The 144,179-nt window shown below is 36.1% G+C and overlaps 7 protein-coding genes and 2 long non-coding RNA genes across 36 annotated transcripts; 4 read left to right on the forward strand and 5 right to left on the reverse strand.

Annotated features, from left to right (window-relative positions):
• Positions 1 to 8,485: 8,485 nt before the first annotated feature.
• On the reverse strand, positions 8,486 to 13,362 carry LOC135168676 (uncharacterized). Its single transcript, XR_010300080.1, has 2 exons — positions 11,401 to 13,362; positions 8,486 to 11,023 (listed from the first exon to the last, which is right to left on the reverse strand). It is a non-coding gene; the product is annotated as an uncharacterized LOC135168676 (long non-coding RNA).
• A 37-nt stretch (positions 13,363 to 13,399) lies between these two features.
• Positions 13,400 to 20,665, reverse strand: LOC135168672 (testis-specific serine/threonine-protein kinase 1-like). 7 transcript variants are annotated; one of them, XM_064133078.1, is made up of 5 exons: positions 20,366 to 20,665; positions 17,904 to 19,369; positions 16,470 to 16,773; positions 15,193 to 15,749; positions 13,400 to 14,599 (listed from the first exon to the last, which is right to left on the reverse strand). In XM_064133078.1, exons 2-5 carry the CDS (start codon positions 18,003 to 18,005, stop codon positions 14,342 to 14,344), a joined length of 1,221 nt encoding a protein of 406 aa, XP_063989148.1. In that variant the 5' UTR covers positions 18,006 to 19,369; positions 20,366 to 20,665; the 3' UTR covers positions 13,400 to 14,341. The 7 variants fall into 7 exon arrangements, with proteins under 7 accessions (XP_063989148.1, XP_063989152.1, XP_063989150.1 ...); XM_064133082.1 differs by lacking the exon at positions 20,366 to 20,665 and having other exon boundaries at positions 13,400 to 14,416; positions 14,504 to 14,591; positions 17,904 to 19,761; XM_064133080.1 differs by lacking the exon at positions 20,366 to 20,665 and having other exon boundaries at positions 13,400 to 14,416; positions 14,504 to 14,599; positions 17,904 to 19,761.
• Positions 19,872 to 22,370, forward strand: LOC135168675 (uncharacterized). Of its 2 annotated transcripts, XM_064133087.1 has the most exons (5): positions 19,887 to 20,011; positions 20,455 to 20,498; positions 20,663 to 20,794; positions 21,455 to 21,582; positions 21,648 to 22,370. In XM_064133087.1, exons 2-5 carry the CDS (start codon positions 20,469 to 20,471, stop codon positions 21,730 to 21,732), a joined length of 375 nt encoding a protein of 124 aa, XP_063989157.1. In that variant the 5' UTR covers positions 19,887 to 20,011; positions 20,455 to 20,468; the 3' UTR covers positions 21,733 to 22,370. The 2 variants fall into 2 exon arrangements, with proteins under 2 accessions (XP_063989156.1, XP_063989157.1); XM_064133086.1 differs by lacking the exon at positions 20,455 to 20,498 and having other exon boundaries at positions 19,872 to 20,011.
• Positions 21,706 to 35,242, reverse strand: LOC135168669 (liprin-beta-1). 11 transcript variants are annotated; one of them, XR_010300072.1, is made up of 14 exons: positions 35,103 to 35,242; positions 34,840 to 34,934; positions 34,302 to 34,495; positions 33,191 to 33,335; positions 31,438 to 31,592; positions 27,017 to 27,162; positions 26,648 to 26,957; positions 26,313 to 26,474; positions 25,487 to 25,618; positions 25,215 to 25,389; positions 24,404 to 24,699; positions 23,380 to 23,928; positions 22,681 to 22,898; positions 21,706 to 22,441 (listed from the first exon to the last, which is right to left on the reverse strand). XR_010300072.1 is itself a non-coding variant. In XM_064133066.1 (11 exons), exons 1-11 carry the CDS (start codon positions 28,865 to 28,867, stop codon positions 22,398 to 22,400), a joined length of 2,211 nt encoding a protein of 736 aa, XP_063989136.1. In that variant the 5' UTR covers positions 28,868 to 31,299; the 3' UTR covers positions 21,706 to 22,397. The 11 variants fall into 11 exon arrangements, 1 of the variants encoding a protein (XP_063989136.1); XR_010300073.1 differs by lacking the exon at positions 34,302 to 34,495; XR_010300071.1 differs by lacking the exon at positions 35,103 to 35,242 and having other exon boundaries at positions 34,840 to 34,980.
• On the forward strand, positions 33,779 to 43,559 carry LOC135168670 (zinc finger protein ztf-16). 9 transcript variants are annotated; one of them, XM_064133070.1, is made up of 7 exons: positions 35,567 to 35,806; positions 35,887 to 35,978; positions 37,437 to 37,654; positions 38,288 to 38,519; positions 38,606 to 38,874; positions 39,365 to 39,697; positions 40,169 to 43,559. In XM_064133070.1, exons 3-7 carry the CDS (start codon positions 37,479 to 37,481, stop codon positions 40,617 to 40,619), a joined length of 1,461 nt encoding a protein of 486 aa, XP_063989140.1. In that variant the 5' UTR covers positions 35,567 to 35,806; positions 35,887 to 35,978; positions 37,437 to 37,478; the 3' UTR covers positions 40,620 to 43,559. The 9 variants fall into 9 exon arrangements, with proteins under 9 accessions (XP_063989145.1, XP_063989147.1, XP_063989137.1 ...); XM_064133075.1 differs by lacking the exons at positions 35,567 to 35,806; positions 35,887 to 35,978 and adding an exon at positions 33,779 to 33,872; XM_064133077.1 differs by lacking the exons at positions 35,567 to 35,806; positions 35,887 to 35,978 and adding an exon at positions 35,272 to 35,410.
• Positions 42,622 to 61,275, reverse strand: LOC135168674 (tumor necrosis factor receptor superfamily member wengen). Its single transcript, XM_064133085.1, has 5 exons — positions 60,789 to 61,275; positions 56,864 to 57,319; positions 55,127 to 55,310; positions 47,539 to 47,667; positions 42,622 to 44,393 (listed from the first exon to the last, which is right to left on the reverse strand). Exons 2-5 carry the CDS (start codon positions 57,314 to 57,316, stop codon positions 44,236 to 44,238), a joined length of 924 nt encoding a protein of 307 aa, XP_063989155.1. The 5' UTR covers positions 57,317 to 57,319; positions 60,789 to 61,275; the 3' UTR covers positions 42,622 to 44,235.
• A 6,076-nt stretch (positions 61,276 to 67,351) lies between these two features.
• Positions 67,352 to 76,209, forward strand: LOC135168896 (X-ray repair cross-complementing protein 5-like). 2 transcript variants are annotated; one of them, XM_064133507.1, is made up of 12 exons: positions 67,352 to 67,625; positions 69,234 to 69,341; positions 69,809 to 70,014; positions 71,311 to 71,430; positions 71,505 to 71,583; positions 72,569 to 72,706; positions 72,888 to 73,074; positions 73,158 to 73,288; positions 73,557 to 73,703; positions 74,459 to 74,847; positions 75,856 to 75,985; positions 76,048 to 76,209. In XM_064133507.1, exons 1-12 carry the CDS (start codon positions 67,617 to 67,619, stop codon positions 76,060 to 76,062), a joined length of 1,659 nt encoding a protein of 552 aa, XP_063989577.1. In that variant the 5' UTR covers positions 67,352 to 67,616; the 3' UTR covers positions 76,063 to 76,209. The 2 variants fall into 2 exon arrangements, with proteins under 2 accessions (XP_063989577.1, XP_063989576.1); XM_064133506.1 differs by having other exon boundaries at positions 67,357 to 67,625; positions 71,308 to 71,430.
• On the reverse strand, positions 74,775 to 77,670 carry LOC135168899 (uncharacterized). Its single transcript, XR_010300112.1, has 2 exons — positions 77,083 to 77,670; positions 74,775 to 77,021 (listed from the first exon to the last, which is right to left on the reverse strand). It is a non-coding gene; the product is annotated as an uncharacterized LOC135168899 (long non-coding RNA).
• Positions 77,671 to 77,808: 138 nt separating this feature from the next.
• Positions 77,809 to 80,544, forward strand: LOC135168898 (general transcription factor IIH subunit 3). 2 transcript variants are annotated; one of them, XM_064133508.1, is made up of 6 exons: positions 77,811 to 77,966; positions 78,074 to 78,573; positions 79,792 to 79,914; positions 79,997 to 80,132; positions 80,231 to 80,267; positions 80,347 to 80,544. In XM_064133508.1, exons 1-6 carry the CDS (start codon positions 77,954 to 77,956, stop codon positions 80,417 to 80,419), a joined length of 882 nt encoding a protein of 293 aa, XP_063989578.1. In that variant the 5' UTR covers positions 77,811 to 77,953; the 3' UTR covers positions 80,420 to 80,544. The 2 variants fall into 2 exon arrangements, with proteins under 2 accessions (XP_063989579.1, XP_063989578.1); XM_064133509.1 differs by lacking the exons at positions 79,997 to 80,132; positions 80,231 to 80,267; positions 80,347 to 80,544 and adding an exon at positions 79,536 to 79,631 and having other exon boundaries at positions 77,809 to 77,966; positions 78,074 to 78,719.
• The last annotated feature ends 63,635 nt before the right edge of the window (positions 80,545 to 144,179 follow it).

A 144,179-nucleotide genomic window follows, 5' to 3' on the forward strand; every position in this document is an offset into this window, starting at 1 on the left:
ACGTGTGATATGGTCACGAGGTCACGAGGGTCACGAGGGTCACGAGGGTCACGAGGGTCACGAGGGTCACGAGGGTCACGAGGGTCACGAGGGTCACGAGGGTCACGAGGGTCACGAGGGTCACGAGGGTCACGAGGGTCACGAGGGTCACGAGGGTCACGAGGGTCACGAGGGTCACGAGGGTCACGAGGGTCACGAGGGTCACGAGGGTCACGAGGGTCACCACTCACGTGTGATATACGAGGGTCACGAGGGTCACGAGGGTCACGAGGGTCACGAGGGTCACGAGGGTCACGAGGGTCACGAGGGTCACGAGGGTCACGAGGGTCACGAGGGTCACGAGGGTCACGAGGGTCACGAGGGTCACGAGGGTCACGAGGGTCACGAGGGTCACGAGGGTCACGAGGGTCACGAGGGTCACGAGGGTCACGAGGGTCACGAGGGTCACGAGGGTCACGAGGGTCACGAGGGTCACGAGGGTCACGAGGGTCACGAGGGTCACGAGGGTCACGAGGGTCACGAGGGTCACGAGGGTCACGAGGGTCACGAGGGTCACGAGGGTCACGAGGGTCACGAGGGTCACGAGGGTCACGAGGGTCACGAGGGTCACGAGGGTCACGAGGGTCACGAGGGTCACGAGGGTCACGAGGGTCACGAGGGTCACGAGGGTCACGAGGGTCACGAGGGTCACGAGGGTCACGAGGGTCACGAGGGTCACGAGGGTCACGAGGGTCACGAGGGTCACGAGGGTCACGAGGGTCACGAGGGTCACGAGGGTCACGAGGGTCACGAGGGTCACGAGGGTCACGAGGGTCACGAGGGTCACGAGGGTCACGAGGGTCACGAGGGTCACGAGGGTCACGAGGGTCACGAGGGTCACGAGGGTCACGAGGGTCACGAGGGTCACGAGGGTCACGAGGGTCACTCACAGGGTATGTTGATCACCTCTTGGATCACAGGGTATGTTGATCACTGGCGCCAGTTGATCACTGCGGGTGAGGGTGGAAGCTCTGAGTTGGGATAGGGCAAATGCATGGAGCAGCAGCGCCTCAGTGGTCGGGGTAAAAAAAAAGACGATAACACGATTTACATAAGATTCCATGTTAAAGTGGTTTGGTACGCGAGAATGCCGCTGAGAAGAGCCGGAGCGCCAGTGAGCACAATGGCCGCGAGGGTCACGAGAGTGGGGAGGAAGAAGTGGGAGAAGCAGCAGTTCTCAATATGAGGAACCCCACAGGTCTGTGGAGCCCGGTTCTCAATCTGAGGAGCCCGCACAGGTCAATGGGATACATTTCTATCGATTTACACCCGTTATGACACTGTTAAAGGCTGTACCACGCTTCTCAACCTGTGTCTATTGACAAAGACATGGCCACGAATGTCTTCATATTGTTGCTAATGTTAACAAATGAAGTCTGAACGGTCACAAAGGTCTTGGGACTCGATTTAGACTCGCTGTTTATTAACAATTAGCTTCTGACACTCTACATATATTTGTGACTCTGTCTTTTAACTTCCTAATTCGCCACTCTCGCTTCTATGACCTTCTTTTGCGACTCCCTTGTACGTGGTTCTCTCTAACCACTCCCTCGTGTGCAACAATCTCTTGTACACCACCACCCTAACAAGTGCAGTACTCTCTAATTCCACTAACCCCCAAACATCACTATCTCTCTTGCCATTAATTATTAAGTATGACCACCCTTGAGTGACGATCCTATATTGTGACGATCCTCTTATGACCACACCCTCTTGTGACGATCCTCTTATGACCACCCTCTTGTGACGATCCTCCTGTGACCACCCTCTTAAGCAGTGTCACTCCACCACAGGTGACACTGCCTCTAATGTGACCACCCTCTTGTGACCACCCTCTTGAGAGACAGTGTCACTCCACCACAGGTGACACTCCCTCTCTTAGACAGTCTCACTCCACCACAGGTGAGACTGCCTATTATGTGTGACACTCCCTCTTATGTGACCACAAAACTCCTTATATAACTTTCTTCCCCCACTGACAACCTCGGGGGGAGCAATTATAAACAATTATAAATAATTATTCTAATATTTCATTCTACACTTTCTAAATTAACATTAAAAGTTACCATTCAAAGTTTAACACCTGCTCCATAATTCTCCATATCATTTTTTTCAAGAAAAATTCCGGAAAAAATCCATTGTCCAGACCGGGATTTGAACCCGGAACCTTCCCATTATCAATCCGGTACTCTTCCAACTGAGCTATCCGGCTCCTAAACATTTTTTCCATTAACTTTTATTCCATATATGGACCACCGCCGCCGTCCCCTTCATACGACAAACATTTTTAAAACAATCCCCAATATTTTTCATTGCTATTTCGCACGCATTAATAAATAATCATCTTACTTACATTTAATATCAATTATTAAAAACAATTACAAAAATCTTTATTTTCAATACATTAAAGTATACACCTACATTCATTTCTAAATTATTTATATTTATTTCTATTAATACATTAATATATTTATTCATATCATTACTATTAATAGTAATTATATCAATTACTATTAACTGCTATTACTATTAACTATTAACTATTATTAATATTACTATAATAGTTATTAATAGAATTAATAGTTTATTAATAGTAATTGTAATAGAATTTTTATTAATATAATTACTATTAATATATTACATTAATATATTCGTATATTAATCTACAAATTATTTATATTTATTTTTATTACATTTATACTTCATTTTTATTTTATTGCAAGTTTCATTTTAAATACTTCATTTTTTTCATTCAGTTACCTTATGAACAAATTACAATTTTTTATCTAATAAATTTCAAATTCACTAATTATATTTCCTACTTTCATCTATTTCTAAAAATATACTCAATTTTCATAATTCTAACCTTAAAATATATCATTATTTCTATTATAAATTATTTCCAATTATTTTTTTTTATTTCTATAAAAAAATTTCATTCATTTTATATCTTTCTTTTATAATAAATACTTTCATATTATAAATAAATATCATATTAAGAAAAATAATAATAATATAAATAATAATAGTATAATAATATTAATAATAATTATATGATAATAATAGTTAATATATTATAATTGCTATAATTACATTATATAAATATAAATATAATATATATTACTATTATGATTATTATTATTATTATTAATAGATAATAGTAATATATATTATATTTATATTTATATAATATCATTATAAATTTTATAATATTTATAACATTACAATTTTCCCCTTTCAGCTTTAATTTACTAACATATTAATTCATTTAGATTAAATAATATCTTTTATTTTTTTAAATTTACTAAATTATTCATTAAATCATATATCCTCAACATTATTAGCTTTAATAATTACAATTCCTCTATTATTAACTTATTATTTAACAATTAGAGATTACAAATTAACCATTTATTTATTCTTAATAATATATCTATATATATTTTCTTATTTATTACAATATCATTAGGAGTGCCCCCACTCTTTCCATTTATTATTCTAAATTTTAATATTATATTAGCCTTTAACTTTATAATATTAAAAATTATTTAATAATAAATTTCAATTTATTTTTCTTTTTTTACTGACAAATTTTCATATTTTTATAATATTCTATTTTAACTTCATTTTAAACTAATAATTTTCGAAATTTCACATATCATTTCAAATCACTAATTTTAAATAGTAAACAACTATTTATTTCTTTCAAATCAATTTACAATTTATTAGTTAAGTCAAACAACTTTACTAAAATTTTACATTTAATATTCAACGTTCATTTATCTATCACTATAATTATTCAATTAAAGTTAAATCTTACTGACAATTTAATACAATGGTAACGGCACATGCTTTTGTTACAATTTTTTCTTTTTATTAATTATGCCTATTACAATTTCCAGGTGTTATAGGCATAACTATAAAAAAAAAATAATAAAAAAAGCATCACCAATTACCATTCTATTACACTCCCAGTAAGACTCAACTCTAATTCAATAATTATACCTATAAATAACTCAACATTAAACATTAAATTCATAATTTTTCATTATACTAAATATCTAATTTTATCAAAGTCTCTCACTTAAATAATTAATTCCTAATTTATTTAAAAGGAAAACAATATCTTCTTTCCCATCTAAAATTTATCATTTTTTATTATATTATCAATTTTAGAAATTTATACTTGAAAATTAACTTCAAATTTTCTATTACAAAAAAATTTACATTTTTTTCTATTGAAAACAAAAAATTCAAATTTATTATTAAATAATTCAATATTCAAAAATTTAACCCTAACCGGAAGTAATATAAATTAAAAGTTCAATATATGTTAATTTATAATAAACAATCATTTTTGAAAAAATACCAAAAATCAGGGCAGCACTCCTCCTAATGATATTCTTATAAATAATTAAATATATATAAATATATTATTAACAAAAAACAAATGTCTAATCTCTAATTCATAAATAACAACTTCAAAATACAACAATTCTAATTATTAAACATAATAATATTCAACATATATCATTTCATAAACAATATCTTCTAATTTTTATAATCAAATTTCATTATAAATTATTCTAATTCTAAATAACCCTCTTCAAATTCAAATCAATAATCCAAAATTTACTATTTAAATACAAATTCTAATTATTATTGCAATTTATTTTTATCAAACAATTCAAATAAAACATATTATTCAATCTAAATTTATTAATATATCAATAATTCAAAACCCTAAACCAACAACTGCTAATTTTATTAATATTAGAAAATTTATAATTAATATCAAATAATAATTATTAAATAACGAAATTTCAATTTATAAAAAATTACTAAATTATTCAACTAAATCTATTTCATAAATAATATTGTATAGATTTAGCCCCCACATAACTTCTACTATTAAAACAATAAAAGTTAAGAAAGTTATTTCTACAAAAATTTATATTCAATAATAATTATTTCAAATTAATAAAATAAACATATAAAAGCAATTATATTTTTTGATAGAAATCAAAGTACATAACTTTCAATTATTTTTAATATAAATAATTATATCTTTTAACGTTATAAACATAACATTTTTTCAGATTTTTACAAATAGATAAAACTATTAAATATAATTTGTCAATTCGAAATTTATTAGATTAAAAAATTTTCAATTCAATTTAATTCAATAATGAAAGTATTTTAAATTAAATTTTGAATAATAACTTAATATATTAATTTTATATTTCATATATAAGTCAAAAATTACCAATCGCATTACCATCAGTACAATTATCGACGCATGAAACCAGTTACCCCTAAAACTGTAATCACTATTTACCCATCGCCGACATACCGACTGACGACTGACATTACCTTCAGTCCAGTTACCGACGCTTCCAGTCGGTTACCCATAAAACTCTTATCACTATTTTACCCACATCCGAGATACCGACTCTCCAATACTATTATTACCGACAACCTACTTATCGACACGTGTCGAACCAGTCGCCTGCCCTCTACCCAATTACCCATCTACTTCGAAATTTTCAATATTTCCAACTTTAATAGCTAACAACCCCGCAACCCATTAAAATCAATTAAAAAACCCTATTTTTTACACGCGTTACTCAATATTCCTCTCACACCATCTAATATCCATTAAACCTATTTTTTTTATTTTTATTTATTACAATATCATTACAAGTGCCCCCATTCCTTGCATTTTTTATTCTAAATTTTAATATATTTCATTTTTCTCTTTTTTTACTGAAAAATTTTCATATTTTTATAATATTCAATTTTTAATTCATTTTACACTAGAAATTTTCAAAATTTCACATATCAAACAACTATTTTTTTTCTTTCAAATCAATTTACAATTTATTAGTCAAGTCAGAAGCTTTACTCAAATCTTACATTTTATACAATTTTCAATTTGCAATTTAATCTTTAATCTTGCTTTATATATAGGTATAATTATTCAATTAGAGTTGAGTCTTACTGAAACTCTAATATAATGGTACCTGCTCATGCTTTTGTTACAATTTTTTTTTTTTTTTATAATTATGCCTATTATAATTGGAGGTATGATAGGTATAACTATAAAAAAAAAGTATAACAAAAACATGATCAGTTACCATTCTATTGTACTCCCAGTAAGACTCAACTCTAATTCGATAACCTATACCTATAGATAACTCAACATTAAACATTAAATTGCAAATTTATTTAAAAGGAAAACAAAATCTTCTTTGCCATCTAAAATTTATCATTTTTAATTATATTATAAATTTTCAAAATTTATACTTGAAAATTAACTTCAAATTTGCTATTACAAAAAAATTTACATTTTTTTTTCTATTGAAAAAAAAAAATCAAATTTATTATTAAATAATTCAATATTAGAAAATTTAACCCTAACCGGAAGTAATATAAATAAAAAGTTCAATATATGTTAATTTATAACAAAAAATCATTTTAGAAAAAATACAAAAAATCGGGGCACTCCTCCTAATCATATTCTTATAAATAATCAAATATATATAAATATATTATTAACAAAAAACAAATCTCTAATCTCTAATTCTTCAATAGATTCAAAATACAACAATTCTAATTATTATACATAATAATATTCAACATATATCATTTAATAAACAATATATTCTGATTTTTATAATCAAATTTCATTCTAAATTATTCAAATTCTAATTATTCTTGCAATTTATTTTTAACAAACAATTCAAATAAAACATATTATTCAATCGAAATTTATTAATATATCAATAAATCAAGACCCAAAACCAACAACTCCTAATAATTATAATAATAATAATTAAACAATTATTATTAAATAATGACATTTCAATTTATAAAAAATAACAAGATTATTCAACTAAATCTATTTAATAAATAATATTGTATAGATTCAGCCCCCACATAACTTCTATTAATAACTATTGGAACAATAAAAGTTAATCAATTCATTTCTACTAAAATTAATATTCAATAACAATTATTTTTAATTAACTAAATTAAGCAACTTATTAATCAAAATAAACATATCAAATCAATTATATTGTCTTATATAAATCAAAAAACATGACTTTCATTTAAAACATTAAATTTTTCCATATTTTTACAAATAGATATAATTATTAAATATAATTTTTTTTATTCTCAATTTATTAGATTAGAAATTTTCAATTTCATTCAATTCAAAAAACAAAGTATTTTTACATTAAATTTTAAATAATAAATTAATATATTAATTTAATATTCCATTTTGTATATTAATTATAAGTATTTATTTCAATTTTATATTTTATATATAAGTCAAAAATTACCAATCGCATTACCATCAGCGAAAATTATCGACGCTTCAAACCAGTTACCCCTAAAGCTGTAATCACTCTTTACCCATCGCCGACATACCGACCGACGACTGTCATTACCTTCAGTCGAGTTATCGACTCTTCGAGCCGGCTACCCTTAAAACTATTATCACTGTTTAACCAACAGCCCAAATACCGACCGACCAATCGGATTACCGACAATCTAGTTATCAACGTGTGGAACAACTCACCCGCGCTCTACCGGATTACCGATCTCATTCGAAATTTTCAATATTTACAACTTTAATAGCTGACAACCGCGCAACGCTTTAAAATCAATTAAAAAACACTATTTTTTACACGCCTTACTCAATATTCCTCTCACACCATTTAATATCCATTAAACCTATTTTTTTTATTTTTATTTCAACTATTTTCAATATGTTCAAAATTTTATAGCTAACACCCCCACAAAACATTAAAATCAATTTTAAAAACCCAATTTTTCATACGCCTTGCTGAATATTCGTCTCACGCCATTTAATATCCATTAAAACTATTTTTAAAAATTTTATTTTAACCATTTTCAATATGTTACGAATTTAACACCTGATAACCCCACAAAACGTTAAAATCAATATAAAAACAACGGAATTTTTCATACGCGTCGCTAAATATTCGTCTCACGCCATTTAATATCCATTAAAACTATTTTAAGTATTTTTATTTTAACCATTTTCAATAAGTCGCAAATTTAACAGCTGACAGCCCCGCAAAACATTAAAATCAATATTAAAAAAACGGAATTCTTCATACGCGTCGCTAAATATTCGTCTCACGCCATTTAATATCCATTAAAACTATTTTAAGTATTTTTATTTTAACCATTTTCAATAAGTCGCAAATTTAACAGCTGACAACTCCACAAAACATTAAAATCAATTAAAAAAACGCAATTTTTCACACGCGTTACTAAATATTCGTCTCACGCCATTTAATATCCATTAAAGCTATTTTTAAAAATTTTATTTTAACAATTTTCAATACTTACCTGTTTAACTGATAACAAACCCACAAAACATCAAAATCAATATAACAAAAACACTATTTTTCACACGCGTTGCTAAATATTCGTCTCACACCATTTAATATCCATTAAAGCTATTTTTAAAATTTTTATTTCAACTATTTTCAATACGGTAAAAGTTTGACGGCTGATAACCCTGTCACGTCATTACACTTCGTCGACTATTTACCCATCGCCGAGATACCGACCGTCCAATACTCTTACCGACAGACTAGTTATCGACGTGTGGAACAAGTCACCCGCGCTCTAACCAATTACCAACATTGGTTCAAAATTTTCCATATGTTACCAATTTAACACCTGACAACCCCGCAAAACATTAAAATCATTTTAAAAAACTCAATTTTTCACACGCTTTGCTAAATATTCGTCTCACACCATGGAATATCCATTAAAGCTATTTTCAAAATTTTTATTTCACCCATTTTCAATACCTTCTGAATTTAACACCTGACAACCCGACAAAAAATTTTTATCAATTTTAAAAACCCTATTTTTCACACGCCTTGCTAAGTATTCCTTCATTTACACCCTCTTGTCACATTCTTACGACTTTATTCTGACTAACTGTTGCAAAACCTAGCTTCTAACTCTCTCTTCTCAATCTCTATCCATAAAAATATCCTCACCAGTCTAACCATATTATTGCAAAGGTAAGCAAATCTAGTCTGAAGGGTGACAAGTTTCGCAGGGCCACCAATTTCTTGACTGACACCATCTAGCGAAACCCTTACAACTTCATTATGACTAGGCTTTGCAAAACTTCGCTTCTAACTCTCTCTCTCTTCTCAATCTCTATTCATAAAAATATCCTAACCAGTCTAACAATTTTATAGCAAAGGTAAACAAATCTAGTCTGAAGGGTGACAAGTTTCGCAGGGCCACCAATTTCTTGACTGACACCATCTAGCGAAACCCTTACAACTTCATTATGACTAGGCTTTGCAAAACTTCGCTTCTAACTCTCTCTCTCTTCTCAATCTCTATTCATAAAAATATCCTAACCAGTCTAACAATATTATTGCAAAGGTAAACAAATCTAGTCTGAAGGGTGACAAGTTTCGCAGGGCCACCAATTTCTTGACTGACACCATCTAGCGAAACCCTTACAACTTCATTATGACTAGGCTTTGCAAAACTTCGCTTCTAACTCTCTCTATTCATAAAAACATGCTCACGCCATTTAATATCAATTCAAAAAAATTACAAATTTATATTTATACCATTAACTGTACCTTACAACTTTCACAGCGATCAACCCCCGGGTTCATCACTAAAATCCCCCACAAAAAAACCCAATTCTTTATCAGCCTTGTTAAATATTTCTCAGGCTCGATGAAATAGCAATGAAAAATACATTTTCAATTTATATTTCTCCCCATAACAGATGTTAAACATTTTTACTACCTTATCACTTTTACATTTAAATGCTCCTCCCCCCGAGGTTCTCTTTACGGTTATTCATCATTTGTGAGAAATCATTTACAATGCAAATTACTAAATTCCGACTAACAAATATCCACCTGTCAAGCTAACCATCCCACTCAATTATTTTTTTACTAATTATTCATTTCATCCTCAAAAAGCTTTCTTCAAATATTCATTTCTTATAATTTACCATTCCACCCAAACTAGCCGCCGCCGCCGCATATACTAAACCTCCGCATTCAATTCAATGCGTCGAGGCTTGTCCAAAAAATATTTTCCACCCCTATATAATACACGATGGCTCAATTGGTCAACACGATTCGTCGGAATCAGATACCTTTTCCTCGGTGTCCAACTCCGACGGAACAAAACCCCGGGGGCTCCGACAAGGAGGCCGTCGAATTCTGGACGGTCCCCCCGTCTTCATTCCCCTCCACCCTAAATTTACGCCCTTTTTACCGCCCAATATACAGGGCATATACAAAACGGGACTCCACGTCGCACTTCACCACAGTCAAGTACGACGGGTAATTCAGGATACAGGTCGCACTCCGACGGGTATCAATAATACACGTCCGAGTCCGACGGATAAAGTGCGGGATCTGACGGCGGCCGCTCAATTCTACAGCAACGCCCGTCTTCATTTCCCACCGCGCCCCCCCCCCCCAAAAAAAACACCCCTTCCTACAACCCCCAGTATATGTGACAGCTGAGTCCAACAGTGCATGACAAATTACAAAAACTACTTTTTCAAAAAAACCTTTTTCAACATTTTATTTCTACTGACCACACCAAAAAATTATATAAAACCCAATTAAGAGCTAATTCTCTAATTAATTCAAAAACCCCAACTCTGGCTAGCTTCACTTTATTAATTAATTAATTTTAATTTCTCACAACTGATAAACGTACCTCTTATCCACTAGAAGCTCATCATGAGCATCGTTAAACATTTGTGACAAATAATTCAAAATTTATCACAATTGCTTAACATTAAATAAAAATTCTTTAATTTTTGACTCACCGAGATATCAACTGCAAACTGCAAACTGCAAACTGCATACTGCAAACTGCATACTGTCGCCTGCTGTTGAATGCTGTCTCAGCATTCCTCCTTTTCCACAGCTCACTTCACCTTAAAAAAAAAAAAAACAAATTACAAAAATTGATTTTTCAACAAAGCTTTTTCACCATTTTATTTTTACTGACAACACAAAAAAATTATATAAAACCCAATTAAGAGCTAATTCTCTAATTAATTCAAAAACCCCGACTCTGGCTAGCTTCACTTTATTAATTAATTCATTTTAATTTCTCACAACTCATAAACGTACCTCTTATCCACTAGAAGCTCATCATGAGCATCGTTAAACATTTGTGACAAATAATTAACAATTCCAAAAAAAAAACTCTTTTCTATACTAATATCAGCTTTATGCTACTCATTAACCTTCTTAAAAATTTATCACAAATGATTAACTTTAAATAAAAATTCTCTAATTATTGACTCACCGGGATAACTGCAATGTGTCGCCTGCTGTCGAATGCTGTCTCAGCATTCCTCCTTTTCCACAGCTCACTTCAACAATTCACATTTAAAAAAAAAAAAAAAAAAAAAAAAACACTGACTATCCACCACCAAAAAAACACTGCTCACTTAATATTCCACCTGATTTCTCACTAACCAATTAACCATTTAATTATGCCACAATTCAAACAACAGGCACACACTTTCTTAGGCCACTGTATTTACAACCCGACTCATTATTTTTTAAATTAAAATTCTAAACATTTTTAAACAAATTACGCCTTTTTACCGGCCCACCGACAACCACGAACGCGCACAACTACCCCCCCCCCCTCGATCCCTTCGCCCCACTGGTCACTCCCGTATTTCCACTCCACAATTAAACATTTTATTATTTTAAAAAATTTAACGCAATGCACACACTTTTTTACGCCAATCCATACCTCACTCATCATTTTTTTAATTAAAATTTTAAACAAATTACACCGACGCACCAACAACCACCAACGCGCACAACTGCCCCCCCCCCAACCCTTTGCCACTCAAGTCTGTAGATACGCTACGTATTTTTCATTCGTCCATTTTCCATTTTATTATTTTAAAAATGTCACTCAATAAACACACCTTTCCGGGCCAATGCATTTACACGCAATTTACCACTTTTTTTTTAACCAACAATTTGTCCAATTATTTCATTTAACAGGTTACGCGTCATCACCAAGCCGCCGACAAGCACCAACACGCACGGCTGCCCCGCCTCGCCGCACCATCCCTTTGCCACCCAAGTCTGTAGAGACACTCCTTATTTTTCATTCGTCCATTAACTGTTCAATTATTTTTCAAAATTGTCACTAAATTGACACACTTTTCTGGGCCAATGCATTAACACCCAATTTAGTATTTTTTAATGAAAATTTCCACCATAATTAGCCGTCATCACCAAGCCACCAACAACCACGGAAACGTACGTACGGCTGCCTCCCCTCGCCGCACCATCCCTTTATCGCCCAAGTCTGTCGAGATGCTCCCCATTTCTCAACTGTCCATTTAGCATTTTGTTATTTTAAAAAATGTCATTGAATGCACACACTTTCCTGGGCCAATCCATTTACACCCAATGTACCAGTCTTTTTTAGCAATATTTCACAATTTATTTAATAAATTAGGCGTCATCACCATGCCGCCAACAAACACGAACACGTACGGCTGCCCCCCCCCCCTCGCCCCGCCATCCCTTCGTCTCACAGCTCTGTGGAGACGCTACTCGTTTTTCAGTCCATTTAGCATTTTATTATTTTAAAAAATCCCACTTAATCCACAATGTACCAGTCTTTTTAGCAACAATTTGGCCATTTATTTAACAAATTAGGCCTCATCACCAAGCCACCAACGAGCCACGCCCTAGCGTCCTCATGCACACTTCCCACAAATCCCTTCACTTTTCACTAATAAACTTTCAAAAACAATACTCACTATATTAATTACACGCCCCGAAACTATTTCCCTCTAATTAAATACTTTAATAATCTAAATTCCGCATTTTATTAATACAATTAGACGAAATACACGAGACGCCGGGAAAGGCACACACGTGCAGCCGCCATCTTAAAGCATACAGAAGTCACGTAGCGCGCAGCTCACCCATGCCTGTGGTCGCGCGCATGCCCAGCAGTACTAGTTGCGCAAGGGAGCTGCGCATAAAACTCACTAGCGCTTTCCCCACCCTCCGCACGGCTAGGGACTTTTTCCTTGGCAGATGATTTCAAATTCCGTTTCTGCCGCATCGGTTCAATGAAGTCGAAAACAGACAAATACAACGCCACATTTACAATATTGTCTTTAAAAGTTAGGCTGCACAATAACAAGATAATTTTGTACTGAAATAGATTTACAATAATTTTATTATACTGTAGAATACACGCTTGCCGACTAATCCACTAATAATCGACAAGTAATCTATCAACAATCGTCCGAGTGCACTAGTCGATCTTCTATAGAGTCCCTATCGATGCGCCACAGATAGCTGCAAAAATGATTCGTATATTATAAGAAAAATATGTACTCCCAGGGATCACCAGAAAGCCCACATTTTCTGTCTTGAAGAGGATCACTTTAGGAATAGTCAATCTAACTGGAATAATATTCGTGAAAAAAAATACCATTTATTCCGTTGAATACAATCAAAATGTTCTGCGCATATTATAATAATAGACTGAAAAAATTAAACTTTATATCAAAATACATTTTTACTGTCGGCGCAGAAATGTTAGACTGATGCGATGTTACGATATTCTAGATGAATATTCTGACCCTAAGAATGTGTAAGACGTAATTCAGAAAATTTCCGTGATTTTTATTGTCAAATATTGGACACATTATTTTGAGGAAAAAGCGCACGACAATCAAAGAAATAATATCTTAAACTAATATAAATTCATTTACTTCCATTCACTATTATCTACTCCAAGAAATTACTTGTAAAAGTATTCGATATACTTTTCCGAGGAAAATGTACGAAAACAATGCATAACTCACTAGAGTTCAGAGTGAGGCTTGGCGTCGTGCACCAATTGTTATAAAAGTTCAATTCTCATAATTAAAATCATTTTTTTTTCGTTTCTTTGTACTTTACCCGTACTTTTAAATTGTGATGAAATTGACTTGCAAACACAAAGAATTATCCTTTTTTTCAAAATTGTGTTGAAAGTGTGTGTCAAATTTGCCTATGTCGAATTTGTGTTTTTTACATTTACGTATGTTAATAATACCTGTAACCTACATTCCATAAGCCTTTTTTTTCCATAAAAACAATTTGCTCAGTCGCTTTCATAAGAAATTGAGAAGTGATGCAAACAAAACAACAAGATTTATAAAAGAATGCATTCATTCTAATTTACCAATTCACTACTAAAATATTCTCAGTTATCAAGTGATACTACCCGGATGAGTCATGCTGGACGTTCGCGGAAGACTAGTGTCGATGGCGGAAGCGCTAAGCGTCTGTAAATGAAAGAAAACAGAACTCAAGAGAGGAGATCGAACAGACAGTAACCCGTTAACTTTCTCACTGACACGTGTATAAATTACTTTTTTTCCGGAATCTCTGAGTACAGTGATTTCTTCAAACTTGGGCCCCTCACTTACGGATTCTGCGTTTTGCTGATAATGGTCGCCCCTATGCAACTATGACGTGGTGAAAATATGAATTCAAAATACGATATCATACACGGAGAGAAGTTTTCTCCAAAAATTCTAGAACGAGTATTGGAAAAATTCTCAACTTTTGGTTATGAGAAAAAAACAAATATTTCTATTCAAACTTTTGAGCATTTCCGCTATAAAAAAAAGAGGATGACATTTATAATGCTCATTGTCTGTGTACATATAATATATACGTGATACACATCACGTGGTACATATAACAATGATCGTTCAACTTCAAAGATTTCAATTATTTATTGCTAAAACTGAACGGACACCCAAAGACTGTCTAGCTTTTCAGAGAAATCCGGAGCAATAGCAAAACAAACAAATTATAAAAATGGACGCACGACTAGGAAAATTTCGCAGTCATTGAATAATGACAAAACATAAAAAGGGCATATTTTTTTCTTGCCCATCTGATCTATGGTGTTGGAGAGATTTCCAAAATATATGAAAAATGACAAAATATCGACAATAATTCCTTAACCATCTTAACACCAATATTTTTCTCAAAAAATTATCTTCGTGTATTCTTATTTTCAAACGAATGATAACAAGAGTTCATATTTTACCGATTGCTTTCTGAATTTCTCTTCAGTCTTCTTTCGGTCCTCAATAGCATTGTGAAGAGCTGCTTGTTCCGCAGGTGTCATGACAACTAATCTCGGATCCATGGCAATCCATTTGTCGTGAATAATCTGATCCGCAGTCCAACGTTTTGCTAATTCTGGCTCCAAAAGATTTGTCACTAATTTTTTCACTTGTTCACTGAGGGTGTCAGCAACTTTCTTCCGAAACTTCCATCTGCGATTTGTCTGAATTTCGTATAACTTTTTGATATTCGGTTCATCGAATGGCATGGCTTTATTGAGGATTATGTAGAGAATGACCCCGAGAGACCACATGTCCGCCACTTTTGGATTGTACGGTGCACCGCGCAAGATTTCTGGTGCAGCATACATGAGGGAACCACAGAATGTATCACTCATAACCCTTTTGCCTCTTGAATCGATGATATATCGGGCAAAACCAAAATCCGTTAATTTGACATTATTATTGGCTGTCAGGAGGACATTTTCACATTTTATGTCACGATGAACTATTTCCATTTCGTGGAGATACTGGAGGCCTTTAGATGGAAGTGATATATAGGTAGAGTTGATTAAATACATGTACTAAAATGTAAAATAGTTTTATGAAATGTACAGTTATTTTGATACGAGACAAATACGACTGCTCTGTTCGACAGTGGCCCCAAGTCTATGATATAATATGTAAACAAACCCTCTGATTGAGATACCAAAGAAAATATTTTTGAGTCTACAGGACACAGTCTTCCTTCTTCCTTCGAACTATAATCAGTGATCGGCAAATAATATTACTTATTGCTAATGATATTTCTTTTTGTTAATATTCTCTTTTATATTTTTAATATATTTCAACATTTATTCAATGAAGAAGAATTTAAAGAGTTGTTTTTTTTATCCACCTGATCCTATTAACGTGACTTCTACAAAATACGTCATTGAAAATTTGTTAACGGTCTTCTCCCCAATAAATTGGGGAAAATGCTTGGCTTCTTTTTGAACTTTTCCAATATAATATTTTCTATCAAACATTGCACTATAATCGGTCAAAAACTAATAGAGGATTTGATACAACCAATTTGTTAGATTTTCCTATCAAATTTTTTCTTCCGTGTTCTTATTCTAAAATCTAGATTTTGAACCTTGACTAATCCTCCGTTTTATATTTACTTGATGCCAACTGTTTGTGCATTCCATAGTCTCACTCTGCTATTTTCAATTAACAGATAAAGATTGATTCCCAGAAGTAGTTATTTAAATACCTAAAGATAATTGTCTAAACCAAACTCGTGCTTGACCTTCGTCTACAGCTCCATTCTTCAACGTGAAATCAAGAAGATCACCGTTCTCAGCGAACCTCATGAAGATAAAGTACCTGGATCGTCTTTGGAAAATGCTGTGTACATGAACCACATGGGGGTGGTTCAGTTTTGCTAAAATGTCTAATTCTCGGGGAAGAAATTTTTTAACAAAGTCCTTGGGTGCCTTTGATGTGTCCACGATTTTACAGGCCAGGGGGTTACATTGCTCGGGTTCATTATTTGGAGTGTATTCAGCTAAAAACACCTAAATAAATACCATATTTTGCATAATTTCGAAGTGAGTTACTCCACATAAATATAGGTCAATTTTCTTTAGCTGCTTTCATGTTTAACTCATTGAAAAGTCAACCCATTTAACATGGTATTCGTTGAATTCTTTCAAATAGATGAAAAACTATTTTAGAAAACGTGATCCAAAAAAATTATCATTACTTTTGGAGAATATATTATTTATTTTTAACGGATTTAGTCAATAAAATCTTCATTTTGTCTGTGCTTCATTTTAGAATTAGAACAAGTTGATAAAAGAAATTCTGTGGAGTGAATCAATTTTCATTTCATTGAATATTTTATTCTACCGACATTCTGGGGAATGAATTTTTCGTTCATAATTTTTTTTTCTAATTGAGACTGACGGAAAAAAAATGTAAATAAGGAGATTAAAGTACTATCAACTTGTATCCACAAAAATTCCCAGTGAGATTTTTTTTTCCGAATATGTTGAGTTCTCCGTATCTACTGCAGAAAAGGAAATGATTATCGATGGCTTGAAAAATAGTTAAATCCGATGGGGTTGCGCTGTGTTTAATAGGGCCAATTTTTTTTTATTTTCCACCTAAAATGCGGAAGAAAATTTCAAAAAAATTATTGAATATTCATATGTTGGATTTTTCATAAAATAAATAGAGAACAGAAGTCAATCTTATTCTCTTCTGAGTGTTGAGAGACATGTTTATGGGTTCGAATTCTGAGAAGTGTGAGGTATGACATTTAGGCTTTAGAAGACATGTGGTTGGAAGGTCCAGGGTGTTGTTTCCCTTTGTAGACCTGGTCAGTTCGTCTAAGAAATCGGTATATGTAGAGTGGACATGTCTTCCGAGCATAATTATTTTGACTTTAAATATAAAGAATAAAATAGTTTAAATTACTTATTGAATTGTTCTTATTTCTTATAACCCATTTCCAATGTCATACATCCAAACATTAGGCAATATCATCCACAAGCAATTTTGACCAATATCGATATGGATTGGAAAGAAACGTATTACAGTACAAGAATATTTTAATTAAACCATAGACGAATAATTATTTATTTCAAGGAGATAGGTTTAAAATATGACTATTTGTTCTCAAAGTAGTTTATTGATGAGTTACCTTGGCAAAAGACCCCTCTCCCAATTTCCGCAGTATCTTATATCCACGTGCTCCTAACGTCAGTTCCTCAGATGGCGTTTGATTTAGCTCGAGTTGCGACATATGATCATAACCAATGTAAATAGTCTCACTTTTTATTAAGTCTCATACTTTATCATTTTTTTTCCATGATGAATAACTTTATTTTCGACCTATAGGAAATTATTGATTTTGCGGCGGACTTGTGTCTAAGTAAATTTTAAGATTGACGAATGCAAATGAACATTTTTTCAGATTTAATTTGAATGAATTTTCAACCAAAATAAATGACTATCGATTTCAATACTCAGCATAACGTGTCGCAGTTTCCAACTTTGAAATTGATGAGAAATCTTTTAAACATTCCTATATAGGTCAGTTCATTTTATTCGACCTTCCTTCATTTTTTTTACTTTCTAGGCGTGGTAATTTTCCTCAGATCTGCAGTGTGCGCCGAGAGTATAAGACGGTTCAGTAATTTTTACCGGAATCGCACTCTAAAAATTCTCATATTCTTCTCTCCATGTGTGAGCATGCTCAACTTTGTCTATTTTTTTTTTTTTTTTTGAAAATTAAAAGAATAAACGACTAACGTTATTCCAAGAAAGGTCAAATTTCGTCAATCACAAATATTAATAAGGGCTAAGTCTGTGCGGAAATTCAACTCAATTGATCCAGCCGTTTTTTGGATAAATTTGCGTTTCGTTCTGAACCGGTTTTCGCAAATATCTCGAGAATTGTGGAATCGATTTCAATTTTTCACCTCTCAAAATATTCAACTCGATGTACTCTACTTCACTCAATCAAAATAAGTACACTTATTCTGCTTGAGTTTTCAAGGCATTCCAATTTTTTTATTTTGCCAAAAAAAAGTTTGTTAGCGGAGTAATGTTGCGATAAATTAATTCACCACTTTGGAATTCGGCGTAAAATATTCTCTTGACAATCAAATGTTCGATATTGAATAACGACTGAATCGAAAAATTAATTCATGAGATAATCCACTTAGATCAAAATTGATTTACCTGTAAATCTCGAAAATTATTCAACTACGTGTTTTAATATCTTTAGGAACAGTCGTAGCACAATTCACAACAGAGTGATAAACTAGATCAGACAAGCCAAGAGAGCCGAGGCGAAGGCTAGGACATAATCGACTCTAACCAATTTTCCATAATTTCATGACTTCATTGGTATGGCCACCGGCTGAAGCCAGGCCTGGCAATAAACTTGAACCCGCCTATGAACTAGGCTCATTACCGGGATTCGGGGTAACCTACCAAAATAACGTTGGCCTTAGAATGGCATCACCATCGGTTGAATGAATGTATATGCGAGGAAATCCCAGGCTTGGCAGTTTAGAGTCAACCAAGCTTGGCCCTGTTGTGCGATTTGTGCATGGTTGACAACCTCTCCCTTCTCCCAATATTCTCCTCTCAGCATGAAATCTACTATTTAAAAATAATTGTACTGCTACGCAGATAAATAATCAATAAAAAGTATAGAAGACGTTGGAAAAATCTTCCAATAGTTCCGTAAAATTTCCTGCAGCCTCCTTTTCTTCTACAATTATTGACAAAATACAATATTGTTGTTGAACATTTCTCTCCGTGTACAAAACGGCTGGAATTTAGTTTTTTTTTACAAAAACAAATATTTTCTCCTCACAACTCTAGCCGTATTTATTACTCGGTTCCTATCAACTCCTCAAATGCAATGAAAAGTAAATAATCTTTTGAAGTGATGAAGAATGATGATGTATTGATACTAGAAATACTCACAAAGAGCACTCTTTAATTAATTGATACCGAACTCTTTACACTGTTGCCATTAATTATGACCAGTCTTCTATATTTATCGCCGCGCTGATCGAGCTTTGCAGATAACGAACCGAAGCATTATATACGTTTCAATCGATATCCCTACGGAGGGAAAACCTTACTCAGGAATGACAGAGATATTAATGTACATAGATGTGGTTCAGTCTGCAACAGACACTGACTGCAGTTGATTCGTCCAAACAATAAACGAATATTCCAATCGGGATGATCGAGTTGAATGATGACCGAAATTACTTTGTTATCAATCAGGTGAGTTTGTATTATTCCATTGACATCAATTGGTTTATCATGGATTCCCAACTTATTTATGAGAATCATCCGCTCGGTTAATGATTCCAGAAGTGTCACTTGTCGTATACTTCAAAACTTCAACCATTAAAAACACACTTTCGCCGCTTAAAACGTAACCCCTGATAAACCCAATGTACATTAAAATATCTCAATATTGAAACCTCTGACACTCAATTATTAAATCCTAGGTGTTCTCAATCCGTAATATCTACAATAATACTCGAAATACCTTAATGAACTCCTTAATGAACACCTTAATGAACAATAATACTCGAAATACCTTAATAAATTCACACATCATTACAATCTTACCTTAACAATCGACCCCCATTTCGAATATTTTCCTGTAAATAAATCCCTGCAAACAGTCCCAATCGTACTAACGTTCAATGTTCTTCCAGATCCTCTCACACAAATGACCGCTCTCTACCTCCACTCCAATCAAGTAACAATCCCGCGATCATTCTTCAATTTCCCTAGAATATATATATATATACTAATATATACTAATATATATAATATATATTAGTTAGAGGGATATAGTTATTGACCAAAGGTAACTATTGAAGAATCGAGATATCGAAGCTTCAATCTATACTATGCTTTCAGGTAGAAAGAATGATAAGAGAACGATGGAGAATTATTAAATGCACTACAAAGTACGGATGGCTCATGGCTTACTACCAAGGATCTAAAATATCTCAGGAGCGAATGAAAATATTAGTTAATCTCGCTAATAAAGTAAGTGAATATGTTGGGAGGTGCTGGAATAGGATGATATGCCTTCACTAAAGAAAAGCATTGGTAAAAATATAGAAATCGGAACAAAAAGAACCTTTGACAGCTCTGATCTTGATGTACAGGGAAAAATCAGCATTGTTTTTCATGACAAATAGTTTAAATCGTTAAATGTTAAAATGTGAATGGTAAACCTAATTAACGATACATCAATTCAAAGTTATAGTCTTCTTTTAATAATATTTCATAGCTACTTATTAATTTTCTCAGACGTTTACCATTTTCATTTGTATTCATAATAAATACAAAATGATTCTATTTGCAAGTTTTAGTATCATTGAGTGGCTGAAGAAATTTTATAACCCTACATGAATGCTCCAACTTCTCGACGTATTGCGAAAATTCACAAAACTTTCTTAAAATATACACACGGCCATGGAAAATTTGTGAGCCATTGAATGATGATAAAACTTAAGAATGGTATATTATGTCATGTCTATCTGAGCCAGGGGTTCCCAGGAATTTGTAAAAAACGTGAAAAATAACATATCAGCAGTAGCTCCTTAACCTTGCCCCCTCCCCTTCGGTAGCGCGAATCCTCGTTGGAAAAACATGAATTATGTCCTTTTGCACCTAATTGATAACCATGATAATTTTGAACAGATCGGCCAGAAAAATTGTGAAATTGCTGTCGCCAGAATTCGAAAACTATCGTATGGAATTCACCCAAATCAAATTCCAATAGTCGCTGAAGCCATCTTAAATGAAATATACACAATCCTTATATTTAAGTAAGTAAAACACCCACAAGTAATTTTTTATCACTTTTTTCATTAACACTGTATATTCCCAAAAGGCAAAGGCGAGAGTTTCGATGGGAAATGAAACATCTAGTATCAAAATCTCCAACGGTGTTTACAATTTCCAACGATATATTTTGAAAGCGAGCAATACATTTGATTGACAATGACTGAAGAGTTTCTTTTGCAAAATATATATAAAAGAAAACTAAATTAAAGTAATGAATTTTTACATCTCTCAATGGGATAAACACAAAAAAGCTAAAAAATAATAAATTCTTCTCTTTGATTTTCTTAAACGTTGAAAAGGGAGTAATTATCTCATATCGTCGTCAAAAAATTAACGAAAACTAATTAAAATAATTAGTATTGTCGAATGTAATAAACTAAAATACACTCTTGTAGGCACTCATGATTGTAATAAACATCTACAATGAATTTATGTCTATATAGGTATTAAAAACACACACTTCTACATTGAAATTATTTGAGGTCAGTCAAACATTTTAGGCAATGAATTGTGTGTGAATCTTATTGGCCTTTCAATTACTATATATTGTCACGCACAAAATGAATATTGTATATTGGTAACTGATTATCATATCCCAAGAACTTTTATATATTCAATTTATGATTCAGTAAAAAGATTCATCGATCGAGAAACACTAGTTCACTATTTAATTTTGCTTTGCCAATAATATGGTCCCATATGTCTAAGAAAAAGTCTACGATCTCCTATTGTGCACTGAATAGGAATAAATTCGAGTAATTTCAGTATTTCCTACTTCATTGTATTCAGATAACTCTTATATGCAGCCAATGATTTTCCTGTGCTCCACTATTTCTAAATCTGAAATAAACACAATGATTAATTTGGGGTAAGTATTGATGAGTTTTTATCTATTGATTGATTTTATTCACGATTTCCGTTGCTTGTAATTTTAATTATTAATTTAGCAGCCAAAGTTATTCACAGTCATCCTGAATGTGAATATTGAAGTACTGTTTTTTTTCCAACTTTGCTTGATTTCTTAGTTAATTGCCCAATGAGCCACACCTAATGGTAATTAGTCGAGTTAGATAACTTACGGAGTTAGTTCGTTTGAGATGAAATTCGTCTAGCTGATAAATGGCGTGAATAATTATTGTTAGATTGTGGGTGAGTTGAGATTAGGGCTTCCTGGAGTTGATGAGGGTGTCGATGGTGTACCTGGTGGTGATGGTTCCAAGGGACATACCAAATTGCCATAATCAATCTCACTCTTGCTTTTTTTTCGTTTTAGGGTGAATTGAGATTTCTTTGGTACCTGAAAAGTGTATCGAAAATGAAATTAAATTGTTTTGTGATTATGCAATATAAATTGAATTAACTTCTGACCATGATCCTAAGAAATATCTCTCAATTAATAATTTGCAGATTTAAAACATATTTCGAATAACTTTGTTTCACAGAAATTTTCTGATTTGCTTCGGGGATTGAAATCAGTAGCGAACCAAAAACCATTTGACTTGTTCTCTTGTTGTAAACCGATGACTGCCCATTCATTGGTCGATTCAATATTTTTTGACAATAATTGTTGTTTTTCAGTGTAAAATATTCGTCTCTGATCGATTATTAAATTATAATTTTTGTGGTGCAGACAAAGACGCACTTCTAAAAAAATTGTTTTCATTGTGAAGACCTCTCGTTTAATTTTTATCAGTTTAAATATCATAAAAAATCCCGTTTTGCTACTCTCGTGTATATTAATTTCACCCCGATGTAATATTTTCCTCCCCAAAACTCACCTTCAATCGAGCTGTCAGTGTCAATGGCACAAATCCAAGAGTGGTCTCCATCTCCCTTTTATGCTGTACAACTTCCCTCCCAAGAATTTGATTAAAATGAGTGGTTAAATGTCTACGCAATAATGTCTTAGCCGGTGGAATGCTGAGGAGCGTGGCCAAGAGTTCAGAGGTAAATCTTCCCTCATGAATGATCAGTCCCCCGTGGACCCCAGATCCCCTCATATTAGGGGCATACTCAGCAAGGTCGACGACCCTCAACCACTCCATCACTCTGTGATTGGTCCACAATGCAACATTACTGCCATCAGCTCCATTACCACTAATTGATCTCCTCTCTAAATTGTCAAATTCAAAATTCAATTCTCGAAGCACTTGTATTCCACGACGCAAACTTGCTGCATGAAGCTGAGCTGCTACACCGAGGGTCAATAAGTCTTCAGTGGTTAGTCTGTGGAGAACACGACCGTCTACTTTGGCATTATGAAAGGCTTCCTTATGCTGGGGTAGACCAACGTCATCGAGCCAACGAAGAACTGCTGCATTATCCATCTAGAAGTTGAAAAAACAAGAACTAATAGATAATATAGATTTTTCAATTTTTTTGTTTTTATAGTATGGATGTCTAGGTTTTGTTTCTGGAAAGAGCAGAATGAGAGTTTTCTATTCTTAAATGCAACAAAACTGGACAAAGCAATGAATCAAGCAAAATTGAAAAATAATCCCTTTATAACATTCATGAAATTGTACTATTATATATTTTTATTTGAAGTTGAAACGGTCCTTTCTATTATAGTTTCCCTCCAATTAAAAAAAAATTTTTTATTGAGTTGAATTGAAAGTTCAAAATATCCCGAAATATCATTCACTTGCATGAATTGACTTTCTTAATATTTTCTCCAAAACCAACGTGAGGCTTTAAGTCATGTATAGTAGCTTATAGTAATAATGACTTATAGTCATTTCCTGCCATGTCTAATAGTCAGACCCTATGGCCATAACTATAAGTCTATCAAAGCAAAAATACCTTTTCAGATCCCAGAAATCCAACTCCATTGCACCTCTCGCACTCGATAGCATACAATAATTTTTTTCTATGAAGGCTGTTCTTAATATCAAGCTCCTTTTCTATTTGATGTACTGTAACATCGAGTAGCTTAGCGCCCGTAGCTCCCCATCGTCGTAGTTCAGGTGCATAAGCTTCTAGACCCAGTCTCGCTAACCACTCTTCCACTTCCTCCATTGACAGGTCGTTCAAAGGCTTTGGAGGAGGCACTTCGGCACGAGCTAATGCTTCAGAAATCACGATTCTCTCTTCCTCAGCTGGAAAATAGTCCTCATCATTGAAAGTAAAATAATTATACCTTTTCAATGTGTTGTCAATTCCAATTGATTACTTGTATTCATGATTTCTCATTGATAAAGTCACGTGCAGAATTGCGGTAATAATGCATAAATCAAACTATGAGAAGGATAATTCAGAAAATTACGTGAATTATATGGTAGAAATGTGAAGTGAAATACATGAGATCATCCGGGAGTTAATTGGAAAATTGAGCTTTTGCAAGAAATGTTTTTATGGATCAAGATGAAATTTGGGTCAATCATTTCGAAAACATTTTTTTAACAAATTATGAACTTTCCCACATCAAATGAAATATGATGTCTATGATTAAGGACATATTTACTATTACTCACTCGATTTTCCTATTTCATGATTCTTTTCAACAAAAAAAAATATCATGCATCACCCGAGTTTATCTACCAGTTCTTAAAAATAAAAAAATAAAGGGTTATTCCAAGCACATTCTCAAAGTGCCTAGATATATTTAAGTAACCTAGAGCTGGCGCAGATAAACATCTGGCTGAGTTTCCTCTGACTGCAAGTGGTACCGTAGTTTGAGCACCCGATATTTGATGAGAAACCTTACCAAAAGCAACGCCTTTCTTCACTGATGTAGGAGGCCTTGGAAGGCTGCTATATTGTCCCGCGTGTCTGCTGAACTTTTCACCCTAATAACAACGTTAGCAATATAAATCACTTTTATGTCATTAGGGCCGATACAATATACTAATAAGAATATGAGCTATTCAAGTGTATTTGTTTTACGTTTGTGATTGAGGTTGCTGTTCGAAGCGCCACATTTTCGTGCTCCAAGCTGGCTTGCCGCAGTTTCATCTCTGATAAAGATGTTAAAAGTTCGAGCTTTTGAGTTTCTAGAGCACTTCGAGATAATACCTCCTGTGAGAAATGAGAATGAGAACATAGATAAAATAAAAGAGAAACAACAAATGGTAGAAAGCAAATACTAGTAAATCTAAAGATTAAGAGATTGGTGTTGTGATAATGAAATCTAATAAAAGAGAAAACATATTGGTCTGCTTCCAATTATTCTAATAGTTTATCATCATTGAGTGATGGAATATTAAGCAAAATCAAGAGAATACTAGTAAAATACTTAGACAACATTGAATGCACAATCGACAATTTAGTAACAGCTTTCAGCATAATGGTATAAATCTGAGAAGATTCCAATTGTACATTCGTCGGAACAATTTCACTTCTCAAATTCATAACTCATATCAAGTGGACAACACATGACCCTTGTTCTCCCGGCGGTCTGTAGGAAAGTAATAAAAGGGCTAGTCTCATATTCCCTAAACACATTCCTTACCCCTCAAACTCAAACAAAAAGTATAACAGTTCAGTTCTCGTGCAACCATCGAATCAGTAGTCTATCGCCTCCTATTCATCCGAAATTTGTAGTGTATCAAAGTTCAATAAATATCACCGTTAGTAATTATTTAATTAACCACGATATCATTGTCTTTATTAGTGCAAACCCATTTGAAAAAAACACTACTCAGGTGAATAAATTTAGCCTGATGTAGCGTTAGGGGCATCAGTTTATGAATAGGTACATTTCGAATATCACCTTTTGAAGAACATCCTCCATTTGTCTCATAGCATCCTTCTTCTCCTGAAGAATATTCTCGAGTTCCACAATTTTACTCGATTGTGCATCTACTTGTTCAGATAATACTGATACCTCCATGTGTAGGCCGGCCCTTTCATTCTCAAGTTTCCTCAATCTCTCCTGTGAAGAAAAAACAGAGGCGAATAAACGATAACAGGAAAACAAAATTGATAATCCATCAAGGATTTCTCAAGTTATGGGGGATCAAAAACAACAAATAACGTTTTTCAAGTTCTTTAATTTTTTTATTCAAGTTTATTTTATTATTTCAACTCTATCGAATCTGAATATACCTCGGTATTATTATTGTAGTAATTCATGTAAGGATTACTGCCATAATGACACTGAAACTGCTGGAGCGAGCAGTAATGTGGAGGCATTGACCTGTCATGATCACAGTAAAGAAGATCGCTCTGTGATCTAGCCCTTTGATCTCTATCACTCCTATTTCTCAGTTTTCTTCGTCTTCTATCCAATGACAGTGATACTGTGCTGGATGTCTTTGAGCTGATGCGGGACATCTGATCCTTGATCGTTGGCTGACTCTTCCCCAATTGTTGCTGTTGCGAGTGATGATTGACATTTCGATAATCGCAAGAATCCCTAATAATAGATCAAATAGAGTAACATAGAAAGCATGATTATTGAATCAAGGCGCATACTCAAAATTGTACCCGAGTGATGTGTTGATGCAGTGTTTAACAGGTAATTGAGGATGAGAAGGCATATGAGGAATACTCGCTGCTGTGCAGATGCTCGGTATGTTCTGGTGAAGGGCAAGTGATCTAGCATAACCCAGTAAACAGTTCTACAGGATGAAAGTAGAAACTCAATTTAATGGGGACGGGGACTAAGAGATCAAAATGATTCGATTTTCTATCTGTTATTCATTTTGTTGGTAATTGAAAACATAGAGATCAAAATTTCATAGATAAAGATAGCGAGTTCCATTTTTCCATAAATTATTCCCGGCAAGTATTTTCTATAAAATTTCATCGAGTCAGACTTTGGCCAATGTTTGAAAAGAATAATTCATACGGATAAAGCAAATGTGAAAATTGACTACAAACTTAGAAAACAGTGGAAAAAATTTTGTTCGTTAAATAAATTGACGGAAAATGTTTGTTAAAGAAATAAAGATTCACCACTGTATTCGCCCAATTTTGGCTTTTAGTTAAGAATATATTGATCAATTCATAATTTCAAATGGAAATTGGTGTCTGACTTTTCGCCAACTGTATGCAACAAAAATCAATGGACCTGACAGAGACACCCCTGCGACCGACACGCATCATGATGTCTAATGGATGATACTGAAAGACCATCAGTCATTTCTCTGGAGTAATCCTCAGTAAATCCCTGTTCAGACGTCGAAGATGTTCCATCTGAGTCGTACGCCTCCGAAGGTGTCCAACGGCAGTCCCAACGTTTCACAGTCGATGTGGCATCAGAAGACTCTGACGGCGAGTCTAAATTAATCAACCCAGTTACCCAAAAGTTCCACGAGTGTTGAATACGATGTTTGAATCCAATAGTGAATTAGAAAGATGTCATAGACAGAAACTTTTTAGACCAATTTTTTAAGGGCATGCCTAATAATCGTTTGAGTGCCGAGCGAGATTTTTGTTACGATGCAACGCAAGCATTTCTACTCTACTATGCGATAATGATCCATCGTGGCTAGGTAACCATGGAAAACTTGTTTTTCCAAAAAGGAATGATATGCTGCTTTGCAATAACTTTTTGAAATATGTAAACTGTGAATCATTTGCAATAGTAACACACGAATTACGTCAGGAATTTCATTTGATAGTATTTTTGAAACTTGCACAGTCTTGAATTCAATATCCAATGGTTTTTATCGCAAGAACCCAAAGCCGGAAAATGAACCAGAAGATCAGAATTTATCTAATTTTTCGTGATGTGCCTGAAAATGTGAATTTATTCATCCGGAACTATTTCATTTCTATTAATTCTCTCCTTTGAGAATCGTTGGCTAGATAACTACACAAATACTACTAAAATTCTAAGGAATTATATTTAAAATTATTTTTTTATGCGAATTCCGGCAAATATTTCATATAAAACGATAAATAGATTAAAATTTTTTAGTTTTAATTGGTCTCCTAAAATTCCTTTTATTCCAATGATTAAGTACCTATTTTGTCAATTTTTACCGCTGTAGGTTGCTCTGTTTCACATGACAAAGCCCGATTAGAAAAAACTTGTCTAAATATTCTGCTTTCTGAAATCCATTAACTTTATTCTATGAAATATCGTATAGAATCAGGGCAAGAAACGAATAGATATTAAAAAATTTCAATAGAAATGTCAGCGAATTCGCAAACTTTTTTTGTGATACAATTTCATATTTGTTGATATTGGTTATTTCACTATTGAATTCCTTAAAAAAAATTGGAACCTTTAGGATGGTTCTTATCGTCTTCCTCCAGGATGGGATCGAGGTCTTGTCGTTCATTAGCACATCCATTCGTCCGCATTCCTTCCATCATGGTTGTTTTTTTTACACTTGGTAACAATGATCACAATGAACTGCACTACTTACTACGACTTTGGGAGTCCCCCAACACACATAAAGAAACTGCACTCCAATTCACTCCGAGAGTTGACAACAAAATGATACAACAAAGTCAGTACTCGATAGATCAATTAATATGAAGTGAATTTAATGATTATTCAGTCATTCGTGTATCAAATCGTAGAGTGATAGTCACTTTGGCAATGGTCCAAGACACACCGATCGCAAACACCACAAATCGACCACGAACATTCAACCATGCATTTTTCCAGACATGAGAAATGTTCGGTTAAATGAAAATAAAAAAACAAATTATTTATAAAATACTACCCGATGAAAATCGAAATGGGCTGGTACGCCACGTCTGATATCCGTCGAGGGTCTTGGAAAATACGTCTCGGTGTCGTGGGCACACACCCGGTGCTCTCACAGACTCGACCGGCTAAATTTAAACATCCACAAAAATCCTCGAGACTGGCACTTATAAATAGTTTACACAGTTTCTCTTGGTTTCGAATGGGTTTATCGCCACTGGCGGATGGCACGTCTTGAGAAAGTCCATGAAGGAGAGATACCAAATGTTTCTTTTTATATGAGACGCAATCAGCAAAATAATAAATTGGTGAGGGGCCCCATTATTCTTACTCATTCGGTTCAAGCTCTCTTTAAAAAGAAGGAAAAAAACGAAATTTGTGGGACTCAATGGAAACTTTACTTGTTAACTGTTTGTTCTGATCTCTGCTGGTGATCTAATTAGGGAAGAAGCGGAGATCGAGGGATTCAACGTAACTAGTTACTGTAATTGAATTGATGGGATTAATTAATTGAGTAGTTCAAGAGCAAATTAATGAACTAGTTCAACAGAGATGAGGTAGAATGTAGTGAAGGAGCATGTTCATTTTATTTGATGGAAAATTAGATGAGACATACGAGGTTTCATGGGACCATGTTAAAATATGGCATTTGTTGGAAACTGTCAATTATTAAATTCGTAGACTACGTCTAAAGCTACACTGAGAGGAATAACGAGTTAAAATCACAGAAATACTTTCTGAATCAATCCAAATTAGTTTGCGTCGATTTATTGTTACCCATTTCGAAAAATTTATGCATGTTCACACGTGGACCGATCTGCACAATCATGAAAATTGTAAAATCGTTTATGACAATAAAAAAACGAAGAAAATTAGAATTAGAGAGAAAAAATGTCCCCTTTAACCCAGCCGGGAATGGAACCCGGGTCTTTTAGTATCGCGCCGGGCACTCTCACCGAATAAGCCGCCGGATATCACAGAACTCACTCTGAAATTGAACAAAAATACCGCCCATCCACTCTCAGGCATCAGATAACTCAAAGAGAGTTACAATTAAAAAAAAATCAGTTAGAGTCTGAGTGAGCGGTGAGCCATCGACTGAGATTCCAGTCGGACTACATGACAAACGATATGAGACCATATGACGGAAACATCATAGCACAGTTTCCCTCGTTCTATCTTGTCTTAACTGTGTTGACTGCTTGGAGTCAAGTCATGTATTTACCACAAGAATAAAAAAGTTGATTTTTTGAAACCTAATATAATTTATAGTTAAGAAATTTTTCATTTCCCTGAATTAATCAAGACTTTGTACTCATGAAACAGGCACTTCCATGAGTACAAATGATGGTTGTTTCTTGAAATGATGCCAATCCTTGAATTGAGCTTCCCATGCATCACGTTGAACGAAGTTTGTAATATCCAAATTTGGGTATGATTATTGTAATCTGTGATTCCATTATTGTAAATGAGTATGTCGTTTTTCTGAAGTAATATAAACTTCACCGCACTTGACGATATCTCATAACAATGTCAAAGGTTTTTCTACGAAACAATATCCTATCCAATTCACCCTAGGAATTTCTCCCTTCGAGTGTCATGTACTTGAAAAAACGTAAAAACTTGTTGATTTATAACCACCTATCTAAGGATAAGAATAATTTTGGTTGTCAAGTACACCATAGGTCCTTGCTGACACGAAAAAGGAAAACACAGACCGCATTCTGTGGTTCTGCCGCAACCTGAACAATGAGAGACCAATACTCGTGACAGTATTTAATTTCTAACAATTTAATTTCTCCCCTGTTAAAATCAATAAACCAGAAAGTACCCAGAACCATAAACAAATTCATTATAAAAACAGGACAAATAATATCGTATTTGAACTTCAGTGCAATTAAACACCTATAATCAGTTAAATCATAGTGGTAATGAATCATGTAGATTGAAGCACTTTAAATAAAAAAAGTACATCAAATAATTTTCGAAAACAAAACCTTGTACTTGACAAGAAATCCAGTACTCTAGTAATTTCGATAAATGAACAAAACTTCGATTCTAGAAAACTTCTGTTTCTTTCAATCAAATCTATGTCAGAGGAGAGATGAGAGGTGTTCATAATAGAATTACTTTCGTTTGAAAAGTTTCAAACTAATAATAATTGCTCCATAAAATTAATTTTTTTCGTCATTGGAATTTTCTTTCTTATTCTCATTTATTTTAAACTTACCGGGTGAATCCACTGCAATAGTACATCCGTGGTATTAGCATCCGGTGGCGGTGGAGGGGAGGGGGAGTTTTGGATGACCGTCACGAGATTTCTCGCAGCCTCTCTGACTGAATCCTTCCAGTCTGGAGGTGCCTCGGTACCCTCTGCGCAGGCCCCTTCAACCGCAAAAACGAACAAAAATAATAATTAAGTGTTGCACTCAACAAAAAATGTTTATCAAATACTTATATACTTGACAGAAGTTTCTACTTTTTCAAACTCATGAGGAAAATTTGATTGAGTAACGTTTATCAACGTTTTGGACTATGATACCGACGTATGTTGAGATGCGACGATATTGCATTAAGGTTCTTAATTTGAGTAATGTTTTGGTGAGGCGAATTAGATTCCAATCATGACAATCATTTTAACCTGGAGATTGACTATTGATGAACTCGAACGAATTTCTTCATTGATTATTTATTTTTTCGAACGTTCGCATGTATGTCCAATTTAATGAAAAAATCTAACGAATTCATCAGCAAATTACATTTCAATTGAGGTTCCTTCCTAATTCCTGAACGATCCTATTGCATTATCTAGTAGGACAAGAGGAAATTTTGTGTTAAATTTCGCATCAAAAGATAGGAAGATAAATTATTTATAAAAATGAAATTCTATTGACTTTTTCAATTGAATATTTTCTATTACACATTTAAATAGAACCGGTCACAAACTCATAAAAAGTTCATTGGGCATTCTACAGAATTTTATAAAGAATTCGCAAGGATTTCCTATTTTCTTTTGCTGGTAATCAGACTTTCGTCGAATTATCACTTTCCATCATTTTTGTAGATATGAAAATTGAATTCACTAGTAAGATCGTTCAAGCAGCCGCGTTGATTGCTTCTGAATAAACTTTTTCACAAAATATATTCCGGTAGCTAAGAAATTGGTTTTTATACTTTTCCATTCTTCATTTTTCTTCATCTCCTACTAGAAACAAAATGTAAAAATAGGGACACGTAGGTGCAAGATTTTTTATAAACAACTCAAATCAATTAATAGATTTATTCTCCTAACCGAGCGAAGGGAGAATCGCATTTTTCAATTTCTGAAATAAATAAACCATCGTATGCCACACGGAAGTCAAGTATTTTCTGGCTCATGTGATGATGATCTCCAGCTTTGATGATAAACTCACATGAGTCAGAAAATACTTTACTGCCTAGAAGCATAATATATTATACCCTCAACAAAAATCGTTGTCCTCTTTTCATTAGAAAATCAAGAAACTGACAAGAAAAACCATCGAAACTTGATATCTGGAACTAAGGTAAAAATAAAACTAAGATAAGATCCAAAAAGTACAGGGAAATAATTATTGTACACCGAAAAATATAGCACAAATGCAGAAAATTAACTAGATTCAAACGTCACCAGCAGAAGTTGAATATTTCTCAATGATATTTATATCTATCATAATAAATATATAGAATCACAAGTATAATTCATATTATTAAGAGAAAAACAAAACATTTACATGAAAGAAGTGTTTTTGAAAAGTATTTTAAATGCGATGAGTTCTTTTTCTATCAGAGTACACGTTAACCGTTTGTTTGAATGCTAAAGGTCAATATAGGAATTCCAACTACACTAAACGACGTTGAGCACCAATCGCGCAATTAAAATATTAAAACATCAGGAGCGTAAGAAAATACGAGCTTTTAAATGTGAAATGTAAACATCAAAAGAGAATAAAACGATGGGGTACATTTTTTACCGGAAATAATGCCGTCCATTTGTAGTAGTGCAGCTTCCAACATTTTACTCGCCTCCGTCGAGGTAGTAGCTAGAAAAGTACTGGATTCACCTCCTTCAGTTGTGCTCCCTTCCTCACCTTTTCCCATCGTCTTTTCCTAATGACAAACGAACCAAAAAAAAAAATTCCATCAACCTCCAATTAAATCCACCACATTCTATCTGGGTTCATCAATGGTCTAATGAGTCCATCAATATAACCTTCCCACGCCTAAATATTACATTCTCATCGAATAATAAATATCATTCTTATTTTTATATTTCATTCAATAATTATCCTCACCCTTGAGCGCCATAGTGACAAGCGTTTGGCGAAAATTTTTAGTCAAATAACTGAATGAAATATTAATTTTGTTGATCAACAGGTATTCCGATGCCAAACACGCCCAATATGCCATCCACCATAACACTACATTCGACTACTGTCATCGTTTCTCGCCCCCGCATTACCCCACTCCCCTCCCGCCCACCCTCAGCCACCCCTCCTCCAGCCGCTCTACGGACAATCTATTAAATTGTCGTATGTCGTGGAACTGATGTCTGACAGTCAGTGAATCGTTAGTTCAATTTTTTGTTTATAATTTACAATTGTTAAATAAAAAAATTACTCAAAAATTTGGAAACTCAAACAAGAGGTATTTATTCACGACACTTAATTGTTGATTCTCTTATCGCATATGGAATTTGATGAGGTGACGGGATCAGCTGTTTCTAAAAGGCCTCCGGAGAATGTCGTTTTTACTCAATCAACCAATGTAATCATTGAAAGTTTAATCAATAAATTTTAAATATTCGAAGTAAGAAATTTTCTTCAGATACATTCATTAGGTCAGAATGGTTTGTTTTGACAAAAATCATGTAATTATTTTTCTTGTTAAGAAATTAAAGCTTTGTACGCTTGATTATTTGCTTACTATTATTTCTCAGAGTTAATGGTATAAACTTCGGCGATAAAAAATTCAATTCGACACTTGTTGCATGGTACATTCTCCTGTACCTGCAAATTCTGTCGAAAAAATTATTAACTCGCCTGAAAATGAACTGAGTGTTATACATAAAATTACCTCAATTTTGTTTACAACCACACGTTCTCCTCACACCAATTTTTTTTCGTAAAATAGAGATCAAAAAGCATAAATTTCCGGCACTGAGGGGAATAAACGCCGGAAAACACAACGTGAACACTCAAAAACTTCACTCATCCCGTGTCTCAGGAAAAAAAAACAACTTTTTCCGGAATCCCGTATGCCCACAATATCTGTTTATGCAAAAAATTATTGTTATTCTTTCCCTAATTCACGTCCATACACGTTGGAGTACAGGCAAACTATCCGTTACGTTTGCGCCCGAACTAGGTTATGTCGACAACTCACTTGATTCACCTCAAAAAATTGGCAAAGAAAAATCCTTAACAGTCCGAAATTTTTCGAAAAACTATTTTCCGAAGCAAGTTGAAACAAGTTCAATCCACTAATATTCATTCCCAATTATCGCACTGAACCGATCGTTCCATCTGCTTCGAAGACTCTCAAAAAATCCAAGACTGATGAAAACTGATAAAACTGAATCCATAAAATCATTTAAAAAATCTGCTTTACTAACGACAGCCTTCAAAATTCTGTAGAGTCTTCATGACACTCCTCTCCCCTGCACATCACGATGACCTCGATGTCTCCTGTATGTACACCGCAAAATCCCTGATAACAAAACATCCCTGAGACAATAAAATCCATCAATCACTGAAAAAAAAACACTTGTCACTCGGCACGTATATTCTATGTACACATCTTGCCGACCATGACGTGAGAAAAAATAAACAAAAAAAAAAGTACAATGGCGCTGTTAATGAATGTGATTCCTCACACCTGTTGCCAACCTATGGGCGACAATGGCGTTCCGTTTGCGAAAAAACTTCCCCGGAGCACACACACACCCACACTCACACAACTGAAAAAAGAACCAAGTCCAGCGCTGAGAGGTTAAACTCCGCTAAGAATCCTTTTAAATAATGTTGGAGTTAAAAAAATTAGAGAAAATGATTTCACATGTCCGGTGGGATTGTCAGTCCTGCAAAGCGATTGTAAGTCAGCCTTCGAGTTTTGCGTTGCAGTTACGTTTGCAGAGGGCGCCAGTTTCAAGTTAAAAAGAGACAAAAAAGGAGTTAAAAGAAAAGGTATAGATAAAAGAGAGAGGATCGAGAACGGAAAAAGGAAAAATAGTGTGAAGGATGCGTGTGCGATCGTAGTTGGTGTGAACTGAGTTAACTTTTTTTTTCTATTTGATCCTTCATTTTGGAGGAGCTAATGGGCCCATCATTACGGAGTAAGTAGTGACAAAATGTCGGGTGTCATTTGGAAGGGTGAGCGGTAGGGAGAGTGAAAAATATGTTTATCTTCATTCAATGAAAATGTGTGTGGTATCAGCGGAAAAGCCGCGAAAACCTACGTCACATTGTGACGGATTCAGTCGAAAACTGGGACAAAGTGCAGTGCACTCTGGCATTGCGATCTTACCCACCAGGTGTTTCTATGCCGTAATCTTCGCAGGATTGGGTAATACCCCCCTTCAGGTATCCCCAATTGCACCTTGCTATCCCAATAACATTTTCAACATTTTTTTTTGTTTAAACAACTTTTTCTTTTTCATGAGTTTGAGGATTTTCGGTCGGAGGGGGGGAGTTGTTGACGAATTACGCGTACAGGTTAAACTCACAGCTTGTGACAGGCGAAGGAGGCAGAGTGGTGATTATTGTGAATTTTTTTTTTAATTCATCAGGAGTAATTGATTGTGGAGGTGGATTGTCAGAGGTTTTTATGCGGTGACAGTGGGAAGAGGGTTTTTGGAGTAATTGGGACGAGTTTGGAATGCTTTGTGATGATGGGTTATGGAATTTGTCCCATTTAGGACACTGCCACTATTTCCAAATACTGCCAAGTATGTGGTGAGAATTTATAACGAATGATTTCACAAATTTTGCGGTGACCATTGGACGGATTTTCGGAACTTGGGGGAATTGACTAATTGTGGAGAAGTTTTTTTCGGGCTGCGACATTTTGTGAGATTTTGTGAGGAATGTCCAGTGAAGGGAATTTTATCACTTACGATATTTAGGCCTTGGGAGTGTTGATGTGAAAATTCAAGTCTTGGCGTTATTACAGTTATTTTGCTGAATTTGTGGTGGTAATTGGACAGATCCTGTTCAAATTTTGGGATTCAGACTGGAGCTTTACTTGGATGTTGAGATGAAAGTTCATGTGCATGATTTTTTGTGGAATTTTTAATAGTATATTGTGCATCAAGGGCGGAAAGTTATGATTTCCCATCCGAGCTATCCATTTTATTCTTCAACACACCTGAAGAAAAAGTGTATTTTGATGTCTGATACGTGGTCTTAAGTTTCCACCCTTGGGAACAATTTTTAATCATAGGGCGGAAAGTACTTACTTTCCTCCCGCTCTTCAGATAGAAAAATAGTAACTTTCCCTTGCCAATGTGTGGGAAAATAGCATGTGCACCTCGGACGGACAAAAACAACTTTCTGCCCTGGATGTATAATATACTGTATCAATAGTTATACGATTGGGGAAGGTATTTCGAATTAAAGCTAAGGTATAGAAAATTTATAAGGAACGATTTCACTGATTTTGTGGGTTACACGGAGAGAAGTTTCTAAGAAAAATTCTGGCCCTAACGCAGGAAAACGGAGGTACAAAGTGGTAGCTAGGATTAAATTACAGTGTTAGTACTGGATCTTTTATTGACTTTTATTAATGTGAATCTTTCTCGAATTCCAGTGAAAGTTTGTCAAAAATCCCTAAGAGTTTTACCGGAAATTTCAAAACTCTTTACATTAATAGCATTAGATATTTTCACCACCGAGGGATTGTGATTTTATTCCGTACTCATATTAGAATATTTAGAAAAATAGGTTCTATCTACAGTTTCCTAGTCGGATGTTTGATTGAGTAAGAAAGATCTCAGTGTTCAGAATGTATTTGGTTTTGTATGATGATAGTTTATCTTGAGGATATTTCTGCATCAAGAAATTGTTGCCTCAATATTTTCAAGTTTGCCTCAAATAGTTAAGACTGAATGGGGGGTGTTAAATGAGACATTAACATCTTCGAGCTGAAGCCAATTAAAATTTACTTCTCCAAAGGGGTCTTCTTCATGAATAGTTAATTGAGTTCTTTTTTTAGGGTAAATGACGGAACGAGGGTAGTGGAAAGTGACCTGGTATAATGTCAGATGGGGTCGATGGTGGCAGCGGGGAAAACGAGGTAGACTCACATTCCTCCGCGCAAGCTGAACCCGGAGAATCATCAAATCATCGGGAAGATGAGATTTTGGATCCTGATAATGAGGCTGCATTAAATACTAATTATGATAGTAGTGATGGAGCCGTTCCTGTATTTAGGTATCGTATGATACAATCCCATCATCCCTTCCGGGTGATAAATAGTGGATTTGAAGATCTCGTAATTTCGGAATTTCTTGATCTGTGAAGAATACTTGCACAATTATACCGCATAATCACTGCTTCACGGAGCAAATAAATAATTAGATGGAACACCGATTAAATTTTTTGTTTAGAAATTATTTATTTATTCTTTTACACAGCAATCTATCATGATAATTTGTTATTAATATTCCTTGAAAATATACATACTTTCTCTTTAAATTTCAGAATTAAGAATGTTCTATGACCGCCGAATGATGTGATTACGCTTCCTTACAAGAGAATTCAATTTTAGCGTTTTTAGACATTTTACGACAATTTTGGTATTTAAACTTCGCATGTCTGGTTGTACATTATTTTCTTAATGATTCTTTAAAAAACGTTCAGAACCATTGAACATAAATTTCTAAATTTGCTATTGGATTGATTGGTAAAATAGAATGAAAATTATAATGATAGAAATTCAGAAGCATTTCTTGCAAATGTAACGGAAATTTCATGTACATTAATGTGATTACTTTTCTATTAAAATCTTTCAAAAAATCAAAAACGTAAGTTTTATCTTCTTAATTATTTGTAATACATTTTTAGATGTGAAAGATGTGACAATTACGAAACGATAAATAAAACAGCATTCTGCGCCCATCAAGACCAGTGCCTAGCTGGTGGTGAGGGTGGTGAGAGTGTCGAGGGAATTGAGAGCAATGAGAACGATGGGGACGGTGACGAGGGGCATGCTGGGCACCGATCGCACAGAAAAATGTTCGAGTGTGACGTCTGCAACATGAAATTCTCCAATGGAGCTAACATGCGCAGACACAAAGTATCTTCATGACTTTTTTAAAGAATACAATTATAAAAATTGTAATGACAATTACACTCTCTTAACGATGGTTTTTTTATTTGCAGATGCGTCACACTGGCGTCAAACCGTACGAGTGTCGTGTCTGTCAGAAGAGATTTTTTCGAAAAGATCATCTGGCTGAACACTTTACAACCCACTCGAAAACATTGCCTTACCACTGTCCAATATGTAATCGTGGATTCCAAAGACAAATTGCAATGAGGGCACACTTTCAGAATGAACACGTTGGTCAACACGATATGGTCAAGTCCTGCCCACTCTGCAACTATAGAGCAGCTACGATGAAATGTTTGAGGCTGCATTTTTTCAATAGGTGAAGAGGTTTTTCGTCAATAATTTCCAAATTATTGCGAATCCCATGAATTATTACAGCATATGGATGTTTTCGATTCATTTATGAAAATTCTTCACTGACTATTATCAATTGGCTGATTAAAATTTGAATCCTCTCATGCTGTCAATTGTATAGTTGTCTAATTGTCTCATACTCACTCTTAATATGCACATGAGCAAAGGTGACTTTAATGGATATTTCAAAACTTAGGGAAGATATCAAAATTTTTATATGAAATTTTAAATTTCATTTTTATTTGTTCGACATGGTGGTACAATTATGTCGTTAGTTCTACTAGGTTTCAAAGCCGAGAAATCAGACGTAAAAGTAACAGACAAAACAAGATATATGCTTTTTAATTCTTAAAAAAGTATTTGGAATAAAGGAAAAATCAATTTTACTGTTGTGATTCCAAATTTCCTATGATATGAAATTGTGAAATTGGATTAAAAAATATATTTTCTTGTAGACATGGAATAGATTTAGATAATCCAGGACCAAATAGTTCGTCGTCCCTACTGAGCAGTTGCTCCCCGAGCGAGGCAATGCCATCAGCACCACTATCTGACAGTGGTGACAGTACGGGTAATCGCTCAGCAGATAACGCTACACCGCCGATGCACTTCTTGACTCCTCACGTTGAAATATCAATACCGTATCCGGAGCAGGCAGCTGGCCAACGCAATCCCAGTCCAGCACCGTTGAATGGGGATAGTCCAAACAGTCCCCAGAGCGCTGACAGCAATAGCAACGCACCGAGTAGTAGTCATCATCAGTTACCTATCAATAGCACTATTCATCGGTAATTATTGATCCAACATTAACAAGCTTCGAGTGAGAAAGGTGATGAAATATCGTTGAGATTCCAAAAATTTGCCTTTTAATGAGTTTTTGCGGTCCAAAAAATTATTACCTCTACTCAAACAGATTTAATGCATGCTAATGGCTAACTGGATTAGAAAATGTTTTATAAATAAGGATTTTATTCAATTTTAATAGTTATTCTACTTGTTGGAGTGTTTTTCATTGAGTCACGACATTTTAATTAATAATAATCCCATAACCTCAAGTTATACACTAAAAACATGCAGGTTAAAAGATAGATGAAGTGAATAATAGAAAAAAAATTGATTAACAATAATTTTATCTATTTATGAAAAAAAATAGAATTATTTGTTTACTTGCGGAATTTTTGCCAGCCAATTCCAAATCTTTTGTTACTTTGGCTCTAAAAATTTTGTCATTTAGTCCCTCCATTTCCTTCATTTTTCAGGAGTATCGGTGGTAGTGAAGAGGCAATAACGCCATCAATATCCCTGATCCCCATAAAACAAGAGCCAAACAGCAATGGAATGGACGACTCTGGTGCAACATCCAGTAATCATCCTTTGCCATCGCTCATAAAAGTTTCACCACTGAAATCTCTCCTGCGCGATGACTTGAGGCGTAAGCTAACAAATACAACAAATAGCAGTCACAACAATGGTACAACAACGATAAATTCTCAAACGCGTGGTGAGCCACCGACATCAACGAGGCCGGATCCCCGTTCAAGTGGTTTACAGTGCACCTATTGCAGAATAACATTTCCAGATCAAACATTGTATTTTTTGCACAAGGGCTGCCACAGTGAGAGCAATCCCTGGAAGTGTAATATTTGTGGGGAACAGTGCTGTAATTTGTATCAATTCAATTCGCATTTATTGAGCAAGAGTCATCAATAGTAACGGCGAGTAAATTAATGAGAGATATGTCATTCGAAAAATGAGGCTCGTTTGAAGGGAGAAAATCGTGCCTTTTTTTTATTATGAAGATGAAAATTTAATGAGGATTACTAATTATTGCCAATATTCACAAAACTCGTCCATCGTGATATGTCACCACACGTTTATGATCCGTCCAATAGGGCTTCACAGAGTTTAAATATTCCAAGCTCTATTTATTAGTTGTAAATGGAAAAAAAAATATTGAACGATTAGTGAATAGATGGCAGCGCAGGGAGCAGAAATATTTCTGAAGAAGAAGACGTACCAAAAATATTTCATAGAAAAACGTAGCGGAATCGCTCGGAAATGTTGTTGGATTTTTATCAAACATTTTAGTATTAAATTGAAAGTTATTTGTCAAATTCAATCGAAGTGTTCCGCAGCTCATTTGTGCTTGTGTATTCAAAGTTAATTTCTTAATAGGACTACTTCAACTGAAACACTCGGCGGAATTTGAACTTTGTATAATTTATTCAAGTACAATATCAGATGAAACTGAAAACTGTGAATTTGGAGAACAATTATGAAATCCATGTCATGAAGTTCCTATAGAAAATAACTCAATAAAATCTTGTGATGGGAAGATAAATTTAAAACGAGAACAATTAAAAAATGCAGATACAACTGTTAAAATGAATGCAGATTTAGAATAAATTCGTTGAGTTATTCTATGAAAATTTTTCGTCCGTAAAATTGAGGAACAAATGTGGTAGAGAACAAACCGTACTAAATATACCGGAAAAAACGTCGATCAGGTCTTGAACATGTGAATTAGATTAATTTGGATTAAATTTTTAAAAGTTATCAACAGGCTGACAAAATGCTTCAAAGTAGCACTGGTGCTGCTCACCTAAGGTCAGATTATTTTATCGAAAAATCTAGCGAAATCGATAGGCAATTTCTACTATTTATTCTATAGCGCTTCTATTGAACTTTTTATTAGTATTTAGACAATTCTTTCTGTCCGTTTTTTTCCAATGAAGTTACTTAATGGGAAATATTCTTTAGCAAAAATCAACCGAATTTGATTTTTCTGTACAATTCATTCAAAGAAAATTGAGAACCACACTTAGTGCTCTGCGTTTAAAAATAAATTATAGAATTCCTGCTGACGAATTCCTATAAAAAATGTCACACTCGAAAAAGCATGGTTGGAAGATGCAATTAAATATTCTTCGTTTAAAGAAAAATACACTAAAAAAATACGGAATTTCCGGTTGATCTCGGAAGATTCTTCGATAAAAATTGTTCGTGCATGAAATTAGGGAACAAAAGTTGTCGAGAGTAGGACGTACTAAATATACCTGAGGCAATGTCAATCAGGATTATAGCAGGTTGATTAGATTAATCTGGATTGAATTGTTAAAACTTAGCAACCAAGTTGGTAAAATGCTTCAAAGTAGCACCCGTACTCTTCACCTAAGCTAAAAAGCAATTCCTTGGTGCACAAATTTTGTTTGTCGACTGCGGCATTACTTTAATAAACAATTCCTCAATTACATTGAAAGAATTAAACGCGAAAATACAGAAATATCGCTAAATTTACCACTGAATTGCGTCAGAAGCTGAAGTGCATCTCAACTGAATTTTTTCAGTTGATGAAAGGATGAATGTAACACAGAGGCTTTAATAATTGATATTAATTGGTCGGATGGAGACAATGGGAATAATTTGTCTTTCAATGAATGAGAATGGAGAGACACGAGATAAGAGGAAGAGATTGATAAATTCTATTGGTTGCACCGATGCCCCTATTTCGATTAATATTTTATATATAAATATTTGTACAAAAGAGTATTAATGAAGTAATGGAAAATGTGAAATAAGTAAAATGCAAAAATTGGGGTATTTCACGTATATATTGGAGAAATTATTATAAACAAAAAGAAGTATATTTAATCGCGTCACAGAGAATTAAAAAAAAATGAAATACTGACACTTATATACACAAACACTGCTGTAAATGGTTGTAGTTATTTAATGATTATTCTGTATATCGAGAGGAAAATATTTAATATTACAGTTTTATTTATTAATGACTAATTTATTGTCTCGCATTCCAAGAAAACGTAAACAAATTCACACAGGATTAGGTTAATTGAGAGAAGAACAATACTTTGGTGGAACTAATATAATATATAGATTTACATACATTTTTGTTCAAAGCAGAATCATAAGAACTCACTTATCCAGCACTCGAAAGCATAAAGATCATTGAATGAGGAACTGTAAGAATTATTTGTATGGATATTTACAAGAATTATGAAAATTTCATGTAGAAAAATATTATTTCCATAATGTGACCTTGCTCGAGTCTTTTTAGATACCTTTACATAACACACGTGTTCATCATATTTTTGGATTGTTGAAAATGAGTGACAAGTGCCTGATATGAAAAATTAGAATTCAATATTTTCGAAAAAAGCATAAAAACGTGTAAAATTTCAGTTTGAGAATATAAAATATTTGAAGTGGACCACCAAGCGCGTTTACACTGTGATCAAGTTTACAAAGAAAAAAAGATAGTCTTAATGATAGAAAATAAAGGAAGGTGGTTACGAAAATATGATGAATGCACCCTCGTAAAAATTGAATCTGTAATCAATTAGAATGAAATAATAAGTTTGAATCGAGAATATATAAATATATCGAAATTTTATGAATTAAATTCAGGTACTCTCTAATTTTTGGATTTGAGAAGAGAACTCATTATCCCATTCTAATTCATTACTGACACAAATAAATGATGGAGAAGCCTTAGGTGCACACCCCGCCCACTTAATCATACGATTATTGAAAAGTTTAATTCTATTTAATTGTATAAGAATTGAAACAAAAAATATTGTTGATGTTACTACGGTGTAATGGGTATTAAATACATAAAAATGATGTATATAATTATGATTGCTGTCATTTGTTCGTAATTTTTTTGTAGAATGCCCATCATTTCTCTTAGCAAGTTATTACAGAATGACTGCGAAGCTCCTAATAATTGTCGCATTCGTCTTTAACTTGGACGATTTCTAATATTTTTCCACGATTCAAATTCGGGCTTATTACAATATTAGAAAAATAAAATAATTCTAAAATCTTTAGCAATGCAATGTCACCTGACGTTCAAAAGAAAAATAGAGAAAAGTGCTGTACGAAGAAAAAAATATGTCAAAAGTACTTGAATATTCTCAAACTGTTTTACCGTTCGGCCACTGAAATGAATTTCACTAAATACACAATAATTAGCATCCCATATTTACCCGTCGAAATGATGAATTAAAAGTTCTATTGACTGTATTAATTTATTGTCAATTCAATATTTCATTGATTTATATTACAATTGTTATTAAAAATCTAATAAAAAATAAATAATCATGAAAAAATTGTGGCGCATCGCCTTTGACTGCTCCACGTGTCTCGATGCTTGTTCACTCGAGGCAACGGGAGGCGGAAGGCAAATCATTCTCCTCCGCGTAATTCATTAACCATGGGGTTGAATGATTTCTACAGAGGCTGGCATACATTGTGTTTATAATAATATAAAAATCAAAAGAAATTTTATTTTCGCTGAAAAAATAGCTCATTCTCGAGTAGTTTTGTGACTGAGAATGCTCTCGATGTTCCGTTGAATCCGAGCAATTTGTGCCCGCTTACTCCTCGGCGTTTCCCCCTCTTCGATGTACAGGTTTCCCCCTGTTTCCGGCCATCCAGCCACCACGGGAGTTTCTCGCTTCCGGTCTGTGGGACAAAGAGAATTAATTAATCAACTTGTTGTTGTCATGATACTAATACAGTTGTCAACAAAATCAGAAAATCACAAAAACCGTCAAACAGAAAGCTTCCATTCGGAAGCAAAAACCAAAAAAAGCAATAATCTCACGATTATAAGCTGTGGGTCGAGAAACAGCATCCTTATGAGAGAAGCTGTTGAAGATTCGGCCTAAAGACCCCCAGGTGGGAAGAGCCCAGGGCTCTCCCATACATTCTGAGTCTTATTTCGAGAACCAGAAATCCCCTCTTTTCGGCAACTGCCAATAATCTGCCTTCATAACAAAGTTTTCACTGGAGATGTGTAAACAAATAGAGATGCTAAAGTTTCAAGGGTTTTTGGAACCCTCAAAAAAAGAAGGCCCGAGCTTCATATCAAGAATTTTCGTGGTGACCAAGAGCAACGGCGACTTTCGCCCCATTTTCGACTTAAGAGGGTTATACATTCACGTTCCAACCAAAAAATTTCGGTTAATCTCTCATCATCAAATTTCAGAGTTTCTTCAAGATGGCGACTTTATGACCAGAATCGATATCTCTCAGGCATACTTCCACGTATCAATAAGAGGATCACACAGGTAGCTCCTTCGCTTGATCTACAACTGGGAGTTGCTCCAAGTTAATGTTCCAGACAGAGGAAACTCTGAAGCTTCTGACTCACCTCCGCCGGGTGGTCAATCTGGAGAAATGTGACCTGATTCCGAACCAGAGAGTGAATTTTATGGCATTCACATGAAATATCAAGTAGAAACGAATCCCAGAGGTTTTTGACGGAATTCAGGTACCATGATAAGAAGCTCGATTCAGGCTCACAGCAGGGTCACAACGTGGCCAGATTCTGGGCAAATCTCTTCCTTTATCGTACAGAACAATTTTAGACCATAAGTCTGCGGCCACCTTTTGCTCCGGCACATCATAGTAATCGATCTCATCGGAATTCCTAGTTCGACAGGCCCTAAAAGCAATATCTGTAGCTACACCTAGGAAAATCAAAACAAACATTTGGGACGCGCAGCTGCTTTTGAAATGGCTCAGCCCTCCGATTCCTAAATTATCACTTTTCGAGTTATCCGGAAGAACTGCCGCCTTGCTGCTTCTGATTTACTTTGGTGAAGCTACCGACTCTGGTGACAGCTAATTTTGTAATTGTGGTCAATAAACCTAGTGGCATTTATTACAGAGAATCGCGCTCATAGCACATGTATCATTCAATATAACATAGCGCGATACGAACTGGTGAATGAAAGTCGGACGGAAGGAGTCGGTTTCGTGAAGTGGGAGGGGAGTTTAATAAACGTATTATATATAAACAGGGGAAGAGTAGGAAAAAAGAAAGAAAGAGACCGAGCGGTTCAACCGAGTTTCATTATTTCCTGCTGCCACGTATATGTTGGACACAACTATACGGATTGTGTATTTAATTCAATGCACGAAACACGCGTAACCGTTTTAATCCTACCTAGACCGGTCATTCAGCGTAAATTATCATTAATGAATTCACTCAATTTGATTTTCTCTTTTATCGTCATTAATCCATGCGGTTTCCAACTGAAATTTCCCTTTTACGGATTCTCTCGCTTTGTGGCATAGGAGGACATGAGGCAGCAGACAAGAGGCCAGAGGAAGCGATAGATAATCTCTCAAATCAGTTCCTCATCACATTCGCGGATTCCCGAACTCAATTCAAATGTGAACATTCTTTCAGCTCTACTACAGGAATATTGCTAATACTTGGTATGAGAACTGTAAACTTGTGAGAGAAACAATAGTTACTATTAATCGTATTACAGCCAACCGTTCCCACTCAGGAGTCACCTTGGAAAGAGTTGAAATAATCAATGATCCCAGCTGCTGCTGCAGAGCAGCAAGCCACAAATTTGATCACGTCCTTTGACATTGTTCTAAATATGTAGACCGAAAACAGGTATTAGTTGACAATTTACGTGCATCGAAATGTACGCGACCCGTTACGATTAAAAAAATTGCAGATGCAACTGATAAAAAATATACTAAATTTATTTGTAAATATCTGAAAGACTCTAACTTGTGAAGTGAAATTGAATTAGCCCATAAAAGAAAACTGTCAAATAGCTAGTGTAACGTCAATGACGGTGTCAATAACGCATTATACGAGTTACGTCATTTTCAAGTAATAACAATAAAAAAAATCCATGCGGTTCAATTCCCCAATTCTTTTCGTTGGTTCATTCTTGAATCATATAATTAAATGGAGAACTAGATAGGATCAAGAAAAAATTGCTGTTAGAATTGTTTTTATTTAATTCACTTTCACTGCACGTTATTCAATTATGAAACGTTTGCCCAAAGATTTTCGATAGATTTTTAGTATCGCCTGTGGAACTAATTCTAATAACTTGTTTGTCAAATGTGTTGGTGAAATCGTAAATTGGCCTTTAACGGTTGTTACGACGTAACTAAGCAGAATTTTACTATGTTTTTTAGATGGAAAATATCACAATGCCTACTTTAGCAGGATTCACTTTCTTCTACTAAAATTGTATTTTAAATAAATGATCTGTTAACTGCAATTTTTTGGAGCTTACGTGAAACTGTTTAGAACACTTGACAATGAACTGTGTGCTTAGTTGCAAGGAAAGTTATCAGCCTCGGTTAAAGAAATTGTATTCCCAGGTATCTTTACTATTAATTTGGTCCTATTCCGTGTAATAGAGGCCAGGACTGAAAAATCCGACCGATGAAACGGACTATCCCCAGAAAAATTACTGTTCCCTCATTTACTGTCCCCATTTAATTTTTTGGGCGGTTTAATATTTTTTTGGGGGGTCATGAGTCCACTTTTAATTGATGCAAAATGTCGCACGACTTACCACTCTTTTAATTATTGTGGGACGCAGTTTAAACGGTTTTTGGGTTACTATTTTGGCGAGTTTCCGGTCATTTCTTTATCAATTTTGATGTTGTGAAATGAGAGGAGATTGAGTAAGACATTTTGTCATTTTTGGGTTCGGTTCCAATGCCCTTCGCATGTTCGTTGAAGGTTAAATGATGAGATATTTCACACCTTATTAATTTCCTAATTTAACATCGGTTTTATATTAGTTAATAAAATTAATGTGAATGTTTGGTAAATTACCTAATAGTTTTTCGAGATATTGGCACCTTGTTTCAGGATCCCCTGGACTCATTGGGGCGCCTGCGCTGAGCTCAGCCAGCTCAGCCTTCACCATTAAATTCAACCTCGCTGATATCTCCTCAAGACCAGCTGGAATAGAGAAAGAAAACAAGACCCTTAAATAATGTGAATTAACTCGAACTGCCTTCTTTTATGAATTCCTGGTATATCGCCGGTTTCTCCAAGGGGAGAAGAATTTCCCTAACCAGATGCTCGAAGATCTGACCTGCTCAAAGTGGAATGAATGGGCGTTGATTCATGCCAACGGAATTTCAGTTTTATCGTTTTAGAAAAACTTGAGAATTCCATATTTTTCAGCTAAAGATTTTTTTCATTGAAAAAATGACTGCACAAGAATTACCTAGCCTGAATATTGGAGTAGTTAGAATTATCTTAAGAATTATTATTTTTAGACACTATATAATCATTTTCAGAAAGAATAACTGTGACAAAAACGAGTCGACGTAAGAAGGCTCCAGAGAGTCTCCACCCAGTTTCCATAAACATTAACAATGATTCCATAGGAAGAAAGAACAGAGAGCTCGTTCATTAGGTGACATATGTTCTTTTGGTTTTTGTGACCAGCCTTTCGGCTCCTAAAGCGATCTGTAGAGTACATACGTTTCTTCCTCATGGCAATTATAAAATAAAGAAATTATAATAGTAAATTCACTGTATTTTATATTCAATTAGACTCCTTTGGCAATACTCAACATTGAAATCTCTTCTTGAAATATATACTTTTCGTTCGCGAATGGGAGCAGTGTATTGGTCAAATTAATCATTTTAAATTGCTTGCCTGCAAATAACTAATTTTGGGCTTGGAAGTTCGAATGTAATATTATTCAGTCATTGTTTTTAGCCAATAACGGGAAAAATCATTGTTTAAATAAATCTAATTGTGATAAAATATTCTACGGACGTTACGTTAATGGGGATTGATCATGAGATGCGCTACATCATCCATTGTGGCAGAAATTCATGTAATTAAATATAAAAAATTATACACGACAATTAGTCACCTTTGTACGTAAAAAAATAATTCAATTTTCTACGACAAAATGAAATGTTTTGAGACATTAGTTGTAGGTTTTTAAGGGGTACATTTGATACATGCATTCTTTTTCAGCTTGCAAAGTCATGCTTGCAAGCTGCAAGCATAGGGAGCTGTTTTTAAACTGGCAATCTCATTTTTCACCCCAATGAAACTTGCTCGCCTTCATGAGTTGTTTTCAAATACCTCATCATTCATGTCAATTCCTTCGTTTTTACTCGGAAGATTCAGGTAGAGAACCTCATTTCGCTCGAGCTGTGAGGGACCATCTGAATGGAGCCTTCCGGAATCATTCGATTGGTCGGAGTCTTTCTATTCCATGACCCCCACGATTATCAAATCTTATGCCATTTAATTTTACTACCTGTGACGCTTCGTCCAAGACGTTGTTTATGTGAAGCGGTCGACCTGTTGGAAATTGTCGCTGCAGGATTGAGTGCTGTTTGCAAATCAACGCTCACAATACTGTACTCATGAGCGCATGAAGTTCCAGACATATTTGCGCTATTTTTGTCCTTTTTTTTTAACGCAAGGGACGCGGGCAGACTTTACCTATACTTGGTACATTTTGGATCACGCTAAGAAAGTTTGAATACTCAGTATGGCACCATAATTCATTTCGAAGGATTTAAGGAAATTTTGAGTTAGATTGAGTTTGCGATTCGAGTTTAGGCTTCCCATTTTATCTCAGGAAGTGACCCAATTCAGCAATCTTTTCAGAATTGTGTATTCCAAAGCTAGATCCCCCATTTCTGGGTGAAGTGCATAATTAGGACAACGCACAGGTAATCGCAATAATTTTTAACAAAAATAGAATTCCGAATGGATTATTACTTCTATCTCAGTCAAATAGACCATTTCTTGCAAGAGCCTTGAAAAGCTACACTTGGAGAACCTTACACTGAACAAAAATAATAAGTGAATCCCAAAAACATTTTTTTTTATAGTAGCAAAGAAATATTTTTTTAGAAAGTAATTAATTATTTGTCATTTTGATGGTATTTGTAGTATAGTAAGGCAATAAATTTTTCGTAATGGCTAACCTTAAGTTGATGCAAACGAATTTGCATTGATCCAGGAGAATATTGTTTTGATACGAATGGAAAAAATATTTCTGTGATTTTCACGCGTTATTGCTTTCGATGTACCTGCTCGTGGCTTAAATCTGAAATGTTCTAACAGTGGAGTAGAAATATCTCTGGTATACCATACGTGCCCGGGAATGCATCCCTATGCATAAACACACGATACATATATTTTACGAATTGAAACAAAATAAAAAACACATCAATGTAAATAATCACGCCATTTCAATCTCTCATGGGATATCATTATGCATTCGACAAATGTTGCCGAAAATCACTGGCTGTATATGATTGCGTGATCAATAAGAAAGACAGAGGCAAAGCTTACACGAAAAAAGTATTTCTTTCCCGTCATATATCTTTTTCGAATGTTAACGAAAAAGAAGGAGCATGAGAGAACCTCAAGACGCACCGCCTGTTTGTACTCAAGTGTCACGTGCCATCTGGACACGCTCGTTGTGTGGTTTACGACGAAAAATTTTTAACATTTGCAAACGTTTCAGCCTGAATTTTTTATTTAATCTAACTCTCCCACAATCAATCGTTTGAATTAAGAGTGGGTCCGGGGTGACCACTTTTAGTATTTTAAAAACACAGATGACGTCGACACAAAACTATTCATCCCACGACAATTAGGTCCGTTTTTATTTATTTATTCTCATAATCTTATGAACTATCTGGAAAGAATCGTTCAAAATATTGATTCTTAAATTGTTATTTATCAATTGCATCATGGATATTTTGTAATCGATGGTTTTTTGATATGTACGATTTTTTTTGCGCCGTTTTTATGTTGCGAATTGTCTAAGAATACTTATTTATTGGGCAATCTTTTCGTGGATTATTGGCTTGTTGTAAATTTATACATTGGACATTGGTGTACGGAGAAACGATCTATTTGAGACTGTTACTCATCTTTACAATGTGTCAATTGAACTTTAATGGCTCTAATTGATTTTTTTGGGAAATATGATAATAATTTTGTATGGGTGTATCTTATTATCGTTGACGGTTTTCTCAATAAGAGAATTTATTTTTAAGTAATTAACTTTTGTGTTCTTGTGCTGTTTTTTATTTTTTACGATTTGATTATTGGAATGAATTTTTTGAGAGTTCAATTTGTTTGGACTGAATTTAGCATCGGATGAATTGCCCGGAATGAGTTCACCTAAAGCCGAGAAGAAAACGGAACCCCAATTTTTAAAAATTAAAATTTCAAATTATATTCTTAATATAATATATAATATAAATACATTTATGTATATAGCCCAACTATGTACCAGAAAAAATGCCAAAAAATTTTGCATGTTTTTTTTGTTGCCGAATGGAAGTTCTGTAGCCGTTGTTTCCTCTAGGCAATGAAATGTTTGGTATTGCAGGAGGGCTGCATTGGATTATTAATTCATAAGATATTTCACTTTATATCAAAATCGATTGCCTTGAATATTTCGAAAACTATTCAAATTTGTTCAATGTTTCACCTCTCAAAAATTTTTAGTCTCGATGTACTTCAACTCAATTAACGAAAATATGTACATCCATTTACATTTGTAAGCTTTCAGGATATTTCGATATTTCTGTTTTTTGCCAAAATATTTTGGTAGTATCAACGTAGCGAAAAAATGAATAATTAGGTAAGTGTAATTTCTTCGAAATTCTAAAATAAAATAATTCGTTATATATTCGATAGGAATGTTGTGAAAAAATCAGTAATAAACTCTACACAATTATCAAGATTCTTTAATCAAATAACAAGATGTTTTAGTTGCTTTTTCTATTTACATCTAAACATTATAAATATAAATCAATAGGAAAAAATGTTGTAAAAAAAATTGAAAATCTCCCCGTCAATTTATTGATGGTAAAGAAAATGCATGCATTTCAATAACTCATCTGCAGTTGCCCGCTTGTTTTAAAGGAATTACCTTTCAAACAGTAAAATTGACCACGATTTTTAAGATAATTTTTCTCGAATTTTTCCCTTTGCTAAGAGTCAAAGTTTAACAAGAATGGACTCAATCCCATTGCCATCGACGTTTTGTCTCGCAGTATCGATTCATTTATTCCCTCATGGAGTCACGGGCAATTATGAAAAAATAACATTCCTTCTTGTATTGTTTTTAAGGTTGATTATACGATACGTTCACATAACATGTAGCGAGGGCTCGTATATGATACGAGGACGGGAAGTGAACGGCGTTGGGTTCACGATAATATTCTCAACGCACCGTCGCCTCGCACCCATCGTCACTTCTTGGAACTAACCGGGCTTTTGACTCGTAATTACGATTCTACGGATTCCGACATGCTCAAATGGTATTTCATCCCCCTCTTTCGGCCATCATTAATGTCACTATTAGCGTGATGGTTCGATAAAATCGTGACGTATCGATTTCCGTCCGGTCCGGTACTGTCCCGACAGTACGAGGATGGATAATAATTTTTCCCCTTTTTAATTTCCCAGGCAATTGGATCAATTTATTGAGCAATAAAGAGTGAACAAATGGCGGAGAAAACTAAACATGGCGTTTGACGCGAGTCAGTAGCGTATATTGAAACGTGAGACAGCATATCCGGGCGCGTTAGGTCGACGCCAAGGTGAGGAATAAGCCGTGGTCTTGCATGGGAAATGATAAAATATCTTTTAAATCCGGAGAAACTCTTTCAACAATACCGCGTATTTAATACTCTTCGTCATTACCCGACAGTCTGGAGGGTCAGAAAAAAATTCATTGGGCATTTCAAAGCCACATCTGAGTTGAGAAAAGAAATATGAAATTCCGTCACGTTTGAAAATTCGTCAAGTCAGAAAAACGCATGTCACCGATGTGACGTCATTTTTTTCATGCCATAGTTTTTCTATTCTTCGCGCTGTCATTTTCAACCAACCAGTTTCATATAATTTAATGGCCATTAATTTTGTGGTTTTAAAATGTTAGGAGGACATTTGGTAACTACCGATTAATTTGTGTTATTTAATTTTTCTTCAATCTCAATTCATCCAAATTGGATTAATCTAATCATCGTTATTTTTGTTCTGGTTAGAAATATTTTTCTTCTTTTATCTACAAGTTACACCCCGTAATCAAGAAGATTGATTATAAAGGTTGATAAGAAAAAAATTCGGTAATCAAAACAAATACTCGAAGCAAAAGTTATTGAAAATTTCCTACACATCATAGAAAAATCTCTCCAGGAATTTCTGGAAATTGTCTCAATTTTTTCCACTCATTCCGGTACATTGAGAGAAACAACGAGTGAGAATCAAATAAATATTTCTTCCGATAGTACCAAAACAATATTTTCCCGAATCAATGTAAAGTCGCTTGCTTCGATTTATAGATAGCTATTTCGAAAAATTTATTGTTCTGAAATACCACAATTGCAATGAAAATGAAAAATAATTCATGTCTTTGTCAAAAGTATTCTTGTGCCACTATTGAAACAAATATTTTTTTGATTCACTCATTTTTATTGCTCACTATATTGGAATTCTATTGATTGTCATCATTCAAGAATTGAGATTGTCATGAAATCACAATAAAGAAATGTCTTGCCAATTCCCACTTGAACTACTCCGTTTATATCAAGTAGCTATTGCAGTAGTGTGAAAATCGAGCGTTTCATGACCTCTGAGCACTTTCTAAGAAGTATTTGCAAGGATGTTCATTCGCGTGTGTGTGATGTGAATAACATTCTGCCCAACGATTTCTCTAGACAAAAACTGTTGGATTCCAGGTTTATTCGCGTCTTCAAATCATTTCTCACCAACATTTCCTTAGCAGTTTTTTGGATTTTCTAGTAATACGAATGAATTCATTGAAATCTTCATATAATGTTGTGAATTAAGGAAAAAAAAATATATCTTATGAGAATAGCTTTGGACAATAGTAAATTAATTTAATAATGATTATTTTTCCCATCCAAATCTTGGCCAATAGGATTGCACCATTCGACGTTATTTTGTATAGTCAACACGGTATTTCAGCGGATATTCTTGAAAATTACACTGGAAATTTTGCATGTTGATATATATAAAAAAAAACAAATGTTGAAGTAACCCTCAATTGTATCTGACAGATTAAATGGCAATTCGTTGAAAATTATGTCTCATGGTGCAATTCTATCGGCCAAGATTTGGATGCAAAAAATAATCCCCCGAATACCACTCGAACTTCGAAATTATCTGATATTTCCCTCAAGGTTCCCTGCAAACAAATAAGCTCGTCAAGTTTTCCAGAAAAATCACTCGCGCTTCGCGCTCGTGATTTTTAAACTGGAAAACTTGACACGTTCATTTGTTTGCAACGAACCTATCGGGAAATATCCGATAATTTCGGAGCTCTTGTGGTATTACATGCGATAATAGAACAAAACAGGGTGAACTAATGTTTCGCAAATTCTATTCGTGTGTTTAGAGTTTTTTACCTCCGATAATTTTTTGGTATTAGCAGCCTTTTATGTTATGATAGCTACAAGTGTATAAAATTTTAACTCGCTATCTCTATTTTTTGGCAATTTATGACAGTCACAGAATTTATGACGATAAAACTTAAAAACGGCGAAATATGAAAATTTCACCTGAAAAAATGTGGATATTTCGATCAATAGAGATGGGACCCAGTGAAACGATTATTTGAAAAAAAAATGAAATCCTTGCTCAGTTTTTGAGATATTGAGGAAAAATTAAATTTACCAAAGGTGCTCTATCCCAGAAACTACTGGGCCGATCGAGCTGAAACGACGCATCAAAGTAAAGGTTAATGATGGCTATCATAAGTTGAAAATTGTGATTTTTAACTACAAATTTTACCATATTTTTTCGCAATTTACAATTAGAATATCTCAAAATTAATCTCAAAAGTTGCGAATTTTTCCACACATACACACAGAGAATGATGTAAAAAAACATCGTTTTTTTCGCGTTTGATAACATCCTAGATAATTCGCATTTGAAATTAGAGAATCTAAAAATCGGTCAAATAGAAGGTTTCTATTCGGAGGCAACAACGATCGACCATCAATTTACAACTTCCGTCAAAATATTAATTATTAACTTGATTGGTCAATAATCTTTTTAAAGTCTTCCTTTTTCGCCCTTCGTAATTAAACGCTTAGATTACGAAATATTCATGAAGCTGCTTCGACTGATCCCCAATGAAATTATAAATTAATGAATTCACCGCTCCCCCCATCCTGAAAATATTCATCCCCATCTCATTGAGACATTAAAGTATTCATCCCCATCTCCAAGAACTCCCAACGTAAAATCCTCCTCTCTTCTGCCTCGTTTAACAACCTATGATCGAGATAATTCATCATCCAATAAAATGGAAAAAATTGACTCGTCAATAAGAATTCTGTACCATTTTACCACTTCAGTCCTGAATTGATCAATTGTCTCTATTACCTGGCTCAAAATTCCTCTTCATCCGTCGCCATTGCCGGACGTAGATAAGGGCCGAGCATCCGGCAACCATGAAGAATACTATGCAGGCACACACAGCAAGCACAAGAGCACTAGTCTGCCAGTCCCACGGTAATTGATCGCAGTCATTACTCGATCGCCTCTCCTTTGTCTCCTCCGGCGATATCTGCACAATTAATAATCACTATTCACTAATTATCGAACTATTAATACACCACGAAAACCACAAACATGGTTGAGCGATAAGATGCATTCAAAAAATGTCGATAACAAGGGGAACTAGTTAAAAATAAACAACGTATGGAAGTGATTGTCAGATAATGGCTAGCTAAAATAAATTGATACCACAATTTTTCCAAACCTGCAACCTACTAACCAACGTTTTTTCCACAAAACAGAAATATTGAAAAATCTCGAAAACTTGGTGACTACCAATACACATACATATACACATACACTATACATATTTCAATTGGTTGAGATAGAAACTGGCTCAGCACGAAATGGAACTTTATGAAAAATGGCTAAATCGATCGACCTGACTTTTGGAACAGACTTAGTCTATAGTAATACCTGTTATTTAACGAAATTTGTTCTTTCTCCGAAATAACTTTAGCCGTTTATTTCTTTAATGTTTTCGAAATGGGTGGGCCAAGTTGAGCGTGCCCACATACATACATGTTGCTCAAATTTTGTATTTTTACCTTTCAGGCCATTCCATATAATGTCGCCGTCAAATTGGACAATCCGAACATTTGACCGTCACAAAACTACCATTCGGAAGCAAAAATACCTGAGTGTAAAATTTTTAGATGAAGAAATTCTTTGTTACTGGAATAATTTTGCTGTCCTTGTTCTGTTTCCTTGGGTCTAAACAGAGTTGCATGAGTGGAACCATTGTTAATGTGAGTCATCAGGTTCACCGTTGCATTCTGGATTGAAATAACCAACTTTCAATTATTCTCGAAATCTTTATCCGAAATGAGGACTAAAGTAAATGCTCTAGATATCTTCCTGATGGCTAGTTACTGCTGATGAGAGGGTTCTTATAATAATGAATTATTTTTAAGAGTGAGGCTTTTGAGTTGGTGTCATTTGAGGGTGAGAAGTAAGGGTTAAAGGGTATGAAAGGAGAAAAGCTCAATGTGGATGATTGGGTAAGTATGACCCCTAGGGGTTGGCCTTATTAGTTGGAGTTGGAGTGGGAGTATTGAAAAAAGTCCGAGATTAGGGATTTGATGGGAATTGCGGAGTGATGTTCTGAATCAATTTATTACGGTAATGCGATAAAACAGTTGGGAGTTTGGAAATGAGAAGATGATAAACGGGAATGAGGATTTATGGAATGGGTCAGATTTTCGCAACAGATGGATAACTTATTTTATTACATACTAACTGCATATCTTACATAGGAGATAGGTAACAACCGGGTGGTGTATCCCTTTTGTCATTTTAGTTAGTTTCTCTAAGGAAATTAATCGTAGCGTTTGTACCTTTCCAAGCCTATGTATAAAAGCATTTAAAACATTCATTCACAAGTTTAACCTTCCCTTTTAGTGTTGTGAATTGTATGACTTAAAGGGCCATTCGAAAGGGTGTATAAAAGATCCAAAGACCATAGCTCTGGTCTTACTATCATATATTTTTGCTCTAGGCTTTTTGAGTTGATTATTTCAATGAGTCTTTTTTTAGAGGTTATTTTTTTATCCATTAACATACCTGCAACTGTTGAGGATCGATCAGGCCCTCCTCATCATCCAGACCGGAGGCACTCAGCTCCTCCTCAATTTCTCGTCGACTCTCGCGCGCCCTCAGGGTTTCCGGTCGTCCCTCGACGTCAGAAACCCGCCACAGCATCTTCTCCGTGACATCTAACCGCTGGTTAACATCGACTTTTCTTCTGCTCCCCAAGAACGACCAGTCCAACTCTAGTGCCGATAGCGGCCCACAAATGGCATCCTTGTGAACTGCACAAGGGCTTACGGTGAATTCGGGAGCGCATTTCGTGCAGGGAGTGCATGCAGATTTTTCTGTTGACCAAAATTCCAAACCATGCTGACATAATTCAGCATTTGGTTGGGATGAGTGCAATTCACTTGATTTGATAGCTTCCAGAGTACTGAGCAATACCAGGCTCACTGTCAGCAGCCTGGAATATACCTCGCTCGGCATCACCTAGTGTAACAATGAAATCAATCGTTAATTACTTGAATATTCACATAATTCCTCATAATTGCTCACGTCCAAGCTGTGTTAACACCCCTAAATATTATTGGACAAAATATTATGCGAAGATCATATTATCATGAACAATAATATTTTTGTCATAAATTATATTTGTTGAGGATATTATTACATAAAATATGATGTCGACTTAATACTAGTCACCAACAATTATGGTTGTTATATGGTCGGTGAGTAAATATAAATTGCATATGCATATGTACAGAAATGATAATTATGCCGAGAATAAATCTTGGTTTCCTTCCTACTAATCCAAAAATCTTATCCAAGAATTTCCTGTGGCGCAAGAGAATGTGGGGCGCTCTATAAAATTTCCCGCCCTACATGTGGACAATGTAGAACACTTCGCGGTTTTGCGTGTGTTCATTGTAATATTGTGTTTAGTAATATTTTCGCATAATACTTTGTCCCGTAATATTTAGACGTGTAATCCCCAGCTGCACTGAAAAACATTGAAAATTTGACCAATTTAGACAAAAACATTTCTATGCCTAACCGCTTGAGGCAATAGTTAAGCCCACTGCCTCGCATGCGAAAGGTTTAGCGTTCAAAACGCGGTTGGGTATATGAAGAAAAAAGTTTATGAATTTTGATAGGATGATTGCGATAAAAATTACTGAGCTGCCTTACAATCTTGGCGCATACTGCAGCCCTGAGGAGAATTGCTATGCCGCCTAGTCAAATTTCTTTATCGGCTGAGAAAAGTTTCTACATCGGCCTTATAAAAATTCAAAGTTTAATGGGCCACGAGAAGATGGACGATAAAAGGCTGATGTAAGGGGTCCTATGATGGAGTGTAACGTCGGTAATAATCGGATATATTCGACGTTGATCGTTAACCAATTACAATGAGTTAACAGAAAATTGCTGTGCGTTACAGTAAAGAATGCAAAAGGCACAATAAAATAAACTAATCTAGAATTTGCAGGACGGAAAGGCCTCTTATCAGATTAATATAACTTATGGACGAACAGAAATAACCACTAGCCGAAATCAGTTAATCCTTTATCCGGTTTTGATAAAATTGACAAACGCAATCATCGACCTTGATCGTGTTTTCATTAATAAATATTAATCTTTGAGTGAGGAAAAATGTTCGATCCGAGCGACGCTTCTTTCATACTTCCGGTATACGTTATACGCGTTGTAATTACATCCGCAGTTAAATCGCAATTCCAGGGCCCACGTCATCGCTCTCTCTTTCAATGTCTTTTTTCACTCTCTCTCTCTCTCTCTCTCTCTCTCTCTCTCTTTCCCACATACTATAACACCAGTTGGGGGGATTTTAACGTAAGCATTTTGCGTGCGCCTTTCGTCTTTTCTACGTTATATGTACGTGTCTCACGTGGCACCGTTACGCTTTGTGATTGAATATATACCTTAATACATTCCTAGAATCACTTACAACTAATTATATCACACTATTTTTATATCAAATTAAATTAAAATACGATGGGTTATCATTAATTTTTTTATGAAAGAAGTTATGAAATACGGAAAGTAGTTACGAGTCTGAGGCATTTTTTATGGTGAATGGGAGGGAGCGAAGAAGTTGTGAATAATAAGAGTGATATTCAACATATAACGAGGGGCCTTTTATGACTTAGAATAGAACTTTTTTCATTGAGTTGCGCGGAATGAATATTTAAAGAAAAATTCCTCATTTTTTTATTGGAATTTTGTTTCAATATTTGATAATCAAGACTAGAGTGTTGGTTCCCACAGTAGTCACCATCACTGTAATAAATTTGTTGATGATTTCGTAGTCGTTGTAATTGCATTTTCGGTGATGCATAGTCAAATGAAATTTAAGATTATAAAAATTTATGAAATTTTCATCTATAAAAAATTCTATTTGTTATATAAAATCAATATAATTAAGGTTTTTGTGACGACCGATCATAGGGATTTCAAAGACAGTTGAATTCTGCCCCTTGAGAAGATCATTAAATGTCTAATTCAATTGCATTTTTAAATTTGAAATTTTGCTATCATTAATCAATTTTATTGTCATATAAAGTGGAGATTAGAATGTATTAAATAGGGAAAGAAATTATCTGACTTCTTAGTATCACAGTGGAGATAGATTGAGTATAAAGTTGGCGTTGGTAAAAATGTCAAACTTTTTATTAAGAATTTCAAACATATTTTTTTTATAGCGATTGCCAATCAATGTTTTTCGAGATTATCTCTTAATCAATTTTAATTTTATTGTAATCGCAGAAAAAATGACAACAACCCAGATTTTGCTTTATTACCCTAAATTTTCAGCAAATCTATTGATACCTCATAATCTCCATTGAATTACATTAAGTGAAGTAGTGAAAAAATAAAAAATGCAGAAATTTGAATTTGTGTCATTCGTAAAAGTTGAAGAGATTCCATTGAGAAATTATTCTACAATATTCAAGATTCTTGAAGCCCGGTTGGAGAGGGTCACGTGATCACAAATCGCCATCATAAATAAATGGTTAAAGTAATGTTTTTATTAGAACCCAACATAATTACCAGCCTACGGAAACAATAAAAGAAGTGCGGTAATTAGGTTCGGTAACAATCAAATAATTGTTTTGACTAAAATCGGTAATGGCAATTTGAGGTTATGTATCGATTTTCAAATAATCCCAACTGGACCTTAATGTGGATTATTTTCTCCAATATTTTAAGTGCCTATCTTTCGTTCAAACCCGAATGTCCCTCACTGCTTATAACTCCCGCCTTCGATAAACAAAATGAATCGCTTTGCGCATGAATATGATTAAGGTTCTGCGGACATTTTACAGTGATTTAAGGTTTGTCAACTTTAAAAAAAATGTGAATTACAAATCTTCCAAATTATATATTCGAGGGAAAATGAAATAAATGGATACAGAAAGAAAATGTAACATAATGCCTGTCAATAATTCACATTACAAGTTCCATCACTATAAATGAATAATTAAAAAAAACTCTTTTAAATCAATCTCAATTTCAGTCCCAATATTGAGCCGTCAAGAAGCATTTTAGACTCGTTTTGTCAATTACGTTCTTTTACTACGAACAATCTATAAAACATTAATTATGAGAATTGTAACAACTTCATTCATATTCACAACCTGCCCAGGAATCACTCACTCAAATTCGAATGCCCCTCCCATTTTATATCACCCACCGCTGCCGATAAACAAAACCATTCGCTCTCCATACGACCATGATTCAAATTTTTATCCAGCGCTGCACAAATGCAAAAATGAACGAGGTAAGAATAAATGTGCTTCCCAGGCTGTTTCACATGCCAGAATTCCCGAATTCCACTCCACCATTAACCAACACATTCACCCGTTAAAGAAAAAATGATACTGGCGTTACAAAAAATATAAATACCAATTAAAAGGTCAATGAAAAGCAATTGAATACGTACGATGTCTTAGGTAAAAGTATTCCTGCCATGACGTAATGATTTCCTTTACACAAATTCGAAAATAAGGGTCACAATAGCCAATAGCACGACTCAATGCCTATCCAAGGGTCTAGCATTGATTGTCCTCAATAAATCACAAAAAACTAACTGAAAAAAAAATCCCGCTGCTTATCCTGCCTGTTGTACTCAGGGGTACTGAACCGACACAACAGAAAATCACAGAAAAAATAATAATTCACAAAGGATTTAATAACAGAAATCACTTGCGACACAAGAATTCAAACTATCCCGACCATCTGATTAATAATTCAAAAAATAAACGGGAAAATAGAGAGACGTGTGTGGTCTTTAGTGGGTAACGTTTGGATGGGCGCTAGGAGAACTGGCGCGCGTTCGTCGGTCAAGCAGCAATCCCAACGCAGTATCCCATACAAAACGAGCGACTAGTTCGACGGGTTTCTACTAATTTCCGCCCACGACTAACTGGCTATACAGACGTGTGTGAATCGTGTGAATGCATCGGAGTGAGATGAAAATGCGTGGGGAGAGAGCGAGAAAGATGGAAATACTCAATGGTGGTTGTGCGAGCGGTGGGGGTGGTCGTTTGGTGGGGATTATGAGGAGAGAAGTACGTACTCGATGGCATTGTATCGATGCAACTCGATAATCCTATTTTCACTTTTCGATTTAGATACTATGTGGGAGTGCTCTCTCAACTTTCGACACAAAAATTTCGTTGGGTGTCTCATCATGATGCCAGTTAGGTATACAATGGATATTCCCCTTGGTTACGACTTTGAGAACTGGAGAGAGAATCCGTAAAACCTAATCTGAAATAGTATTTTTCACGCGTACGTCTGAAAAGCATTCATGCCTTTTATAATCAGACATTCGTGAGAATCACTGTTTTTTGCCGTAGCTATGATGTTATTTTACATGATTGTGAATGAAAATGCAGTCCTAATCAAGCGAAGCGAGATTAGAAACACGTTTTATCGTCCGCAATGACATAATCATAATATCATTCATAACTAGTACCCTAGGGATTTTTATTCGCGTGACGTGTCGGGCTTCGCCTACGGCTTTAACGCGATTAAAAATACCTGTGGCACTCGTCCGGAAATATATTAATTTCCTCGGTATTTGTTTCGACTCGATCTCTTCAAAAAATTGATGCTCTTCTTTTCTCATTAGATTGTTTAGTTTTTTTGTCCCACTGATTCCATTTTTCCAATTTTCCTTGGGTTACGGTCTGAGGGGGATGTGCGACATGTGTTGAGATTTCTTCGGGTACGAAGGGAGTTAAGACAGATCTCGTCTTCCCACTGCCACTCGCAACCTAGACAGGATATCCTGAAGTATTTTGAGCACGAAAAATCTCGCGTGTTATATCGGTGGTCTTTTTAAAACGCTAACTCACCCAGCATCTGGAGTTGGTCTGTCGTTAACGCACGAGGGAAGATATCTCTACCCGTAGTTTACTTCCTTTATGTTTCCACTGCTCTCTTCCCACGCATCTTCAAATACCATTCAATATAGTCTCTATTTTCGTCGGGTAATTCAAACACTTATTTTTAATCGTCTCGCCAAAGCAACTTCCCGTATTTTCTTTGAAATTTGGAAGAAAAAGATGAAGGAATTTAGATTGGAAGATAAATAAATAATTCAGTATAATTTTTTGCACACTAGAGTGTTTATTTTTCTATCCTGCACTTGAAAATTGGCGGCAGGTCAAGAATGATTGATGAAGAGAGCGTGAAATTGAGTAGGTGGTAAATACTTAACACTCGGTAAATAATTACTACTTCCGTAGTTCCCGTTTCTTCGTGAGAAAATTTATCGTATATGTTTCTCAAATGTGGTCGAAACCACACTTGCACCGTTGAACTAGGGTAACGATCGTACGACCTCACCGGAAAGGTCGGCCCTCGTATTTTTCCCGAGAGACTGTTGAACGGCATAAATCTGTTCACAGGAAATACCGAGAATAACGGAACGAAATTACGAAAAAAGAATATCGAGCTTAAGAGGACTCTTCTGAGTTTCATTCAGTTATGCAGAGGAATCGTCAATTTAAGGGCTATTATATATTGTTTTTGTGAAGTCTGTACATACAATTGTTACATTACAATTTATATATTTCAACTCTTCGCGTGCCTCTGCATTCGAACTGTCCGCATCGACCAGGGCGATCATGGGAATACATTTTCGTTATTAAACTTACCATACTTATAGCTGACTTAAAAATTATGAACTAAAGCAGATTGGATGCAGTCAGTATTCGCTGCTTTGTCATAGAAATATTTGTTATTTCCATGAATTATTTTTGAAGTTGTGTAATGAGAAAGCTGGCAATCCTCCAATTGACTAAGTTACTTAATAAAAAATTCATTATTGAATAAATTCATGGCTTTTTTCTACAATTCGCTGAGCAAACTTTTAAAGTATTCATGATAAAAGCATCATATATTTTGATGGTAATTCTCTCCCTAAATGAGACGATTTTAGGTTCAGCTAATCTGTATGAGGAGGTACTGTCGCTGATAATTCTTCTTCGTGTATTGGAGTATTTAGATATATTCGTAGTATATTTTCAAAAATAATAACTTTTACAAAAACAAATCGGCGTAGATGGCTCCAGAGAGTCTCCACTCAGTTTACACAAACATAAACAATGATTCCATAGGAAGAAAGAACAGAGAGTTCTTTCATTAGGCGACGAATTTTTTTTTTATCACTGCTACTACATTTTCCCCGTGTCGAAAAGTGCCTTTTCGTTTACAAGTAAACAAAAAGGGACTTTTCGACACGGGCTGTATGTAGCAGCAGTGAAACAAATAATATATTTTGATATACGGCTGAAAAGCGTACTTTTCAGAACAGTTTAGTATGTGCAACAACGAATATTTGCCGCACGCCATCCGTAAACCTTCCTATTCCAAGTATCAAATAATAAATAGGATTCGATACTTGCGTGAACAACGTCTTTGGAAGCTTTGGAGTAAATTAAAATATGTCTGAAATGATAAAACGTTCTGATAAATATATATTTATGATCTAATTGATGCACCGTTAAACAACTCTAGCGTTATATTCCTAAAGAGGCTCATTAAATTTAATCAATTTATTTGATAATTCATATTAACGGCTCATTTTTAATGACAGAAAGTCAAATATTTCATAATCAATGTAAATTTTTAAGTAACAATAAATATTCATCGTCAAATTTCCTTGATTTTTCAAGGACTTTTTTAAATTGATCAAATGTCAAAAATGACTTTCGACGTTTAAGAATATATTTTATAATAGAAACGCGAATCTCTGGCTCCCTCTGGTGCTCAGAGATGAATGTATATTGTTGCGTTTCAAAGAGGATAGTATCCTCTTTGGTGCTAAGCCAGTCTGCTTTACAAGTGCGGGAAATTTCAATTTAAATAAATGAAGACAAACACCAATTTTATATTAACCCAGTTATGTGGTTTATAATTCAATGAGAACTTCGTATAGTATTAGTTACAATAACAACTTAAGTTATAGAATACGTTTAAAAGTGTTTTTAAACTAGTCATGTTCACATAAAGAATGGATCTGACTTTTGTTTTATCCTAAAAATTCATCCAAGTCTTGATAATGTTAGGGTTCATCCCGCATGAGTGAGGAGGGTGCCACTCGTGGCCTTGAACCTGGTGACGGAGTTAGTCTCAGACCCCCGTGCTAGCTCAAACTGACCTACTTCCACTCTCCATGCTACGTGACTCGAAAAAAGGGGCCTCACATGTGGTTTTTCAAAGGAAATATTTGAGTTTCTCTCGGAGAAAAGTAAACTGTCTCTGGGAAACGTTTATGACACAAATGATTTGATGCAAAGATCAAATTTCACTTGAAACTCAATAAGAAAATTCTTTACAAAGGATTTTAGTTTTGAATAACTAGAACGACATTGAAAGATTTTAAGATTTATGCATTGTTTCCTATTTCCACGTTTCGACTAACATTCGAAAATTCCACATTTTATTATCTTTAAACTGCGGGAATATTTTTACTGCGTCAACGAAGCTAACATGTAAATACATTAAAAGAAATGAAAGATAAAATAATTAGTACTAGACAGTCTGATCTAGTGATAAATATGGCGGCCGCAGGGACCCTACATAGTTACTAGCGGTCTACGCGACAACACACTGCTGGGGTCAGAGACCATAGGGGAGATCAGCAGGGCCAGTCCTGGGAGATCAACCACGAAATGTCCTAGCGGTAGTGCTGGAACTAATTTTGCAGCCGGATTTGTTGGTAAGGTACCGAACATTACGGCTGCAAAGTCGGAGCAGAGGGAAAAGTCGGTAACGGAGATAGCGTGGGGTGGGGGAATGCAAGTAAAGAGGGGAAATTAAACGGCTGGGCAGGCGTTCTGGATATCCGAACGGCGTTGAGGGAAGCTTTTCCCTCATTAGAGGGGGGGGGGGGTTAATTTTGAAAAATGCAGCTTGACGCGCATCAGTTCTCGGCGACGGCAAGCGAGAATACCCAATAACCCCCCACGATTCAAAAATTCATTTCCCCCTCTGTAATTGTGTGCGGGGTAGTTACCGTGATGATAAACTCAAAGAAAAAATAGAGTCTTCCAGCTTGATCCTTCCCTACGGTTGTAAGTCGCAGGTATACACCTTGGTGCGGCAACACTGTCTCCTGCACTGCTACTCACGAAAAGTAATTCGCAAGTAGCGATGTTCTTGTTTATGTGAAGGGAATAATTAATCTCAATCACATAAATTGATGTTCACAAATAATTAAAAAATCTTTAATTATTGGATTAGATTATTTATTCCCTTCACATAAACAAGAACATCGCTGCTTGCGAATTACTTTTCGTGAGTAGCAGTGCAGGAGACAGTGTTGCCGCACCAAGTTGTATACCTGCGACTTACAACCGTAGGGAAGGATCAAATTGGAAGACTATTTTTCCTTTGATCATCACGGTAACTACCCGCACACAATTAGAGAGGGAGAAATTAATTTTTGAATCGTGGGGGGTTATTGGGTATTCTCGCTTGCCGCCGCTGAGAACTGATGCGCGTCAAGCTGCATTTTTCAAAATTAATCGCTCCCCCCCTAATTCGGCTTAAGAAACGAAACCATCGTCATTCATCCAAGATTTCATGAGCAATCAAATGACGTTGGTTTCATCACTTGATCTCAATTAGACCGGGCAATATCCATTTTTTTAATTTAAACAATAGATCCATTGTTTTAATTTAAAAATTAGAGCGGGCAATATCCATTTTTTAAAATTTAAAAATTGATATTGTCCGCTGTCATTGAGATCAAGGGATGAAACCAACGTCATTCGATTGCTCATTAAATTCTTCATTAATGATGGTGGTTTCGATCCTTATTCGAATGAGGAGGGGAGGGATCAATTTTGAAAAATGCAGCTTGACGCACATCAGTTCTCGACGGCGTCAAGCGAGAATACCCAATAAACCCCCCACGATTCAAAAATTAATTTCTCCCTCTCTAATTGTGTGCGGGTAGTTACCGTGATGATCAAAGGAAAAATAGTCTTCCAATTTGATCCTTTCCTACGGTTGTAACTCGCAGGTATACAACTTGGTGCGGCAACACTGTCTCCTGCACTGCTACTCACGAAAAGGAATTCGCAAGCAGCGATGTTTTTGTTTATGTGAAGGGAATAAATAATCTAATCTAATAATTAATGATTTTCTAACTATTTGTGAACATCAATTTATGTGATTGAGATTAATTATTCCCTTCACATAAACAAGAACATTGCTGCTTGCGAATTACTTTTCGTGAGTAGTAGTGCAGGAGACAGTGTTGCCGCACCAAGGTGTATACCTGCGACTTACAACCGTAGGGAAGGATCAAGCTGGAAGGCTCTATTTTTTCTTTGAGTTTACCATCACGGTAACTACCCCGCACACAATTACAGAGGGGGAAATGAAATTTGAACCGTGGGGGGTTATTGGGTATTCTCGCTTGACGCCGCCGAGAAGTGATGTGCGTCAAGCTACCTTTTCAAAATTATTCCCTCCCTTCTTAACTCGGATTAAGAAACAAAACTACCGTCATTAATGAACAAGTTAATGAGCAATTGAATGACGTTAGTTTCATTTCTTCATCTCCAGTAGAAGGGCAGAAATTACTTTTTGAATCGTGGGGGGTTATTGGGTATTCTCGCTTGCCGTCGCCGAGAACTGATGCGCGTCAAGCTGCATTTTTGACAATTAATCCCCCCCCCCCTCTAATGAGGGAAAAGCTTCCCTCAACGCCGTTCGGATATCCAGAACGCCTGCCCAGCCGTTTAATTTCCCCTCTTTACTTGCATTTCCCCACCCCACGCTATCTCCGTTACCGACTTTTCTCTCTGCTCCGACTTTGCAGCCGTAATGTTCGGTACCTTACCAACAAATCCGGCTGCAAAATTAGTTCCAGCGCTACCGCTAGGACATTTCGTGGTTGATCTCCCAGGACTGGCCCTGCTGATCTCCCCCATGGTCTCTGCTGGGGTCTTCCACCCTTCACCCTTCACCGCGGATGCCGGGACTTTAGGCTCTTTTGGTTTCGACAGAGTGTTCATTAACCAACTTCCGGGGTCGTGATGTCATGTGAGACAGGTTCGAACGTGTATCTGCCGGTACTTTGTTGACGACGTCAATTTGATTTTGACGTGCAGACATTCCTTGCTCAGAATACGTTGAAAATAGAATAATACATTTAATGATTGTTATGAATTCATCGGGAAAGTGATGTTTTGGGGAATATTCTGACGATTTAACAGCCAGCAAGTCGTTCACGTTGGGCCCCAAGATGGATAAGGTTAGAATTCCTAGACTTGTATTGTATTTATGAACTTATAATAGAATCATCACCTAAGGAAAATTATTTTCAATAACCTTTCAACGAAATTTCCTAAACAATTACTTCTTCCTACTAAAGAATTGGCTTTTCCATTCAATGTTTTATATGACTAGAGGAGACCGGTGGGGTACCTCGAAAATATTCGAAACTTTGAAAAGCCATTTTTTCCTATATTATAAAGGCACAGTACTTGAGATAAGTCACTCCTCACTTGTTGAACCCACCGTAACGCTGAAGAGCTGGAAAATCAAAAAATGGGGTTGAGCTGTGGGGTTGGGCCCACAACGAGGAGATGCTGAGGATGCAGAATAGATACGTCAAGATGGCTATGGGGCTGGCACCCAACACCCCCGCTTACATCTGGAGGATGGAAGCTGGCCGGCACAGTATCACGATAGAGGGCCTAATGAGGGCTCAAAGGTACCTCATCGACATTCTGTCCATGGACAAAGCAAGATGGCCTAGCAAGGCTCTCAGAGAGGAAGTGAGGTGTGTCCTCAACAACTACCCCACAAAATTAGGAATAAAAATCAGGGCAACGCTACAGTCGGTAGGGGACGGTACCACTCTAGCTGCACTCTGGGCTGGACAGAACAGATTGGAGATATCGGCACAGCTCGACATCAACCTTCAGACTAAGACTGACCAGGAAGTGCAGCTGGATTGGCATCGTGTTGATAACTCCAGATACTGCCCGTATTATCAGTACTTGGCATTGGATATAGAGGCTGAGAAATACTGGGGACTTCAGAAACTCAGTGGAAGCATCAAAGAGCAGTGGGCTCGCCTGAGGTGTGGGAACGTGGGAAAAAGTACCCAAAAGGGCTACACGAATCCACAATGTAGATTCTGTGACGAGCAAGAGAGTCTGGGACACATACTTAAATGTGAACAGGCCAGGGATGAGATGCCAGAAATGCTCACCAGTAGACTCCTGCATTGGTTGGAACAGAGACCAGCACCGATGTCCATCGACTTGTGGGTCCTGGAAGCACTGAAAGGTCCATCCAACAAAGATCTCTGTATGTACGTACAGGAATTCGACAAGAGGGCCAAAACCAAAGAGACAAGGACCAACTGAGTCGATGGAATGACTCAGTGCAATACTAGGAACAGGATGGCACCTGGAGGCTGTACACACAGCATCGTTTTCTAATATTTGCACTATTTTTGTTTTGTTTGAAATTAATTCTATCGTCAATCATATATTAGTTTATCGTTCAGCAGCAAACGCGACCAATCAAATATCGTGGTTAACCTATTAAAAATACAACGTATGCTCAAAAATCGGAATGTAAAACTGTAAAAGACGTGAAAGCCATATAGTTGGAAAAATAAATCTAATCTAATCTAATCTAATCTGAAAAATCAAGGTTAAATCTCGTAAATGATTAAAAATAATTTAGACATTAAGCAACATTTTTAGGATATAAATATAAATCAGCATACAAAAAAAATTATTTTTCTTTATTTAAGTACCACATTATGCCTCAGGTTGAGCCATTTAATTGTTAAATCTTCAGGCTTAGCCTCTCAATTAAAACGTCTTGTAATAATTGTTGATAGGAGTGTACGGTGTTTGTCATAAATGTCACAGAGCTCAGTGCGGAAAACCTCCATGAGGACTACCTGCAGAATGCTAAGGAACTGGTGAAAAATATGATAGAAAAACTGGTAAGTCGATTTTACAAACAAGCAAGTCAATACTACTAATGGCTTTAGCAATTATCTTCATAATAACAATGCATTGATTAGCGGATTAATCGCTGGCGGAAAATACAATTTAGGGAGTTTAGAGGGAGATAGAGGTGGCTCTATGGTGTGAATGATTTTTGTTCATTGTACAGAAAGAAAAGTTCAGTAAAAATTATCCTAAAAATCTGGTAATTCTAGACAAAAGTATAGTTCGCAGAAAAATTACTAAAGGAATTTAAGTTTTGGAAAAATATTTTCTATCGAAAAATTACCGAGTGGGCTGTAACAATTTAGTGATTTTCGTATAATTTTCCTCAGTCATGCAAAAATTAAAATTCGTTTAGTAATTTTTGTCTGACTGATCTTCAGTGCTTTTCTGTATATGCTAATGAAGTTGCTGATAAAAATTTTTCTAAATTCGCCGTCATTCTCAATCTTATTTTTAGATTTTCATCACGCCGAAAAGTGAAGCAGGAATTATTCTCACCGGCATTGGGAACGATAGTAATTCCCCTGAGATGTACTACCAGGCGATTCAAACGGTTTCTTGGGATATGGTGGAAAAGGTTGAACAAATCCAGAATGTGGAAATTTCCGTAAGCTGGCTGGCCGGACTGCAGGCTGCTCTGAATGACATAAATGATGCATTTGGGTAACATTTAAAGAATAACATGTTTTTCAATTCAATGGTGAAATGCGACGAGGAATGATTGGTTGAAACTATGGAACTCACAGTTTTTTCATTGGCGATTCAGATGTAACAAAAAGTTCTGTAAAAATTACGTGTCAGTTCTGTAAAATTTCTCTCTATGGATGATAAAATGATTTAAGAACATCGAAGTCCGTCTTTAGTAATCCTTCAAATCGTGAATTTTGAAGGAAAATTATGTCAAATGGTGTAAAATGTAAATTGAATAATAGAAATTGAATAATTGGGCGGCTCAAATACTATGAGTTAAACTCTGCATATTTGAATTTGAATGTAAATATTTAACAGTTAAAAACCATTTTTTAAGCTTAAAAAAATGAAAATTTTAGTTGTGAAGAAAGATTGATGAAGTAGTTGAAAACTATCAATTTTTGGAAATTCCGACTATTTTTCCACTCCATTCCCTCAATTTTTCACTATACAAAGAATTTGTCGGCAATACTTGTAAGAAAGTTAGTTTATCCTTACAGAATAAAGTTCCCGAAGGTTTGAACTGTTGTAATCATTTATTTATAGACGTTCAATGTTTATTAACATGATAGTTTTGTCAAATTTGTTGATTGAATAGTCTTCACTATATAGAGCAGTGATCGTCCGTATCCAACCGTGGAAGATTAAAGCAATAAGTTGAGAAAAAAACAATTCGTCGTTGATCCCTCACGTACGGGACCCCTGCGTCGTGAACTGTTAGTATTGGTCGTGGCGCTCATGGAAATACAATTTCAGTATTAAATATCCCACAATTTTTGAATGGATGACCCGATAATTATCACATAAAGCACACAGAATGCAGTAGATATTTAATACTGCCCCATAGACATTTTGATTGTTTGCAAGTTAATTATTCAATAAAGTAGTTGTTGTCATTTACAATTCGATGGTCAAGCCTTTAAAATATTCATGATACTTTTAAGAATTAAGAATTTAAGAACTTTTATTGAAAAATTTTCTCGATAAACGAGACCATTTTAAGTTGACCTGATCTGTATGAGAAAGTGCTGTGATTGACAATGTTTTTTCATATGGAAAAAAATTCCATGAAAGTCTGATTTTACCAATTTTCCAAAAATCTTTTTCTTTGTATCTCATAGTTTTGGAGAAAATGATTTGTTTACTGATGATTGGACGCGATTGGGCGAGACCGACACCCCCTTCGTGACGGATTGAATAACATTTGAAAATTACTTTACTTTGCCTTGAATTGTGTGAACTCGAATGACAAATTTTGTTTTGCAGAAGATGGAAGAAATTAAAAGTTGTGCTTATCTCATATTTCCCGCCAGAGGCACTTCAGAGATTTGACAATCTCGATAACATAGCTGAAATATTCCAAATGAACCAGATAGAACTAATATGTTGGTAATTATCCTCATAATGAGGGCATAAATCTTTGTAAAAAATTTGCTTATAAAATATTTCTTCTTATTTCACAGTGGTCCCGAAAATTTGATGAACAGCCCGGAAGAACGGCTCAACAACAGTGAACAAAAGATATTGGAGTTTTGTAAAAAAGTAATCACATGTTCATAATTATTGAACCTCATTTTTTGCAGCCCTGTGTGATTATGACAGGATTTTTTGCATTTTCTATTTTTGCCAAGATTCATTGGGACGTAATAACATCGATGATTTTCAACTTTGTAACTATTCTGTAACTTTTTATTGAAAGATTTTGTAGTACTTCGGATGTCGTTGAAATTCATTTTCTTTAATTATTATTCAAAGTGCTCAAATCTACATTAATTGTTGACAGTATACTAGAGGTATTTTCTCCTAGCCTATGTATCCACGTGACCTATGTATCACAATTACGGTTCTAGATGTTTTGGCTAGCATTTACAAACAATTTGTGTATAGTTGTTAGGGCTTTTAAATTTGTTAATTTTACTTGAGCAGTGATTAAGTAAAATTCTTTTCTGCGATTGTATTTTTCCAGGCATCTTTTAATATTTTTATTTCCCCAGTTTTCCTGTTTCATTTTCAAGTTCAGTTTTCTTGACCTAGCGTTACCTTCCCGCCCGAGTGTTATTTTACCATTTGTGCATTTTTTTTCTGAAGATTACACATTTATTTTGGATTCAGAGCAAGGTTTAAGCTTCTCATTGATAGGACTCAAATAGTAACAAGAAATTGAATTTTTAAAGCGTGTTTTTTTAAATACGCTCCTTGGGGATTCTAAGATATTCGAATTGCAAACTTTGGTACTGACTCCATGCAAATATGAGCCCAATGAAAATTACCAACGATTTCAATATAGTCCAAACTAATCCTAAGTAGATATACTGAGTATTATAATTTTTTGAGTTTTCAAAAATTATTGTCATTTCATTGAAACAAAAAATATTCGAAAACGACAGCGCTTTCCTCATTGAGCCAGTTTAGTGTTTCTTATTTTTTTTCGACTGACAAGAAAATCTGCTCTTTCTTGTTCTATTTAACTATTGGTTTGATTATTAAACATCAGAATCGTAATGCTGTATTTCATTCTAATTTATAGGCTAAAGGTTGGTATCGTCCTTTCGACTCCGTACTGAAACAATCAAGGTTCTACGAGTCAGGACGCACGAGATTTTGTCCATGGAACTGCAATTTAGAAATACATACCATTAAGATCCCTGTCAGAGTAGCTGTTAAAGTGAGTAAACTCCCGAATAAACTAGTCATGATGTAAAATTATGTTTTCTTCGAAGTGTCAACTCTGCGTTCATGTGATTGTCTTTTCTGCGAATAATGATTTCTAAAATCTAAGATAATTATCATATCCTAGAAGAAATTTCATTGACTATGAATCAAATGAATAATATCAATTCATTCAGGTCTCTAAGAACGAAATGAAAAAACCGTGGTCACTAGTCTCAATAGCTACTGAAGATGGGATAGTAAGAGAGGCCCCAATGCCAATCGGGCAAAAGAAAGAATTGGTCGATCGCACCAAGACTGTCCATGAGATAAAGGATACAATCAAAGGTTACATGTGTGGAAAAACATTCATCCCCGTTACGGGTGTGTACGAGCAATTATTTTTAACCTAGTTATACGGAATGAGAATGTTTCTAAGCATTGGAGTAATTGTTTCTATTGTCCAGAGGACGACGAAAAAGGTATGGAGCTGCCATATGAGGAAACATCGTTCAAACTGTACGGAGTTACCAAACCGGAGACCGTTTTATTCAGATATAGGACTGGTCCTTCGACATGGCTGGTCCTTCCTCAAGAGGTATAATTTCAGATTTTTCAGAAAATGTATTAAATATATAATAAATAACGAATAAATAAAGAATAACAAATATTCTTTTAAATATTGATAGGTGAGGAATTTATAGATTAACCAATTAGCAATTGCATATGGCAAATATCCCTTCAAAAAATAATACTTTTTGATTTTTTTTTTAAGATATTCTATCAATATGTTTTTAATGGTACAAATTTAAGTTTCGTACTTTATGGTTTTCTCCACTAAGACTAATTTGTGAATTCATGTTTAGGGGCATGAAGATCCTTTCTTCTATTTTTTGAAAATCATGAAGCAATTGAACCTCGTGGGACTCGTCAGGAGAATTTACAACAATGGGGCTAAGAATCCCACGATGAATATTTTAACGCCATGTACTGAGAATGTCGAATTGCCGATGGTAATAGTCTTCATAAATATCGCTTTCCGGTTTAAAAACATATTGCGATAGACTCTCGAAAACATTTCTGAAACCGAGTCGTGTCGTCAAAAAATTATGGGAATCTCTTGGTATAAGTTTTCCCTTGTTGACAATATTAATTAGGCCCTTTTTTTAATTTCTTGCCTCCATTCCAAAGATATTTTCGAGTTAATAACGGATGATTTATTTTTATGCACGTTGGATAGGGTATCAGCTCTTATCTTTACTTTCGATGTGATCATTTAGTCATAATTATCGGAGAATTTACACTGTTATATACATTCAAATGTTGTGGGTAATGTTCTAAGAATTACAGTGAAAAAGTCATGGAATTTTTTTAATTCAGACAAAATACAATAAGTTTTAAAATTTTTTGGAAATAGAAACACCAGAATTACCACTTTTATTGATTAAAAAAAATCAAAATATAAATATTCAACACCGAATTATTCCGAATCTTCCTCATCTCAAATAATATGAAAAAACTGGCTCCACAATTACTATTCTCATTGATTCCTCTACAAAATTTTCAGTCGCGATTTCTCTTACGCGAAAACAAAGAATGTGGTTTCATGGAATAATAATAAAATGACGGTTACTTCATTAAAAATGATTAACAGTTGACAGCTTTAAAATTGAACAGTAACTCTTGTTTATGCATATGGTTACCCTTGTTTCAAAGAATACTGGCCAATTACTGTTCCATTCACTTCCTGTATTTTAATTGTCCTTAGTGTTTCATAATGCACCAGCTGATATTCGCTGAAGAGGAATGCAGACTGGAAGTCCAATCGTTGGATCCAGTAATCTCAAACTTGACAAAAAAGGAACAAGACGTAGTGGGGGAACTAATTGATTCAATGCTCGTTGGAAATAATGGAGAAGAATCGACCGAGCAGTTTACGCGAGCACCTCATCGCCAGCATCTCTGGAATATCAAAGCATTTCGAGCTCTCCACCCAGATGAGCCTATCCCTCCTCTCAAAGACTACTTAATGGCAAGCCTGGAGCCTCCGAAGTCAGTTAGCATGGCCGAAGTAAATTCATGCGTAGAGCAATTGATTAATTTATTCGAGATAACACCTGAGGAAGTTGTGCAAGTAGTCGCCAAGGAAACTGACATGTAATAATTATTTATTAATTATTATTCTGTAGTGATGAGATCAAATGGTTCAATTCGACCTTGGTTATTAGAAAGTTTGGGATGAAAATCTTGAAATCTAAGGGAGATAACGACATTGTGGTTATTACCTTTTAATCCCCGCCCCCCCAGCTCATTAGAGAAAACTGTTATTCCCGTTAGTTCCGCAAATCGGACGTAGTTGAAATACCTTTGCCCTTAAAGCAAATTCACAGATTATCAAAACCTATACAACATTTTTAGAAAACTCAATCGCACTTGGAGTCGTCATTTTTTTCTTCATTTTAATTATCGCTTCTGTTAAAAAAAAGTTTAAAAAGTTGAATTTCCACAGTCTCTTGTGGGAAAATCAACATTACGATTATAATCAAAGATTAAAATTATAATTTTTTCATTATTAGATATAAAAGTATCCAGTAATTTCTTGACACTTCGTAAAAGATAATCTCTCATTTGGGAACCAACTTTTATTATTTGTTTATAAGAACGAAATGTTTAGAAAATGTCGATACGTTTCGAAATTTCATTTAGATGATACTATGTATGATTTTCCTCGAATTTTACTCATGCAACTAGTTGAAAGATTTGGCATCTGAAAATATTGAAAGGTAAAAAGAAAAAACTGTCTGGTCCGTAGAATACGGACCTGAGGGTAGATCTACTTTAAGAAGTAGGTTAATTTGTATCGTTTTACCTTCTTGCTATTGACTTTTCCTATTTATTAATCTCTCATAATTTGGTAGAACTAAAAAATACATATACATATTACATACATAATAATACATACATAATACATATTTATTTTTTCATTCAATAGTGTTCTAAACACCGACAACAATGAAAAAAAGTAATTTGTAACTTTTGATCATTTTCCGATTTCCTCGCCTTTTTCCTATGTGATCATTATTTTCCAAAGAAATTTAGACCGATTTCGCGTAGTTAATGAAACGAATGGAAGAAAATGTTTTAGAATGATTTTTCTGATTTCAGGGAAGTTGAGGCGGATGAGCCCGAGGATAATCTCCAGAATAAAAACTTACATAAACTACCAGCAAATAATGTGCTAATCGACAAAAACGAAGATATAGAAGAACGTGCGTGCATGGATCTCGATGATATGGTATGTATAATCGTATGTAGAGGATGTAGAATAATCTAATGATTTCATTGTTTTCCTTACAGTTTGAGGATTCATAGTGCTGCTTTTGATGGGCATTCCAGTATAAATTACTACCACTATTTTTACATTACAACCAAAATATTGATGTCAACAATGAATCATTTACATATTGAAGACAATGCATAATTGTGTATATTTAAAAGCAAGGAAATATTTTCCACATACCTCGGTCTTTTCATTATCCTCGAGAACATTTATACTCATACTGCATAAAATAAGATCGTATGCTTATTCAATTTCGGAAAAGGTTTTTATCGATACAATATTCTATTTTCCTAGGGGAAAATGCCTCCAGAGGACTGTCATTTAATCACAAAGTAAAACCCTTCAAATTGACACATTAAAATCACAAAGTAAAAACCTTGAAATTGATACATTGAAATTGACATATTTAACTGAATTAATTGTTCTATTCTTTTCATTTATTGTTTAAAGTGAATTGTTTTCTTGATGCGACGAATTTAGTTCCTTTACATTTGCACTAACTTTTTTCACAGCCTCTACTGGCATGGAAAGTTTTTATACCTAAAAAGTGTGCTACAAGACGGTTCACAATTTCACGTAAAACATTTTATGACATTTTTCCAGCACCTATTTGTCTCTAATAATTTGGCATTTGTTGTCTCACGTAATCGATTTTGTCAAACTCCCTACTATCTTGTAGACGACCAGACGATAGGCTGATTGGCAAAGTACTTGTTCTCTGTACCTTGTGTAGACACTCTCATTTGCAAGCACGTAAATCCAATAATCATCTGACATTTAATGTGTCAAAGATTAGAGTTGGTGTTTCAATGTCATCGGTCGACGCAGGGTTTGGTGTTTCTAAGGTACTTGCACATTTGGTTTCTGGGCGTGCACTTTTGCGTCCGACAATCTGCTCGTTGTAAATGAATCTTCTGCCAAAGGCCATTTGAGTAGGATTTTCCAAAACAAGGTAAAGATTCTTTCGAAAGATGCTTCACCTGCAATATCTCTGAAATGTTTCCCTATGAAATTGAGAATGTTCAAGATTTTTTCAGAATCTTCACCCAAACCATAAAAATAATTCCTTGTCCGTTTGGAAATTTTCCTTAGAAAAAAAATGGATATATTTTTTCGTCACCAGTCTATTCCGTCGAGATTATATTGTACATGTTTATTTTAATGTTGAAAAAATAATGTTTTATAGAGTCTGTTGTTTTAATTTCAATTAACCACATTCCTAATTTTGTATTGGAAAAAATAAAGAATGTGTCAATCAATTTCAATGGAAAGTTCATCGAAAATATTTTTTAAAGACAGGGCGGATCAGTACATTATCATTATTGGCCAGTCATGTCACTAGTCGATATTCACAATCGCATTCCAGGAGCGAAAATAAATTATATTTCTGCTCCTGAAATTATCTTTGTAAATAAAAAGAATATTTTTAATCAGCAGGTTAGGATATGTCTCATGTACCACTTTTAGCCACTATTATAAATTTTCTATTATACAATATCAACAATATCAGCACTTTTTCATTTAAAAATCCCTTGTCAAGAACTGGTGATTATCTCCGATCGATAATACAGAAAATGGTTCTTGGTATTTTCAAAACTTGAGACCTATGGTATTCTAAAGTCAGCATAAGTTTTAACATCGGGTATAACCCGAAGTCTCCCCTCCCTTCTCCCTTCATGTGGGTAACGCGGTAATATCCTGAAATTACGCATGCGCGAAGAAGGGAGGGGGGAGACTTCGGGTTATACCCGATGTTAAAACTTACGCTGACTTTAGTATACCTAGTACTGCAGTCGGTCGCTAGAAGCATCATGCGTCAAGCATGTGGATTGAAAATAAAAATAATGTAAATAAACAGTGTTTGTCTGCTTTTAACGTATCCATTCAATTCTGTTAATGAGCGATTAATTCGCTTTTGTAAAAATGGGAACAACTGGTGAGTAAATGAAAAATGTAAATAGATACAAGAGATATATGAACAGTTCGAATTTTCGTATAAATGAAAACATGACCTTTAACCTATCAATTTTTCGTTTTTATCAGCACTAGAAAGAAGCCTCTTATTAATAATTCTGGATGTTAATCCAGTTCAACGGATCGTGAAACAAGAGGCGAAAATTCTCACACAATGCATAGACTCAGTAATAGTATTCGCAAATTCCCATCTGATGCAGTCGGCCACCAATGATCTGGGGCTTATAGCATGCCACGGCCAGGGTGCGAAATTCTTGTACCCAGAGACGGATAAATCAGTTGAAGTGAGGCAGTTCGATGGACAATACGAGAAATTCACTCTGGTTGAACGCACTGTGCGTCAAACACTCCAGGGGGTAATTAATGAGTTGATAAATACACGGCCTCTCAATAGTGAGAGTCTCATCTCTGGAGCTCTGTCACTGGCACTTTGTTACATAGCGAGATTAGAGAGGGAGAAGTCTCCAGGTGAAAAATTACATTCAAGGATTCTAGTGGTGACTGGAAGTAATGATTCGGCGACGCAGTACATGAATTATATGAATGTTTTCTTCACCGCCCAAAAAATGGTAAAAATATTAAAAAAATGTGTGGACCATTTATTTTTGTCACTGCTGCGGCCTTCAGTACACGCCGTGTTTTCACATCTTCTTGCAAACGAAAAGACTTTCCTCTTACAACGAATGCGTTTTTTTACACAAGCTCTACCCTTTTCGTAAGTTCCAACATTATAAACAATTACGGAATACTTCTAGGACAATCTGGAATACTTCTAGGTCACATTTGGAATTGTCATATTTTCCTTAACTTAATACTCGTTTCTGGTGAGCAATCAGGGACCGACACTTTCCAACAGCAGTAACATACGAGTAATAGGAGTAATTTACGTGTAATTAGTTTTTTTTTTTCAAGTTTTTCGGTAGTATGCTCCCGAATGGATCTGTATCGATGCGATCTTAAAAATGAGAAATTTCATGTTCACGACGTAATTTAAAAATTACAAAAACACATCGCCTAATGTTTCGAATAAAAAACTTTTATTCTATTAAGAAAATTTTTTCAAGTTTTTTCAGTGTAGGACTTTATACGTTGTTTCTGCAATTAACACCTATATTCTATGAGGTTTTCAAAAGGAGATATATAATATTTTGATGAAATGTATTTATGCAAAAAATGATAAATCGAGGACGCTTTTCAACGGCTATACAACTTCTGATCGATCTAGATAGGGCACCTGAAGACGAACATTTTGAAAACAAAATTAAATCAGTTCATTAGTTCAGGATGCATCTGTAAAAACCATTTTCAGACAAAGTTCAATATCTCCGGAACTACAAGTTTGATTGAATACATCTACAATATAAATCGTCGGCAGCATGAGACGCAGTTTTTCTCAAAATTTCAATAAGATATCTCACTTGCTGCAAATGATAGAGAGTGAACAACGATTTTTCCGAAAAAAAACAGAAAATTGCAAATATCTCGAAAACTTTGTACGGAAACGTATATAATTTTGGAACCATCTGCATAGGGGCTTGGAGGTGAATGTTGTGGAAAGGAAAACAAAAATTAAATCGGTTCATTTGCTCTTTGGATCAAAAAATACCGAAAGAAGATTATTCGGAAGGTTTGCTATTCCCTCCATAAAATATCTTTTGTGATTTTTCTTGAAATTGTTTTTCCTTTGCGAAAGATTCAATAGTATTTATCAGTTTCTGATGAATTATATCTGATGTTTCATTGACAAGCAAACCTATTTAACTTCAACGAATTCTTCTTGTTCCAAGGGTGTTATCCTCGATGTTTGCAGCCTTGATCAAGAATTAACTCTACTGCAACAAGCCTGTGATATAACAGGGGGAAATTACTTGAAAATTCCCCAGTTGGCTGGTCTTCTCCAATATTTACTGGTAATCCCTCGCGTTCTCCTCATCTTTTCTCCCTAGCCTGAATAAATCACTTGATTAATATCTTCAATATGAATCGTTCCAGTGGGTCTTCCTGCCTGATCCCGAGGTACGCGCAAAGCTCGTGCTACCACCGCCCGTTAAAGTCGACTACAGAGCAGCATGTTTCTGTCACCACGAATTGATCGATATAGGCTACGCCTGCTCGGTCTGTTTATCAAGTACGTTCAATACTTTTTTTTTCCTTCACTTCTCTGAAAAAAAAACACCTAAAATAGACCATCGACTCACTCATAAATCTATTCTCTTGCTTTCTCAGTTTTTTGCAAGTTCAGTCCCATCTGCACCACATGCCAGTAAGTTGAAATATATATGATAAGTAGCCCGAGTATTCGTTGAAAGGCAATGACTCAATTGTGTAAATATTTGTTGCAGCACTTTGTTCAAGATGCCAGCGCCGATACCAGTGAAAATGAAGAAAAAAAAAAAATTTGCTGACATTCAATGATCTCTATCACAGTCCATTCTCCCACTAGTGTTGAAGTGTAGGTGATGGACAAACACTGATATTTATTATTCTGTAAACAATATTTGTATAAATTTCCATCTTTAAATGAATTGCGGATGACATTATGAGTTATATTTATTTATTCAATTGAGGAATTATTCTGATAATGATGATTTTACAAGGGAATATGTCGAGTGGTTTCTCGTAATTTTTTTACTGCGGAAAGTCTTTCTTGGGATTTCCAATTTCACTCATTGTTGTGGTTGCCGGAAAATTGTTCTCCAAAAGAAATTAAAATTCTTAAGAGAGATAATTCAACTAAAAAACTGAAATGAACTAAACTTTCTTGTCGACATATCGGATGAATCAAACATGGAATTCAACACAAACACAGAGATAAACGTACACCTGCTCAATTCTAATGCCCACTTTTATGGAATAACGAGATAAAGTGCTGCCTTGATAGTTCACAAACTTGAGAATAAATCCACAAAGAATGGTATTCGGTTCGATTCAATATACCATAATAAATCCTCTCTTTAAATCGCCATTTGCAAATCACAATAACATGGGAACACTATGTGACACGCAAATCAATGGCAAACCCAAACATGTACATTAACATTCATAACGTACATGTTGGGAACACCAAACTTCACCATATTCTTGGGGGTTGTCGCAACCGCAACATCAATAGAAAATCTCCTATCTAATATTCTCCCACACACTCCTCGAAAATCTACAAGCCATTTGCAAAAAATAATATCGTAATAATGGTTGGGAGTAATACAACTCCAATCATTAGTCTCTCCTCACACCTTTAATCTTTCACCTTCATGCAAGGATAGCGGTATGTGACTTTAAATAATATCAAAAAACACTCTAAAGAAATTGATTGAAATCTGAAAGAGTTACCAAAATGAATAATGGCTCTATTTTCCACAGCTAAATAACTCGTGCAACTTTTTTTCTGCTTTTAAGCTTTTTTTAAATCGCTTCAAGTCATGATGACTATGTGGCGATTGATCAAGACATTAAAAATGGTTTGATTTTACAATTTCACCCGTACAGGAATCGAGCCTGGAACGTATTCGCTGTGACGCAAGGGCCTTATTCACTGACCACCGGACTACGGACCTACGGATCTAGATGGATAGCTACGTTTCACCATAATTTCTCCTATGTTCTTAGAGAGTAAATCAATCCATCTCTCAGCGTGTTGGAAATCTTGCCTCTTATGATGATAGCCAGGTGACCGGTATTGTTATATTTCAAGAGACGTTGATCTCTTACTGATTTGTTCTCCTCTAGTAGTTCATCTATCACCAGGCACCAGAAGAGTGGGGACAGGACGAGCTCTGAGGACATTTCTCTACGGGGCGGCCTCCTACTATTGCTTCATCATGAGTTGCGGTGAAAGGATTGCCAGCTATCATTCTTTAAGCCCATTCAATGATGATGGTTTGTAGTTTGCTCCGTTTACCATGGCTTTCATTATGACCTTGTATTTGGTACGATCAAAAGCTTCCTCGGTATCGAGGAAGATCTTCATTGTATAGCCCTTCTTCGACTTTTGCCCTAAAGTGTGTAGACTTGTTTCTGTTCTTCCCCATAGGCATACTCTAATGAAGACAGGGAGGGTTCTATCAGTAAGGTGCTTGCGATACTTCCTTTTCTCTGGTAACTTTAGGACGAAGTGGAAGTTTTAGACTGATGGGCCAAATGTATCTTGGCTTGATGCAGCCAATTTTCCTAGGCTTTGATATTAACACGCTTTTCTAGTTTCCCCAGACTTGTAGTACTGTTCATAGTGCCAGCTATGCTCGGATTATTTTCGTAAGTGATCTCAGTATAATGTTCATTCAATTTTGCAAAAGCGTTCATTACATATCATCTGTTCATGCAGCCTTCAGGAGTTTGAATGAGTTAATCGCCCATTCTACGCTCAATCATGATTTGTGTATTTGTTTCTTGTCAATTTGATAATCTGCTGTATTTTGTCCTATGTGATAAAGTCAGGAAAGTGTTTCTTCAACAAAAGTTTCAGTCTAGCCTCGAAGCCGCAGGCAGATTTCGGATTTCACTGCTGAAGCTTTTCCAACCATCATTACTAGCTTTTGCCATGGCTTTGTTCTATTCTCTCTGAACGTTCCTACCTCCTTTTAGTGATTATTTTTTACGCACATACTCGTAAGGGTTGTTAATCAAATTTTTGCTTTTTTCAGCTTTGCGCTTAGGTTTGATAGGGTACTATTTTACCAGAAAACTTTTTTGTTTCCCTTTTAATGGCGCTAATTGTAGCCGTTTTTAAAAGAATACCTTATCCCCTCTCCTAGACAGTCGGCTACATACTTAAATCGTCTTCTGTTTTCAAAACTGCAGAGTACCTCCTTGATTCCTATTGAGCGCATTTCTGTATCCATACTATTACTGTGTTCTTTGTGTTCCTTCTTAGAATGGGATCAATTGTTCCATTTATAATCAAGCATATGTGACTATGATCTCAGTCTGAGGGCCCCTTAAAGACCCGTCAGTCTCCTACTAAGTGCGCCATCATAAAGTCGTATAGAATCGCAACCCTTAGATTGGTGTTGGAGCTGCCCTACTGACAATCATAGGAGTTAACATTACACTCCAGTAGGAGTTTGAACCCCTCCTTATTCTTTCTTTAGAGGCTTATACTGGCAACCCATGGCTATAAGGACCTAACCCATGGAGTTGCTTAGTTTTTTGGTGAAGTCAGTGTAACTTTTCCCACCAGTTTTAGGAATGGAGAATACGGTAACAAGTGGTAATTGTGGGGAGTCGGGGTAATTGTTACTTCTGTAGAGGTACGATTCCACTTTGCTCGGTATGACTTTACTGCCTTAGATAGCAGACTGAACGCAGCAGGCAAACAAACAGCTCGTGTCTTGCCTGGCAGACTACCTCACGGGTGACCGTCAGAAAGCCATTTGATATTTCGCCAAACTCCTCAGCGCTCAACTGCCAGCAGGTCAGATATCTTCGTGAAACTTTGAATCATTCATGCCGTCTTTAATCATGCCATGAAAAATAATAAAAAATCATTATCTTTTCATATACTCAGCTACTGATTTGGCAAACTCTTGTTTTAAAATTCCAAAATCTTTACCATATACCGCCGGCAAGGGGGTATCTACGAAAATAAACACTTATGCCGATATGATTATAGTATGAGGCTTCTTCAGAGTCAATGACAAGATTCGGGACGATATCGTTTTTTGGAGAGTATTATAAATAACAAACTCATGCTAGATATAACATTTTTGTAAAGCGTTATATTTTTTGCCTTGTTGGGTTTATTTGATTTTCAAAAAATTACGGGACTTGATATGCCGCATTAAATCATATCTTACCCATCAATTTTCCCTTGGGAAACTACCACCTGTATCTCAGCGATTAGCTAATCACCATAACCGTCAAACAGAATCTCTGAATATTCTATTCTGCAGTACGAAGCCCCCATGCCCGCATAGCGTTACTTCATGCGTGATCCAGCATTGATAAAATGCTTTTACGCATACAACTGGTTTGATATGCACCTCTGAACTAAAATATATCACTTCCACATCTCTCTTCTGCCTCGTCCTACCACTCCCCGATCTCTCTGTGTAATACAGAGACAGGGTGTGTTTTGCGTGTTCCCATATCTTGATTTGAACGTAACAAAACAGCAGTAGGTAAAAAAAAGGAGTAAAGGTACAGTGTTGAAGTAGGCCATAAGAAATAATGGTGGGATAAAAAAGCGGGCAGGAAAAATCCATAGGGATGTGGAATCGATGTAATTAATTAGCGTGCGCGTTAAAATATTGACGGTTGACTTTTGGTTGTGGCACACGCGAAGGGGAGAATAATGAATATATTTTCAATGATTCAGTGTCTTAGGGGAATACATAATTTTGCATTGAATGCCGAGTGAATAGGATAATTGAGTGAATAATTGGGGGGAGAATTTTTTTTTTTCTCAAGACAGCATTTACTCCTTTCCCAATGGTATCTGGATTGTTTTGCATTTGATTGCAGGGTAAATGCGTTTATTGACGAAATTGTTTTATTATTAAAAAGAGATACGATAAGCAGAAAAGGGATTGAAAAGTTCCACGAGCAGGGGCCTCTTTTGTTCTGGAATGATTGACGGATTCGAGTAATCGATGAGTCGACACCTCGTTTTTCAAGTGAAACTTATTAGACGACTTCGGAAAGGGTTGGGCTAAACGATGAACGCTTCAGCAGAGGAGGAATAGCGTTGAACGTCCCACGCCACTCACAAGGACAAGGGCAAGAGAGAAAGATTGAGTGCAAGAAAGATAGTAAAGCATAGACACCTGGCTATGCGGTATTCCCGAGAAATATAGATAATAGAGACGTAAGACAATATACATCGTATTTTAGTTATCACAATCCAATTGTAAATATTATATGTAGATATTAAGCCGTCGGAGCCTAGCAATGATAATTAATTTATACTTTACATAATAATAAATTTATAAAATTTGAATTTAAAAAAGTGTTTGCTATTTTTCTCCAACGCACGAAATGATACGCATTTCTTGGAATATCACTAAGAAGTTTCAATTTTTTCTTTATGGTGTCCTTTCACCGGAAAAAATTGTGGTAATATGTATTATATATCAATTATTTCACATGAAATATATTGAATATTGATGTAAAGCTTAAACACAAACGAAAAACGAATAATTAATTTTTAAGTATCACGTGGAACTATTTCATGTTTCATCTCTGAAGTAACAATGTAGCTTTTCGAAATGATAGATATGAATATTGATCGGGGATTTGAAAGAAAATATATATCATAAAATGACAATACATTTTGTCTGGAAAAGCCATCCGAACTCAATTTTAATGAATGTGTGAGGTAATTTTTCGCGCCTTTGTTCTCTTGTTTATAATATTTTATGCATGAAGATATGGCGGTTTATTCAACATATTTTATTTCGAGAACAAATTGGACACTGGATACGAAAATACAAATGTAGGCAAATGATTGGAGGGGACAATGAATAATTGGATGAACATTCGTCCTTAATGGTATTCTCTTCTATGATCCGTTCTATTGATTCCAGTCGCTATTGATACATTTTCAACGTTGTTTGTCGCAATCATGCGATGTTTTTCCATCTAGAAACCTCGAAGCAACATTAATTGTCAATTATAGCAAATTAGGGACTGCATTGCGTCCCATGGATTGGGGAAATTGGGAGCCTGCTTCTCGTTTTATTTCGTATGTAAATGAAGTGAAGAGTATAGATATTGATAGGTGATTAGAGACAAAAAATAAAGGAATAATTGGATAACAGTGCTGTGCTCGGAAAGAGAGTTTCGACTAATTGCATTCTACGCTGTCGGAATTGAATTCTTTATTCAATCCCTTCCCCTCCCTAAGCTACATTTAATGGAAAAGTTGAACACTGATTTATCACATCTATCAAGTTATCTGTAACTCTGCTAAACAAAAAGTACGAATATTGACAAGTAATTCGTCGATGTATTTCGATCGTATTCCTGCGGTAATTTTCTAAAAGTTTTCACGAGATATGCCATTAATGGATCGGTTTTCAAGCAGGTAGTAGTATCCTAAAACAGCCATCTCTCGACAAATCATTCTGGGGCCTTCTGAAAAATAATTGTCTAGGGAAAAATGAGGAAGGTCAAGCTACTTGCTGGGCATACGTTATTTTACACGAGCAAATGGAAAGATTCGAAATTATTAGAATAAAGTGGTGAACTAGAGACAGCAAAGGGGGGAAATTAATTTATCCTTTGCAGAAAAAAATCAGTGAATGGACAAATTAAAAATGTGGGGCCCATCGTTGGGGCGAATGATTGTATAACAAAAGGATGATACCGGCAGGGAAACAGGGAAACTACTGGATATTCAAGACGTCAATAAGCTCTCCGCTTTAACTCCTAGCCTCTTTTTATTTTGTTCTCTTTTGAAATGACATTGCGTAGAAATGAAATTAATTTTTATTCGTCTTGTTATTAATTGATTCTTTTGTTCTATTTCGAAGTAAAATGAAGCCAAAACAGTGACTGAAAATGACAGTGACACATTGGAACACTCCTACAGTTACAGCTAAGAAAACGGGAGTGAAGAGGGGAGTAGGATAAGAAAAGACGAAAACATAGTTAAAAATATGAAAAATGATATATTTGGTATAAAAATTTGACATTGAAAGAGTTGGAAGAACTCTTATTCTGAAATCACAGTTTGGAAGCAACTATGAAAATAGTAATTCATATGATCAAACGATAAAAGGTGTGACGAAGAAAGTATTTTGTGCCCTCCCCCGCGTTCTCTCATCATTAGTGTCCTTCAAATATCTTCCCCAGAATAATCCCACAAATACATCCCTCCATTCCCTTAAGACCGCCGAACACTCACCCTGCTGTTAGACAACTCTACCCATCTTACCAAAATACTCCCCACCTTCTGACGTGATATGACGGTACTGACTGACCCCCAATAGAATTACGCAATACGAAAATCGGCAAGTAGTCCCCGAAGACCAGCGGAAAGGTTCGAGTGTCCACTAATTACCACTCGTGCATCAGCTGCACCGGGCCGTGATACGCAATAGCAAGATCTCAAGATGTGCGTACAAAGCTATCAAGTAATATACGTATAAATCAGTGCAGACCGAGACAGCAGGTTATGAGAAAAGGCTGTATCTCCAAGTAGCTACAGCCACTATTCTGCGAAGTTCGTGCCCCCGACTCCATGGGATTGGTGCTCCATATCCTGGCAGGACGGGGTGCTAAGGTGTGGTGGAGTCGAAGTCAGTGAGAGGAAAAAAGGGCAGATGAACAGAGCCGTTCCTACCCATATGATCGAGCGGGTACCGTTGTGATTTTCCTCGACACCAACAGAAATCCCCCCTCTCTGAAAAAACCCCTCAATGGTCAGCCCCATTTTCCATCCGCGTAATTTTGCCCTCGCATTGGAAGGCTCTCCAATAACTCTTGTCATACAATTGTGTCATAGAATCAAACTCCTCAATTGAACTCCATAAAGCTTGCCCTTAGTGAAATATTAGCGCCATTGCTAATATTTCACTAAATATTTCCATTGCATTTTTACCCAGATGTAATGCAACACAATGTGGTTAGTGGAATACATCATACTTACTCCACTCCGTTGAACTTCCTAAAAATGTAAATTCATTTCATTGTTTCCACCGAATACTACAAGTTTATGCCCGAAGGTGTTTCACTTGTCATTTCGCAAGTCTCATGTTACTTGTGTGTTTTAGAAAGGAACAAAGTGGCAAGAGAGAGCCTGGGTTACAAGCCAATAGAGTGGTGGGTTTCCACGCTTGTCGATGAAACTTTATTGTCCAAGTCAGACTTCCACCACATATATCGTACCAGTAAAACTCAAGTGCCAACACGTATCCTTATTCAGCTGTTCAGATAGAAGTAAATGACCGGTTGAATGGAGCTGTGATTTAGTCAGTACTTGTCGACAACTTTACCCAGTCTACATCAATTTTGGGGAGATAAAATAGTCCTGGGGGCTGAGATGAGATGGAAGGAGTAACAGGTGTGAACAGACGGTACTATTCAATAACAATGCCTGAAGGAAAATAGACAGAGAAGAACTTGATGCGATTTGTTGTCACTACGGCACTGGTTAATTTTCGGTGTTTATGTCTATTAGTATTTTCGGTTCATATACCCCTTCAGGTTTGGACGACTTGGATTTGCGAAAGCCTCACTCTGAGGGGAAAACCAGTATAGTTGTTTCTTTGACGGGACTACCACTTGGCAGTGAAACTGTGATATTAAAGCACTTGAAATTCTATAATCGCCGTCGCTGGGAATTGAATCCGGATCGGTACCATAAGCCTATGTTCGTATATTCGAATCGTGCGTGAAGTGAAAAGGGTAGTGGGACAGTTTTATAGCAGTAATTTTTGGGTTGTGGAGATTTTTTTGGTGACTCAAAGTGATCTGTGTGAAGAAAAGGAGTGTAATTTATTTTCAAACAAAACGTATATTGACTGAGTATGAGTGAAGGTAAGAAAAGTAGTTTTGACCGAGAAATAGAAAAGAGCGTTTGCCGGGGTGAGAGAACGGAGAGGGAATTAACTCTAATCGAGTGAAGGGCAGAGCATCTCAGTTTATTTTGCTGTAATATTTATTTTTTCTTTTGTTTTCCGATATCTGCGCAGTTATTATGACTTCATAAGAATGAGCTATTATTGCTGCCTCGACGATTATCATCTTACCAAATGTTAAGGCACATCGATATAAGAATTCTTCCATTTAATTGAATTTAGAATCTATTAGGAACATTCGGGGTAAAATTACATTGAACTTCAATGAAATCGGAAATTCTACGGCTACATTCGCCCGATTTGCATTCAGTCCTACTGTTCTACAAATTCAATAATGTATTTACCAGAATTTTGTGATTTTCTGCTCATTTTCAGGGAAACTAAAAGGGAAAGTTCTTTTTGGATTGTTTCCTCAAATCCAAAATTTTCAAGTCTGAAATTTTATTGGAATTATCATACGATAAAAATTTCCGAAATGTTGTCGCGGGAACTTGAGACAAAATTTTCGAACAGTGTCGAATCGAAAATGTTTTCAAGAATAAATACGCTATCTGCCGGGGTAGTAAATAGACAGAGCGACTTCAGTGGTTTCATTTCGATTTTTTCCATTCCCTTTGCAAGATCAAACATTGGAAAAAGGAGAGAATGAAAATCTATGCGACCCCTCGGGTTGTAAAGCAAAACGATATCATCTTCAACAGCAGGCACATTGATCATCCCCTCAAGTAATCGTTATTCGTATTTACATAAAATATCCTGAAAAATAGGGGAGGGTAAAATGCTGACATCTTTCATTTTAGTTTTTTGTGTCTAGTGAAAGCAGAGGACGAAGAAAGGGGTATGCTAGCTTCACTTTTAACTCAGCGTGTAACGTTCCGTTGTTACCGATATTGCTTGCCAATATTTTCCTAGAGGGACGTTGAGGATTTATGGATCCAAGATGTTGAGGTATTTTAAGTAACAACGATGAATGAAACTTTAGTGGTTATTACTTTCAGCGTTATGTATCTTGACAGAAGGGAGGCTTCTATAAAAATCTCAAAGTTGAGCTCCGGAAAATTGAATAATGAACTAAAAAATGGGCGGTTTTGGGGAGAATTTAACTGGAGGCATTATTGCTTCGTTTCTTCCACCCCCTGAACCAGTCCCGGCTGCATCTCAAACAAAATCCGGATATCTAGTTTGAAGCCTACCGATCTTGCTCCTCCCCTCTCTTTCTCCCTATTTTTTTCCCATTACCTCATGAGCTTGCCGCGATTGGAGATAAGGTTTCCGTTCAGTAGTTTCACTACCAACTTCTTTCCACACCTCCTTGACCGATTCCTACCCTAGGATGTGCTCCACGTCCTCCTGTCTTTTCCTCCATAGTCTGCAGTTCACGTTTCCCAACCCCTTATTATCCACTCTAGTGGTAATTCTTTAAACGATTCATCCCACATTTCTGATTCCAATACAAAATCAATAAAATTCATAACTTTTGCACAATATAAAGATAAGAATTTCTCAATTTCTTGGAGTTGTCGATGAAAACTGGGATAATTTAGGGAAACTTCTAGAATAACTTTTTGATCATGGCCGAGTTGTGTTTTTTTCACGTCTGGAGAGAAAAGTCGGCCAAAAGAAGTCAATTATCCGCGGGCACTATGGAGTTGAGTTTAGTTGCATAAAAAAACGACTCCATATCTTGTCAGTCCTTGTGAAAGGACAAAGATATAATTAGAAGGAGATTGAATGTTTCAAGAGTTAACATTCTTTCGAGTTTCTTCGTTCAGAGGATTAGAATTTTTCTCTCATATTTTTTGAGTTAAATGCTCGGAGATTTTGCGCAGCAAACTAAAGAGAGACTGGAGAATTCATAAATTGGTAGTGTAGGAAATGATGGAGTTGATGGAGAGAATGATGTTTGAAACTGATAGATTCATAAAGAGGTGTTGTCCAGAGTTTACAGTAATGAACGATGTTTTGTACGGATTGAGTTTTTGTTATTATAGTTTGAAGGGACGGAACCCGTACTGGATGTTTATACTGCCCACATTAGAGTGGCCCTACACTCCCGTTAACGAAATTTCAATCATCCTACCCCTTTATTCTAGTCGAAAAAAGCTGGATAAAGCCGTTTTTCTTTTATTTAAATAAGCCGAGTTTTCAAAAAAATTTCGGCCTTTTTTTTGCAGAATTTACGGAAGTGAAAACTGGCAACAAGAACATCTGAATTCGGTACAAAGTGCATAGGAAATAAAGTCAGTTTATATAAAATTTTTGCAAGGATTTATTCATTTACTTATTGTATTATACCTTGAATCTGTCTATGGTTAATTAAAATTAATTCGAATCTTGATTAAACCATTAATGTCATCTGGCATATCTTGCAAGGGTTCACTGACGTTGGAGGAGTGTCTCGTGATGGATAGGAATAGGCTTGATGTTAGGAGAAACTTATGTCTTTTTATTATAAAAAGGATATAATATTTAAATGTTAACGGTTGCAAGATATGTGAGTGGGTCGATATAATGCGGTATTGAATATTGGGTCGCGAGTTGGGTCTTGGATTCGCGAATTGGTAACTCAGAGGTCCGCTGTGGTCTCCGCCGTGTCGTACTTTGACTCTTGTCGACTCTTTCAAAACTTTCCAAGCTCAAATTCGCTGAGTTAAGCAACCTCGCGACCATCAGTACTACCATTGTCTTGGGTCACCATTGACACCAGAGTTACATAGGCAAACCGTTTATTGTTTTGAACTGTACCGTTCGCAAAAACCATGAAACCACTTAATATGATATTTAACCGACGCCATGAGGGTGCTGACAATGGTCCAAACATCCGTTAAATCATTTAATACCAATGTCCAAGTGGCATCGCGAATCTGCGGATCAAGGTCCAAATATTGGGGACTGCTCACAGTGTCTACAATACACCGTAGGCCTGCTGAACAATGTCTGGATGACACGAAAGAGGGATTGAATTCATCTGTTCTTTTGTCTATTTGTCAATCCGTAGATATTGATAAAAAACGATGTACTGGTGGGTCACAATACGTCACATGAGTAAATACAATAAAAGTTACATTCAGTTCAACTGAGTGAAAATGAAATAATATATTGACAGGGCAATGTCTTGCTTTGTAATATTTTTTGGTAATACTTTTAGGGTTAATATTAGTATTGAATAAAATTTAGAGTGGCCACTCATAGTATATCAGAGAAATTTTCCCACACAGCCAGATATAATGGAGGGTATATAGAGGCCGGAAGGGAGACTGGTGAAACCACCTGAGGTGTTAGGGAAGGGGGTAAACTTGGGTGAAAACTTAAATGCATTTTGTTTCCAAGTTTCATGGTTTGTGGACCATCCTCTCTGTGGAAATACCTATGGGATGGTAGGAAGCCTTAAGTCTCAGGACTCATTCTTGTTCACGAAACACGCACCCCCGGAGCATCAAAAGTCTTTAATGGAGTATCACATGTTTGGTTTGTTCGCAGGCCCTGGAATTAAAATTCATGGCATAACGCTAATTCACCCCGATAAATGAGACAATGTCAGTTGATCCTCGTATGAATTAGGGGCTATAAGAATTTTATATTTCACGCAGTGCTCTGCAGAGCCTAGGGAAATGTATTGAGGAGGAAAAATTGATAATTTATTTTTCACAGAAATTTCAATTATAACTCCGAACTCTATCGTGGTGGATCATTCAGAGTTCATCAGCATAAATTTATCCATTGTGCATCGGGAATTGGTGAATGGAAACGGGAGAAGCATTTTCGTTATTCGATCATTAATAACTTGCGTTGTATGTTGGGAATTTTCATTTGAATGGATATCATTTTCGTTTCAGTAATGATTTTTTCTAACGCCAGAAGATTTACGACGTGTTGAGAACTTGAAGGATGTGAGTAGTGGCATTGAGGAGATAAGGATGAGAAGGGCGGAAATTTGATTTTGAATGCGACAGCAAATGATCTGTTTTGCCCTAGCGAATTCGGAGGTATCACGAGAATTGATTGAATGTGATGAGAGGTTTTGGAAGAATTGTATTTTTATTTGAGTAATAAAAAGTTTGTTAAAAATTATATTTTTCTGTTGTAAGTTTTTATAGGAAAAATAATGAAAATTATGTCAAGGACTGCTCTGGGGTGTTGTACAACGGTTCGTGACGTATAGTCGACTACTTTGAAGCCTGAAGAACATGACGGTGCGGCTGCGGGGCGGAGGAAAAGTCACAAGATCTCACATGACAATCAAATTAGGATTACTAAAAGAATTTTTCTCCCTTCGTGGAGAATCCTAGTGTTCAGAGCCTGCATTATTCAATTTTCACGAAAGACCCCTTCCGAGGGCCCCTCTTCGACGATTTCAAATTCAAAATTGTTATAAACCCTCCTGCGATCAGGGCCTCTACAATTTAAGGAAATGACTCGGTGGGGGTTTTTCAAAGTGTCTCAATGTATTAGAGCGGAAGGAGCACAGCGGTGGCTGTGCAAACAAATTCCGAGTGTCGGAGGGGAAGTCGAGCCATTCGGAGGAAAGGTCACATCTACGCTCGATATTCCAAAGTTGAACCATTAAAAAAGTCGAAGGACTGTGGGTTGTATGAAAGGTGGGTGGGAAGCAGGAGATATAAAAAGAGATGAATCACGACGGAAATCTGCTGGAGGGAAGTCATTAAGAGTGAAAGATACTGGCCGTGAGGTGGGGAGAGCCGAATGGTATGAGAGGAAACTACCGGATATCAATTCTTTACTGGTACAGAAAAATCTGTCACATTCACCAACTCCATGAATTTCGTGATAAGTCGTGAGAATACCTATGAACTTAACGAAGGGCTATAGAGCCACTGAGGATTATCTGAGGCTTTGTGAGTGAACCCCATGGAAGCATTCCATTCGTCTTATCCGAGTTTTTGAATATTTCATCAGGATAACTAATTATAGTGTGAGGAGTTTGAATTCACTGTTTTCATATCCCAATTGAACACATATTCGTTTAAACGAACTCAATTATGCTTTTAAAATAATGAGCGACCCTAATCCCGGCAGGAATTGCTGAGCATTGACAACATGGTCAAGCTTGGTTGACGCTGAACTACCAAGTCTGGCATTTCCTAGCATGGGTATTAACAGGCAATCTATCTAAGGAATTTATCAGAATTTATATTGTTTGTGTTTGACGGGCATTTTCTACGAAAATGTTTTTATTAAGAGTTAAATCTTTGAATTATTTTCGTAGTGACAAATTTGGCTTAATACTCATTCGGTGCCGCGATTTCTCACATCCTAATAATTTTCTTTCTCACTAATTTCCACCGATGTTAATAATATTATTGTGAACATATTTAAATCGGTTCTAATTGCTCAATTTTATTGTAGCCTAAAAAGTTGAAGATACGAAAAAACGGTTAAATACAAGGCTTCCATTCGGAAGCAAAAATCCTTTTAGAAGATACAGAGAATTCCAAGTAATCATTTGTAATCAATGAATGTTTAAATCAATAAAGGATCCGTGCAATATTTAATTTAATAAATATGAGCTGGATTTTTTTTCCAATTTCACATAATTAAAACAAGCAATCAATTCGTCTTCGCAGGTAATTCATTCATTCATATTTTTGATTTATTCAAAGGGTGCAAATCTACATGATGTATTTGCAGTGTTTATATGATCAAATTTTTTCCCTTTTTTAATATTAATTTGAAGTAGTATTTCAAGGGTTCTGGCATTTGGATCTAAATGCTTCTCCCGAACGAATTCACATTGTATACGACACAAGTAATTTATTCGGAATCAAAGTTATTCATATTCAGCATTTTCATAGAAATGAATTTTCTGTCTACGACGTATTGAGACTTGCATTGCAACGACTGCAGAATTTAAAAAAATGTAACTATCCCGGCTATCGTTGAGAAGTGAGCAGAAGAGGGGGCCGGGTATTAAAAATTCTAGAGTTCAATCCTCCTGCAGGTAAACTTCACCATCTTGAGATGGTCGTGATAGAAGTGGAGGTTTTTCACCGGCACGTTACCCACCTTGATTCAAGTTGGTCTGACGTTACCACGCAACTCACTGGTTCGGTTATGTTATACAATACTATGTGAATCACGCGATCTGGAGCTATACATATTCGACTTACAGTTGAAGCCTCTTTTCCCCTTGAAGTAAGTTATACATAGGTATGCACTTTGAGGGAGCAACAAGCCACAGGTTAACATTGCCCTTTGGGGCGGTTCTTCGCGTACGATTACGTAGTTGAGGTTTAGTAGTTTCAATAAATATATCTAACATCATGATTATTTTCTCGAGGGATGGTATTATCATTTATTTCTCGTACTGAGTGATGTTCTGGTGAATTATAATAGCCGTCAAATGGAAAATGAAATTTTTCCCTATTAAAAATAGCTGTAACGCTGGTCAATAAATAATTTCTGTCAATTCGAGACCACTCGAATTGGCAGAAATGAAAGAAAAAGAATAGCCCCCGCAGGATCGGCCACATCACGTCTGTTAAATAGCGTCGGTGACCTGCTTATTGTTCTGAACATAAAGGTGAATAATTATTACCCGTTAATTCCAACTAATATTTAACATTTCATGGAAAACCTTTGAAAAGATTATAGTTATAAAGGATCGATATTTGAAAAGGAACCTTCATCAATCTCTCTCCCTATCCGTTCCCGCTAGCCGTCAGGTAACCTATCGACCCTTTCCTCCCCAACCTCGACTTCTTTCATTTACGTCTCACTAGTATGAACTTTTTCCACAAAAGTACGAAAAGTCATAAAGTCAATTATACCCATACGCAACCAATGTCCGATCAATCATGGGTATTTCTACTGACACATTGAGCCAGAGATAACATTCGTTAACGAGGCCTACGAGTCATCTCCTCCCATATAACTAGAATGACTTAATGTCGTTTATTCCCTTGAAACTTGGCGTATACCCGCGGTATTCTCTCTCAATTTGCGATTCGATCGCAGGACAGACAATACAATTACCGATTGAAATTTCAACTGACAATGCGTAGATACATCTGCCATTCCACTCGTGCGTTAGACTCCTCCGTATTCCTCACTCATTTGGACAACGCATCAGCATACCCAACTTGGCGCTCCAACGATTCGATCTCTTCGTGTTTCAAAACACATTCACAGTGTTACGTATATCCATAGTCTGTGTGGCATTTCCATTATCTGTGAATTCAATTTCAGAGGTAGGTAGCACGGTTAAATTCACTGCTCTCGGGTTTCACAGGGCCGGGCTAGAATGAGCGAAGAAACGATTGAAATCGCATAGCAAACGTTGGCCACTGTGGTTTGTCGTATTATCATATCACATTTGAAGTCCATGGCAATGTTAGATACGTGGGCAATTGCGGTTTACGCGAGAGAACCACTGTAAATGGATCTACATTATTAAATGTTTTTCATTTTAATTTCCGTAGTACTTCTTGGGAACTGCCATGACGCTTTCACGAATATACTCATTGAGAGAATTATATTTGATGGTAAGATCCTCACTCATGGGTACTCTGAGTTCTAGTCAAGTAACTTCATGAAGATTAATAGAATATGATTAGTATTTTTATTATCAAAATTTCAAAGCTTTTCTTTTTGACAAAAACTAATTTTTTAAAAACAGAAATTTGCTCCCTGCATCTCCTAAATTGCATTATTAAATGGTTCGATCACTACAAGTTTAAATAAAAAATCAATTCCTTAATAAACGTCAAACAGTCCGATAGGGGCGCTAGTGATGGCCGAAACAAATAACAGCGCTCTGGGGGTAGGTGAAGTAAGCACATTAACACGACGAATGATACCGCTGATGCATCGTAAATAGTATTTGCTCCAAAAATGGAAAAATTTGTTTTAACGGAAGATGATGTCCCAGGAACAAGATTACCTCATGAAATATTAGGTAGCCCATATGCTTTCAATCAGCGTAAATACTGTTCGAATTTTTTTAGAGGGTTTCGAAACGATGGGAAGGACACCCCGTCTTCCAGGTATCAAAAGCAGGAATTGCACGATACGTACACACAATATTTAGCCGGTATTATCCCAAATAACTATCCGCAATTTGCTTAATTTTTCAAGGGTAGAAACTCTTTATTCATATTCTCACATGGGCTGTTGTGACACTTGTAATTTAACCTCCTTTTAAAATATGTAATGTGCCTCATTCTCCCACCAAGTGGCGTGTTGATTTGTTCCAGCCGACGCTATGGAGCTCTCCGGAAGAATTTTTCAAGTTCGATTGACAACTTGACATTGAAAATTTCATCGGCGGCAACGGGATTTTTTCCCCGTGTGTCCGTCGAAATTCCACGTAAAATTACTGAGGATTTCCGAGAAGTTGACATTGCATTGATTTTTATTTTCATTTGTATGAGGATTCTTGACGGTCGATGGATTTATGATCTGTTTAGTAGTTGTATAAGGTTTTTGCAAAGAAATTCCTCTCCGTATACGAACTAAAAGTCTACTAATAGAATACCCTTGGTTATAATCTAAATGGGAAAAATCGATGGACAAAACTTTATTTCCGCATTTTCTCCATTTTATTGCTGCATTTTTATCTCTTTCCCTCTCCTCCTTTCGTTTCGGAAAAGTACCTTCAGTGGATGGATGAAGAGTTCTCTCGTCAAGTGATGTATTCAATGCTGTGGTCAATTTTCAAGTTTGAGCTCAAGACTACCCCAGTTGCATGGTTTTGTTTCTTGTTTTCAAAGGAAGCCAGTTAAGGACACTCGATTTCTTTGGTTGGAGTGAGACTTGGTGGTTGTCTCCGAGTAAAATACGGCGCATAAATTGGCTGCGCTGTCGTGAGCGGTCACTGGTCAACTACTAAAGCATGCTCAAGCCTCTGTTTTCTCCCGTGTACTATTATGCCTCTCATTAGTCTGTTTATCTTCTGGCGTCGAAGGAGTTAATTGTATCAAGTGGCTTCGCTAAAATCTAGATCTCCATGTTTTCCTTCCTTGAATGGCTAAAAAGGAAAAACTGGACATAAAATAGAATTTAATTTGCGCACAATTAAATGGAAATTTATTGTTCCTTCTGGTTATGACTTGACGCAAAGTTGTGTAACGAAGCGGTAAGTTAGGATATGTGCAAAAATGAAACTTATTTAGAAGAGTTAAAAAATTTGGTTCTGCTTGAGAGGACTTCTCATGCAAACAATAGAAAATGAAAAAAAACTCCATACACTAGTTGACAATTTCTTCATAGATTTAATGTCATCTCGCACACGAGAAACAGTGTATTTTTTGTTGTCCAGACATAGCGTTTGGGAGACTGGCGGATTTTTGCTACTCTCAAAGACCGACGGCCACCGTGTTATGAAGCCATGCTTTTGTGAATTTTGGACTGCATCGCGCTCACACTTACCGACAGTCTCTCGCTAGCCGAAGCCCCAGGTTGTGAAAAATTCGCCTCCTTCGGGATTTGAACTCACAACCTTCCGCAGACTAGGCTAGCGATAATCGTTGTTTTTAACTGATTCATGGAAATGATGGATGAGCCGGCCGGTGGAGGACTATGATATTGAATTATTAGTTTTCGATGAGCCATAATTATGAGTTTTCCATATGCTCGAATTTTCATTCTGCGTGCTTTGAATTGGCTACTATTTAGGAGGCTCGCACTCAAAAATAGGCGGACGGAGGGAGGTTTGGTATACAACGAGATGTACATTCGATGGAGCGACGCGATGGCTGAAGGTGGGAGGTGGAAGGTGGAATCATATGAATAGCGGAAGAAAATTGAATCAATTTAGTACAAATGTGAATAACAATTGATATGAAGCGATCAGGAATACTTTATTCCGGCGAAACTAATTACCGAAATTGTGTGGACCAACCACACTGGCGAAAATAGCTCAATCACAAACATGGCCATCAATCATCACACCAACAAAATTACGGAAATCTGTAGCAATTGACCTGAATGACCACACTGGAATAATATTTCAATTTTTCGGATAATTCTCGGATTACGTGGTGGTGTCGATTAGCCACATGATAGCCAAATCACTATGGAGAGGGAGACCAACTCTCGCTGTACACCACCACCTACTCCCCTCCACGATTTGATTTCTCGATATTTCCCATTACAGAGTGTCGGCACTTTTGTTATTTCCGGTTCCGCGTATATTCATGTACAACACTCTGATTCCAAAACATTCCAAGTGGTTTTGAAATGTGATGGATTTAGGGGTAAAGGGGAGGGCAACTAGAATCACCCTGACAAGAGTTATTATTTCGAATAAAGTGGAAAGGGGTTGGTGAAATTGCATTCCGCTATTGGATGATGATTTTCGTGTTATGTGAATGAGCCAATTTGGGTAGAGCATGAGTTTCCAGTGTAAATATTTTTTAAAAACATTGTTCGGACCGAGATCCACTTCTGGGGATATTTTTATGAGATGGATGAGATGGAAGTGGATTATGTTCAGCAAGATGTCAAGAGGTCCAAGAAAATTTTAACTTGCGTGGTGTTGGTCAAAATAGATTCCATGCATTAAACGCTAAACACTGTCTTGAGTCACTGAAATGATAAAAGAAATATATTGGAACTTAATGAGCAGGATCACTAAACTAAAGAGCAGAGCAAGAGCGTAACGAGATTAAGACAAAGTTATTCATGTGAACGTCCATATGCGAATGAGAGCGGCCATTGGGCTGCAATGTGGCAGATGTCCGTAATTGGGGGTCACATGCGCTAAATAAGGAATATTAGATCAGTCCAATGAATATTATCCGCTGGTGCGTGACGTCTCTGTTGTCAAGGGTGACAGGCCACAAAAAAGACGGATGCATTTCGAAAGATGCCTGAGACAGGTGAGGTCGAGAGAGCCGGACAAGTTATATTTTTGAAGAATGTGTGTGTGTGTGAGTGTGCGGGTGCGGTCGAAAACCGAACAAATATTATCCGTTTAATTTGAGTATTCTTTCCCAAGGAAGCAAAGTGAGAATCTCAACAATCGACGGAGGAAGATATATGATCAGTAAAAATTACGTAACTCCGACGAGTAAGTGGTGAATTTCTTGGTGGTTTTTGTAAGATTGGAAACGAATAAGTCTGAATTTGTCTATAAAGTTCCTGATCTACGAAGGTATAATTGCGAAAAAGAATCAAAATTGTTTTGAAACTGTTAAAATTTAACAGTAAAATCCAGAATTATTGCAACACCGAATTCACAAATTCTTGGGTGCTGGATACTTTTTATGGAACTGGCACGTTTCGAAAAAACTCGCTTTGTCGTGCCTCATGGAGGAGGAAAACTGATCGTTGGTTTTGTTGAAGGGTACTGATGTGCATTGTGCGAAAACAGTGTTGAAGTTCTTCTTATAGATACATTGTCCTCCATAAAGAACAATCATGGTTCATTCAGCCCAGTTGTGAGTCGTTGGCAGGATGAGTCATTTTTACGAAGTTCGATGTAAAGTTTACACGATGCCAAATCAGATTTCAATGGTGCAATTTGGATGTTTCTTTTTCAGAAGTTATGTTGTATATTTTGTTCAGTGTACAAGAATATCTTTCCCAGAAGGAAACAGGACAAGACTTGCCTCCCTCAGGAGCTATTCAGATGGATTGTTTCAAACGGTACACCATGTAGAACGGTAGGAAAAGTTTTATTAAAATGAAACTAAAAAACACCAGAGATCTCAATAGCCTACTGGAGAATCATTTTCAAGTTATGCAAGTGCCCTGGGCGGTGGGGGTTTATGGATATATAATGCATGGAATATTGCAGCTTGAACGGGTAGGTGGGGGGGCTGGGTGGAGGTGAGTATTGGTGGTTTTGGTGGCTATTGCCCACTCTCCCCAATGTCCCACCACGTACCGCCTGGGGTGAAACACATACACCCCAGGGGGTGGGTGAGTGGGTGGAAGGGTAATGTTGGTACGGTGCGTGCTCAAATTAATTGCTTGCTACCTCGATTAGCGATAAAGGACCGACTCGGCTACCAGATATTGTCGTCCCAACAATTTCTGTATTTCCCTATTTTCCACAGATACATTCTGCTGGATATCAGCCTTTTGTTCTCCTGTTCCTGGAAATTCACGTAGCTACGAGCTAGTGGTCTTGTGCAGGACTTGTGGGTTCATATCTAGGATACGTGACCAAGATGATAACCAGCGGGAGAATATTATAATGGCTTTTATGGATTTATTTATTTTAACTTTTGTGCAAACGTGCTGTGAATTCATTTTTATTGCTCTGTTTTTTTTATTTTCCTCGTTGGGTCTCAGGGGGTTTATGGGGTTTATGGAGTGGAATGTCCCTTACAGTTTAGTGGGCTAGGGATTGTTCGACCCGGGAAATTTCTGGAGATAGAGGTTTGGGGGACTATAACTTGAGGAATTTTTTTCTGCCGGATGATTTTCAGAAGAATGTGAAAATGCACATGAAGAATTTTTATCCTTGGTTAAATTACGATGGATCGCACTGGAGAGTGTATAAATCAGCCTGTGGAGACTCGAATGGGGATATATTTTTAGGGAAAAGTTGTGAAATTTTAGTCTTCAACTTCGTGGAGACGAACGGAATAGGAAAGGATAAAAATGTGACGATTCATTAATTATTATTCAATGCTTGTCTGCGTGTATAATATTACTAGGTTTGAATTATCATTGAAATAAGCAATTAAATAAGAATTTAAGAGATTTTTCTCGTTAATCAATAGTTTGAGCATACCATGTGCCAAACCTACAAATCCCTGGATACTTTGTGAAAAATTATAATGGAAGATGAGCAGGAAAAGTAACTTAGGAACCTACTTAATCATTCAATTCAATTAATTGCAGAAAAATTACTCATTCTCAATAAATATATTTCAGCTACGAAACATTTTAATTCTCCACGAACCCTTACATTTTTCATTCGTCATAGCCAGATAAATTATCAATATTCCACTAATTTTATAACATGCGCGATCGTCTCCTTCTTGTTGACCTTCCTTCCAAAACTAATGGTTGATCGAATAAATTGTTCTTCGCAGCTGAATTGTAGTGAGAATAAATCACCCTCTGAAACTATTGAAATTCGAAAATCCCTCCACAGCGGGGTTCATAAATTTCTACTTCAAAAATCCGAAAAAACCCCTCTAAAGCCAAAAATGCGAACTCCTGGCGACTGGAATGCAGATACACTGCAGCGAATTGTCGGGACGGTTGCCATCCCAATCTACAAGCCTTCTTTTATTTTCGTCCAGGAAAGGAATCAGAATAATGGGGCACAGAATCACTGGAATAAAACCGGAAGCGCTGTGCTACCTCGTTTCAGTTTATTCTTCATCTGTATTATTGCAATTCCCCTCTCTCGCTCCTCTGTATCTACACAAATTGAATGAGACACGGGCTGCGAAAATTTTCCATTGTCACAGCTGCTGATAAAAAATGTCAGGGAAGAAAATGAGAGAAAGATAAAGGAGTATGGACGAGGTAAAACGAGGAGATAGGTTGAATTGTCTATTCGGAAATCATGAGTGCACGCTGCGGCTCGTTATGCTGCGTTCTCGATGCTTGAAAGAGAAATATAGCCCAAGTACTGAAATAAAGGTGATTGGGGAAGGGGCGAAGTGCCAGGGGAGTCTCGATGGTGACGCTGAGCACGTATTGTCGCTCGATAAAATAATGAGAGGATATACCACCTCCACCCCACTCTGAGTCCTCCCATCCGCGACTACCCCCGCGTATCAATGGTTAAATTCAATTTTGTAGTTGGCAAAACTCCTTCACTGCATCTTAAATGTAACCCCTGCATCTACGTGACTGGCATACATCAATTTATCATTACGAAACAGATGTAAATGAACTTGAACAGAATCTGCGAGTTACATGACGATGAGAGGGAGAAGTGAGGATGAATGACAAGTGGAAATTGAGGGTGTTCACGCATTTTTTTACAATTTTCACATTTTTATACCCGGTCGGCTAACGAATATTCAATTTGGTAGTACGAGACCGAATGGGCGCGTCGCATGCTGAATTTGAATTTTGACTCACACGATGATGTTCATGCATATGAAATTGACCAATAGAGAATTACGTGTATGCATTTCGAGATATGTTGTGTTTTTTATTTAAAGTGTTGTGTAAGTGTTATTCATATGCACTCCAATTTTTCCGAAAACATTTAATTAACTATGCAAAGCAAACCTCGGCGTATAGTATATATTCGCGAATATCATTCAGTAGAGGTCAGAGGCCTACAATTACAACTCTTAGGAATTCAGAAATTGATATTCCAACGAATATAAAACAAGATATATCAATTGTAAAGGTGTGCATTCATGTGTATGTGCGTTCTTGAATATGAAAATCCGGTAAATGGTTTGAATCGACTCGTTTCTTTGCCGAGTTTTTGAGCCATATCTTCAGATATAAGAGAAATGGTCATGTTGAAAAATTATAATCATAGTCTTGGAGCTGCCGTGGTCAGGTTGATGGATTAGTTGGCTTCTGGATGGATGTCGTTCTAAGTTTCAATATTGGTCCGTCTTGCCGTAGATAATTTTATCTGCATCTTCAGAGTTACTTCCGATTTGGACATTTCATGAAAATGATATAGTTCCAGAAGCATTTTTTTCTTCGCGGGCACGTTGCTTATTCTAACCTAAATGTTTTTCTTGGCGTGATAGCGCGCTGCTCTTTCCGGCAATAGTAGCTCCACCGGCAGAACACCGGCCGCTGAGCAGAGTCCACCATGTGAAGCCGTCCTATGTATGTATGTGTATGTAACATATGTATGCTTTAGTCACTGGCAGCAGCGCACTCCTGGTGTTGCGTACGCCGCGACAGCTTCAGGAACGCTCTTAAATGCCGTTCGAACGGAGCATTACGGGAGTCTCGAAAGATTGTGCAGTAGGGCCGACGATCGGCAGCAGATTTCTCGCGCTTGTGTAATGATGTAAGCCTCGCCACTATGTTGAATCTCAATAGCGGCGTTTTAAAGTTGATGATTCTAACAAAATGTCCTACAGTTTTTAGCTTTTGAGATATTCACTGACAACTGATGTATGTTTTGAGTCGATTTAAACCGGTTTACCGCTTCGACACTGAATTATATTTTATGATGATATCACGAGATAGAACGATGTAAATCAATTGTCTCTTGTTGAATACTCAAGTAATTTCTATAGTATTAATTATTCCATGCTAAAAATTAATTAATTTCACTTGACCAATGAAATAACACTGAAGTATTGGTTAAGAGGCTATCAGTCATAATTGATCAAAATTTATTTCGAACGTCAATTATATCGCTGGGGAATTGCGATAACGAAGTACATCAACCCATTATCCTTTGATGTATCGTATACGTTGTCAGTGAAAATTTGTAACAAAATCACAATTTCGAAATTTTATAGTCATTGAATTTCACCCTCGTGAATCGGTTATAATTGGAAGTAAATTCTCGAAAATCAGTGATACGTTCCGGAAAATGAAACCTTTATTCTCTATGCATAAAGCGCTTCGTTCCCGTTCGCAGGTCGTAGATAAACTGATATAGAGAATCACGTGTTCCCTAAATTAAAGGTATTTTTTTTAAAAATTGCCTTGATTTAGACATAAAAGTAATGTAAAGTACGTATGAAATATTTATTTTAGGTGATTTTCTATGTCATTTACATCTTAGATAGTAAATTGGTTCACATTATAAGTTTTTCCTGTTGTGCAATATTTTTTTGGGAAATACCTATGAGCTAGGAGCTATTTACTCCTCTATACCCCTAACAATGTCATTTCGTGAAGCCCTTTTTACCAACGCTCCCCCCCCCCTCTTCATTCCTGCATGCCATTAATTACACAATGTATTATAAGATTTAAGGTATTGATAGGAATTTTCATGTGTAAATAAAGTACATTCCAGGATTCTAACATTTTTCACTTGGATTTTAGTGTCCAGCATAGTACTATTTCTGAGATTTTTCTCTCTCTCTCTCTCTGTATTTTCACATTTCGGTTTGCAAAATTTTTTAATCATTACAAAAAATAACTTCGTATCTTCATAGTAGGGAGTCATTATGCAATTCATATAATTTCCCATGCGGTTTATATTCTTTAAAAATTTAATTTCCTTCGTCGATAACGTTTCCGATTAAAAAATAATTTTTTGCGATTTTTTATTGAGTTTCTCTTCACCAGTCGTGGACTCGAGGCACGAACTAATACGACGTTCATCTGAATGCAACGAAGGCGCCCTAATAACCTCCAATTAATCATCCTTCTCTCGTCTCAAATCATAACTCCTACGATGCAAAACTCGAGTTCTGGATATTGTATCTGTATGCATATAAACTAGGAGAGTGGAGATTGAACGCGCAGTCCTTTATCGACGCCCGGGGCATACTACCGATTATCCCTACCTTCCTCTCTCTCCCTCCCCCCGCCCCACTTCACCTCATATCACGGTAGGATTTCGCCAAGATTACGTACACGAAACTCAGAATTGATACTACGCAGCAACAGCATAGGGAGTACCCGGTAACTAAGTAGAAGAGATTGCAAGAAGTACTCCCGAAGATGAGGAGGAAGTGGAGGAGATTTAACAATGTGCATTTATAATACCGCGGCTTGGCTCTTCATTTCTTCGTCGGATAATTTCCAAGGGATAGAGTACGGAGAGCGGCGATGTTACCCGTAAGATGGTGAGGTTGAATGAAGGCTTAGGCTGTGAATCTCACAGTCAGCAAAACTATTCGACAATTCATCTTACTTGGTGAATCCCTACGGCATTGTTGGGATTAGAAAGAGCTATCTATCTGTATTCCATGCACTTAGTCTGTCTCAGTCTCACTCGAATGATTCGCGCCGAGTTTGTGGCTAATTACATCATTCATCAAGTAACACGCCAAAGCCCAATTCTCAACTTGCGCGAGATGTATTGATGACTAGTAGCAACCAGTTGGCAGCTTACCGATGCTCAACTCATATTCACTCGAAATCGTCCGCCAAACTATCGATCCAACGTGTCTCCATTCTGTGGGCACTGTCAATTTCACTAGGGATGACCTCTGCAGGGAATTACGTTTCAAAGGGCGAGCAGATTATAGCTGGTATTGGGAGTGATGATCAGTGGAGTTTGATCTTGTATATTTAGGGTACAGATGCGTTATAGGGAATTATTATCGGATAATTATCGCAGTTTTAGGGTTAGAAGTGCGTGGATTCCAATGTCTTGGGAAATCATTGAGTTTTGACAGCTTTTTGGATCCCGAGTCTTCATCCCGGAACGTTACTCCGACGTTGCGTTGTTCGCCGATTTGTGAATGTAACGATGCCAGCGCGATATCGCGCAGAAGAAGAACTGTGCAAACAACCCAGGTAGGAATTAACAAGTGGATCAGGGCTAAGCCAAGGCAAACTAAGCCTAAGACTCCCTAACATTTTTTTTCGTCTTTGAAAAGTTGCAACGTCCAACTCTTCTCATTGTATCCCACGGAAATGTCGCCAAGTCTGGAAATTTTAGCGATGCGAGAGATCGAGGTATGAGAGATAGTCAAGATATCTATGTGATGGTATCGGAAAAGTTTTTTTTATGAAAATTGTAATGAAGTATTCTAATCTCAAAACGACTTACTGTTTTGAATTTTATTCAGTAACACAAAACGAAATACATGCCGTGAATAACTGGAATAAGCTTCCCGCCATCACGCAATTTCAAGATGATTGGATAATTAATGAAGTTCTGACTTGTGAGAGTTCTCTATTCCAATCTAAATTCGTTTCCACGTATTCATTTCAGGTATTCATAATTGAAATTTCACGTCATGGGTGAACTTGGGCGATTTTGGTCGATTCATTATCTTCTTTTACGATAATATTCATAGAATAATTCAGCCGTGAATTACGTGGTGTCATGAGCACTGAGGGTAATTTAATGCTGTAAGAATATCCACATAATATAATTTACGTAAAAATAAGCCACAAAACTGAAGATTAGCGTGGAGATATGCTTATGTTGCTGGTAATAATGCCTACAATCAACTGGTGCGCATGACCCAATTACATTAATTAATAGCATAGCGTATTCGATAGAGTATTGATCTATCGTGAGAGTGACATTTTTGAAATGCCAGAATTAATTTAATCATAGACAGATGGACGGATATCAACCCGTGTGGGGAATTTAATAAACCATAGATAATGGTAATGGGTAAACGCGGATGCGTGTGATATTGTACCGGTAAAAATACTGAATATAAAATATTAAATTCCATGAGTACCTGTAATTACAATTACGCAGAAATATTAAATACATTTTCCAGAGTGAAGTTGTCCTGTCGTCCATCTCCATTCAGTTCGAGATTCTGATGAATTTTACATGAACAGAAAAATTCTAAATCATAAGAAGATTTGCATTTCATGTCAAAACTGTTTTGCATACATATAGAATCGATACCGATAGTAGTTTTAGAAATTGTGATTAAGCGAGTGCAATCTCTTCCTCAATTTCCTCGCTTCCTCAAACAACAATATTAGTTTTACCTCAATTAAAATTAATTCTAGGAATCGATAACTTTACAACTTCCTATCGTTTACGAGGCGAACTGGAATTGAACAAATCCTATCGCAGAAGTCAAAAACTTGAATTTCAAAGACGAACGGTCCTTGCGGATAAGAAACACAAGAGGCTTCAACTTGAACAGCACGAGCATTGACGAGCAGGTCAATGCTCGTGACAGAATTGCAGCGACTCAAAATACCGGAGAGCATTTTAATTTCTCCTCCAAATAGTTTTTTTCATAATTATGAACGGAGCCTTCCTTGGACCTCGAGCCATTACCAAAAGTAGGTCCTGCGATTGTGACGTCGAAGATGATAATGTCTAATATTTTCTTCTCGAAGACAAGGAATATGCACCGCGAAGAGAATGCATCGCTCAACTCACAGAGAATCAAGGATGGCCGTAGGTGGCACCATTCTTCGTATCGTCCGAAGACAAGTTCACTGCCTTTGTACAGCTCTGCCAGCAATGTCTGTGGTTCACGATACACCATTCACGGGAACACTGTCAAGGCTTCCGTTGATGGTCATGACATGGATGCCTGATGAAGATTTCCAGTGAGATCCTAGTGAGGTCAGTCTTTACATGTAACGAACGGCAAACACCATTCGTCTCCACACAACTCAAGTCAATCAAGGCTCACTGGTAGGAGGTCAGGATCATGAAGTGAAGATACGGCAAAACTTTTCAAGATAATCCTGACTTGGATTGGCTCCTTACACGATCACTCATGAATCTTTTTCTTGTGAAAAACACTTCTCTCTCTCTCTCTCTCTCTATATATATATATCTTTTAATCCCAAATTAGCCACCAAACAAATAAACCACTACACCGAGTTTCCCAGCGGGTGTGACATTGGCGTTGGATCTCCACCTTCACATCGAAGGAAAGTATCCTCCAGAATGAGCTAGTTGGCAGATTCTGATTTTTTCATAGACAACTTCAACAAGGCGTTAAATTTTTCAGTTCAAGTCCTCTGGAGTTTGATCAGTAAAAATTAAACCACGCGATCAAGGGTTCCGCCTCGAATTTTCGTCATAAACCTCCAAATTACCAACTCCCGCTCCATAAACCCAACGCTAGAGGCAAGACTTACAAAACTTTAATTGACAAAATGAAACTTCAGATGTGACAAACCCGGGGAACAAATACGCTCTGCAAACTTCGGTAATTCGGATTTTGTGGCTACAAATCGGAAAAAGTCAATCTTTTGCTATAAATCCGAACTTAAATCAGTAAACTGGATTTCAGGTGGGGCCTTTTGAGTACTGACGATGGTAACTGAGAGCTGATCCAATTTGTTATCTATAAATTTGAGTCATCAAGAACCCGTCCTCTAAATTAGTTAGAATTTGGTATTCTCTAGTATTTCAGAAAAAAAGAAAAGATCCGCATTTTCAGCTTAAAAATACTGACACGAACCAATAGGGGAGGTAAAGCTTCCCATATTTCCAGCTCATACATTAGAGAGTCTGCAAAACCCAATTAAAAAAAGAAGTCACCCATACGTCCGTATGGATCTGTAGTTCAAGACGTAGACCACATTCTATGGTACTGTCCAAAATACAGTCAACGTCGGTTAGACCTCCACATCAAACCGGGGAAAGCGAGCTGTACCAGACTTTACATGACAAAAAAAATCCCCGACGCATGTGACTATAGGTTCATAGAGGAAGTTTGCCAATTGAAAAAAAAATGCGAATTCCAACTTATATATTGTAAGGAAAATAAACGTATACAGAAAACCAACGTAGTAGAATGACAGTGTAAATAACCTGTGTTATGGGTTCCATTACTATAAATAAATAAAAATAAACCATTACGGCTATCGCGACTCCAAACGTCTATGGTTTAAATGTGTGTTGTAATTAACAATTCGGAATGATTTTAAAGGACATAATAACATTACAGAAGTCAAACATTCTAGTAAAAAAAACTAAAAACCTCGACTCCAGTTTTTAATTCGCCGTCCGCCGCAGCGGAAGAGGTAGTGAGTCGATAAGCGTGCCTGACGCGATATTGGAAGATCCGGCTTCGATTTCCGGTTGGGATAAAGTGGATTTTTTTTTCTAATTCTAATTCTGCTGGAGTTTTTTTTCTATTGAATCTTCATACCTTCTAGAAAAGAGGCGATACGATTATATAGTGTCACTAACGGCACTATTCTAATCCATGGTCCCCCGCTCGAGATAATTATTCATAATTAATGATTAATCATTTAGAGGTACCGGAGAGGGTAGTTGCATCATGTACACATACCCGGTAGCACTGAGCCTGAGTCGCTGAGATTACGAATGGACATTGAGATTCACAACTTTTTCTGAGCCGATGCTCTACCGCATACCGCCACCAAAAAACAGTCAAGTGGTATAGTTCTATTAACTAAAATTCACAACGGAAAAACCGACAATAAAATGAAAATTCTTCCTTCATAACCGACCATTCCACACCCCAACAAATGGACCCCAAAAAGACCTCTGCACCAGTCATAATCAATCCCCTATCTTTCCTGTTGCCGAAGCAAACCGAAACTCAACAAGCCCCATTAACATCGTCAAAGTCAAAAGTTCCAATTTCAAACAAAAACGAAAAACCTCATTAAAGTAACAACCCCAGTAGACAATTTGCCCTTTGCGATGTAAACCTCTGCGAAGTTAATAGAATAGTCCCGTGGCTTTGTTGAAGAGAGAGAGAGAGAGAAAGGAATCCTCGTAGAGCATTAGAGAGCGTCGTCTCTGTGTGCGCTCGTTCGTCAGGACCAAGTCCGATTGCCGTAGTACGAGCCAGGATTACGAATACCCGGGGGATATCTTACCCCCTCCCATCAGACCTAAACCCTGCCATTCTCCTCAGACTATTCCTTATACTAGTAGTTACTGCTGTTGTATAGCAGATGTATCTCAGTATATCCCAAACCTCTATATCTCCGTCTTTCCTCGGTTTCTGTACATTCGTAGATGGGTCTATGAGGCAACTGGTGCTGGGGTGGATGGGGGTGAGTTGCCGCCGTGGCTCGCTGTTGGCCGCATAATTGGACGGTATATCCGGGTGTTTCTGATTAACCCTTTCTCCGTGTGGATTCGTGCCGACCGATATGTCTGGATAAAGTCCGCAGCAACTAACCTCATCGTTGAGTGCCACAATCTCTCTACCCCACCACCAATTTCTAGATTAACTTATGCAAAGTAATGTCTGGATATATATGCAACCCTGGAGTTTATTCATGTCATTGGATTCTAATGAGATCTTTCTTCGGTGTTGGATTAATTGGATTCGAGCGCTAGAATTAATTTATGTGTTTAACGTACGCAGTAAGATGGTTATATAATTCGGTCAATCAAATATTCTCCTGATTACCACGTTTGTGTTTGAAAGTTTATTCAAAGTTTTGGCAACCATTCAGAATGTCTCGGTTTTTAATCGACTGACGACTATTATAAAATGTAGAATTTTTAGAAAAAATATGGAATTATGTTTTGTCCAGTTGTTCAATTTCCCTCAACTTGAACGAATTTTCCAGTTCTCTAACTAGTCATTGGTAAAACATGATTTTTTGGTCATATAATTTTGATACTTATCGCACGTGCAAAATTAATTTTAAATAATACCCGCACAAAATCATAAATTTTCAGATTCCGTTGAAAATTTAATGAAACTCCGAATTCTGGAGCTCCGAAATTCAAAAGCTCTCAACTTTAATATTAATTAAATTCCAAATCTATTATAAATTTTACCAAAAAAAGCAAAAAGTTAATCACCCGCACACAACAGTATATATGCCACGATTATACGTTACATATTCCACACATATATGTAGCATATATGTAGCATATATATAGAAATTAAATAAAAAAGAGAAGATTATTATCGAATAAATCTAGTTTATTATAGTATGAAAGAACTACACGTATTTCATTCTTCAACTACTCTTTAGCGACTAGCGACGAGTCTTTAAGCCCTCCAAACCTCTATCTCCATACTCTGACACTATAGTTCTCTCCCTGGTATTCATTCTCTATCCACTAAATGCACGTGTACACCTCATGTCCTTCTCTGGACCCGCCGCCCTAAACACTCTTTTTCTGGTTTTGGGGTTTCCCCGCTACGTCACTCCACACACACACACACACACAGGTTTGTACACGATTCTATATGTATAGGGCATATAGTACTTTTGGCTGATTTACATAGATTTCAAAAAATGAATCTCATATATACCTTAACTATGAAGTGTTATGATTAAAAAACGGGCGAAATATATCTGCCTGATTTATATTTTGTCACATATATCCCACATATATTTTAAAATATATTTCCACATGTATTGTGGTTTCATGCTAGCAACTCAACGTTAGCATTTTGGTTTTTCACTGAAACAGAGTCAGGAGATTAATTCCTTAGTGACGCGATCGTTAATGTCTTCATAATTTGACTTCATTTGTATCGGATTAACAGAGGTTTCGGCTTTTGCGATTTTCTTCACAATGACAATATCTGCTTTATTAATTTGCGCGTAACCGCAAGTGCTTTAGTTATCGGTGAGTTGGAGTAATCATTAGTCTGGTTGTATTTGAATAGGGGGATGCAGCAACTTGTTTACTACCTGTCGAAAACACTCATTGGCACAAGTATCCTGCTGTACCAAAGTAATTGTGATTATTGAATGGCTGAACGTTAAATAGAAATTGAATTTTCACCGCAAGCGTATGCTTAATGCTAAATGCTTTCATCCACCTCCACCTACCGATAAACCATTTGTTCACGCAATTTCCTATCGGACCAACTCCACCACAGGTTGCAATTGCCTGTGATTATCAGCAAGTCATTAATGTTAATTGATATTCGATATTTTATTTATCAGTATATCTTCGGATAATGCATCCTATGAGAGTCTGGAGATAATTATTTCAAGATTAAGGATGATGTTTTTATATTAAGACATGAAAGGTAAATCCTTTTATTGGCGAAATAATTTTATCATCGAAATGAGGTGAAGGGCGCGTTCGAGAGTACATATAAATTTTACGGTTATAGGTGTATCTACACGATGAGAAATGGTCAGTAAAAATTACCTAACTTGTCACGTAATGCATAAGCAAGGATCATTTGTTGGGAGTTGTTGTTGTTTTTTTTTTTTCATTTATTCATGCATTCAACCGGATTTAACATATCTAACCCTTTTCAATGAACTGGCTAACCCGTCATGGTCCGCCTTGGCCCTGGTCACCCAAGCTACAGTCTTTCTCATAAGTTGAAGATATCAATAATGCCAAGGTTTTTTTCTTTCTTTATAATTATGTCCTGGCTGGAATAGAAGGGAATAATTCGGAGACCATTGGGAATTAGCCGGTCTAAATATCCAGACAAAAATATCTAATTTTAAATTATCCAGTTGTAAAGATATCCAAAGTTAATATGTCCACGAATATTCCGCCCCTATCGGCTTACACTAACTCAAAATTATCTTTGACTTCCATTCAATAGCATCCAGAATGTCAACGGGAGGCTGGGACCTTTTCTCTAATTAATTGTAATTTTTGATAAAGGAGGTCAGGAAAAATAAATAAAAAGGATGAATACACGAAATATTATATCGTGTATTTTTCCTCATTGGTTCTTACAGTAATTTTTGCAGGAGTTACTTTTTATCATTCGTCTTCGGGGCGAGGGATGTCATGGTGGTACAATGAGTGTTCGGCAGTCTTACAGGAGGGAGAGGAGGAATTGTAAAGTGGAGGTTTCCCAATGGTATATGGATTGAGGGAAGCATTCTGGTGCAGTATTTTAGGGGGTATAGGTAATAAGGAAGGCCGCAAAATACTTGCTTCTCAAGCCGTATTTACATTAGACCTCCTTGGGTTTGTTACCTTATTATCTCCGGTAAGAAGACTCTTGTGACCGCGAATGCCGAAAATATCAAATTACAGAATATTATTTTACGAAGCTTGAGCTTTTTCCATTCTGACACAATTGTTGTTCTGAGTGAACTCTATGAAGTCAACTGGAAGTATTAAATCATTGTGACTGTCACCTGCATTATATCCTCCCGTCCTATTTATCTTCAACTCCGTTAATGCGAAGATGTACCAATGTGATAGTATAAACCACAAATAAAAAAAAATGTATCCAGAGCAAGGGGTGACGGAGCGATGTTAGTAATGTAGAAAGAGCAAGAAAATACTTTACAGCGGAACAAGTCTTGCGGCGTCGGAGTATTTCGCGCTTCTCCAAGTATAAAACTGAAGTAGATGGAAATAAAAAGAGTGACGCGAGAATTTCCCTTTTTTTTACTTCTTTCTCGTTACGTTTGAGGATCAGCCAGGATCTCGAGAGAAGGGCTTTCACTCTCTCTCTCTCTCTCTCTCTCTCTCTCTCTCTCTCTCTCTCTCTCTCTCTCTCTGACTAACCGATCACTCATCTCTCGTGAGATTCCCTTCCGCTGCAGTTATTTCATTATCTTCAGTTATAATTTCTATTTATTTGACACCTTCCCATGACTCTTATCTCGAGTATTACTTTTCTAATGCTGATTACGGTTTTTATCACGACGAGAATAACTCAGATCCGCGAAATAACTCTTATGCCTTCATTTAAACACAGAGAGAAAAGTCGTTGAAAAATTGTTCAGAATTTTGAACAAACTTTACTGTTCTGAAGGCAATCGTGAAACTCAATGTAATTTAATGTGAACGACTTTGTGGGAGGGAAATTCCACGTTATGCGAAATAAAAGGTAGACATGCCATGAAATTTAATGCACAGGTATTGGAATTTATCTTCGTTTTTATAAGTAAAACGCCAACGAAAGGACGTCTGAGCTTAATACATGCGAAGTTCCCAATCATCACAAAGTCAACCAACGGGATCTACAATATCTTGTATCTACAGTAATTTGTAAATCCAATTCTTAATACTTCATAGAGATGGAGTATAGTCCAGTTACAGAATAATGCAATTAACGACTTGATGTTTCCAATATCAGATCCGAGTCCTACGTTTTCCAATTGTGAGGCTAAATAAATGCAATTTTTGAACACATGAAAACACGTTAATCTCTAAAAGATAGTGATGATGATGGTCATTAAATTACTTTGAGTTAACTTTGTAAACCTTTGAGTTGAAATTGAACAGAAAATTTGTTGGACAATTTCAAGAAGTCCATAGTCTTATGCTACATCTTAGCATTACTTTGGCCGATCTAACCACTTAAAATATATCGTTGTTGGTGTTAGCATTTTCACACCATAGCGCCTTGGATTATATATTACGAGAGCGATGCGCTCTATTTGAATTTCCCGCCTCAAACACATTGATCAATGAGGAAAAAGTCTTATGCACATGCAGGTATCAAATGCCTTACGTGGCTAACTTAATTTATGTGCTTGTGCTCTCTTGAATGAGATGTGGTAGTTCTTAGCCCGCTCTTCCATCACTGGTATTGCACACATTGAAATGGCAATACCGCCCGCAGATTTCCGCTCACACAGGTGGAATTCGGAGTAATTGGAAAGTGATCCTTCTGTTGTATTCCACATTTGGCTAGTTGTGCTGTTGTTGAATATGTGGTTGACATACAGGATTGTCAACCTAATACAGCGTGCCTATTGGATTAGACTGACCAAGTGATGAAATATCAACAATCAATACATTATTTGAGAGATGGCGAAGTCTGCATGGATCAGACCTAAACCGGACTCCGATGCGTACAAAACTCGTAAACTTTTTGTTACCAGTCCGGCATTGTTAACATGATCCAGTAATAAGCTATATAATCCAAATACCGATGAATTATTGGTAGGATTTATACTTTTGCGATGCTACAATAATAATAATAATACTGAGTACACTCCACGATGGGTCCAACACATTGCCTCGTGGATAACATGTCTGGTCTCAAAGATAATCCGCGAGAAACAGATCTGGTTGCAATTTAGCTCTCGGCTGTTTCTATAGCGAATGAAAAATTAAAAAAGCTCCCATTGGGAAGTCAGAATCGTTTGATAATAAAATACCATCTTAGCCGAATTTCATAAAATCAAAACGCCAGAGGAAGCATATGTTTAGTTGCTAGAAATAAATAGCGGAAAAAGAGGAACTGTAAGGGAGTAAAATGACAAAATGAGGGAGAGAGGTCGACGGATACTATTAAACTTGGTGGTTAAGGGATATTAAGCTCTCTTCGTCAACGAGTCGTATAAACGCGATGCGACTTGTGGGGTTGTATCCTGAGGATGAGCCAGTTGGAGCAACTGAGGCGAGGCGTAAAATGTCGTAATACCGACCAACTTCTTGGGTGAAGTAGCACAACCCTAGATGGACGGAGTGATGCTGGGAGGGAGGGCGTGTAAAAGGCCAAACGGGAGGATGATATAGAGAGTGGAGTGATGTGGTACGACGGTGACAGTAATAAATCCTTGCCGCCTTCATTGTTCAGTGTGCGTTGGAAGATAGCGCGACTGTTTTATGCATCTTTAAAAGCATTTTACGATTTTCATGCATGCCATGGGTGCATCATTATTTTTTAAATGTATTTTTTTTGTCATGATCCCGAGAAATGCAGGGAGTTCGTAGAGCTTTTTACTGGCCATAATTTTCTCTGAAATAAAATATAGATTAGAATTCGCCGGCTCTTTGCGCGACCCTCTGAGAGCCCGTTAAACATTGACGTCTAGGGGAGAAGAAAGCATCGCTGGTGGCATTTCGGGGTATTTTCTTTCGAGTGGTAACTCGAGTTTATTCGATGAGGAGTTTGGAAAGAAAGCGCTTAAAGGCGTTAAGGTGAATTTTCATTAAAGCGGGGTGTAGTCTATCTCTTGGAGTTTTTAAATTATCCTTTTGTTAAGGATGGAAGAAAAGAAGATAATTGATAGATTAATAAAAAAAAGTACAATGATGAAGCAGCATAAATCAATGATTATTGATATTACTTGAAAAGCAAATTATCGAACTAGTTTTTCACGGTTAGTTGCTAAAATATCCGATGAAAAAATCTTCTCCGGCAAAATGGCCAGTGGTATAATCGTGTTAAGAAAAAAAATTTTCATACAAAATCGTCAATAAGAAAAGAAGATAAAGTGTGACGACACATGTTGAGATAATTTAATAAAAACATGAAAAATACAGTCCAAGTTTTGTCTTGGAAACATTGGACAATATATTTTTTGATGATGAATTTGGCTACTATGAAGAACTAAATGACTGATTACACGTAAAGTAACGGTCACATCTCTTATTTCGAATAGCTCCGGTCGCTGCTTTAGTACTTTTCTCGACGTAGATCAGACAATTTATTGATAGTTTAAGAATTACTCTTCTATTCCTATAAAAATTAATTAAAAATTACACTGTTTACCGATTGACGGTCTCATCACGAGATATTTACAAAATCTCTCTCTCTCTCTCTCTCTCTCCCTCCCTCTGTAACGGCGGAATAACATTTTCCATGGCACCATGAATTATCTATCTAAACATTTGAACATCTCAGTATTGCAATTTTACTCTCGAAATCCTTGATGACTTCACTTTATGTGGCCATGGGCCATTATCTCCATGTAATTCAGCTTGGTGCAGGAATGGCGTATATGTAGATATGCTAAGTATGGATGCCCAGAGTAATACGAGCATCGACGCAGTCTCTTGGTAGGTACCTGTATGCCCTCAAGGCTATGTACATGTGTATAGCGCTTACCTCCGCGCCCTTCCCTTCACATCAACTGTCCACTCGATATCCCATCTATGTATAACGCAGGTCAAGTCTATGATGATTTCTGAAGATTGAGTGAAGGGCACAAAATAGGAGTAACTTTAGAACGTAGCACATTGGTTGACTCAGTCTCCGCTGTCGTCTACCATTTTGTCGAGTTTTAAATATTAAGAGAATTCTTATTGAATACGTTGAATCAGTACAGAACAATTATTTTTGCCCTAGAGGTAGTGGCGGATGCTTCCAGCTCCAATGAAAAACATTTTGATACACTCTCTCCTTTTCTCTATAACCTCTAGTATCTGATTGCCGTACTTAAAAAAAATATTATCGTCATAGCAGTATCATCAGAATTTCACACGTCCATTTGATTTAGAGAAGGTGAGCTTACTCTCATTGCAACCCAAGACCACTAGATTGAAATCGGCAGGGTGTGGTATTCAAGCACATCCAGTCCATTTTGGCTCGCTATAGTTACCATAATCGTAACAATAACCATTGCAAGTTGGTAATGCATTGCGGTAGACCAGGGACCTCTCTCGACCATTCGTATATTGGCAGATCATTCGTTAGCAATCATACGGTCTCCCATAGATACTTCTTATCGAACCCCTTGAACAACAGAAAAAGTCTTTCTCTTATCTTTGCTTTCTTCTCATATCCGCCCCTTCTCCACCCCATCTCATCGATAAGTGAGAACCAAGTATTGCTGAATACAAAAAGAGGTACACAGAGTAGTTGCGTTATTTGTCCATTCGCGTCAAATATTGACTTGCTTGAGCCAGCTAGGATTTGCTAACAGAAGAGAGTCTTATACATATAGTGCATTGGCCCGAATTTCTATCTATGATCGACTTTCTCTCTCTTTCGCTCTCGCTTTTCGAACGTGTTGTTCATTACATCAGTTCTCCACGATTTTTGTTTCCGAAGGGAAGGATTATAATTGTCATTGTCTTCGATTTGCTATTTATCATTGGAACAGCTTAGATATGTGAACTGCAAAAATTGGGTTTTTAAAGTTTGTCTGTATGTGTGCGGGTATGTATATAGGAGCGCACTTGCGGCCCATTGTCCAGAATTGTTGTTATTGCACTGAGATTTCGGCTGTACATTAGTGCTGCCATGAATGAAATATTGAGACTAAACTCTGCTTCATTCGTTGAGCTATTGCGGAGATATAGCGATTTCTCGAAAATTATTTTTCCCCCATATCTCCATAACCCTTTGACAGATTCCATTATTTTTGTTTTAATGCTCATCGCAATGGCGTCTATATAGCGGAGCCGAGAGAAGACCGTTCCACTTGCATTAATTCAGTTTTATTCCCTTTACTGCATTTTTTCCTTCCAATTGCTTGTGTGCCCCATAACTCCAAAAATAATGTAGAGAAAAAATTGAATTTCCGTACGCTTTTAGATCGCACGATATTAAAGTTTGGTATTGAAGATGAACGAAATCGTGTCATTAGTTCCTGAGATATTCTATTTTCTGGGTAAAATTGGTTTCTTCATTATCTCAAAAACTACTGCTCTGATTTTTATTTTTTCTCATATTCGTTCTAATGTCGCTGAGGTAAATCCAATGAATTATGAATATCCCCCATTCTAAAGTTCCACGATATCCGCATTTTTTTATTGTGCAGTAAAAATTTACTTTTGGATGCTAATAAAACCATCAATTTCCCTTGGAAATCTTTGGAACTCTCCGATTGGCATTTCGACTGCATAGACACTCGACAATCTTCGGCCAGCCAAGGACAGAGCTCGACAGCCGTCGATCCCACCACGTCCTGCAAAGTATTAGATGGGATAGCACGCAAATTTTTAAAACAAATCATGGGAAAAAATACAAATTAAGCACTTCTGATCACTGTATCTCCAGCTCTCGCTCTTGAAGGTGACTTTCCATCAGGTAAACTTCACTCTAATGAGACGTATCCGGTCGAGAACATTATGTAACTGACATATGGTTACGCCTGCCCTATGAGAAAAGAGTGTCCTCCAGCTTTTGTCCGATTCCATTAGAAATATTCCTAAATATTGCCTCGTTTGATTCTCATGCAACCCGAAATGATGCAGATGAAGCGCCGTCACGACCACTTTATTTCGACATCTTTATCTCTCTTGTAGATTTTATTGAATTTACATGTAAATTTGCACCACTCTAGCTTGCTTTCGCAAGCAGGTCCGATATGCCTTGCATTACTCATGGATTAATGCCAGCACGACATATACTGATACTCCACCCGTCCCTCTTCCCCCCTTTAGCAAATCATCTAATCCAATATCTGTCGATACCCAACACATATTCCCATGCAACAAAGCCAATGTTACCTGCTAACCCAGTCTTATTATTATTGCATTGTCAGCAGCATCCAACGTGATAGATACTGCCCTAATAAACATACTCGCAGAGTAGAGCCGACGCTGTTATAAATTTTAGTCTGAATTTTCCGGAAAACTTCCTGGAAATTTTCACCACATTCAATTTCCATTGACAGTTCATCTATCTTGATTTTTTTAATTTAGAAAATAAGATTGATCTTTTCCCTGGTGAAGTCGTACACTGTAATAAGTCAAAATTGAAATTTTCCATAATTGACTATTTATCTCTGAAGCGGGCGATTTTCAGTGAAAAGGCCAGAAAAACAGCGCGTAGAGTATAGAGTAGAGTATTGTATGTAGAGTTAGAGAGTTGAGTGTGACTTTTGAGAGAACGAAGTCAGAGTTTGATTAAGAGATCTTCTAAAGTTGAAGATCGGTCAAACGAGAGTTGTAAAGTCTACAGTTTTATATATATTATTAAATACATTTTAAGAGTTAAGTGTTTCCTGAGTTTTTCACTAAGCAATCCTTTTTACCCTAAAGTAATCCCACATCTAGAATACTGTGAAATTATTCCAATCGATATTTTTCTGATTAACCAAAAAACCCGTAATTTCGCGAATCCCTCCACGAAACTTTATAAATCAAATAAGAGAGATATGAAATTACTACAAAAAATTGGCGAAAATCTGAAGGTTAACTAAATGTTATTGTTATAAACAAAATAACATATTTGTACTTTGACCTTCCAAACCTTTCATATCTGCCACGTTAAGATGATCGAGAGCTAAGAATAATGACCACCGAACCTATGAAATCAATCATTCATTATCAGTTCACAGATATCTATTAAATGGCACTAACGCTATCAACCCCGTGAAAAAGTGCATTTCATCTTTTTTCAACTGGATCTTGTCTACTGAAATGATTGATCGATTTCACCGGGTTACAATTCCTTCATTCGATATTCTCAGTATCGTCTCAATGAAGCTTTTATATTCCCTCTTTGCCGACATTCCTCCCAGGAATATTTCCTTTCGTGGTATGGTCATAAGGGATGACAGCTCGATTGATTATATAACACTATTCTATATGGTCATCAATTTGAATGACGGAATTTAATTACATTGCAGTTATTATACTTTCAAGTTGTTCTCACAACATTCATAGATCAAATGAACAATGAAAATATGAGATAAAATTCATGGCATTTCTCATGGGAAAGAATAATGCGGCGAACAGATCTTATTCTATATTAATAAATAACAAACAAGACTTTCAACTCCAGCATAAATAAATATAAAGCAATTAAAAATGTTGGAGCTCTGCATGCTTTGTCATAATTGGGGGCTTTATGAGAATTGCCTAGTGTTGGATGTGGAAATCGATTGCAATAGATGAAATGCATTTTTGTTATTTTAACGAATAATGTTAATGTTCATTTTTTTAATTTCCCTCCCCTTCCTCTTACCCACCGCCGCCAGTCAGCTCTTTCTGCCGCCGCAGGGGAGTAGTAGTGTATGGTGGGGACACCACCACACTCGAACGTTTTCCTCGCCGTCGTGCGACCGGGTATTCCACGCCCCTGATTCGTCCAACTTCAATCCTGAATAAGTTGAAGAGGGTGCGTCTGATCAAAAAGTCGCTCAGGACTTTTCGATCCAGAATTTCACCCCCAACTTAAGTTTAAAGTATGGACGTTCAATTCTGGGACACCCTGTATAGCCAATCTGTAGAGTGGGGGCAGTATCGTGTAACCTGGGGCTAGTAGCTCCCTACTACAACGGCACCGCAGCGCCAACGTTCATAAGTAGGAACAAGGAGCCTAGGTAATGATATGAAGGCTACACCATCACATAACTGTGTTCTATACCCCATTATTGTAACCATTGTTTACTCGTATTTTATTACATAATTGTCTAGGGGTTTTCCTAATTAATTTCATGGGCTTCACCCAAACTATGTTATTACTATTTGTGACATCTGTTTGACACTTGGAAGAATCTATCTTACCATAAAACCCTCGAGGTTTATCCCAACTGTAGACCTTAGAGAATCTTCAGTGCTTTCCTTGCTGTCACAACCAAACCGTTTTACTTCCTTCACCTCTTCCACTTTTCCTAACACCCTCAGATACATAAAACCAAGGACATCTAAAAATTAGATTCATCATCATTCAGTTCATAGTAATCACCAGAACATCAATTTACTAGGAAATCTGAAATCAACTAACGAAAAACCAAGTGCCATGTTACTCGATGGGTTCAAGTTTATTTCTTGAATAAATATCAGTTTATTTAGAAATAAAACTATGTGTTTACATTTATTTATCGGGAATCCAACAACTGTAGTGTGACATTTACAAAATGAAAGTCATTTTCGCAGTCCTGCCAGTTAGTAATAGAATCACGCGCCACTTTTTGCATCATATATCTTCATGTTATCTTTTCTCTGGGTGTTTCACTAGTCTCTAATGTTCTTCCTATGATGAATTGGTTTATGATGTCAATCCCCATACGGGCACATGATTGTTGAGGTTTTAGAAACATTCTCACGTAAATAAATAATTGAAATGAATGATATTCAGGGAACAAAATACTTAAATCAAATATATTTTGTCCTTTATTTATGCATAACGTAAATATTTTAATTTGCGACGATTATATTATTTACTTGTGGGATTGATGAAAGAATAGAGAATGAGTGCTTTGTTTTTTCGTATGGTTATCTACGAGTCAGAGCACTATATGACACCAGCGATTATATTTTAGAGTCTGTATAGATGGCAATGTTAGGGACACTTTAGGGACAAAGTTTTAAATTTATTTTGTACGCTCATCCCTAGCATAAGAAATGTAAATGTGAAAGGAAAAGTGTTTGCGTGGTGTGACAGTTTTAGTGCGGTTGTGTTTATGGTTTTAGAGGATATCTTTACCCCATAAGGGTGGTTTTTTTCCGATTAAATGAGGTCACTTCTCCGCCAAACATTGTATTGATAGATAGTGAGAGTGAGGGAGAAGACCTCGTTTAAATGAAAGAAGAAAAATGAGTGCATTTTAAGTTTGGGAAATCGGAGTGAGTTCAGTTTGGACTTGACTGGTTCCGAGTGAGGATGCACTTTTCCACATCTACATACAATACATGATACGTCAGTCTGTATTTTATGCAAAATCAATTTTGTTATCCTTTTGAAATAAATTAGTTTTATCCCTATATGATCTTGTTCCTACATACTACTGCATACTGTATACAGATTAAAGGATACAAAAAGGTTCATTTTTCATTGGTACACTCAGCGTTTTATAAATGGCTGGAGGATTTTAAATGAGAAATCACTAAATACACAATCCACGCGATTCAATGTTTTTTTCCGCCTACTATAAAAGTGAAAAATTAGTTGGTTAATTCAATATCTTGTTATTCAACGTATATTTTCCAACCTATTTTAAATAAATAAGTTGGAATAAAATCAATATTTGCTTGAATTTGCGGGGAGTCTGAATATCTTAACCGATAGTGAAAATTCTGATAAATTGCTCGGTTGGTCAGACGTTTTAAAGTGCCTGAAAAATGTTTACAAAAGTCTGTGAACGTCAGACATAAATTTTCGCAGAGGATGAATCCCCGCCGTAATCCCTGCTAGTTTGTCTCTTTCCTCTACGTTTAAAAATTATAATGGATAATTTCATTATAAATCGCAGTCGTCTGGTTAAACATGTGCACGTCTCAAAGACGTTCTCGTGCAACTAATCCACTTTTTCTCAATTCCCCTGGCGGAGAACAACGACGCTGTGTCATTACATTATCTATTCGTCATCCTCTCTGACTGATACAGTTGCCTACTTCACCCTCTGTTTGTGGCTTTCTTATTTCCTCTCGTGTTTTTCCTTCCTGCAAACGTCAGTGTTCCTCTCCTCGTTAGCTTGGTGAATTTCGCCATTCACTTTTCTGAATGAAGCGGCAATTTATCTCCGCGTAAAATGCGATTTCCAGTTGATAAATTTTCAAATTGGACACCGACGCTCAATCTTGGCAAATCACCTGTGAATGTGTACGGAAAGTGAGGATCAACAGAATGGTGAGAAATATTTGGGTTGTGTGGCTTACTCCCCTCGTGGTATTTTTAGTAGAATTTTGGGACATGGGCGTGATGAGATTTGAGGTCGCTCTATGACACTCACGGGGATTGTTCCGAAAAAAGAATCTTTCGTGAATGAAAGTTTTTCGGTTATCGGTTACTTCCACTTCCGGATTTTTATGTGACTTTTGCCCCTGAGGGAAACTGATGCTACGAAATTTTGTCTTTATTTCGGGTTCATGACGAGAAAACTTCAATAAAAATCGACCGCTGGAGAACATGAAAATTGACTTTTGAATGAAATACAATTTAAAAATGTCAATTGAAACGGAAATTGTAAGAATTACTTTGTAATGTCTACGCTTGTTCCGTCAATTTTAAACACCGTTTATAATTTTTGTCAATATTTTGTAATTCTTCTCCAACACGTGAGAAACTTCTCCAACACTAAAAAACAAAAAAAAAATGGTGAACATTGGAGAATTGTTACTTTTGAAGATACAACAAAGCGTTAATTTTCTGGAAAATGTCACTTCTTAGATAAAAGTTACCGGCCAATTTCATACTTTGTTCGCTAATGAAAATGAAAATTCGCCCAATGTTCCAGATTTCTTTTCTTTTACTCCTATAAATATGACTGGAGAATGATTTTTTATTGCGAATTAAGCAAGCGATTTTATTATTTTTACTGAATACTTTTCTTCGTGTATACTTCTTGGAAATTATGATCACATAAAACTATTATCACTGCGCTTAACAAAAATGGTATTGGTAACAATGTAAATTTCTGGGAAAAAGTAACTAAAAACATTGGAGGTCAATCGATGAATTCCATGAGAATTCATAAAAACTGGAGGAATTCGGGTGTATATGTATATAAGTATTTTCATAGAATGCTCACGAAAATTGAGGTTCTCACGGTTCTCATGCAGTTGGAGAATTGATAAACTCAATATATTGAAAAAAAGTATGAAATTAAATAAAGAAAAAAACGAAAAAGTGATAATGAGACAGCGGAGACGGAAGAAAAAAGCGGTGACATTCAACTGCCCGTCAACAATAGTCAAGAGGTAAAATGAAGAGAAAAACAAATGATTGGAGAGAGAAAGAAGGTGAATAGAGGAGATAGTAAAAAGGAGAGGACAGCTGAGGCGATCCTCTGGGGGAGACGGGAGATTGGATTAAAACTCGAAATCGAGTTGTCTTCCTCTCTTCGCCTGACCAAATTTACTTTACGAACTTTCCATATTCCATCCGAATGGTCGGTATGGTTTCTACGTGGAAACTCCAACTTTATATTTTCTCATTTTTTGTCTGTATAATCCCGTCCTCCTTACGCTCCCTTTTCTCGTGTCACTTCATCGATACCAAACTGCACAAACGACAATCCCGAGTTGCCACCACGTGACCAATCCAGTGCTGTGCTGTGCTGTGCTGTGCTGTGCTGCCACTGAGCTTCCACTAGTCCCTCAGTATCGCCATTTTTTTTCTACCCGTGGTTTTTATTTCAACCGATACTCTTGACCTGTCTCTTTCATTTTTCCTCACTCGGGCATTCGCTCTGTGATTCGGTGCACCCGGCACGTCTATCCGCGCGTGATTCTCTGATATTGGAACTGGATGCGGGAGAGAGGAGTAAAAACTTTTGAGTAAATGACGAGATGGCTTTTTTTCTTGGTCCAGTGGTGTCTGGTCTTTATGTCTCCTACTACTTTCTTGTTTTCTCGAGGTTTCATTTCATTATGGAAATGACAGTCCTTTCCACATTTGTCGCTATAGTTCAGTTACATTAGGCTAATACTATATATTTGCAAAACTTAATCGGGAGGCCTCGGGTTCAAACACCGATCTGGACTATTCTGTTTTTTATGAATTTTTCTTGTAAAAATTATATCGAGAATTATCTTGTTCCTCTTCCTACCTAATCCAAAAATCCTATCCAACGACTCCTTTGACCGATACGGTGTTGTCTAAAAGCACGGACCTAGAGGAGAGGCGCGTGGGAGTATATTGACCGTAATAAAATGCCTTTAAGACGATGGTAAAGTTTCGGTCGTCGTTGAGGAGGGACGAGGCATTATCGTCATACTCCCGAAAACCCTATATAAAATAACAATAATAATAAATAGAAATAAAATAATCAATAACAATAGACGGTCAAACTTTGAGTGTGCTGCATAAGCGTAAACTTTATGAAGGCAGTTACAAAATTTATCACATTGATAGGAATTTTTATGTATTGATAAAACACATTTCAGTACATTTTGCATCTCGATTCTAGTGCCCGACACAGTAATTCTTCTGCGACTTTTCTTTCCGTGTATTATCATACCGACAGGACATCGCCTGGAAGGGAAATGTAGTCCTTTTCCTCATACGTTTGTCAATGGATTTCTATTGAATGTTACACAGAACAAAATTTTTGGTAAAGCTACTTTTTTATTTGGTAACCGCGTATTTTCAGGCTATTATTAGAGTATAATTATCATACAGATATTCGGTAAAAACATTTTCATCTCGTGTATACGTGTATTTGTGAAGGAATGATTCTTCGTTATTACTATATTGAGCGATTCCAGTAAAATTGTTCTTATTTTTCTTTCTACTTAGTTTCCATATATCTTTACCATCGATGAATTGTTTGAATATTTCTTGTTGTACATCTATGACTACAAAAACATAATGATTGATCAAGAAATACTCATTTTTTAATGATACCGAAAAGTGTCGCTGCTCTCGCCGCAAACGAAAAACGTGGATACCTACAACAATGACAAATAAAATTGGCCCAGGAATAATTTACTCGTATGGTACAGTACAGACATCTGTCCGCTGGTGTCATTTCAATTCCATCGATCACAAACCTTGGAATGCGTGGTGATGTGACAGTGAAAAACATTATTTTTATTTACGAGAACAAAAACATCGGATGGTTCGACTTCTTTTTATATTTCCCATTGGATAATTTAATGTTAAATTATCACAGTTTTTAACAGGACAATATTTCTCAAAAGAAATAGTATATTATGCGCCAAGGGCGGAAAGTCATGTTTTCTCACCCAAGATGCACCTGCTATTTTATACCGTACGTGTTTGAAATTCCGCCAGCTTCAGGTAAGTATTGACGCATAAAAAGTGGCGGACTGCGCAAACGGTGGTTGCAATATCATCGTAGGATTTCACTCATCGATTACGCATCGACTCATAACATCACCCAGTCCATTATCATCGATATAACCGGCAATATCCTGACATTCCATTTATTTGTTCCACAAAAATAGTGAAATTAAGTGAACAAAGAAATCATACTCGATACTGATGAGGAGGTGTATCTCCCTTCTTTCGAATTTAATTCATCGATTCGTTTTTCAAATTGGTTCCTCTGATTTTTTTTTTCATTTTTTATTTTCATTTGAATTTGGATGTTTACTTTTTAATCAGGGTAGGAGTTCAGATCCCCCCCCCCTCTCCTCCCGCGCACTTGTCACGTAATGTATTATTCCAACACGTCTGCATAGGAAACTTTGTATTTTGCTGCTTGAAGAGGGGAAAGAAAGGAGATACTTTTTTTGCCCTAGGGTGATAAGATCCCCAAGACGGACAGTTTTGACCTCCACCCAAAGCCGCACAGTGGACACTTTTCTCCTAGTGGGGTATTGAAAAATAAACTTCAAGTTTTAAAAAATGAAACAATTTCGAAACTACACGTTTAAGCGGGAAAGTAATTTTTATCAAGCATTTCTGTATGTGTACGGCCATCGAGCTCTGTCGCACGTTGAGCACATCCTTTTTACATTCTCAAATGAATATCCATGGATTTTATTTGTGACTTATTTTTCTATGCAGAGCCGGTAACGCCTGGTGGATGCGCCGCGCTTAAACATAAATCGCATTCTCTTTTATAACCACCAAACGGAAGGAGGTCTTGCAGTGAAACGACACGTGAAACTGCAGCTGAGTATGAAAAAAGTTGAAAGAGTGAGATAGATTGGAATAACGGGTTTGAATAAAAAGAAGAGGTGATGTGTATAAAAGTTGGAACAGCGGAATGTGACGGTGTGTGGAGTGTTGAGAGCCATCGAAATAAAAATACCCTGGGATTTATGGGAAAAAAGCTCGATAATCTTGTCGGTGTAGTCTGATTCCTTCTCACAAGACTCGGATGATACGACTGCTAGGACTTGACAAGATATTCCATATATATTCATGGAATTTTCTCTCATATCGGCACTTTTTTATCGCTATTCCACGGGATTTTAGATGCTTTGGAAAATTGTAGTGATGTAAGGTGAGGTACATTGTAAACTGAAAGGTAAGCAACAGTTGCATCCGTATTCCCCATTGTATATTGAAGTTGGATTCAATTTAAGATAAAATCGTTCATGGAATCCCACTCAAGTTGACCACATTCCATTATCACTGATATTATGGGACAACATCTTTTTGACTATTTAAGTTTAACGAGAATATTTTTATTTGTCAAAGATCCTTTTCGACGCGTCTTGATTAGTTGCGCACCGGTCAGTTTTATGAAGCTGACTGGAGGTTACTTGAACGAATTCTATTAATCATGTCTTTCAACTAATTGAGCTGGCCGGTAGGCCAGCGGCAAAAAATTCGAGTCGAGCGTCTCCGGGCATCTATCCTCGACACAAGTACCCCCTCCACTACATTTAAATGATTTTTAATCATTATCTCGAGTCATGAATTAGAATATTGAGCTTTCTTAGATTCTACAAATTGTCGATGCTCTTTTCGGTGTGATATCGTTCATATTTTTCGAATCGATAGTTGGGCTAACACATGCATAGCAACGGTCACATATTCGCATTTTCACGATTTCATATTGTAAAATTGCCGGAATCCATTAATGGTATTGATACGAACATTCACTGAATTGAAATGGAAAATCAACTCGCCATTCCACTGAATTCTAAATTTAATTACAAAATATAACAACTTTTTCTTTAATTTTAAGAAATATCTATGAAATCTGCTGAAAAAAAAAAATTTTTTTTTATAAAAAATATGCTTAAAAAAGTGTGTCAAGTAATTTTCCGTGAAAGTTTTTGGAAAATAAATAAAAATAAAAAGGAACGACTGTTCGAAATCGGAATATGATTTGAAAGGCGATCGGGAGGCCTTGGTATACATCGTCAAAATTGGGGTCTCATTAGACGGTTAGCGCGATTTCCAGTCAGTATAGTCGCAATCACAATCAGGAACAGTCAGTCTTACTTATTCCTTATAAGAGATTTTTTTTGGCACCAAAAAATTCTCCTCATCTTGAAGATGAGCACGAAATTTCTTGGGAAAAGTTTTCAACTCCATGTAGAATATTTTTCTCTTGAAAATTTTCAACCCCCGAATTATTTAATAAAAGTAAAAATTTCTCAAAAATTTTATTTTACTTAGTGCAGCCAACCGTCCATGAAATTTGAATTACTTCATAACAACGTACTTGACTTGTTCAGTAATTTTTGTTCCACTTTGTCTCCGTGCACTTGTCAAACTAATTTTCTACATTTTCCTCTTCCTTTCTGGATCCCGTCTTCTACCAACTCATCATCACTAAAACATTCTGCCTTGGAAAAAAGTAAAAACATTGCACAGCGTAATTATTCCATAAACATTTCGTCTCCCTCGTCCGTCCGCAGCTATGATTGAAGCATAAAAAAAGCATTTTGCATCCTCACTCTTTTTCGAGACTGTTGCACTGAAGCCGGAGTAAAATGCTAGCATAAAACTTTTCTTTTATCATTTTGTTCCTTGAAAAAAAAATGTGAAACTTTTCTAACTCGTTTGCCCAGAGTCGACGGAGTGCGATCGCTCCAGAGACGTCTGACATTTCTCCGCTTTTTGGTGGCGGGAGCAAACTTAGACATGAGAATTATGGCGAATACAAAATGCTCGAGAGAGATGGCGAGCACGATGATGGCTGAAAGCTCGCGAAAGCCTCGGTACAATTTGATTAATGTCATTGCACGGGAAAGCGGAATTTTCTTTCTCTCTAATTCTAATTCGCTGTTTTTTGCTTCCGAATACGAGAATTGTCATGGATGATTTTTCACCTTCCTCACTTTTCATTGGAATAATGTATAATAGTCTGCAATGCAAAAATACGAAATTTCAGGGTCAAATCTGTTTGTACCCCCTCCCCCTTGACTTTTCTGCAATTAATAAAGCAATAAATTCAAACAACTGAGAACTTTAAATTTAAAAAAAGTAGACCAATTTATTCATTTTTTGTTTGCAAAATATTTGTCCCGCTGCCCCCTATGTAGACTACTCAAAAGCTGTATACCTGTTCTCATGGATTTTGCGAGATCTTTATTTATTTTTAACGGAATTCATTACAAGTTCCTTTAAGAGTTTGCCACTGGCCATCGCCCGAGGGCCTTCAGCCAAGTATTCACCTATTATATATGTACATGATAATTGCTGTAAGATACGAAAAAATTTGTATGGACTTTTCCTGGGGGTAAATAAAGAAAGTAACGATGGTTTTTACAAGACTGCGTGTGTGGCGAGATGGTACAATATGAAGGGATAAAATAATATGAAATTATGAATGTTATAAATGAAAAATAAAATAAATATGGGTTAATTTTGATTTTCAGTTTATTTAATTCTAAGGCGTGGTTGACGCCGGGCTTTGGTTCAGAGTACCATATATCAGGGCTGCTTAATACTGATGGGCCTATGTTGGGCCTCACCCTTGGACCAAGCTGAACTTTTCAAGTCTGGTCCAATGTTTCACTCCTAGGATATTCTGCACTAGAGCCAAACTATGACGTTAGTCTAGTTTCGCTTGCCTTGATTTAGGCCTTGGTCCACTTGTTAATTCCTATACCTGAGAGGAAAGACTCCAGACAAAGTACGCAACGAGTTACGTCATTTTTACGGAGCTTTCCATACTTCTCATTGCTTCCTTCGTAATTCATAGCGGACCATTGTTTTCACTCTGGAATTACAGAACTTGCGCGCTGTTTTTATTGAACGGTTTCCTTGTATTTATCACTTCCGTCAGATAGGATCAGTTCCCTGTTTCTTTTTTTGTTTTTTGTTATCGCTTTGTTTTTTTTCGGGTCTCTTTAGTTGGTTGTTTCTTGCATATGGGTACTCACGTATTATTTTCACCTCTGAGTCCAGCATGAGCGAAGTATGCACATGGCTTTATCTCGACCCCCGCCTGGCGTGCCTCTATTTGCGTGTCTCACGAGCTTTTCCTCTCTTTGTATTCAATTTTCAATAGGCATTAGTTTCACTTTTGCGTATCATTTTTACCTTGTGTCGTCTGTGCGTCTAAATATATAAGAGATTTATCCGGCTCGTCAATTAAACGGCCCAATCGGCTCTACGTGTTAGCTCTCTGCTTTTCCAAATTATGTTAACGCGTTAAAATATCCTGTAAAATCTGAAAGGAAGAAGTTGCTACGAGTCCAATAGCTCGGTTAAAATAAAACTTGAATGTTTTTTCAACAAAAACTGGGTTAAACAAAAAAAAAGCTCATGTAGAGCACCGATGCATAATGAGAAGGTCCCAGGTTCGAATCCCTGTCCGAACGATTCATTTTTTTTCTCGATATGTACTTATGGCCAGCGGTAGCTTAAAATTTTTCGGTAGTCCATAATTTCCAGGAGTGGAATTTCGGTAAATGAGTTATTAATTTTGAATGCTCCCGGCGGCACTCTCGGTGATTCTATTAAGATAAATTCGCCAAGAATTTCTGGCAAAATTTTTCGGGATTTCCGGACCTTCTTCTGAGAAAATCACATTGAAGCCAATAAAATTTTTAGTGCAAATACTCTAATTTGTTCTAAGCACCACTTGGCACCTTCTTTCCTATATTACCATAAAATTTTTTTCCTGGAACATTTTTTCCACTATCATACATCACCCGAAATGTTCAAATACTACGGTAAGAGGGGAAAAGAATCAGCAACTGGGGGTTTCATCCTTATCAAACTTTATTTCATATCGGTTACGGTTTCTGTATGCGTTTCAATAATTTTTGTCACGCAATCCAGTCTTGCGAGATTTCAACTTTTCTTCGGGACATACTTTATCGTATTTTCGTGTTTTGAAAATTAATGTGATGATGAATATATTCAGTATTCGTGAGCTATAAAACTCCGGGAGTCTCGTGTTCTTTAGTTTTCTCGATATTTTATGATGACAATATGGCATTTGAATATTTTTCTGGGAACGAGAATGTAAACTGTTTTTCACGATTGAATATTGATGTAATCTCTGTGGGTTAACCCCTCATTGCTTTTGCCTCAATCCTTATCATTCCTAACAATTTCAAGTCACTGTCTCTCTGCTTTGGAGATTTTCTGATGAGTGCACAAATCGTTCTTAGGATACCCGTATCAATGCAACTCTTGCAATTGAATTGAAATGAGTTTGGAAAAATAGTTACGGAATTTCAACTGTTGACTGAATTTCAAAGATACGTAGAAGGTCAATATTTGGAATAAAACTAAACGTTCTATTTCTGTACAAAATGTCAAGAAATAATAATCCATCTTTTGTCATTTCCAATAGTAGTTCCATTAGTAGTTCTTGAAATATTCATTTTTTTCTTTTATTTTGAAAAAAAAAAAGTCTTTCCCTCAATATATCTTGAATAGCTGACAAAGCTTCGTAATCGTTCGAACTAATGTAGAATAATCTGAAACGTTAAAACACACAATTAGAGCCTTTTGTGTGTAGTGAAATACTCCTAATCTTTTAGAAAATTAAGGAAATAAAGGGTTGAAGTAATTCCGAGACAGGTAACATTTTGTCAAGTTATAGGTCTTACCAAGGACTGAGTTTTTGTTTATTGTTTAGCAGAAAACTGACAAGTTTATACAAAACTGGGTTTGTGCCAAAATTAACCTCCATCGGTCCAGCTGTTCATACTTGAATATTATCAAACTGGCCTCATATTCATATGCCACTCAAAACGATCGGTACAACTGAGAACAATAGATATATCGATATTTATCATGGTGATTGTGGATGGGACAAAATTAGGTGATGCGGCTGATAACGTGCGAAGCGAGCCCGTCATTTTGTCAGAAAGGGGAAAGAAAAGTCCATTCGCAGAATATATAAAGTTTCTTTTTATTTCAGGGACAAGACAAAGATAACTGGAGATTGATTGTGGCTCTCTGTGGGTGTGTGAAAATTGCGCTTCGTGTTGAATTAATTGTGTCTGGTTTATCTTGACTCGCTCTGAAGAGAAACTTTGACAATTTTTATTTGTTCTTTCAGGAACGAAGACATAAGAATTAATTGAGAGGTTCATTAATATAAGATTCTCTTGATTCTATCAATTTTCACAATGAAATTCTCATCAATTCTCTGATTAATTTTATTTTACAAACTTTTTACGATTCTTATTCAACGACATTGGGATTTTTTTTCGTTTTTAATTCATTCTGATTGTTCGAGCATTTTTTTTCTCATTGTATTTGCGTCTTTTGATAAAAAAACCAAAATATTGTGTGCGAGCTGTTAAATCATCGGATAATTGATCAAGTATTTTCCATGGAAAATGGGGAATAATTTATTTAGCAATGTGCATTTATGGAGATATCAGGATGGAAATGCGAAGAATACTTGATCCATTATTACAACTAATTCTATCGCTCATTTTGTAATTCTGGAAGCAGAAGAAACATCGATATAAATTAAAATTCAATAAAATTTTAAAACAGTGTCATTCTAGATCCAAACTCCTATGTACACGCAAACACATTTCTCGCAGTCAATTATAACATAATATATTTAATATTAGTATTGTTAATTTTTTTATTCATTTATTTTGTTAGAATCTCTCTCAAATGTTTGTTTAATTTTTTTTTCTTCTTATAACAGACAACCAACGCTATTAGACAAGAGGACGTCATGGATAATAGTGAGGCTAACAGTGATGGTAATAATTATATTGAATAATGGTAATATGTTGAATATAATATTCATAAGGTAATCGATACATAAACATGTATATATCATATATAAGGGGACTATACATATATACATGTGTACATTCGTTAGAATTCATTTCAAATGCCATTCAAAATTTTTCTTTTCGATCTTCGTGCGTTTATCATAGTTTTTCTCAATTTTCGTAATTTCCATAGTGCATTGCAGTATATATATAAATATTTACATACAATGGTAGGGTAACATAATATATATTTATATATTTATACCAAACTCATGATGATAATTATAATCTTTTATAATAATATCAATAATTTACAATAATTTACGATAATTAATGTCATAAAATGCATTTTGTTGAATTAATTGTCAAATAATTTATCCGATTAATCGTCTCTTTGTTGTTATTTTTCATTAAAACTCTTTTAATAATAAAAAAATGGCAACTTCATTAGCCATATTTTTCAATCCCTTTCTATACACCTTTGAAAGCGTTTTAGTGATATCACAGTGATTTCATTGCTCCAATATTATTGATAGAATATTTTCACTATGAACGTAATACGTCACGTCTCCACAATTGTCAGGTTTTTTTTCGATTGAGATGATTTATTTCTGCAATTATTATTAATTAGTATTAAAGTGGGAAAGGAGAATGAAGGAATTCTCCCCAATTCGCATTCATTCGGTGGAGAGGGAATTGCATTATGACATTTCGGCTGGTCTGCAAATTAATCGCGAGAATGCGAATTAGTGCTTGTTCATTTATGTAGTCAAATATTGATTCACGCCCATGAGTCTTTGCTCCCCAAATGTAAATGAGTGCGCGATATTAATATATGGAGAGAAATTTCAAAGAAAAATTACGGTGTTAGCACAGAAAATGAGGCGCAAAGTGCTGATCAGGGAAAAATTCCAATGCTGATACAGAATATTTTATTAGGTTAAACGTCAAATTCTCCCGAACTTGTGTGAAAATTCGCAGTACCTGGTCTAGAATTTTCATAAGGGATTTCTCTGTGTGTAGGTGAACTTATTGAAACTTTATGTGGTTACTCGATTATCAAACCAATTTATTAATTGTTTATGAGGCGCACAGTAGTTTAATCGTTCCTAACAACTAACAGTCCTTATATCTTCACTGTCGGTGTACACGGGGAGATTAAAAAAAAAAATCTTCCGATTGTTCTATAGAAATGTGTCAGGAGTTATCTTTGCCTCATATCCAGCCCGCAAATCAATAACAATCAATTTATGATGATTGATATTTCCAGTTCAGTTAATTTTATGCAGATAACAATGAAATTTTTATAAGGGTTGGCAAATTTTATCGATTTAGTAATTTTTATTCTGTTAGAACATTACATTTATAATGGTCCAAAGGCGTAATCAGCCTTTCGGCCATTTTACACCCTTTATGAGGATAATAATTGACTAAGCTAATAAAAAAAATTGATTATTATAAATTACTGTTTATTAAGTTTGGTATTGAAATGATTGGATACACTGCTACAAAATTAAACGAGGAGGGAAATTTTCAAGATAAAGTTTGGTCCCACCATGGAACATACGATAGCAAGAGGTGGTACCGGAAAACATTCTCGCGCTGTCACTGGAAATTGATTTATTAATTCGCTTTCTTTATTAATTTAGTTCTTTATTTTCATTGATTTATTTTTATTGGATTAAATGCGAAATTTTCCGGAACTTCTGTGAATAGTTTGTAGAAATGCCCACAAATTTGACCAGAAATTATGACAAATTTTACTTAAGGTGGGTATAGTGAGATACTGTCTGTCAAAAGCGTATGTGACAGCATATGTATAGTCTTACTTGACCGACTGCATTGCGTATGGGCAGCTAAAAAATAATGATATACTTTCCATTGGGACAATTCTTATTCATGTAAATTTGTAAACTGTCCGTAATTATTTCTCGAAAACAAAAGAGTTAATCGATCCAATTTTCTTTGACCGTATTCCATGAAGCAGCTTATCATCTGAAATATTACATGAAAAAAATCTAGAGTCATTTATTTTTCAAAAGGTCTTAAAATCTGTAACGCGCCATTCCAACACGTGAAAAGTCTCCGAAATTTCAGTAATCTCTATCTCAAGTTCAAAACCGGCAATCTCAAATAGAAAGTGATCTTTTAACAGCTCCTTTTGTGAACTATTAACTACAAAAATTTAAACAAACCCTATCGGGTGAATTTTCTACACAACAATAATTTTAATAGCATTAGATTTATTGACAAACGCGGAATTGAATTATTTTCTGTGCTTGGATTAAAACTTGCATAGAGAATTTCTCTCCCACAACGTAATTTTTCTCAAAAATTTATGGAATTAATGTTTCAAAAGGGTTCGAATTCAACACAAAATTTGAGATTTCAAATGTTCACGCCGTTGAATGATTTCTAAGGGAAACGGACTTCACTGACTTTATGTTGTGCGTCCCTCCATTTTCGTTATTTATTGGTCATTATCAGACATAAATACAATACAGACGGTGTTTCATAATCTGACCAGAGAAGAACTTAACGTCAAGAATTTTTTCACGTTCGCAAAATAGTGTTTGATTTATCAGCTGAAAAAGTCGGAAATGGCTCTTTCCCTCAATCATTCCTCTTCCGCCTTCCTTTTGTATTGGGCTTTGTTCTTTTCAATGTACGTGAGAAAGTATGAGTACCGGGAGTCAAACAACTCATCAGTGCAATGTAGAATGGGGGAGAAAGCTGACAAGTTGAATGTTGTCGGGATAATAAATACCTCATATTTGAGGCAATTTTTCTTAATCAGAAAAAAAATCGTTGGTTAAAAAGTTGTTTGATTGAAGGTTCTGAGTAGCCACAGACAATTGAAAGGTATACGGAATGAAAAATCTATGACTTTTTATGATATGATTCCAATAAAAATTACTGTGGTGCCGGTTAACTGCAGGCCTGAAAAAATTACTATGCCACCAAGTAAAATTCCTTTATTAGCTGAGGAAAACTTCTTCCTAGGCCTGGTAAAAATTCAAAGTCTAATGGGCAACGAGGAAATGGACACTAAATGGCTGAACGCCGGCAATAATCGGATATATTCGGCGCTCATGGTCAACCAATCATAATGAGTTAACGGAAAATTGCTGCGAGATGCAGTAAAAAATGAAGGGAAATTCAATAAACGAAACTGATGTAGATAGAAATATTTGATCTTAAGATTAAACTCAAAGAAAAAATGACAGACCTTCAAATTTTATAGTGCTGTTTCATAAATTTTACAAGGCCACATATCATTAATTATAAAATGTAGTACAAAATTCATGGTACTGATAGGAATTGTGATGTGTTAATAAAACATTCCAGTTTTCTAGCATTTTGTACCTCGATTCTAGTGCCCGGTTCAGAAATTTTTCTGCGACTTTTCTCTCGGTGTATTAAACTTGACTTAATGATTGTGGAGTTACACGGGCATACATATTCAGTAAAAATGATGTCTCTTCTAGTGGAGGAAAATTTTATGGAACTTTTATGAAATTTTTTTCCCAGCATAACGTAATGTTTATTGGAATTTTTTTGTAAAAAATTGCGATACCGCCACATACACTTCCTTAGTTATTTTTATAATCGGTAAGCCAACTTAAGTTTCGTAATTTCTGCGGAACATTTTTCTGCGTGTAGCTAAAAAAAATGTATCTTTCGGAAGTCGAGCTTCATATGAATTGTTATAATTCAAGTGATCGGCCAATAATTAGCAGTGAAGTTTAGTGATTCTAAAAAGGAATGACCCCTTTACAAATAATCTTGAAAAGCCACGAAAGTCACGAGGATCAAATTGCGTGAAGATACAATCTCCTGTTGGAAAATTCAATTCCAGGTAATTTCATTTTAACGTACCATTATTCCGCTCCATTCCACGAGAATATATTGTTATTAAGATGTAGTGACTTTTGGATCCTGAATTCTAGGAGTCTTCCTCCGTATCTAAATGAGAAAATCCTCATCTCAAGAATGAGTTGAATTAGAGTTTAGGATTCTGTGAGATTCCCTAGCAGTGGAAATAGTTTCTGGAAAATTAGAACTTTCGCCCTTCGCACATGTTTTTATTAGAAACATTTCACCGTGATTCAAAAGCATTGAATGGTGAGAAATTCTTTATAAAAATTGTAGTATTAGAGAGGACAGAGAGTGCCAGTCAGAGAGAAATTCCAGTGTCGACACTGGAAATTTTCCTTTTCTTTTGGTTTTTATATGAAATTTTCTCACAAATCCCTACAAATTTTATCTAGAGCTTGTAATTTTTATCAGTTGAAGAATTGCTTTTCCCTCAGTTTCTCCGGGACTAAAATATCTCTAAAGAATTTCTCTCCTCGTGGATTAAACGACGATCAGAAGTGAGTCATTTACATTCTTCCATAAGTTGGAATTATTAATGGTCGATCCCATTAATTTCATTTATTGAAAAAGTTATTCATCAAAAATTCTGTTCATCAATTGTACGAAACGTATGCTCTCCATAAAATCTGAATTTCATGATTTATTGATTTTCCGTGACACTGTGTACGTGCTCTATTACGTTCATCAACGGAAGAACGAAATAAAATAAAAATAAATATATCATAACGTTGATCGCCGGATATATCCTCTACGCGTTGAATGTTTATAGGGTTTATTTTCATGAATTATACATATGTATATAAGTACAATTATTTATAATACAGTTTATGTCGTCGTGAGTCTGTTTTTTCTGTTACATTATCCACATGTCATATTCACTTATTTATCATCGTTTATATTCCATGACCCGCCGAGTATTATATGTACCGTCAGTACCACTCGATTTATTCCCTAAACAATATTAACCATATTTTTAAAATGATTTTTTTCCGTTATCTCTTTCATATTACCTTGAAATCTCTTGGACCTTATAATTAAGATAAGTCGTAAGTCCTTCACGCATCAAAATATACATTAGCAGATAATAGTGTTACGAATTTGAATTGTAACAGTTAATTGTGACACACAGAGTTTTCTTTCTATATTTATTCTAGTTTTGTTGAATTTCATTGTATCATTGAAAAGTTGGCGAAAAAACGTCAATCCGTCTAAGACGTGATCTCCACACATTTTGAATTTCTTCATTATCATTATTGTTAGTTTTGATAATTAATATCTTATCAATATCATGTGTATATATAATGATTCACGAGGTTTATTAATTTCGTTCAGTTAGTCTCATTAGAAAAAGAAAACATCTAAAATTACATCTCCCCTAGCTGCTCGAGAAAATTACGATTATACAAGATTGACAAGTGAAACTAATTTTTTTTATGATACAGTATACAATATACATCCAAATGCTGGTGTTACGATCGATTACATCGTTTCCCTCGTTCATTATTCTCATTTAATCTAGCGAAGGAAAAAAAACGTCAAACGGAGTTTTTTTTATTCATCTGTTTTATTTTTAATCGCCAACTCTAATTAATTACGTGCGCGACCTGTTCGTGGGTCGGCAGAGGAACATTGATAATGCAATTGCCTCCAGCGAACCAAACCCAATGCCACAGAAGTAATTACAGGCAATGGTATTTATGGAATTCATATCTCAATCCATTTTTTGTTTCATTATTAGGACATCATCGAAGGGAATGGAAAATGGAGAAGTTGTTTGAATTTAAAAAATGGTTATCAAGTTCGGAAAAATTAGTTTTCCGGTTTTAATCTCGCTCAGCTTCACCTGCGTTACTAACGACACCTGTTTTTACACGGAGTTCAATTAAACGATTGCAGGAATAATCGATTGTTTTTTTTTTACAAGAGACTTTTTTATGGACGCTTATCATTCCATCGTTTTTACAAGCGCATGTTCCGGAGATATTTATCGTAAAGTAAGGCAAAATAGAAAGTAATTACAGAGAGTCGTGGGAAAAACGTATCTCATTAATTTTTGTTCTGTTATCGGGGATGATGAAACAAAATGGAAGAAAATGTTGGTGGAGTGGAGAATGGATAATTCGAGGAATTGAAAAATTGATACAAATCTCGGAACGATTGTTTTTGCTCTTTTGATTTTGCGCATCATCACCTGCGTGAGTCATAATTTTCTCGACGAGACGATCGACCGCAAAACAGGAACAGATATCTAATCACCTTAAAGAGAGCACTTTTGAAGTATCACATGACAGAGTAAAAATACTTAAAAATAATAAGATTGTTGTATCAATAGGATGTAAAGTTAAAATTATAACACATGTTAGAATGAAAATGAAAGGAAAAGAATAAAAGGACAGTGTAAATAATTCAAATAAACAGTGTTAGAGTTAAGCACTTTAAAGAATAAAAAAACATGAAGGAGTTTCGAAGAATAGTATTTGTAAAACGTATTTCTCGATACTTGTTCAGTTTTGACAATTGGGGTTCAACAAAAGCAGCTGATGGAATATTTGATTGTTTTTTTGAAGGCTTTTAATGGCTGGTCATTAGTGGCCATCGACGGTAAAACAGGACAAAATAGAAAGTAATATGGAATCGTATTTTTGAAATACATATCTCAATTCATTTTTTGTTTTATTATTAGAGCATCATCGGTGAGACAGATAATGGAAAATTCGTTTGGATAAAAAAAATAGTTATGAATTTCTGGAAAGCTTTTTTTGCATTTTTAATTTTGCTCGGCTTCACGTGCGTCATCACCGATATGTGTTTTCACGAGGTTGAACGAAACCGATTAGAGGTATAATTGATCAATTTTTTACAAGGTACTTTTCCAATGCTGCTGATGGTTATCCATCGATCGCAAATAATACTGAGAAATAGTATATTTCAGGACGAGCGCCATAGGGATTTCCAGACGCGCATATTGAAGGAACATAATACTTTAATCAAGAATAAAATGTACTTGATGCATATATTTAGAACTTTAATACTTGAACTATTTCATTAAAATTCTTTAAAACTATTTAGTTTTAGTAGTTCACGTATAAGATTAAATTATTTCAAGTATATTTTATACTCAGTTAAAGTATATACGTTATACTATTATCATTATTATTATATGTTTAAAATAAGTATAATCTAGACTTATTTCAAGTATATGTGTATGTATTGGATTTTCAATGAGAAAATCGATAACCAATTAATTTCACACTATTTTATTATCTGTTGTGAATATATCAAGTAATGTAGAAATGTTTCTCATTAATATGTACATTCAACCTCTTGTGGAATGGCGTCATTTAAAATTGAGGGGGGGAAGAACTTAATGAGGGGTAGGATTCCTCTGATTATCAGGAAATGAAATCCCGTAGAGCCATCTTGCGGTTGTTTTTACAACAGTGAGAATACATATTGAAGGTCGACGTTTCTGAACGATTTAATCCATGCACAGAAGACAATAGCGCTGTCAGAAAACAATTTTTTACTCAATATTGTCGTCGAAAATTGGCTACACTTGAATTGAGTATAAAATATACTTAAAACTAGCATATTATTAGACTTATTTGAAGTATACAAAGATAGTAGTTATACTTGAAATACGTATAATAATATACTCATTTTAAGTATTAGGTATATACTTAAATCTAATATGAATATTTGATTGAAGTATATTTTTTTCCGTGCAGTATTGTCGTTCGAGCCGAAGGCGGTGGGACGCCGTGATTTTTTCCAATACGACTTCTTTTAGAAATGTTTTTGACAATTCTCACAGAAATTAATTTTCAAGACCAAGACCCGCTCACAGTTATGAAATTGCGACTACCATCGACTACCTTCACAATTTACCCATCAATTTATTCCACTCCGTCAAAAACTCTCACCACCAACACACATTTTTTCTCCGGAGCTACCTTTTCTCTCAGCGTGTGAAGCACTTTCACGTTTTTCATTTTATTTAGCTTTGCCTACGTCCACCCCGGCACGCGTGGCCTACCAACTGTCGCACCAAACTTTTTTTCTTCCACTAGATTCAACAAAAGCTATTAGAAGGGCAACATAGTTGATTATTTTTTATAAAAGACTTTTAATTCTCATTAATCCATGACCTCGGGTAGAATACCGGTGTTTGCAAAATATTTTCCTCTTTCAGATCCCTCTTCACTCGTTCTCGTTCGTCCGTCGTGTCCTGTTCCAGCTTTAGTGTCGGAGCCACATCTAAGCGCGTTATCGATCTCGGTGACGCTAACAATCTGTCGGTCGGGGTGACGCTGTCTTATCGGTAAATCCCACACACTGGCCAGTCAATCCATGCCACACACTATCCGACCAACTATACGTTGCCACTACTGAAATGAGTTAATGTGTGTACACGAAGGGATACTCGGAGACTAGAAAAACATTTTATCGGTTAATCGTGTTGGGCTCAGTGATGCGTCTACACGCATTCGAGAAGGTGAGACAAACGTATTGCCACCTTTTAATCACAAGTATATCTATGTGTATTCACCCACGGGTGAATCAATTTTCATTTCATTTTCTTTTCACCGGAGTTCCTATAGCGGAAAATGAATCAGTTGGAAAGAATATTGATCGAGAATGGATCCGATCAGTAGTAAAGCGCGAGCGAGTTAACCTCCATTAAAATTCCAGTGATTCGTTATACTATTTTAAATCTCTCAATTGAATGGATCGTCACGTCACTGGAAATAATCTACATGGAGAATGGGCAGTCTGATGGTATTGCGGGAAATTGACGATTATATTGGCCCTATCACTGATAATTGGTGAGGAAATTAAATTAATAAAATATACGCAGAAAAATACTTGTCCCACATCGGAAATGCCAAGCATGGCATTATCTAGGATAGCTCTGGCTTCAACCGGCGGTGATACCGATCTAGAACCAACTCTATTTCAATCGGTCATTCCGAAGCTCGGTAGCGAGCCTAATTGGTTCAAGCTGCTTGCTACGCTTGAAATTTTCTAAAGTCGCTTTGAATGGTGAAACAATCAATTTCCCATTGAAAATCCAATGTACTAAAATCCAATATAATAAAATATACTTGATTCAAGCATTTTTCCCTTCCGTACACGGATGGTCGAGGCAAAAGACGGCTTCGGGTTGACCGGATTCTGTATGAGAGGGGCTATACATATACCTCACCTCATTCAGAGGAGGAGGTAGGGGGCCCATTAATCCATAAGGTACAGAAAGGACCGGAGTATAAGAGGAAATCCTTGAAGGGCATTTTTTTAGAAAGACCTTCGATAGACCATTTTTTTGATTAAAGATCTTCAAAACTAGAATTTTCGACGTCGTCGAATATAAAATTTTTCTTCAAACTGGTCATGCTCTGAAGATCCTATTGGATGACCCGAAAGCTCTTTCAAATAAGCTTAGGCAAATTTTTCAAAAGATCTATGAATGAGATCTCAAAGAGAGATATCGTTTCACGGGTGAAACATGATGAAAATTTTTAGATGAAAATTCCAATTCATGAAAGTAGATTGGCGAGAACTTTCGGGGAAATGCAGGTGAATCACGTTTTGATTCAAGTGATTGAAATTTCAATGCAATTTAGAGGTACAGATTTCTATTTTTGTAGGAATTTCTAGGGAATCTGGAAAGGCGCGTGCTCTTGTTTAATGTCAACCCTCAACGTTTTCAACTCAATTTTATTTGGAAATTCTTATTTCTTTTTCTTAAATAAAGAAAATTATTAAAATTACTATCCAAAAATGTGTTTGCCTCGGTGTCAGGAACTTTTGAAATTTCATTGAATTTTGCCCAAAATCCGAATTAACGTCACCTCTAACAATGATCAGCCAACTGTCCATGAATTGTCAATTTCTTTTCTCCAGGACAGCTCACTGATATTGTCCCATTATCCATAATGAAATCTCAATGTCACGTAACGTCAATTTAATTTAAGACTGGTGATCATAAAAACGTTAAAAGTCCGTTAAAATATTTCTCCGTCTGACAATGAAAAAAAGAAAGATTTAACACATTTTATCATCACTTTAATGAACTTCCTAATGGATTAAAACTTTCACATTTCATCATCCCTCAAAAATCGCGTTAGAGTAAGCGGAAATAAAAAGGAAAATGTGAAAGGTCACCCCCTGAAAGGTCAGGGATGACATTCACCCCTCGAGTATTGCGGGCTTTCTTGATGTTATATTCCTTCCGTCCCCTCTTCAAATGAAAATTGGAGACGGAAATAAAAAAGATTTCCAATACCGATGGATTTCAAATGCTCTCGCAAGAACTACCTCTTTCAAACAGAGGAAAAAAATAGATTTTCTACCCTATATTCAACTAAATTGAGCGTTTTTTCCCTCTACTCCGTGGCTTTGTGCGTGTCACTGAATATTTTCCGTGTCCCATTACGTCAGATACTTTTCTTTTTATCCAATAAATGAAGAAGCCCTCTGGCGTATGAATAAGAGACATCCCCAGCAAAGAATATGAAAGAAAAATCAGAGTGAATACGAATCTCAGAGAGGCAAGTAGATTAGAGGACATTGACTGTAGTACATCAGACAGGGAATAGCATGGGGACCTCGAACTCTCTCGTATGGCCATTACCCTCCTTCTACAGCCTTCATTCACCCTCCTTTTTCACCATCAATAGGGGCAAAAATCCCTCAACGGCAAACAGAAATTCATTAAGCTTCAAATTAATTGTGTTTTTTTTTGTTCAGTCGTCTTCGTGAATTATCTCAACAAATTGGGGTTTTATAGCAATTTCCATGGGTAATGGATAGGGACAATCAGGCGTGAAATACAGAGAGCCATTCCTAAGGGCTAGAGCACTACAGAGGAATGTGGTATTTAAATAAAGCCAAGTTCATTATGTGAAAATTATCTGTTTGTTCGGGGGATATTTCAACTGAAATTAGGGAAACTGTTCAATTGATGCAAATAAATTATTCCTTGTCTGGAGGATCGTTTTTTTGTAGAGTCATTAATACAATTCAAATAGAACGTGGTGCAATAAAATTATTTGTGTAGAATCGGGACGTTAATTATTTGCCTTCGAATTATTACATGAACTGCAGTTGAAATTGTGTCGTGAAATAATAAATCGATTTCTTAGTTAATTTCTGAAAAATTTTGACACTTCAAGAGAATGATTGATTTTTTAGAATAAATAAGATTTGGGGG

This window comes from Diachasmimorpha longicaudata, chromosome 13 (genome assembly GCF_034640455.1).
Source record: "Diachasmimorpha longicaudata isolate KC_UGA_2023 chromosome 13, iyDiaLong2, whole genome shotgun sequence".
Taxonomy (NCBI): Eukaryota; Metazoa; Arthropoda; class Insecta; order Hymenoptera; family Braconidae; genus Diachasmimorpha; species Diachasmimorpha longicaudata.

Excerpts from the sequence above, each read along its gene's own strand:
- LOC135168675 (XM_064133086.1), top strand. The coding sequence starts at position 19,967 with ATGATCGAGTTGAATGATGACCGAAATTACTTTGTTATCAATCAG. Across the intron at positions 20,012-20,662 it reads ATTACTTTGTTATCAATCAG|GTAGAAAGAATGATAAGAGA; the intron begins GTGAGTTTGTAT and ends CTATGCTTTCAG. Across the intron at positions 20,795-21,454 it reads TAGTTAATCTCGCTAATAAA|ATCGGCCAGAAAAATTGTGA; the intron begins GTAAGTGAATAT and ends AATTTTGAACAG.
- LOC135168896 (XM_064133506.1), top strand. Across the intron at positions 71,584-72,568 it reads TATTGGAGTTTTGTAAAAAA|GCTAAAGGTTGGTATCGTCC; the intron begins GTAATCACATGT and ends TCTAATTTATAG. Across the intron at positions 73,075-73,157 it reads AACATTCATCCCCGTTACGG|AGGACGACGAAAAAGGTATG; the intron begins GTGTGTACGAGC and ends TCTATTGTCCAG.
- LOC135168674 (XM_064133085.1), bottom strand. The coding sequence starts at position 57,316 with ATGCCGAGCGAGGTATATTCCAGGCTGCTGACAGTGAGCCTGGTATTG. Across the intron at positions 55,311-56,863 it reads TCGATCCTCAACAGTTGCAG|ATATCGCCGGAGGAGACAAA; the intron begins GTATGTTAATGG and ends TTAATTGTGCAG. Across the intron at positions 47,668-55,126 it reads GAAGAGGAATTTTGAGCCAG|CTGGTCTTGAGGAGATATCA; the intron begins GTAATAGAGACA and ends TCTCTATTCCAG.
- LOC135168670 (XM_064133075.1), top strand. The coding sequence starts at position 37,479 with ATGTCAGATGGGGTCGATGGTGGCAGCGGGGAAAACGAGGTAGACTCA. Across the intron at positions 38,875-39,364 it reads AGGCTGCATTTTTTCAATAG|ACATGGAATAGATTTAGATA; the intron begins GTGAAGAGGTTT and ends ATTTTCTTGTAG. Across the intron at positions 39,698-40,168 it reads ATCAATAGCACTATTCATCG|GAGTATCGGTGGTAGTGAAG; the intron begins GTAATTATTGAT and ends TTCATTTTTCAG.
- LOC135168898 (XM_064133508.1), top strand. Across the intron at positions 79,915-79,996 it reads GTCTTCTCCAATATTTACTG|TGGGTCTTCCTGCCTGATCC; the intron begins GTAATCCCTCGC and ends GAATCGTTCCAG. Across the intron at positions 80,133-80,230 it reads CTGCTCGGTCTGTTTATCAA|TTTTTTGCAAGTTCAGTCCC; the intron begins GTACGTTCAATA and ends TTGCTTTCTCAG.
- LOC135168669 (XM_064133066.1), bottom strand. The coding sequence starts at position 28,867 with ATGATGGAAGGAATGCGGACGAATGGATGTGCTAATGAACGACAAGAC. Across the intron at positions 22,899-23,379 it reads CACTGACAGCTCGATTGAAG|GTACCAAAGAAATCTCAATT; the intron begins GTGAGTTTTGGG and ends TACACTTTTCAG. Across the intron at positions 22,442-22,801 it reads CTTGGAACCATCACCACCAG|ATTTAGAAATAGTGGAGCAC; the intron begins GTACACCATCGA and ends TGTTTATTTCAG.
- LOC135168672 (XM_064133078.1), bottom strand. The coding sequence starts at position 18,005 with ATGTCGCAACTCGAGCTAAATCAAACGCCATCTGAGGAACTGACGTTA. Across the intron at positions 16,774-17,903 it reads GAGAGGGGTCTTTTGCCAAG|GTGTTTTTAGCTGAATACAC; the intron begins GTAACTCATCAA and ends GTATTTATTTAG. Across the intron at positions 14,600-15,192 it reads AGAAATTCAGAAAGCAATCG|TTGCATAGGGGCGACCATTA; the intron begins GTAAAATATGAA and ends ACCACGTCATAG.